The following is a 101584-nucleotide window of genomic DNA, read 5'->3' as shown; positions in this document are numbered from 1 at the left end:
CCAAGCAAACAGACCTATAGATGCTGATAGTTGGGAGTCCTCAGTGAAACAGCCTGGTCCTGGCCAGGGAACCTGCCCGTGGACGAACCCCTCCCGCTCCCACCGAGCCCCGGTCAGCTCGTAGTCTCCTGCCATCCGTGTGGACGGACAGCTCATCCATGATCATTAGCCGTTTGAGGACAGCCTCCGAAACGACAGAGAGCCACACAAGCAAATGGGCGGGGGCGGGGGCGGGGGTGCTAAGGGAACAGAACTAATGCAGGAAGCAGAAAAATAAAGAAAATGTAATTAATATCTCCAGATGAGAAAATATTGTATCACTGAACAGAAGAATGCTATTAAAAGGAATATTTAAAGAATAAGAGAGAGCTTTATGAAATTAAAAATGTAACTGCCTAAACTAATTCAATGATAGAGTTGGGAAAATAGAATTTTAAAAAGACGAAATTGAAAATTGAAGAGATGAGAAAATTTCAGATGAGAAAATTAAAGTTTATGAAAGTCTAATTTACAAGTGCTTTGTGGCAGTTAACCATATCTTATAAATTCACTTCTATTTCAAGGTATTTGATTGCTTAATTATAAATAATTCGAGTGGGAGAAGCAAACCCCCGCAGTGATTTTTTTATATGCAGCAGAGGGCAGTACATTTCTATAAACTTAGACTTGTACTTCATCATTGCATTGTCTTAATACAGTCATGCCAGCTTTTAGTATTGTTCACAAAAAAAGCTTAATTTTTTTTATTTGGACAAAAAATATATTTTTATTTTAAAAAAAAATTTCTGTTTGGATAGAAAAAATGTCAGTATCCCCCTCCCCATTTGGGCAGTCATATCCAAAAAGCTCTGTCCCTTTGCACCGCTTACTCCATCAGCATGGAAGGAAGGACAGCTGGGGCCCTAACCAGTGTTTCTTGCGGCCCATTTCCCAGCCTTGACCAAAAGAATGTCTAGCAGACATCAAGGGAACTGGCTCGTGCTGGAAAAGTCACTAATCGCACCCTGAAGATCACGCCCAAAATTTACCCCGTTTGCAGACCCAAGGTAAGCAAGCTAAGGTTACAGTGAGGATTCGCAGGCCCACTTGGCATTTTAGTAAAGACAGTCAGGTGTTTATATTCAGAAAAGGGAGTTGAAGCTGGGGAAAAGAGGAAAGAGAAAGCCAAGAAACAGTCCCTGGGGCTCAGCACCCCGGGCTGCAGGAAAGGCCGGTGCCGTCAACCCGATGCCGCCGATTCTAAGCGTTCCGTTTCCTCTTGAGAGCTCTAGGCTCTAATCTCGGATTCTAGTTTCAGAGGGGTTTGAATGCAGCAAAATGAATGTTTTTCTTTAAGCATGTCTACATACCTCGAGACAGTTGAAAGAAGTATTTTTCTAATGACACGCTTTCTAGAATTAGTCTGCCTTGTTTGGCCAGATGCTCGTAAGCTTGTGCTGTGGGTGAGGCCCGATCCCGCATCTTCTCCTTTTGAGGTGCTCCTCTCAGCCCTGCAAAGAAGGAAGAGAACGGTAGTGACTCCGACCACTAGAGGGAGGTGACATCCACAGGACTTCCAGCCAGGCAGGCTGCCCGCCGGCAGCCGGGGTCTCCTGGGGCCGGGGAGGCAGGCACACCCGGGGCCGCCCGTGCGCCCTGCAAGAGCGCCAGGACGTGAGAAAGGGTGGAAAGTGGGTCGCTCTCGAGACACAGATTAAAACCGGCTTTGGGGTGAGTGAAGAACAACTCACATTGACTCTGTTTCCCGGAGGTGATCAAAGCCTGAAAATATCCTGATGATTTCTGCAGGGTCACGACGGGTGGGTTTCCCCTCCTCTCCATACTCTCTTCTCTTCCCATCCCCTTTCTTTTTCTAGAAGGTCTCTGGTAAGCCTGAGAGAAGAGGCCCACACGGTTAGCGTGTTAACACTGAAGTTCTGCGGTGTCAGCCGGTATCAACACCGTCAAGGTCTGTCTGTCTCACAGATGACTCACCTGTGAGACCTGAAGTTTTCCTCCCTGGACGCACAGGGCCTGATTTCCCCCTTCCTGGGGCAAAGAAAAGAACTGTGTGTGCCTCCTGACACGGCCAGGATTACTGGATGGCAGGTGCCTGCGCTCTGATAGGGCTCCAAGCTACCCCGGCGGCTGGCTGCACCAGTTGTGTGAGCTCGCCTCTTTCGTCGTGCCCGCCTCACACTTGGCATTGTTGTCCCAGTGGACGGGTGAAAATGGTGGCTGCATTTGCATATGAGTGAGGTTGAACTCTGTCTTCTCATATGTTTATAAACCTTTTGGATTTTTTTTCTTTTCTGAATTGCGTTTGTCATATCCTTTGCCCATTTTTAAAAACGTTGAGCCCTGTTTTTCTTGTTGAATTGTAGGCATTCTTTATTTAATCTGGAATTAAGTCTTTGTTTTTTTTTTTATTTATAGTACCTTTTTGTAAAACTCAAATTTACAATTATTGGTATAATTAAATTTATCAATTTTTCTCCCCCTTCTATGGCCAACATAAAACTTCAAAAGAAATCTCGATTGTGTTTAGGAAAGTAGGGAAGATCCTGGAAAATCTGAGTTCTCAGGAAGAGCCTGTAGAAGGCAGACCAGCCCCACCTCCATCTGGCCCGACGAAAAGTAGAGAACGGAGGGGAGGACCTTGACAGCCAGGTGGGAAGCCGAGAGGCTCTGGAGCGGATGGCTGCTGGGGGAGACAGAGGCAGCTCCGGAACGTGGCGAGACTTCTCAGAGACTGAGGCAGAGGTGAATTTTGAAGGATTTACAAGGCTCTCCTTTGCGATGTTGTAAGGATTAAAAATGCAGAGAGAGTACACGGCCCGTGTGCTTGACTGCCTAAGGGTTTCGTGGCAGACTTTTGGCTTTGCCTTATATAAAAGATCAGAGTCTCATCACGCAGCCGGGAGTCTCCCCTAGCCGGAGACAAGAGCTTACCAGATCTGTCTTTCAAGGCGGTGGAGACGGGGAGCAGCCAAGTCAGTGCGGGCATCTGCGGGCCAACGTCAGGCAGCGCAGGAGGCCGAAGACGCCCCTGCGATTCCCGCTGTTGTCCTAACGGAGGAGGGCGAGCTGGGCCCGCGCTGCAGAGAGTCCCAGAACGCGCTTGGGAGCTCTCTCAGGTCGGGTAACGCTGTGGAGCAACTGAGGCAGAAGTGACCCCGAAGGTGTGGGAAGAGACGCCGGCGCCCGTGGGAAGGGAGTAGCTTTCAGTCCGGGGAGGGCTCCTGGGGGAGACCGCGGAGTCTCCCGGCGGGACCTTTGTTGTTGGCGGACTCTGCCTGCCCACAGGCGCCTTGCGATGGTTCTGGAAAAGGTGCAGAAGTGCTGAGGGGTCGCAGAAAGTGGACTGGTGGTCCCGACTGCGCCAGGCAGATTCCACCGAACGTTCACCTCAAGCTCCCCTGGGCTCCCCGCCCCGCCATGAGGCAACTTCAGGCCTTTTTCTAGCCTGGAGGGGGTAGGGTGGCGAAAAGCTGTGTCACAGGGAGAGCCCTGCTGAGAGGTGGTGGTCCCAAGGAATTATGTTTCGTGAGTCACTCTGTGAGTTAATACTGACAAGGTCTCCATGGCTTGAAAGCAGAGTTTCTTGTACTCGGGATGCCCTGTGATGAGCCTGCTCATTTCCAGAGCCTGTTGTCAGGGTCAGAGAAGCAGCAGACGGGCTGCAGGGTGTGCCAGGTCCCCGGGCTCCCCGCCTCAGGTGAGCTGGCCATGGCCGGCTCGGGAACCCGCTCTTGTTGGCAATGGGCTAAGGAAGGCGTTACACACACGTGCTTACGTTCCTTTGTATAACACAGCCCTCCACATTCCCCAGAACTCCCGGGAGGGCTGCGGTCAGGGTATTAAGTACAGGATAATGCTTTGTGCTCCCCCAGCACCCAACCTAGAAATGAAAAGAAGGTTAATATGGACGCTGAGGGCGAGGAACAGGCATGTTGTCTCTCTCCACCTGGGAACAATGGAGTTACAGGAGCGTAGACATTTAATGAATGTTGGAAAGAGTGTGGTCACAGATCCATGATTTAACGCAGTACCGTCCGATAGAACTTTGTATGCTGATGTAAATGTTCTTTATCTGTGCTGTCCAGTTTGGTGGCCACTGCCACATGTGGCTGTTGAGCCCTTGAAATGTGGCCACTGCAACCGAGGAACGAAATTTTAAATTACATTTAATTTTAATTAATTTAAATTAAAATAGGCATGTTGGCTGCCATATTGGACTGTACAGATTTGAAGGACCATATTAAGGAAGTCCTAATTAATGGCATTATATCTGAATTTCAAAGTTCTTGTGCATTTCCAATAGTCCCCAAGAGATGGAGGCTATATATGAATTGCAGGTCACTGAACAAACGACCTTAGATTGATCAGTTCACTGGGCCCCGAGTTCAGGATGCCCTGGACGGCCCGATGGGAACTAGCATGTTAGCAATAGGTGCTACCCGATGCTCATGGTGGAGAAAAAAGAGAAGACGGCTCCATTTGCCAGGATAGGGGCATCACTGGAGAGCCAGCTGTCTTCCGGCCGCTGAGTGGTTGCCACAGGAGCTAGTTGGAGGTGCTTCTGTAGGTAAAGACTCAGTGATGTTGGAAGAGCTTTGAAAGAGCATGAGAAACAAGTCTCTGAGGTGGTGGCTCTCCTAGGGGAAATAAGGAGGGAAGAAACCTATCACCTGGAAAGTGTCATTTCTGTTGCACGTCAGAGAAGTATGTGGAAAATATTTTTAATAAACATTGAATTCAGAGATTTCTTCCCTGGCCCATCAACCTCTGAACACTAGTGACATGTTTTGAGTTCACCGGGAACTTCGGGGGGTTTGTTGGAGATGGCCTGAAATCATCAGCCTTCACCAGTCAGACTGAAGAGTCACTGGGCAGCGTGGGGACCTCCCCCAGCCTGGGAAGAGGTCAGAGACAAGGAGCAGTCCAAATGCTTCTGGACGCTTCCGCACCCCCAGAGTCTTGCTTGTTACTCACTGTGTTATTCAGGAGGGTTGGAGGAAGAAACCTGTGGTATTTCTGCTGGTTGCTTTTCTGACAGCGAGGCCCGTGTGTCCCCTCTGACGTTTCGATGAAGTGCTCTGGCAGGTGTGTGCCGGCATATGTGCAGGTGCTGTGCTCCCGGCCCAGACGGGCCTGTCTGCCTCTTTCCAGGGAGGCCCCAGGTGCAAGACCCGGCAGGTGGAGGGGAGGAGGAATCGCGGCAGGTTTGTTCTTTATTCGTTAATTGTATTTTCCAGAGGACTATTTTTTCCTAGTCTTTTTTTTCTTTAGAGTTTCTGCCTTTGGTGTCAGTCTTAGAAATGTCTTTCTCTCCACAAGATGACAAAATTTCCGCTCACGTAATCTAGTACTTTTATGATTTTGTTCTTTCCCTTTTTAAAAATTGTGGTTAAATATACGTAACGTAAAGTATACCATTGTAGCCACTTTTAAGTGTCCAGTTCTGTGGCATTAAGTACATCCCATGTTTGTGCAACCATCAGCACCATCACCTCCAGAACTGTCTCGTCCTCCCCCACTGGAACACTATCCCCTCTCCCCCAGCCGCTGGTGACCACATTCTACTCTATCTCTATGAATCTGACTACTCCAGCACCTCATAAGTGGAATCATACAATATTTGTCCTTTTGTGACTGGCTTATGTCACTTAGCATAATGTCTTCAGGGTTCATCCATGTTATAGCATGTGTCAGACTTTCTTTCCTTTTAAAGGCTGAATAATATCCCATTCTATGTAGATACCAAGTTTTTTTATCCATTCATCTGTCAAAGGACATTTGGGTTGTTTGCACCTGTTGGCTACTGTGAATAATGCAATGAACGTGGGTGCACAAATATCTGTTCAAGTCCCTGCTTTCAATTCTTTCTAGGATACCCAGAAGTGGTGTTTTTTCTCTTTAAATGTATAATCCATCTGAATATAAAGGCTTGTATTGTGAAGTAGGATGAGGTGGAAACCCACTTTTTTTTAAATAAACGGCCAACTGACTAGCCTGTTGTCTCAACTGACTTTACTGAGAAATCTTTTACCAGGGTTTTATTTTTTTGGTGAGGAAGATTGGCCCTGAGCTAACATCTGTTGCCAATCCTCTTTTTGCTTGAGGAAGAGTGTCGCTGAGCTAACATCTGTGCCCATCTTCCTCTACTTTGTATGTGGGATGCCACCTTAGCATGGCTGGATGAGCAGTGTGTAGGTCCACACCCAGGATCTAAACCTGTGACCCTTGGGCTCCCGAAGTGGAATGTGCGAATTAAGCACTACATCATTGGGCCAGCCCCCGTTTTACCACTGTTTTGAAATGCTGTGTGCGACGTCCACTCTGCTCAGCCAGCACAGTGGTCTCAGGACACTTGCACTCACAAGACCAATAGGCCACACCTGGCATCAGCTTCACTTAGATCTGCAGAAAGATGCAGGACAGGAATTACAGTATGTCAGCAGAACAGCATCAGCTGTGTCATCACCGAGGGTCCTTACAGAGTTCAGGAGCTTGTCTTGTGGCCCTCAAGTGACAGTGCAGGTAAAAGAGAACAAGGCCGCACAGGAACCGAGACCACCATAGGAGCCAGTATCGCTTGTGAGAGCCCATGAAGCCCCATGAACATGGCTTCCAGGGCGCCGCGAGGGAAGATGCACGAGCTTATGAGAGTTGACTGCAGCCCCAAGGCCCTGCCTCCACCAGCCCTTAGAGTCCATTTATGGTCCTCCCAGTCTAGGTGCAATTTGCTCTTCAGGGGCCATTTTCACGATAAGCAACGTTGCCTGGTAACAGAGCTGACATCCCACCCTCTCAGGTTTCCAGGCAAATGATGCTGGGGAAAGTAAATCCAAGGTCTTTTCCTCATGGAAAAGGAGAAAGGGTTTTGTTAACTCTGCATTCACACGGTCTTTATCACATACCAAATTCTAAAGGTGACTACTTCTGGAGTTTCTATTTTGTTCCATTGAATCTGTTAGTCTATTCTGAGGCAGTACCAAATTATTCCAATGATTGTAACTTTACAACACACTTATTTTCTATTTTCTCTGGTACTCTGTCCTGCAACTCCAGCAGCCTTTGTCTCCCTGGACTCAGCTTTGGCTCCTTAACTCAGGGAACCCACAGGCTCCACCCTGGTTTCCCATCTTGCATTGTAGCCTGAACTCTCTCAAGGCTGTAAGTTTGGGCAATGGTAGGGCTCACCTCACTTGTTCCCTTTCTCTCAGGGATCACTGTTCTTTGATACATAATGTCCAGTCTCTTAAAAACCATTGCTTCGGGGCCACCCCGTGGCTGAGTGGTTAAGTTTGTGCACTCTGCTTCGGTGGCCCAGGGATTCGCTGGTTAGGATCCTGGGTGTAGACATGGCACCACTCCCCAAGTCATGCTGTGGCGGCATCCCACATGTCACAACTAGAAGGACCCACAACTAAAAATACACAACTATGTACCAGGGGACTTTGGGAAGAAAAAGGAAAAATAAAAGTAAAATCTTAACAAAAAAACACACAAAAAAAACCGTTGCTTCAGGGGCTGGCCCTATAGCCGAGTGGTTAAGTTGGCACGCTCTGCTTCGGTGGCCCAGGGTTTCACCGGCTCAGATCCTGGGTACAGACCAAGCACTGCTCATCAAGACATGCCAAGACTGCGTCACACATAGCACAACCAGAAGGACCTACAACTAGAATATACAACTATGCACTGTGGGGCTTTGGGAAGAAGAAGAAGAAAAATGTTTGGCAACAGATGTTAGCTCAGGTGCCAATCTTTTTTAAAAAAACAAATCACTGCTTCATATTTTGTCTGTTTTTTGGTTATTTCAGATAGGAGGGTAATCTGGTCCATATTACTCCATCTTGAACAGAAGCAGAAATCCTGGCTTAAAAATCTTAACCCAGGGGCTGGCCCCGTGGCCAAGTGGTTAAGTTCGCACACTCCGCTGCAGGCAGCCCAGTGTTTCGTTGGTTCGAATCCTGGGCACGGACATGGCACTGCTCATTAGACCACGCTGAGGCAGCGTCCCACATGCCACAACTAGAAGGACCCACAACAAAGAATATACAACTATGTACCAGGGGGCTTTGGGGAGAAAAAGGAAAAAAATAAAATCTTTAAAAAAAAAATCTTAACCCAGCAATTTTAGTAATTCAAGAAGTGTGTGTCTGTGCCTTGAATGGAACTTTTGCACACTCCAAAAGCAAATTCTGACTTAATGTTGTTTGTTGATAGATCTTATATTAAAAACGAAAAGGGACAATATCAGGTTGGTTATATAATGTTGTCAAATGTCTTAAAGAATTTAATTCCTTACCAGAAGCCAAATTGTTCAAATTACTGAACTGTGCCTTCTCGAAGGCATGACAAGTTGCTAAACTAAAAGAATGAATATACACACTAGTAGCTGCAATGCTTTTAGAATAATTCACTTCTTTGAAATGCTATAGAAACACATTTCTTAACCTCGTCAGATACCCTTTGAAAATGAACAAACATGAACTATACTTGATACCTCGACACTATTGATGTCACGAAAGTAGAGGCCCACGCTAGAAGCCAGTATACTACATAACAGACACTATAAAAATACTATGGAAATACTTTTAAAATATCAGAAATACTTTACCAAATCATCACATTAAATAGGCTGTTCTAACTATAAGCTTTACTAGAAATGATCACCAGTCTAACTCTATAATTCACTTCTCTCAAACTAGTGTTTAGTATAGCCAATCTAAAAAATGATAGAAACGTGTGTTATACTAACTTTATCAATAATGATGTCCTTTGAATACAATATATAAGTGAAGAAAAATGTCCTTGTTCTGGACAAGGAGGATATACATATTCTTGGCATGTGACTGTCATGACAAGACTCAGGGACAATATATTTACAACCCGTTAAGGTTGATCATGGGATCTTTCCTCCTGTGCAGAATTCAGGACCAACGATGCCAACCCAGGACCAAGGTTAACTGTTCTGTGGGGCTCTTCATTAGACTGTTTCAAGATTATGACTCCCCAATGCCCTCAGTCGACTATATCTCCTTACCAAGAGTCCAAAGGGGTAAATCCCATAGGAGTTGGACAACTTGAGGAGATCATCAAAAATGGGTTCCCTCACTTTGGCTGATCCAGTAAATAACATAGCCAAAGCCTTGAAGACACAACAAACAAGTTTAAATCCTTTTTTTTAAAGTTGAAATTCTTTAACCAAAGTAATTGTGGGTAATAAAATAGCCATGAATTCTCTTTTTCTAACCAGAGAGGTATCTGCGCCATGCTAGCACTTCATAGTGTACCTAGATTAACAAAATGGTTGGTTGATGTCTATTGTTCAGTATTAAATGCTTCTACAGAGCCACTGTCCTAACATAAGATATAAAGACCAAAAGGGGGCACAAAGAATAACATGTTCCCACCTTCTCAATAGATGGGACGATAGATTGATTGTTCTGAAGCTATGGTAACAAACAGCCATCAGAACTGATTTTAAACTTGTCCGCTGATCAATGACAACTCGCTGTAGCGCACATGCTTTTATCAGCCTGCCAATCAGCGAGTCCATCACTTCTGAAAGTCAGACACACAGGAATGGACACCTTCCAGTACCTTGCCTCTGCATGCCAGTCATCAACAGTCTCACCCGAGTGGTGGGCTCATCAAACTCTGATAGTCTTATATTTGATATTCTCTCCAATTTCAAAATTGCTCACTTGATTTAGGCCCGGATAGTATCATCAGCAACTACCACTATTTGAGCATCAACTAAGCCAGGTATCATGCTAGCTGTTTATATACATGAAGTGTGGATTACCTGATCCAACACTCAATATCTGAAATAAAAAGATGAAGCTGAACTTACGGCTTACTATAGTAAGGGAGAACTACGTTGGTGAAGCGTCGTCTCCCTGAGCAAAGCAGACTGCTGAATTCAATAAACTTCTTTATAAATCTCCAAGGAAGCTGTAAATACAATCTCAGATCTCTTCTGTAAGAATAGAGATATAGTCTTATTAAACACGCGCTCGTAATTGCCCAGCATAGAAGGGTATAAGTTAACAAGACAGTGGAAGGAAGAATTTTTACCACTTTCCAGGTGATTCTATTTCCAGGGACTATCTACTGGATGTTAGACTAGGACATTTCGTTGAAACCAGGTATCATATCATTTAGTAGCCGTAATATCTAGTACCTCACTAAACGATTTTTGATAAAATGTACTTAGAAGAATAGCCAAGTATCATGCAACAGCATTGTCTATCATACAACAAATTAACATACATTTATTGGGTGGAAAATGGGGAAAGGGACAAAAAAGATGGGGTGGTTCTGCATTGTTATTAAAGAGTTCATAAAAGGATAAACTCAGGTCCAAAATCTTCCGCCCACATCAAAGACTGCACGTTCTGATGACTGTAGGAACAGGCCAGCCCTAGTTGCCGGCCTAGGGAATCGTGGTGGTGCGGTACAGAGCAGCAGCTCCTCTCTCAAGGACATCACTTTCTCTCTAGCTCAGAATGACACTTCTTGGGCATCAATCTAAGATTTTGTTTACTCTCCCATCGATGTAGAGCAGACTGGCTGGACATGACATCGTGCCTTTGATCTTGGTCCTGTTGGAAAGAAAACACACAACACTGCAGAGCTGAGGCTCTGTTTTGTCTTTATGAACAGCATTTTTTCATCAAGGTAGGTGGTTCTAATCTAGACAGTTTGGGAGAAAGGGAGCTTTTAAGAAAGAAATCTAGTTCATTGGTTTCGTAGCAGTACTTTAAAGAACTACTGCTTTAAATGGTAAAGATGAGTGGAGAGAGTAGCTGGATGAAGAGAGAACTTCTGTAACGACAAATCTGAGAAGGAACAAATCCAGAATTGCTTAAGACAGCCGTGTCTAAATAGCCTACCTCGTCCCGCCACCTGTCTTCGCGGGGAAGTCTCTGCAGCCGGTTTTTTGTCAGCTCGAGTTGTAGGCCATCGAACCTGCGCTTGAACCAACGGTGAGCTTCTTCCAGGTTAGCTGTTATCTGGACACAGCAATGCCATCATTAAAAGTTACACAAAAAACTTACAACTGTTTCTTTGTTGTGTTCATTGTTATATTAGTTCAAGAGACTTTTTACCTAGATATTAAAAGACCCAGATTCTGACCACAAGCTCCTTGCAATCTATTTGCATAACACATCCTACAGATGAGAGAGTACTTTCTGGATGTAGACTTAAAAAATGCTTTAAGCCTGCTGCTTTTCACGCATTGGTTAATATTTCCTGGATGTGGACTAAGGTAAGAGAGGACCCAGGAGAAAAGTAAGATGAGAATGAAAGCACAAGACGGCACTGAGGGGGCCGGCCCCGTGGCTAAGTGGTTAAGTTCGCGCATTCCGCTTCCGCAGCCCAGGGTTTCGGCGGCCCAGGGTTTCACCAGTTCGGATCCTGGGCGCGGACATGGCACTGCTCATCAGGCCATGCTGAGGCGGTGTCCCACATAACACAACCAGAGGCACTCACAACTAGAATATACAACTATGTACTGGGGGGCTTTGGGGAGAAAAAGAAGCAGAAAAAAAAGATTGGCAATAGTTGTTAGCTCAGGTGCCAATCTTTACAAAAAAAAAAGAAAATCAAGCTCCCTTTGACATTTAACTTGTAGAAAGGTACAAAGCTAAAATATTTTCCAGGTCTGTTTGTGTATCCTGATGACAATGACACTCCCATCCCCAAACCAAACCCCACCTTTCTCCAGCACTCTTTGCCAGAATTGGAGGGAAAGATGCTTGAAATGGCATTGTGCATCATGCTTCCTCTTGCGTGGCAAAGGAGAAGGGAGCTAACATTGACTGGAACTTACTCGGAGCCATCTCTGCGAATAACAGTCCAGTCATGCATCGCTTAACAACAGGAATACGTTCTCAGAAATGCATCGTTAGGCGATTTCATCATTGTGTGAACATCATGGAGTGGACTCACACAAACCTAGACGGCACAGCCTGCTACACAGCTAGGCTCTATGGTACCAATCTTATGGGACCACCGTCATGTACTCAGCATTGACAGAAACGTCATTATGTCATTATGTATTAACTTCCTGACTTCTACGGATGTGGTAACTGATGAGTTAAAAAAAGTAAATGTAACTTCCCTAAGGGCACAGTAAGCATCACAACTGACATTCAAACTCAGGTTTGTCAGAGTCCATATTCTTTCTAATACACCATTCTCACAGTCATATTGTCATGTAATTTAATAGCTATAAAAGGGACAAATCATGACCAACTCATAGCAACACCACTGCCATGTTCACTTCAAGCTTAAGAATCTCTGTTTTCTCGTCTGGACAACGAGGGGTGGGTGTGGCACACTAATGATTTCAAAGATCCTTCCAAGCCCTAAAAATGTCTGATTTTAAATTGTTTCAACAAGGCCAATCTAAAATATTAGAGGAAGCAAGTTAACAAATTAACATGTCCTACTTGACACTTGCAGTTACTGATTGAACAGAGAGCTTCCGCGGGCACTGTTCGCGTCAGACAACGCGTTGAGAGCCACACACGCCGCCTTCCCTTCGTCTATTTAGTGGGAGGGACTCGGGCGTCAGGCTTCATTAATATTTCAGCATTCTGTTCTCTCTCGTCAGGACACAAGATATTAACCTAAAAACTACTCTTTATAGTAGACACTATTCTTGGTAAGTTACTGGTTCTTCTGTGTGGCTCTGACGGCTGTGGCGATGGGACTGACGGGCCTCGTGTGGCGCAGGCGGCTGTCTGAGGAGCGGCCTGCGCCTGGCGCCCACGCTGCTGGTTTACCTGCTCTGACTCCACACTGGCCTCTTTCAGTTTGTGCTCTGTCGCCTCTTTACATTTCTTCAGGTGTCTGATAGTTTCTTCCAATTCCTGAAAACAGGATACGAAGATTTTTACAAAAGACCAAAATACAAGATGAAAACTTATTTGCAGTTTAACCTACAGTATATATATGTGTAAATGCTTACAGATTTTGACTTTAATTTATGGATTCTCCTGAGAAAAAGTGATTAACATCTCTTTCCAGACCTGGAGGGATATTTTCATAGCAGACACTCTGTTGGAAGGCCAGAGCTCACTGACCTCTTCAGGTCCCTTTTCAGTGACAGCATGTTTTGTTTGGATCAGGGTGGGAATAGCGAAAACTCCTGTAACAGCAGCAGATGCACCGGTGCCCAGGGAGGAACCAGCGGCTCTCCAGTCCCTGAAAGACTGAGATTCAGCTCACGAGTCTGCCTTAGTAACCAGTACTTTGCATCTGTGAGCTCCACTTGTTCTTTAAAAATGAAGATTGTTTTTATTAAGTTGAAAATGGAGAACATGTACCATATTCAAAGCTGCAGGCTTCTTTCTAGAAACAGTGATTCTCAATACTTAGCTGAGATGAACAACTTGCAAAGTTCTGTTTTCTTCTACAGAACCTAGAAGGTCTGAGTGCCGCAATGCTGAGCTTGGGCACATGTCACTTGCTGATAGCCTGAGAGGACTCCTAGGCCACCCCTTACCTGGCACCGATACTCCAGTTCCTGCCTTATTTTCCGCTCCGTCTCCAGGCGCAGCTCTTGCTGTTTATTCCGTGCTGAGGTATCATACTGGCTCTTGGCCAACAGCTGCATCTCTTTCTGTAGGTTAGTCATTTCAGATACAAATTGCTGGATACTCAGCGACTGGCAGGGCACAAAGAGGGACACAGTTGGTGAACCTGTCCAAGTTTGGGATTTTATGTGGATGTAAACATAGAGTTTGTGGAAATCATCTACCTGTTCATAGTTTTTTTTCTGATATTGATCCTTAATTAGCTCCATTTGCCTCAATTCTTTTTCTATTTGCTGAAAGTAAATGTGGAAATAACACAGAAAGATGATCAATGGAAAAACTGGCTTGCTCTTTTTGCCTATAGGATGACAGAAAGAATCCCATATGAGACACACAGTTATCAGTTCCTGCTGGGCTCTCCTTCCCGTCCGGCCCACTGACCCCGAAGAACAAAGTCTTATACAATCACTATGGAAGAGACAGATGGGGAGCCAGAACGTGACACTGGCAGCCAGTGAGAAACCAAATATTTACACCATGGTATCTCTGCTGGAAAAAGAGACAGTCCCCCAGCCCTCTGCCCGCTTCCCAGGTGTAGCTGGAGCTCCCAGGGAACACACGGCAGCGTCAGTGCTCTGAACCATCTTCCTGAAACCACCACCTGCCCAGATCCTCGTCAGACACCAAGGAAGTGAGGGGAGCCTTAGGGTTTCTCATACAACCTTCATCCTCTCCATATTCTGAGCATTATTCGCCTTAGCCGAATAGTGGAGCTTAATTTGGGCCTTTTGATTCTTTATTTTCTCCTTGCTGATGTTCAGGATCTTTTCCAGCTCGGTGAGTTTCTGCCTCAGCTCTCGGTTGGTCCGGGACACTTCCACTGATCTGAAGTTGGCTTCATCAAGGGCTTTCTTCAGCTGTGGAACACAAAGGGAAAATTAGAACCTTTTTACCTTTATTCAGTAAGAGAAGCTTATGCTTAGCTTTGTCTCTATATTTTGTTCTCTTTAGACCTTTTTTTTTTTAAAGATTGGCACCTGAGCTAACAACTGTTGCCAATCTTTCTTTCTTTTTCCTGCTTTTTCTCCCCAAATACCCCCAGTACCATAGTTGTATATTTTAGTTGTGGGACCTTCTAGTTGTGGCGTGTGGGACGCCACTTCAGCATGGCCTGACAAGCGGTGCCATGGCTGTGCCCAGTATCCGAACCAGTGAAACCCTGGGCCCCTGAAGCAGAATGCGTGAACTTAACCACTTAGCCACAGGCCGGCCCCTGACCTTTCTTTTAAAAAGGCGGGTAAGTGAGGCAATAGTAACGGTGTCCGATCAAGCAGATTTGTGGAGCAACACTCTAAGTGATTTCCGTAATTTTTAAAAAAATTTTTTATTGTGGTCTAACTAGTTTATAACATTGTGAAATTTCAGTTGTCCATTAATATTTGTCAAACACCATATAAACACGCCCCTGCACCCCTTGTGCCCACCGTTCCCCGCTTCCCCCTGGTAACCACTAAATTGTTCTCTTTGTTAGTAAGTTTGTTTATATTCCACACGAATGAAATCGTATAGTGTTTGTCTTTGTCTGTCTGGCTTATTTCACTTAACATGATGCCCTCAAGGACCATCCATGTAGTTGTGAATGATTTCCATAATTTTTAACACTAAAGAACACAATCTTCTTAGAACAGATAAACAATGTAGATATATATGCATCGTTTGCTTTTTTTTTTTAAGGAAGATTAGCCCTGAACTAACATCCGCCGCCAATCCTCCTCTTTTTGCTGAGGAAGACTGGCCCTGAGCTAACATCTGTGTCCATATTCCTCTCCTTTATATGTGGGACGCCTGCCACAGCATGGCTTCACAAGCACTGCATAGGTCCACACCTGGGATCCAAACCGGCAAACCCTGGGCCACTGAAGCGGAGCATGTGTGTGTGGTCTACAGACCCTTAAATTTTACTGGGTTCCATGGCTGTCACCTTTCCAGTCCCAAACCACAGACTCAATTGGGAATTACCAGGAGGCATTCATAATTCAAAATTAGCTTCCTTTGGTAATCCCTAGTGCCTTGGCTAGGAGTAAGTCCACATGAGACTACAATCAGGAACCTTTCCTTAACTCTTGAAGATACTACAGAATCTGCTGCTAAAGCAACAGCTGCCCAACAAAAGCCCCTTGGACTCTCTGGCCAAAGTTGTTCTTGATAATAGGATAGCCCTTGATTGTCTTTCAGCTGAGCAAGGTAGTGTCTGTGCTGAGATTTGAAGTTAGGTCTCTCTGACTCCAAAGCCATCTCTTAAAAAGCAAATGATGAGGGGCCAGCCCGGTGGTTTTATTCTCCCTGGTACGCTGCATTGTCTCAAAAGCTTTAAGTGCATGTTCACAGCTGCTAACCACCAGGCAAATGGTCTAAGACTAGAACATCAGACAGGGAATGAGAGAGCCAGCCCTGATGGCCTAGTGGTTAAAGTTTGGTGTGCTCCACTTCAGTCATCTGGGTTTGCTTCCCAGTTGCAGAATCATACCACTCATCTGTCGGTAGCCATGCTGTGGCAGCAGCTCACATAGAAAAACCAGAAGAGCTTAACAACTATATACAACTATGTACTGGGGCTTTGACAGGGGAAAGGAAGAAAAAAGGAGGAAGATTGGCAATAGATCTTAGCTTAGGGTGAATCTTCCCCTGCAAAAAAAAAAAAAAGAAAAAAGGAATGAAGAGAATGACTGACTGAAAGAATGTGAACCCAAAATCATGACCTGTGAATGCCACAAAGAGATTCAGCAAAAAGACATCATGAGTAGTGAATATCACACGGAGATTCAGCAAAAAACTACAAAGAACTCCAGAGCAGTAGCTGGGAGTAGTGCTAATGCCTTACATTTTCATTACATCTCTCAGGCTGAGAGTCTGATCAAAAGGGGAAATTGTTAAAAACAGGACAACAACCCAAAATGGAGTCACTTATGCTAAGCCCTAAGTCAAAAAACAAGACTTAATTACAGTTTCAGCTATCCAAGAAATGGGCTCTTAAACTGGTCAATCAGGAATTGCCTGATAAGCATTAGCTGGGCAATATGCCTGGCTAATAAGACCCCTGCCATCCTCTAAAGGAAAGGAGCTTTGCAATAACCGCTTTTTTGCTATAACTTGTTCCCGCTCCCTTCTGCCTATGAAAGCCTTTCATTTTGTGCAGCTCCTCAGAGCTCCTTTCTATCTGCTACATTGGACGCTGCCCAATTCGAATTGATTTTTGTTCAAAGAAACTCTTAATTTTTAATATGCCTCAATTTATCTTTTAACATTAAATAATTTTACAGAGTTCCCCTCTTCCTCACGTGCCCTTACATCAGTGCCATTGATTTTTAGGAAGAAGATGCAGCTGAAAAGGGAGATGGGAAGGTGGTATTCTCTATGGCTGATAGTATTTAACCTGTCAAAGAAAGAAGCCAAAGTTATTTGTACCTCTTCTCTCTATACTAGCTCATTCCTTCAGACCCTAACTGCACGCCACAGTGCTGGTCTTGTATTTCCACCCAACTTACTTCCTGTTAGATATTCTACCATCTCCTCAATCACAGCTTTGTCCAAAACTGGGTGAGCCCTCACGATTATCGCTTACTTGGTACTTAAACGTTGTTCAAGCACTGCGATAATCACTTTACATACATTTTAACCTGGAAGGTAGTTGTGGCGATTTCCATTCTCTGACTGAGGAAACTGAGACTCAGAAGTTAAGTCACTTGCACAGATGGTAAGTTAACGCATTGCTGATACAGGCAGAGCAGGGACTTCTCCTAGGCAGCGAGCCACAGCCCAGCCCTGCGGCTGACTTCTCACTGACATCACACTCCCTGCTCTCTCGGTCTCCTCACAAGTTCACTATCGTCACCGATCCTTGTTAAAAGGATTTGAATTTTATAAGTACTCTGAACAACTATCTCTGATTAAAGGTAACACTAATTTCAGTGTACCTTACTGTTTCCCACAGAGTTTGCTTTTTATATTTTTAATATTTATATAGTACTTTGCAATTTACAAAGCACTATATAAACAGTCGAATCTGATTTTGTAAATGGTCTTTGTAAGTTGCAATTGCTAAATGCACCAGATCTGGCAAAATACAGACCAGCCACCGCAACCAAATCTTGGAATGATTTTAATTCTTCCTTCCCCTTTGCTCATGATATAACATTTAGTGTCTATTTGGTGATTTTTCTGTTAAAATGGCTTTTTGACTTAATTTTTCTCTATTTTCAACAGAATTACTCTGCTTGGCCCTAACCATCTAAAGCCCAGAGTAACTGTTCTGGTTTTCTTGAGTCTCCATGTCTCCAGTTTCTCTTCATTCTTGCCTACTCTCCACTGCTATCAGACTAACCTTCCTCTAATTGTGCTCATATCATACCCCTCTCTTCTCGGAAACCCAGAGTGCCCCACTGTGACCTAAGAGCTCACATCCAACCTCCTGCTAGTCAAGGCTATCCACCCGCCGGTCCCATCTAAGCTAATTGCTCTCTCAGACGTTTCCCAAAGTGTCTGCTCCGATCCAGAGAGGCAAATCCTTCTCATTGGCTCACATGTCCCGTTCATTTGTGTGACTCAGATTGGCTCGTTCTCTTACATAGAGTGTCCCAGCCCTGTCAGCTCTGCCAGTCTCAATCCCGCACTTTCATTAAGCTTCCCTTCTTCTGTCACCCAACCAGCCTGAAACAAACTTTCCTTTACTTTGAATTCCTTCAAAATTGTACACAGCCTCTAGCTATCCGAGAAAGGTCTTCTGATGTCTTCCCTGTTTGTCTTATAAAGAGTGGAGATCACAATTAAACAAGGGTCACTTAGCAGAAACCAGAGCATAGACCATGTCGTCTACTGCTTTTATAGTGCCTCTCAGGAGACAGCAGATATGTGATGGATGCTAGTTAGGTGAATCGAGGAGAGAGGTGGTTTGATATCTGTCTATCTGAATCTGATGGCAGTCTCCTTAACCATCTATCCCACTCAGTCATCACTCCCTGATGGGAAAGCTCTCATCAAGACATTCCTTCAATGGACAGAGAACCGTGTATCAGAAACTGTTTTTTTGTGTGTCGATTTACAAACAGCATAGAGATGGCTCAACTGCATCCATTCTTGGACATCCCATAGCTAGTCCTCCTCTTGGAAGGTATTCACCTAGAGGAAGCTTGTCACTTGACTCATACCTCAGTCATTTCCCGTTGTGCTGCTTTCTTTGCAGTTTCTCTCTCAGTTTGGAATTGCTTTCTTAGAGCTTCTATGCGTTCAGCATGTAATTCTGCTTCCATTTTGGATTCCTCGGTCATCCGTTCTCTGTTTTGAAGAAGACAGATGATAATTCATCTTTAGAAACCATCTTAGGAGGTAAGAGAGATCTGGAGGGGAATGTGTGACTGTCCAAAAGGTGTATGGTTTACGAATGAGAAGCAGATCAGTCACCAGGTGAACCTCAGTGATCTGGAGCTCATTAACAGACTTGAAAAGAAAACATTTACCTGTAGCATTAAAAAACAAAAAGCCATTTAATATAAAGAGATCGAACCAAAAGAGTGAAACACATACTTTTGTTTTAACCAATACTGAATAGTCTCAAGCCAGCAACATTTCACAGAATATAAAATTTGCATGACCTCCCAAATAATAAAAGTCCAGGACCAGATGACTTTCCTGGTGAATTCCACCAAACATTCAAAGAAGACTCAATGGCTATCCTTCTCAAACTCTTCCAAAAAATTGAAGAGGAGGGGAGGCTTCCTAACTCATTCTACAAGGCCAGCATTATCCTGATACCAAAACCAGACAAGGACAACACAAAAAAAGAAAATTACAGGCCAATATCACTGATGAACATTGATGCAAAAATCCTCAACAAAATACTAGCAAATCAAATACAACAATACATTAAACAGATCATACATCATGATCAAGTGGGTTTCATTCCAGGAATGCAGGGATGGTTCAACATCTGCAAATCTATCAATGTGATACACCACATTAACAAAATGAAGAATAAAAATCACATGATCATCTCAATAGAAGCTGAGAAAGTATTTGACAAGATACAGCATCCATTTATGATAAAACCTCTAAATAAAAGGGTATAGAAGGAAAATACCTCAAAATAATAAAGGCCATATATGACAAACCCACAGCAAACATCATTCTCAATGGAGAAAAACTAAAAGCTATCCCTCCAAGAACAAGAACCAGACAAGGATGCCCACTGTCACCACTCTTATTTACCATAGTATTGGAAGTCCTAGCCAAAGCAATCAGGCAAGAAAAAGAAATAAAAGGGATCCATATTGGAAAAGAAGAAGTGAAACTGTCACTCTTTGCAGATGACATGATTTTATGTATAGAAAACCCTAAAGAATCCACTAAAAAACTTTTAGAAACAATAAATGAATACGGTCAAGTCATGGGATATAAAATCAACATACAAAAATTGGTTGTGTTTCTATATACTAACAACGAAGTAGGAGAAAGAGAAATTAAGAATACAATCCCATTTACAATTGCAACAAAAAGAAGGAAATACCTAGGAATAAACTTAACCAAAGAGGTGAAAGATCTGTACACCGAAAACTATAAAACATTGTTGAAAGAAATTGAAGAAGACACAAAGAAATGGAAAGATATTCCATGCTCTTGGATTGGAAGAGTTAATATCATTAAAATGTCCATACTTCCTAAAGCAATCTATAGATTCAACGCAATCCCTATCAAAGTTCCAACAACACTTTTCACAGAAGTAGAACAAAGAATCCTAAAATTTATATGGAACAACAAAAGACCCTGAATAGCCAAAGGATTCCTGAGAAAAAAGAACAAAGATGGAGGTATCACACTCCCTGATTTCAAAATATACTACAAAGCCATAGTAACCAAAACAGCATGGTACTGGCACAAAAACAGACACACAGATCAATGGAACAGAATTGAGAGTCCAGAAATAAACCCACACATTTATGGACAGCTAATATTCGACAAGGGAGCCAAGAGCATACAGTGGAGAAAGGAGAGTCTCCTCAATAAATGCTGTTGGGAAAACTGGACAGCCACATGCAAAAGAATGAAAGTAGACCACTACCTTACACTATGCACAAAAATCAACTCAAAATGGATTAAAGACTTGAATGTAAGACCCCAAACTTCTAGAAGAAAACATAGGCAGTACGCTCTTTGACATCGGTCTTAGCAGCATATTTTCAATTACCATGTCTGACCAGGCAAGGGAAACAAAAGAACAAATGAACAAATGGGACTACATCAAGCTAAAAAGCTTCTGCACAACAAAGGAAACCATCAACAAAACGAAAAGACAACCTAACAATTGGGAGAAGATATTTGCAAACCATATATCAGATAAGGGGTTAATATCCAAAATATACAAAGAACTCATACAGCTCAACAACAACAAAAAAACCCAATTAAAAAATAGGCAAAAGATCTGAACAGAGATTTCTCCAAAGAAGATATACGGATGGTCAACAGGCATATGAAAAGATGCTCAACATCATTAGCTATCAGAGAAATGTAAATCAAACTACAATGAGGTATCACCTCACTCCGGGCAGAATGGCTATAATTAACAAGACAGGAAACAACAAATGTTGGAGAGGATGTGGAGAGAAGGGAACCCTCATACACTGCTGGTGGGAGTACAAACTGGTGCAGCCACTATGGAAAAGCAGTATGGAGTATCCTCAGAAAATTAAGAATAGATCTACCATATGATCCAGCTATTCCACTGCTGGGTATTTATCCAAAGAACTTGAAAACACAAATGCATAAAGATACATGCACCCTTACGTTCATTGCAGCATTACACACAATAGCCAAGTCTTGGAAGCAACCTAGGTGCCCATCAAGGGACGAATGGATAAAGAAGATGTGGTTTATATACACAATGGAATACTACTCAGCCATAAGAAATGATGAAATCCAGCCATTTGTGACAACATAGATGGACCTTGAGGGTATTATGCTGAGTGAAATAAGTCAGAGGGAGAAAGTCAAATACGTATGATCTCACTCATATGTAGAAGGTAAAAACAAGAACAAGCAAACACATAGCAATGGAGATTGGATTGGTGGTTACCATAGTGGAAGGGGGCAGGGAGGGCAAAAGGGGCGATTAGGCTCACATATGAGGGGATGGACTATAATTAGTTTTTGGGTGGTGAACATGATGTAATCTACACAGAATTCAAAATATATTACAATGTACATCTGAAAGCTATATAATATTATAATCCAATGTTACTGCAATTAAAAAAATTAAAAAATTTAAAAAAATTTGCATGGATCACAAATATGAAAAATACCTTCTTTGCTTTAGCTTATACCTGTCTCCTACAGCAATAGTTCACTACCTGAAAGAAATAAAGATCTACATGCACATTGCATTTCCCTTGGGTATAAATGTTCATAGAATGTTATTAATATCTAAGTCATATTTACCTAGGTACAGATTAAGACAAAACTTTAGTGGCTTGACCTGAACTTGAAGGATTTGACCTAACTAATCTCACGCCAAAACTGAAATCAATGAATGGTTTAGCATCTGCTTAGATGGAGCCATCCGAGTCCTGGCTGGGTTCTTCCCATCCAGGCTGCTGTTATTCCTTTTCCAAATCATGCTTTTAAAGGACACATAAGATTTTGATAGAAAAGGCTTCACAGAAACATGCCAGTGTCCATTCTAACCAACAGTCTTTAAATCTTGGTTTAACCATCATGTACAGAAGGAGCGTGATACTAGAAGAGGGGAGAGCTGAAAAGGAGATCCAAATGAGCATTCCCCAGCCAGCTAGGATCTGCTGCTGCTCAGCTATGCCTGGTGCCTTACCATGGCTCTGCTGGGAGTACTAGTTCAAAGTAGGAGAAAAGGGTTTAACTAGTTTATGGAAGGAAAGAACCAAACTTACTCCCCAGAGTCTCTTCTCTAGGTACACTGTGACTGTTCTGCCCTTACCTGAAGGTTTCCAAGTTCTGTCGCTCAAGTTCTTTGTTTTCCAGTTTCTCTTGAACCTGATCAAGCTTTGTTTGCAGATGATTATTTGCCTGGAGAGCTTGCTCCAGGCTCATGGCCAGTTTCCTGTTGTCTTCTCTAGCTACATCCAGGGCTTTTTGTACAGGCTCCATCTGAAAGAGAGAAGAGTGTTTGTAATTCCACTATAACACAAGCAAGTCCATAACGCTGAGTCTTCCCTCCTTGCACTGTATCATCAAGTGCCATTGAAACAATAATTAGTTGGAACTAGGGATGCCAGATGCCTGGAAGATAGATGTGAAAATGTGTTACAGACATTGCTGAGGAGACTCTCAGAGGGCAGTGGGAAGGGTGTGCTCCATTGGTCACCAGGGCGCTTTGGAAAATAGAGCCAACTTAATTTATCCTAACTTTTAAAATTTTAAACTAGTTAAATTCCCCTTCCTAATCCTATGAGCTTCTGGTATCACTGTCTACAGAGATAAGAACTGGAAACTTGCATATCCTTCCAGAAAAAGCTTATTTATATGAGATATCCATGTGTATTTTATATACGTGCATATGTGTAGACACATATTCATGTGCGTACATACACCTGTGAGCACACACATGCGAGTATGTGTCTCTTTATTAATAGTGGGATCAGCTGACTGAGGTTATAAGTGATTCTCTAAACCCTTTAACTTCTGCAGTCATTTATGAATTAATAAATGAAAAGAATGTGGACTATATAAGGCAAAGAGAATTAGGCATAATTGTGGTCCTGGTTTGCCAGTAAATGACTCACTGTTAAGAGCGCAGGCCCATTTGTAAATATTTCACCATCCAAAACTCAGACTTGAATGAAAAGGAAATTTGTCTGATTGTTTTACTCCATTTTTCCAAAACAGCAATATCCCAATAAAACCTAAAATATCAATATTATCATCTATAAAAACCTGGGCTTTACCTCATTGTTGTGCTGGGCATCCACAACAAGCATTCTGGCCTGCCACTGGTCCACTTCTGCTTCCAGCTTCTGCACCCTTTGTTGATTTAGAGCCCTAAAAATGGAAAGCACAGAGAGAGTGACTATAGACAAGAACCATCTTGGAATGATACCACTGGCAGTTACAGGGCACTCTTCTAAGAAGCTCAAATAGCATATGTAGCAGGCTACAGATGCTTAGAATATCTGAGAGTTGGCAGGTGACAATTAGTAGCCTCAGCCTTAGGTCAGGAAACTAAGGCTCCTAGGGATTAAAAACTTGTCCCATCTAGGATTCAATTTGGCTTGATACATTAAACTATCAATACATTTTAATGACTAACTTATGGGCTGGTAATTTTATACTATATATATCACTAGTATAAAAATCTATCGCTTCTACACGGATTGACTTATTGTTGAGGTTCTTGCTTCTAAATACAACAGCTACCTAAAACTTTATTCTGAATGGTAAACAATATTTTTAATACTATCCCCTTGACCTTTAAGTTCAGAGGTAATATACATTCATAATATGTAAAAATTAAAGATAAGCACAATGAAGAATATAAAACTCACTTGTTCTCCCATAACATAGAGGCAATATGCACCACTAATATACAGATTACAATATATTTTAGAGGCCTTATTAAATTCAGATCATTAGTTCATTAACCTAAAAGAGAAACTTTAATGCAATTTTTGAAACATTCAAAGAAGTTTACTTAGAAAACATGGCTAGAAGTAGTTCTCAGAATAATTCATCTAAAATAATTATTAATCTTTAAATAGGATACTAATAAATGAATAATTAATTCAAACTCAAGCAGTCACTTAGCTTCAATTATCTTGACAATTACTATTCTGGAGACCCAAGGGCAGGTTTAAAGGGCATAGAAAACAGTAAGGGTAAAACAAGAATATATCACATGAATTTCTAGAATGCACACTCTTTCACATCATTACAAAAGATCGGAATTTTGAATTTTTGGAAATCATATTTATAATCCCAGATTTTCCCTAATTTGCTAGTTCTTTAAACACCATTTTACTAGTTTTTTGCGACAGAAGCAATATAAAGTGAATTTGTTTCTCGACGGCACGCTTCTCCTTACAACAATGCAGCAGAAAAATATAAGTACAAAGACAGAAAAATAATCTGATACCTTTCTTTCTTGAGGCCTGCAATCTCTGAATCCCTCCGCCCAAGCTCTATTTGTACTTTTTCCAGAGCACCTTGCATCTTACTATGAGAAGCCAGCACATTCTCCAACATAATTGTAACTTTGCAGTTGTCTTCTTTAGCCTCTGCCAGTTGTCGCTGAAAGTTTCCCACCTAACAGAAAAGGAAACAAGACAAAGATATTTGATCCTTTCTGGTTATTCTTCTGCCGCTGAGTCCCATTACTTCTAGGAAAGAGTATGGAAATCAGGCATGGTAGAATGCTGGGAGGAATAATTAAAGTATGTTTTAATTTTATTTCATTTATTAAGTTATTATGACTTTGAGAAAAAGAAAACTAGACCCCAGATCCTATGGAGAATTCTGCAGTGCTTCCCAACTACTGTCAAGTCACAGCACGTCTATTAACTGGAGACACGGGGATCAACAGCTTCTTGGGTCTAGAGGTGGTTCCAGGCTGGCCTGCTCTGGCCCCGCTCAGCCATCTTATGATGGGGGCAGAAGAGGAGAACATCAGAATCACGTGAGGGAAAAAGACCATGAAGAGAAAGCAGAGCTGCTGAAGATGATGGAACTCAGCCCTCTTCAGAGGCAGAGCCAGCACCTGCTGTCAACAAGTTTGGGATGACCTCTGTTCCCACCAAGCACACAGACTGTTCAGGAGAAAGCATTTAGTGATTTAATTTAACACGAACTCATGGCAGTGTTATATCACATTGATGAAACATAAGTAGGCAGGTTATTATTACCAACGTTAGATGTGTTTGAATAGAAAAAATTAGGACTTTTTCTTTTGATTATTTTTAAGACAGCAACTTCAAAAAAAAAAATTGGGAGTTAAAGGGAAATATTTTAAAGCTCTTTCAAAGTTATCTTTTCTTTAGGAAAAACCCCTCCGCTGGTCAGTTCTCATTCTCTTACTAACGGTCACAAGAAATGCAGGAATGCGGCTGAGAAGGAGATCCCAAGCGCCTGCTCTCAGCCAGCGGCTCTCTGCAGGCTGCGCCTTGCCTTCTTGCTCTCTCTGTCCTCCACGGCCTCCAGGTCCCCCTTCAGCTTCTGACTCTCCTTCAGGGCTGCGTCACGGCACTTCACAGCTCGAGAGAGCTCCTCTTCGTTCTTGTCAAGAATGGACTTCACCTTAGCAGAACAAAAGGAACAATAACTTTCCAAAGCACAATAAATCAACAACTAGAATAAGACAGCAGTTTAGAAACCGAACTTAAAATGTTTAAATGTCCTTATCCACTATTATAAGCAAAACCCAGCTTTATTAGCTGTTTTCCCCTTTAAAGAAAACTACAAAGCAAAAAAAAGACTCTACGTGAATAAACATGGGCAAACTTAATACATGCCAATCTCCATGAAATTACAGAATAAGGGATAAAGGAGATAAGACTGCGAAGTAAGATGTAAAATGGGGGGAAGTGATTATCATGGAATTTGAAAATATAACAAATGCACAATATAATAAAAGCCAAGATGAATAATAACTAAATAAAATGTCAAGAAAACAGTGTTACAGAAGAATGAATCCTAATTAGAAATATTCGAATTTTATATCCCTGAAACACTTTTAGTATATCTACACGATCATTTCAAACGATCATCATACTATTTTAAATATTACTGTTTAAAAACGTTTTATTTTGAATTAATTATAGACTGGCAGGATGTTGCAAAAATAATGCGAAGAGTCCCATGTACTCTTCATCCTGCTTCTAATGGTGACATCACATACTGCTGTAGTTCAAAACCAAAACCAGGAAATTGACTTTGGGACATTACTGTTAACTAAATTAACTGGACTACGGAACTCAGTTTTCACCATTTTTTAAACCTACATTCATCTAGCTGTGTGTGTGCACATAGCTCTGTGCAATTTGATCCTATGCACATATGCGTGACCACCACCACAATCAAGATACAGAACTGCTCCATCCCCACAAGGAACTCACTTGTGCTTCGTCTTTGTATTCATATCCTCCCCCAACCCATCCCCTGTCCCCTGGCAACCTCTAATTTGTTCTCCATTCTATAGTTCTGTCATTTCAAGAATGTTATTTTAAATACTTTAATGTAATTAACTTTTGTGTAGGTAATACACCCACAATCTTTAACAGCTTTACTGAGGTACAACTGACATACAACGAGCTGTGTATGTTTGAAGTATACAATTCTGACATATGTATAAACTCTTGAAATCATAATCAATATAATGATCAATATAATCATCCCAAAAGTGCCCTTACGCCTCTTTGTAATTTTCCTCTTCTGTCTCCTACACCTCCTTCTGTTTCTACACCTCCCTGCAAGGCAACCACTCATCTGTTTTTTGTCACAATAAATCAGTTTTTACTTTCTAGAATTCTATATAAATGGAATGATATTGTGTATACTCTCTTTTGAATGGCTTTTTTCAACTCAGCATAATCATTTTGAGATTCATTCAGCCTTTTGCCTATATCAATAGTTCATTCTTTTCTGTTGCTAAATAGTATTCTATTGTATGGACATACCACAATTTACTTATCCCTTCACCTGCTGAACACTTGAGTTGTTTCCAGCTTTGAGCTATTGCAAATAGAGCTGCTATGAACAGTCGTGTACAAGTCTTTGTGTAGACATATGCTTTCATTTATCTTTGGCAGGAATGGGAGTGGGATGGCTGGGTCATATGGTAGTAGCATGTTTTACTTTTAAAGAAACTACCAAACTATTTTCCAAAGTGGCTGTACCATTTTACATTACCTTCAGCAGTGTATGAGAATTCCAGTTGCTCCACATCCTAACACTTGGTGTGAGTTTTTCAAATTTAGATGTGTGGTAATATCTCATTGTGGTTTTTTTTTTTTGAGGAAGATTAGCCCTGAGCTAACATCTGCTGCCAATCCTTCTCTTTTTGCTGAGGAAGACTGGCCTTGAGCTAACATCCGTGTCCACCTTCCTCTACTTTATATGTGGGACGCCTACCACAGCATGGCTTTGCCAATGGTGCCATGTCTGCACCTGGGACCAGAACCAGCGAACCCTGGGCCGCCAAGAAGCAGAACGTGTGAACTTAATCGCTGCACTGCCACTGGGCTGGCCCCTCATTGTGGTTTTAATTTGCATTTCCCTAATGACTGATGTTTAACATCTTTTCAAGTGCTTATTTACCATCCATATATCTTTTTTGGTGAAACATCTGTTCAGATACTTCACCCATTCTTTTTATTTTTATTTTATTGGGTTGTTTTCTCTTAGTGAGTTTTGAGAGTTTTTAATACCTTCTGGAGACAAGCCCTTTATCAGACATGTAATTTGCAAATATTTCTCCCAGTCTATGGCTTATCTCTTGATTCTCTTAACGTCTTTGAAGAGCATAAGCTGTCATTTATCATTTTTTCCTTTACAGAGCATGCTTTTGATGTCAAATCTAAGAAATGTTTGTGTAATCCAAGACCACAAAGATTTCCTCCTATGTTTTCTTTTGGAAGTTTTACAGTTTTAGGTTTTACATTTAAGGCTCTAATCCATTTTGAGTTAATTTTTATATATGGTGTGAAGTATTGATCAAAGGGTTTTTTGTTCCAATTGCTCGAGCATTTTTTGTTCAAAAGATCATCCTTTCTCTACTTTCATTTTTGTTGAAAATGAAATGTTCATAAAATTAATTACTTTAAACAGGTAGCATAGTCACATTATTCCTTCTTTTTTTTTTTGGAAGATTAGCCCTGAGCTAACTACTGCCAATCGTCCTCTTTTTGCTGAGGAAGACTGGCCCTGAGCTAACATTCGTGCCCATCTTACTCTACTTTATATGTGGGACGCCTACCACAGCGTGGCTTTTGCCAAGCGGTGCCATGTCTGCACCTGGGATCCAAACAGGCAAACCCCCGGCCGCCGAGAAGCCGAATGTGTGCACTTAACTGCTGTGCCACTGGCCCAGCCCCATGTCACAATAGTCTTAAGGTACAAAGGGTAAAGTAAAAAATCTCCCAGCCACCCAGTTTTCTTCCTCAAAAATAGTGTTGCCAATTTATTATGATTAATTTTAGAACTATTATATGCATTACAGGTGAATACATACAAATATATTCTTTATTCTCCCACTCTTTTGCATACAAATAGTAAAATACTATGTATACTCTTTTGAACCTTGATACTTCATTTATTTATTTATTTAAAGATTGGCACCTGAGCTAACAACTGTTGCCAATCTTTTTTTTTTCCGCTGCTTTTTCTTCCTAAGTCCCCCCAGTATATAGTTGTATATTTTAGTTGTGGGTCCTTCTAGTTGTGGCATGTGGGACACCGCCTCAGTGTGGCCTAAGGAGAGGTGCCATGTCTGCACCCACGATCTGAACCGGCAAAACCCTGGGCTGCCGAAGCAGAGCATGTGAACTTAACCACTCGGCCACGGGGCCGGCCTCATGAACCTTGATACTTTAAACCTAATATATATCTTCAAGCAGTATTCCAATCCATGGATACACCATGATTTACTGAGCCAGTCTCTTATTGATGGATTTTTAGTTGCTTCCAGGCTTTCACTAATAAACATTACTTCAGTAAGTAACCTTGTAAACATGTCACATGGACAAACTCGTCTATCTGTACGAAAAAGTCCTAGAAGTACAATTGTGGGGCAGAGTGATAAATGTTGCCAAATTGCCCTCCACAGAAAGCTGTAGCATTTTATACTCCTGACAGCAACAAAGAAGAATGTATTTTCCCATCTTCCTCAACATTATTACACTTCCTGAAAACTTTTAACCTGTAACATTTAATACTTTAACTTTTTCTGTAAGGATCCAAGAATAGCATAAAAGATGCCAACTTATAGGTTCTGAAAACCTATTGGATTTTGTTCTAGGAAAGTATACAAGGAAGAAAACAGTTTTTATAATTTTACCAGTGTTTATAAGACATAAACATGAAAAGCAAAAATATTTACAGAAAGGATCTAAATAGTAGTCAACTCTAACAGACAAGCTATAGTACTTTCTATGTTTAAATATCAAGCAAAGATGGATCCTCTCACAAGTCTTCTTGGAAAATATTTTCCAATGTTCAAGTTCTTGGGGCTTCTATTAATGTATTTCTGTTTTAAAATCAGGCTTTATCCAGATATTTTACTGCAAATATGAAGATTAGGTAGACATTTTGAATTTTGAAAAAATAAAAATTAGATTTTAAAAAACCTCAATGGTTAATGTTAAGCCAAATTTGATATTTCTGTGTTAAAAGAAAAATGTAATTATGCGATAGCCAGAATGATGGTTTCCATCTACGTTGTCAATTTTTCCTTTTTGTGAAGAACCTAATTTCCGTGTTGTTACTGATACCTCCAAACACTATCTTTCTGGACTGCGACTAATTTTCTTCATTGCCATATAAATCTGACATTTCCTTATGATTTAATTTGTGGTCTTCACTTACCGAATCCAGTTTAAGAAAATGTGTCGACTCATCATTTATTAATGGTCTTGCGGCCAGAATATCTATTTTACCCTCCAGTCTTCCCTCCATGGTTTTAATAGCATTCAAGAGAGTCTTTAGAGAGATTCTAGCGTCTCCAATCTCCTGAGAAGATCTCACAGAAGTCAGGGAAGGTGCAAAGGTCACACGGCGTGTAGAGTTTGGAATAACACTGGGCAAACCAACTGATGAAGTTCTTTCCTTTACATTGTTTACTTGGGGCCTACAGCTTTCAAGGAATTTTGAAGACACAGGCCTCTCTGGAGATTTCCTTTTTCTTGGAGGCATCACCAATTAAAAACAATAAAAATCAACTAATCCTAGAGTTACTTTTCAAGGAGTGCCCCCTTTACTAAGAGAAACACCGCAATGTTCTAAATGAAGCCAGGATGGAAAATATACTTGAAAATGTATCCTTTGCTTTCAGAATGAAGAAATCACACTGTAAAGTATGTCCTAGTACAGAAACAGACCTTGAATCAAATTCCCAGCAGGAGAGCGGATCTACTGGGGACACTCTACCAGTCCAGTCAGATGGTCAGAACCCTGACAGTGTTCCATTTGAAGACACATTCTAGTTCCTTGGTTGCCAGGGGTATATATACATACACAAATGTTATAGATATAGAAGTTACACAGTTTATCCTGACTGTTCAAGATGAAAAAAAAATTACATACATGGTAAATTTGTAAATCATTGAAATGAATCACTTTCTTTTGGTAACAGATTCCTGGATTATTTTCTTCATTAAATGTTTTATATATCTTGTTTGTCTAACCTTTTCTATTTATTTGTTAACATTAACATGTTTGTGACCGACAAAAGGTTTTCAGCCTCAGCAGCCACCATGCAGACAAGTAAGCACCTTCACTACTACTATCTCCTTCGAGTGAGCTGTCTGTTGCAGGTGTATCTTTTGGGGACTGAGTTCTGAGTTTGCCTATAATTTACAAACCAAAGATATTGATTCCTCACGACTGCCAAAAGTTTTAAGGCTCAGATTAAAAACCTACTTCCTCTATGAAAGCATTTCTCAATGCTTCCCTCATAATGATGCCCCCTATGAATGCTCATAATACAATCTGTTTTGTTTCTGAAAGGCCTAACTTTCTATCATAAAGTTTATTGAGTACATTCCTAAGCCTCTAATTACAGCATAAACAATCTGAATGTCCCAATCCTGCCTCAGGCATCTTTATGAATTCCTCCATGGCTTAGCAGAAGCTTGTACATGGTGAGTATTTAAAAAATGTTTGTTAATTGAGTCAAGTGAGCAGATATCCATCTTTCTGGGATTATATGGTAAGGTGGGGAGAAAGGCATCAATTTCTTAAAAACTAATTAAAACAATATAACAGCAATCTTCTTGTAGCTATTAATCACACCTGAGCATATTTGCCCTCTAGAGCCTTGTTCAACTTGCGCAGATGGTCATTCTGTGAACTGGTTTCAGTAAAAGAACGTAGTTGTTCTTCTAGCTGTTTAACTTTTATCTAGGGGAAAAACAGAAGAATAATAAAACAAGCCTCATTAATGAGAGATATACTCCAAAAGGGGAAAAAAAGGTGTCATGAATTTTGCAAAAAATGACAGAAAATCATTAAAACTTGTAAAAAGCAATCCTAAGTTTTTCTAATCATGCAAAGAATGAATGCTATTTCAACTAAACAGCTATTGCAACAGCTCAAGGTGGGCTATAGCCATTTACATGTACTGAGATAACTCATTTGGTTTCTATTGCTTATGGAAACTCCAAATTAACACGACTCATGAATATAAGAGTGAGACTTTGTGGGTAATATATTTCATTTTTAAAGGAATTGTGGTATCTAGCATTCAAAATCTTTTTGAATAGGGATGATTAAAATTGTCAATGTGCAAGAAAGGGATATAGTCTTGGGTTTTACTGGCAGAATTACAAAAATTGAATAAATGGAATTCTTATAAAGAAGAGCACTCACATCTTTCTCATTAAAGAAAATGATCATTTAGAGGGATAAAATCATTAATATTTACTCACAAATCTCCAAAGTGTATTTGTCCACATTTTCTTCCTCTTATTCCCAACCATCTCATACAAATCAACAATTAACATTACTGAGCATATCCTTGAATCAGGAAAAATTTCATTCAAAGTTTTTTATTTAAGTCAACTTTTCCTTTCTTGATATCTTTTCTTGTTTCCTACCTGTGAAGGGCTAACGCTTCTTGGCTGTAGCTACTGGACATTTTCAGGAACTGTTAAAATTTGAGTGCTAATAGTCAGGTTTTTTTGAAAGGATACATGAAAACATATTTTGTTTCAGGAAATATCTCTTGTTCCATCAGTAGGATCCTTCTTTCTCTCAGCTTTGTCGGTTTCTGTTGCTCTTCTCCACAGTGTACAGTATAAAATGTGTTCTGTGGCTCCCTAAAGCCATCACTAAAAATTAATCACGGTTTTCATTTAAGGTGCAGAATTAAAATGGCTGCCTCTTGATTGAGGATTGAAAATTAATGCAACGATTGTTTTCACTTTAAACTAAGCAAACTGCTATTAACTTACAGAATCCAATGGAAAATGGACTAACTCTAAAGACTTTCAGCTTTGCCTCTCTTCAAGCAAAACACAGATTATTCATATTTCTCAGGTAATTGACCCCAGCTTAGCCTCCAGGTGCTCAGTAAGATGCCCTGAAACTTGTGTGATGGCATGTTCTCATCTAGAAAGCACTCTAATTTTTGTATTGAGTTTCTTATTTGGCAGGATTACTAATTCAGGACATTCAAGCGGGAAAGAACAAAGAAGCAAATAAATGCTGCTGCCCTCCGAGATCTGGTGTTTCTGTGTCATTAAAATCCGAGCAGCTCCCATAGCTAGCTTCTCAGGTCTCAGGAACAGCAGTAATTTAGGTCACGGTCATATCCTCATATTGTTTCAAATGATCTAAATATGAAGATATAGAGATATACACACATATATAGAAACTATGAGACAACCAAGAAATGGACGGAAAGGAATCCTTATTTTAATCTGTTTGTAATGCAGATATTCTAAAGTAATGCAGTTAACTTCCCAGGTTTTTTAAAATTCAATACATATGATAAATTTGAAGTAAAGGAGGACATGCCCACAATGTGAGCTCCCTCTTTTTTTTTGAGGAAGATTAGCCCTGAGCTAACATCTACCACACAATCCTCCTCTTTTTTTTGCTGAGGAAGACTGGCCCTGAGCTAACATCCATGCCCATCTTCCTCTACTTTATATGTGGGAGGCCTACCACAGCATGGCTTGATGAGCAGTGCCATGTCCGCACCCGGGATCCAAACTGGCAAATCCCAGGCTGCCGAAGCAGAATGTGTGAACTTAACCGGTGCACCACCAGGTGCACTGTGAGCCCCTTTATAGTCTGAAATGAGCTTCAGAGTTAAAACAACCTGAACTGCCAAAGCTATGTATTTTGACTAAAAGTATGAAAATACATTGAGGAAACTGATAATTTCAGTGCAGCAAAGATTTTTTTTTCTTTTAAAATCCTTAACTAATATTCATATAATAGAATATCATGCAGCAATCCAAACCAAAGAACTACAACAACAAACAACGTGGATGAATCTCTCAATCATGATATTAAGTGAAAGAAACAAGAAAACATATCTAGTGTATTATTATATAAAGTTCAAATACAGGTAGAACTGATCTGAATGTTAGAAGTCAGGATGGTAATTACCCTCATGGGGAACAGTGACTGGAAAAGGCTATGAAACGGGTTCTGGGTGCTGGTAATGTCCTGTTTCTCGTTCTGAGTGCTGATCACATGGGTACCTTTACTCTGTGAAAATTCATTAGGCTGCACACTGTGTACTTTTCTGTATGTATGTTATAGTTGAATAAAAAATTTATTTACACAAAACAAACAAAGCCCTTAGCTAATCTCTAAATTAAGGTCACAAATGCAGCTACTTATAGGGGCTAGGCAGCTAATATAATATTGGAATCCAGTGGTGGAAGTGATGGGGTCAATAATAGATTAGAGTGAGCCTAACACACTCAAACTGACATGTTTAAAAACAATGAAAGTGCTGGAAATCTTTCAGACATACACAGGAATATCCCATCTACCTGTCACTCAACTTAAAAAAGACAACATTACCAAGTACAGTTGAAACCCTGTGTGTAGCCTACACGCCACCCAAATCTCCCTCCATCCTAGAGTTAACCACTGTGCTGAATTTGCTGTTTGTCATTCCTATTTAACAATTTTACTATAAAATGTATCCCTAAAGAGTACATAGTATTATTTTATGAGATTCATCTATGTTAACACATCTAACTCTATACCCTCTTATATAGACTGCTTTCTAAATTGGTATAACTACTTTTAGGAAAAATCTGACAAACCCTAGTAAAATTCAAGATATGTATATCCTATAACTCAGTAATTCTCCTAAGAATTATACCTAGCCTAAAGAATCTTTTGCATATGAGTACAAGGAGACATGTACAAGAATTCATCATATAAGCATTGTTTGTAAGCAATTGGAAACTGCCTAAATAGTCATCAGCAGAAGAAAGGATAAACACATTTTGGCATATTTATTTAACAGAATAGTATACAGCACTGAAAAGGAAATCCAAACCAGGTTTGAATGCTGGGCAGCAGTTTCTGACACAGTCTACATTAATACCTACAACCCAGTACAGTATTTATATCAATCATTAAGTCAATTCTGAAAATACAATCGTTTATCTAATATGATTCATGTGATATTTTTAATTGATTATAACCCAATTGAGAGAGAACACACAGTAGACTATTATTTTGATTATGTTTAGTATGTAGCTTTTCCTTTATTTTTTATTTTTTTGAGGAAGATTAGCCCTGAGCTAACTACTGCCAAGCCTCCTCTTTTTGCTGAGGAAGACTGACCTTGAGCTAACAGCCACGCCCACCTTCCTCTACTTTATACGTGGGATGCCTACCACAGCATGGCTTTTGCCAAGCGGTACCATGTCTGCACCCAGGATCCGAACCAGCAAACCCCAGGCTGATGAGAAGCGGAACGTGCGAACTTAACCGCTGCACCACCTTGCTGGCCCCCAGCTTTTCCTTTAAATTATCTGGCAAGAGTACTGTGCTGTAAGAGCACCTTCCCTGGTGCTCTGCTGACAAGACCAGTGCCTTTGGAATGTGCCAACTCAAGCTTGACATAAAGACACCCGGGAATTAAGTTTCAAAAGTGTTTCAGCTTTCAGAGACTATCAGAAATCTTAAGCCCTCATTATAGGAACATGGGCAGAAAAAAAGGCATGTATTTTCCTTAAGATCATGAAGATAACCTCTAATATTATATAATCATGGTCTAAAAGGATAGATAGATAACATCAGACTCATTAATAAGTTTTAAAATGTATTCCACTCCCAGCCAAAATCCGGCTTTAAGTTGGCTATGAGCACTTGGGATTTTTCTTGTTTACTTAAAAATATATTTCGTATCTCTTGGGAAAGCTAAAAGAAGGTCAAAATCATGGGTCATAGCTTCTACGGGATTATTAGTTTCACAAAAGACAAAGTTCTTCTGTGCCTGTAATAATCTATACACTCAGCCTGTAATGTTGACCTTCTTTCCCAGTGAGGTGTGCTTTCCCTCTCATTTACAGGTGAATAAGATGAAACTCAAGAAAATTAAGATTTGTCCAAGGTTACACAAGTGTAGATGATCATAAATGCACCACTGCCTCTGAAATATGTTCACTAAAAGCATACGAGTAGTGGCCAAATAGCTTTATCTTTCAAGTGGACAACATACTGTTTCACATCCATGGTTTGTCGACTGCCCTTCAGATAGCCTGCCGGGTCCGGGCCTGATCTTGTCTGCTAGCCCTATGGGGTAAACCCCTGGAGCAGATGACATGAGGTTAACGCTGACATGTCTGGCAAGCCTCTACTGAGATTACTTATCAGATTGGCTCTAGAGTTGCCCAGCCGGACTGGACTTCACTTCATACCATTTACTCCAGTGGTCCTCAACTATGGTTGCACACTGGAATCACTGGGGAGCTTCAGAAAGTGTTGAAGCCTAGGACCTACTTCCTGAGATTCTGATTTAATTGCTCTGAGGTGCAAGTCTTGTCATGGAGATTTTTCCCCTTATATTTTATTGTGAAACATTTTAAATATACAGAAAAATTGAAAGAATTTTACTGTGAATGTGCACACACATGCCATCCAAATTCTACCATTAACTTTTTTATACTTGCTTATCACATATCTATCCATCTATCATTTCCTCTATCCACGCATCAAAAATTTTTTTTCCTTTTTTTTTAATGATTCATCTCAAAGTAAATTGCAGACATAATACACTTCCCAGCATGAGGAGTTTTAAAAATTTCCCAGGTGATTCCACTGTGTAGCTAAGGCTGAGAACCACTGCTTTAGACTTCAGTGTTTCCACTGGACTTCGTTTAAAGCAGGCCTAGACGGATCAGTGGCAAGCTTTCTGCCCTGTGGGTTCTACAGGGACAAAACCCACAGGCAGTCAAAGAAGAGCATCATCCCATTCACTCAAGTCTATTCTATTGCTTTGAGTCCCAATTCCCAGGGTAATTTCTTTTTAGGAATGTCATAAAAATTCAGCAAAAAAAGAGAGCATAGGATCTCTACATTATCAGCAAATGACCATGCATAAAGTAATTATAATAAAGCTTCATATAGTCACAGAATGGGCTTTGGCTTCACAATGTCAGGTTTCACCATTATATTATATTATAGGTATATGAATAGAAGTCACCTAGATTTTAATGAGGCAACAAACTTAGGGAGGTTCAAAGATTTGTCCAAAGATACAGAATTAGTAAATGACGGAATTAGGTCCTCTCAAAATCCAGCAACATTTAGCTTGATAATTGGCATTAAAAAATTAGACAATAAAAATCAGAAAATGAAATCTCATACCTGGAGTTTTCCCTTTTCATAGGCCAGTTTATTTTTACTTTCAGTAATTTTCCCCAAGACCTTTTCCAACTGCTGTTGGGCAAGCTGACAGAGCAAACACAGGTATCAGTACCTCCACGCATAGAACGGAATAAGCATTTCCCTTTTTAAACAAGTATTTATACCCTTTCCATTTCTACAATAGCGAAACCAGGATCCATCTTTATTTGCTCCTGCTCCTCTTAGATAGCTGATCACAGCGCCAACACACGCCTGCAGGGAGACCGCTAATGGAGGCATCAGCGCCTCACGAGTCCTGCAGCCTGCTGTTCTCTGCTTATTAATTCTGTTTTTGGTGTATCGATTATTCCTTTGTAGTTGCAATCCAAGCCAGAGGTGGGGTGGTGGTATCAGTGGTTGCAGATATGCAGTTTGAGGATTATATAGTTCTTTAAGAACATTGGGGCTGCAAATGATCACAACTACTGAGACGGTAGGAGACATTTCAGTTACCGTAATAAAAGTCAGTAAAAAAAAATAATAAATCTCTGAAAAAACAAAAGAAACCTTTGTTGGAAAGTCCAACATTGTTTGATCAAGTACTCAACACAGCGTTATCTGGGACAAATGTTACTGAAGGCTCTATATTTCATGAAATTACATGTTTTATAATTCCGACAGCCTTACATAATGACAGCTATTTTTTTCATATGTCATTTTCCTCAGACTTTGTCAGATAAAGCAGTTTTCTTTTGATTAAGTTTGGGCCTTAGTGGTACTTCAGGAAGACTACTGGTGATTGAATATGGAAATTTTCACCTTCCATAATCAATTTCAGTGCTATGTCTTAACAGGAAATATTGGTATTTGCCATATGTTAAAATCATTTTTCACAAATCAATTGTGGGAATAATACACACACAAGCAGATGTGACTGAGAACACAACTTCTTAATCTCACAGGCCAACTAGCTGCACTGTGGATCATCTGCAGTAAATCTTGAGTTCAAAGTCTTACTAATGCTGGTAAATTTCCTATATTGACATAACCACTATTTCTGGTTTACATTTGCTTAATCTCTGAATAATAGGACAGGGAAACTTTTAAGCACTTAAAGCCAAAGAATTTAGACTTTTCTTTTATGTTCAACTTTAGGCAAGTTCATACAGTTGAAACCACACATGTAGGGATATTAATTTACCCAAGAGATACTCCTCACTACCTCCGACATAGCTACAACTATTCTTTAGCCATCATTTGTAGTGCACTTTAAGTATTGTGGATGTTTTCCCAAAAAAAGCAAAAACACATGCCAAACTAAATTATTATATAATAACATGGAACTCATTTTTTCCTCTGTTCAAAATATTTTTGTGATAGAATATGTTCTATAAGAGGGCGCATAGTCTGGAGCATTGTTTACTCCTTGGTAACTGCCTTGACTAGAAGAATTCGGCCATTTTAGACATTCTAGTTTTGATATAGGAAACCTATGGAAAAGCCATAAAAGTGATCAGTCTACAGAAACAGGTCAATTTCTAATCAACATAGTAATTATTTTGATATAAGTATGCATGGTGTGCTGTGGGAACCCAACCGTTAAGGGAGATCCCCTTGGCACTGAAGGCCATAGAGGTTAAGAACCTGCCCAGGTCTCACAGTAAATAAATGGAACCAAGGGTTGAAACCAGGTCTGAGTTCACATCTGTGGTGTGGCATACACAACACACACTATGTACATCTCTAAAAATCAATAAGAAGTTACACTAGAAGGTAGCTCTTACTGAGAATTTCAAGTGTTAACTCCCAAAGAACAAAAATACACTGCCAGCATTGAATGGCAATAGATTTAATGATACTGCTAAGACAAAAAAAAATCCTGAAATCTCGACTTCATTCGTCAAGACTCATACAACCAACTGAAACACTTCTAGGCAGCCTTGGTCAGAGAGCTTCTACCTCGAGACACAGAACTGCAAGCTGGAAGCGAGGTATGGGTGATCACTGGGAGAGCTTCATCAAGAGGTGTGGTGAGCAGGCAAGCATCAACACTGACCAAATCACTGGAGAGATCTGTCAGAGTCACTAACAGGGCTGCTCGCTGGCAGTGGGGGCATGAAAGAATCAGGCAGACTTAAATGTGGTCTTCCACAAGTGCCAAAACCAGGTGGGTGGGGAAGCCCAGCTGAGGCCTGGCCAACCAGCAAAGGACATGGATGAATCATTACTCTTGGGGGAGCAGGGCTGGTCTGAGAGTACCAGGAATTAATGTCAATGCACCTTGCTGCTCCAATAGAAACTTAAAGGCTTTTTTTCTGGGACAGTTCAGATACTAAGAATTCAATAAATGTTAGCTGTCTGCTACACGCTTTATGTGTATTAACTTAATCCCCAAACAACCTCCTAATAATAGTAGTATTATCCCCATTTTGGCAGATTAGGAAACTGAGGCTCAGAGAGGTTAAGGATCAAACCCAAAGTCACAGCCAAAATTGAAATCTAGGCAGTGTGGATCTAAAGCCATGAAAAGGTAAGAGGATTTAGATTTACTCTGTAGTTTTTCATAGTTGAAGTAATGAGCAGCTTATGACAGAGTTTGAAAGAATTTAGCTCAGATTTAGATAGACTCATATCAGGGCCTTCTTCGCAATTTTCAAAGATGATTTGCATGGTATAGAAGGAATAACTAATTCTTTTTCAAGTACTCAAAAGCACACAGGAAACTTATTAGCTGCTTAACACAAAGGTCATTTCTTTAAATCCTCTTCACTTAGAGAAGACGTGTTAAGAACTCTACCATTCATTTGTAACGCATTGACCTTGTCAAATAGGTTTTAGAAACTGAACTTATTACGGATTGCCTAATGGGGGGAACTGTCAGAAAGGGGGAAAAATACAAGTTTCTTCCTCACAATTTATGGAAGAGGCAATATTCTAAAACATTAGAAATCTTTGTGCTTTTCAGCATTATAGATCATCTGTGTAGGCAGATGTTTAATAGCTGCCTTAAATACTTGTTTTCTTAAATCCTCTATTGTTTGAATACTGTATGGCTCTCTGCCATATTTAGCTTGAGTTATTTAAGACTTATAATAATTATTAAAACACAAACAAATGAAAAAAAACCATGTCCTGACTTCCCTTTTTTTTTTTTAACTCATTAATCATTAATTTCTACTTTAGACTGACCTTTTTATACCCACCCCATGGTAATCAGAAGAGACTTGAAGTTCAAGGGAAGCCATTTGATCTGCCAGGTGCTTATTCTTTTGCTCCAGAGTTTGCAGGTTGTGAGTTAATGCATTTATGTGTACCTTTGAAAAACAAAAGGAGAACAGAAATTTATTTATGCCAGATCCAAAAATATTATCTTAATTTAAAAATGACATTTGTAACTGTAAAATAGAAGGTATCATATGAACATCTTCCCCTGCCTCTATTTGTGGGGATACAGTCTGATAGCTCTAGTATTTCAAAGACTTTTTTTCCTTTTCTTTTACATTTTTTCAGCTTTTCTCATTGTCTTCAGCAGGAGAGTTATTACAAATTAATAGTTCACATTTACTAGAAATGGAAGGCCTTCTGGTACTTGGTATTTATTTAAATATTAATTTAAGCTTATGAATACAGAAGCAAAAACCCTCCACAAAATATTAGCAAAATGAATACAGAAATATATAAAAAGGATAACAAATCAGGACTAAGTGAAGTTTATCCCATTAATACATAACTTGTTCAACATTCAAAATCAATTAATATAATTCACCACATCAAGAGACTACAGAAGAAAACCTATATGACCTTTTCAACAGATGAAGAAAAAGCATTTCACAAACTTCAACATGAATTCGTGATAAAAATTCAGCAATCTAGAAATGAAGAGGAACCATCGCTAACTGATGAAATATATCTATAAAAAAACCTACAACTAATAAAGACTGCATGTTTCCCCCTAAGACTGAGAAAAAGGCAAGGATATCTACTTTCACCATTCCTATTCAACATCATACAAGAGGCCATAGCTAGTGCAATAAGGCAAGAAAAAGTAATAAAAGGCATAGAGATTGGAAAGGGAGAAATAAAACTGTCTCTACTTATAACAGACATTATTGTCTACTTAGGAAATCCCAAAGAATCTACAAAAAAGATACTAGAATAAGTGAGTTTAGTAAGTTTGAAGGATACAAGGCCAATTGTATTTCTACATACTAGCAACAAACAATTGGAAATTGATATTTCTTAAAAGTGTCATTTATAACACTACCAAAAATCCATAAAATTCTCAGATACAAATCTAAAAAAATATGTCCAATATCTGATATGCAGAAAACTACAAAATACTGACAAGATGAATCAAAAACCTAAACAAAATGAAGAGATATATCATGTTTTTTTTTTAGAAGATTCAATATTGCTAAGATGTGAATTGTCTCTAATCCCAATCAAAATTACGTGGAGTAATTTACCAAGGTTCACCCTTTGGTGGGGTCTGAACTGTGGGGATAGAAATTATGTCCTATAAGAAATACTACAGGGAGTTCTTCAGGCTTAAATAAAATGGCATTAGATAATACCTGGAAGCCACATAAAGAAATATAGGGTACTGGTAAAGCTAGCAGCATAGGTACATATAAAAGATATATAAATATATATTTTTTATTGTAACTCTCTGTTACCTATAAATCAAAAATAGATAGTAAAAGAAATAACAAGAGAATTAAACACACCAGAAATATCTACTTAACACAAAAGAAGGCAGTAATGGAGAAACAGTGGAACAAAAAGCATATAAGACATACAAAAAAACAGATAATAAAGTGATAGATGTAAATCTTACCTTATCAGTAATTGTGTTAAATATAAATGGATCAAACACTCTGGCTAAAAAGCAGAGATAGAACGAACTTTTAAAAAAATCCCACTGTATGCTGTTTATAAGAAACACACTTTAGGTCCAAAGACACAAAAGGGTTGAAAGTAAAAGAATGAAAAAAAGATATACCATGTGAACAGTAATCTGAAAAGAGCTAAAGTGGCTACACTAACATTAGACAAAACAGACATTAAGACAAAAATCTGTGAGATAAAGAAGGACATTATATATTGAAAAAAGGGTCAACTCATCAAGAAGATATAACATTTATAAATATATATGCATCTAACAACAGAGAACAAATGAAGTAAAAACAATGAAGCAAAAACTCACATAACTGAAAGGAGAAATAAACGATTCAACAACAATAGTTGGAGAATTCAATATCCCACTTTCAATAATGGACAGAACAGCAGACAGATCAGTGAGGAAACAGATGACTTCAACAACACCATAAAGTAACTGGAACAAACAGACATCTATAGAACACTCCTCCCAAGAACAGCAGAATACATATTTTCTCATGCGCACAGAAAGCATTCTCATTCTCCAGGATATACCATATATTGAGCCATAAAACAACTCTCAATAAATTTGAAAGGACTGAGATTATACAAAGTATGTTCTCCAACCACAATGGAATAAAATTAGAAATCAATAAAACAAGGAACTTTGAGAAATTCACATATATGGGGAAATTAAACAACACACTTCTAAATAACCAATAGGTCAAAGAGGAAATTACAAGGGAAATTAAAGAATACTTTGAGATGAACGAATATGAAAACATGACAAAATGCATGGTATACAGCTAAAGCAGTACTTAGAGGGAAATTTATAGCTGTAGACACATATTAAAAAAGAAGAAATCTCTCAAATCAATAATCTACGCTTCCATCCTAAAAAACTAAGAAAAGAAGAGAAAATTAAGCCCAAGGCAAGCAAAGGAAAAAAACTAATAAGGATTAGAGCAGAAATAAAATAGAGAATAGAAAAGAGAAAATCAGTAAAACCAAAAGTTGGTTCTTTGAAAAGATCAACAAAATTGACAAGCCATTAGCCATATTAACCAAGAAAAAAGAAAATTACTAAAATTAGAAATGAAAGAAGGGACATTATACTGAACTTGAATGGGGCTACTATGAACAATTATATGCCAATAAATTAGATAGCCTAGATGAAATGAAAAAATTCCTAGAAAGACCCAAACTACTGACACTGACTCAAAAAAAGTAGAAAATCTGAATGGAAGTGGAGCAAGTAGAAGACTGAATCAATAGTTATAATAATTAAACGTGAACAGAATAAAAAACTCCCCACACAAAAGAAACCTAGAACCAGATGGCTTCACTGGTGAATTCTACAAAATATTTCTTTTTTTTTAATTTAATTTTTTTTTTTTGAGGAAGATTAGCCCTGAGCTAACTGCTGCCAATCCTCCTCTTTCTGCTGAGGAAGACTGGCCCTGAGCTAACATCCATGCCCATCTTCCTCTACTTTATATGTGGGATGCCTACCACAGCATGGCATGCCAAGCGGTGCCACGTCTGCACCCAGGATCTGAACCAGTGAAGCCCGGGCCACCGAAGCGGAACATGCACACTTAACTGCTGTGACACCAGGCTGGCCCCCTGCAAAATATTTCAAGAAGAATCAGCACCAATCTCTCACAGATCTTCCCAAAAATAGAAGAGGGGAGAACACTTACCAAATCATTTTAAGAGGCCAATATTACCTTGATACCAAAACCAGACAAAGACATCACAAGAAAACTACAGGATATCCCTTATTAACATAGATTCAAAATTCCTCAACAAAATACTAGCAAGCCAAATTAAACAACATATAAAAAAAACACACCATGACTCAAGTGAAATTTATCCTAAAAATGAAAGCTTGGTTCAACATTTGAAATCAATCAATGTAATACACCATATTAACAGAATAAAGGACAAATCCACAAGATTATCTCAATAGACACAGAAAAAGCAGTAGACAAAATTCAACACACTTTCATGATAAAAATTCTCAACAATGGGGACCAGCCCAGTGGCACAGTGGTTAAGTTCACACACTCCGCTTCAGTAGCCTGGGGTTCGCTAGTTCAGATCCTGGGCATGCACCTACACACCACTCAACAAGCCATGCTGTGGCAGCATCCCACATACAAAACAGAGGGAGACTGGCACAAATGTTAGCTCAGTGACAATCTTCCTCAAGCAAAAAGAGGAAGATTGGCAACAAGTGTTAGCTCAGGGCCAACTTTCCTCACCAAAAAAAAAAATCTCAACAAAGTACGAATAGAAGGGAATTTCCTCATCCTGATAAAGGGCATTTATAAAAAGCCCACCGCTAACATCATACTCAATGGGGACAAACTGAAAGCTTTCCCTTTAAGATCAGGAACAAGACAAGGATGTCTGCTCTCACTGCTTCTATTCAACATTGCACTGGCGGTTCTAGACAAAGCAATTACACAAGAAAAAGGAAGAAAAAGGCAGCAAAATTGGAAAGGAAGAAATAAAACTATTTGAAGATGATACAATCTTCATATATATATATATATATGAGATATATATAGAGAGAGATAATATATAAGATGTCGCATTGTTAAGATTTCAATACTTCCCAAATTGATCTACAAATTCAATACAAACTCTATCAAAATTCCAGCTGCTCTTTCCTACAGAAAAAAAGGAAAAGCTGATCCTAAAATTCATATAGAAATATGAGGATGCAGAATAGCCAGAACAATCTTGAAAAGAAGACAAAGTTGTAGGATTCACACATCTCGATTTCAAAACTTACTACAAAGCTACAGTAGTCAAGACTGTGTGGTACTGGCATAAGGACAGTCACAGAGATCAATGCAACAGAATTCAGAGTCCAGAAATAAACCCATACATCTATGGTTAACTGGGTCTTGACAAAGGAGACAAGACTACTCAGTGGAAAGAACAGTCTTTCAACAAATGGTGTTGGGATAATAACGAAGGCAAAACAATGAAGTTGAATCTCTACTTCATACCATATATAAAATTAACTCAAAATGGATCAAATACCTAAATATAACATGTAAAACTATAAAATTATTAGAATAAAAAATAGCTATAAATCTTTGTGACCTTGGATTGGGCAATGGTTTCTCAGATGTGACACTGAAAGCATGGGTGACCAAAGAAAAAATAAACTGGATTTATTAAAAACTAAAAATTTAAGGCCAGCCAGTGGTGTAATAGTTAACTTCATGCTCTCTGCTTCGGCAACCTGGGGTTCAGGTGTTCAGAGCCCAGGCATGGAGCTACACACTGCTCATCAAATGATGCTGTGGCAGGGGCCAGCCCCGTGGCCGAGTGGTTGAGTTTGGTGCTCTGCTTCGGCGGCCCAGGGTTTCACTGGTTTGGATCCTGGGTGCGGACCTAGCACTGCTCATCAGGCCATGCTGAGGCGGCATCCCACGTGCCACAACTAGAAGGACCCACAACTAAAATACACAACTACGTACTGGGGGGGCTTTAGGGAGAAGGAGGAAAAATTAAAAATTAAAAAAAAGAATCATGCTGTGGCAGTGTCCCATATACAAAATAGAGGAAGACTGGCACAGGTGTTAGCTCAGGGGCAATCTTCCTCAAGCAAAAAGAGGAAGATTGGCAACAGATGTTAGTTCAGGGACAATCTTCCTCACCAATAAATAAACAAATAAATAAACAAACATTTAAAACAGAGAACCCACGGAATGGGAGAAAAATACCTGCAAGTCACATATCTGATAAGGATCTACTATCCAGAATATATAAAGCTCTCTTACAACTCAACAATTAAAAGACAAATAACCCAGTTTAAAAATGAGTAAAGGATCTGAATAGACATTTCTCCAAAGAAGACATACAAATGGCCAACAAGCACATGCAAAAATGCTCAGCATCATTAGTTATTTGGGAAATTGAAATCAAAACCACAATGAGGTACTACTTTCACACCTACTAACGTAGCTATTATCAAAAAATGAAAAATAACGTGTTGGTGAAGATGTGGAGAAGCTGGAACCCTTGTAAATTGTCGGTGGGAATGGAAAGGGGTTCAGCACTGTGGAAAAGTCTGGTGGTTCCTCAGAAAGCTAAACATAAAATTACCATATGACCCAGCAATTCCACTCCTAGGTATATGTCCCAAAGAACTGAAAACAGGTACTTACAAATACACATACACACATGTTTATAGCAGCACTAACCACAGCGGCCAAAAGAAGGAAACAGTGCAAATGTGCATCAGTAGATGAACAGATAAATTGTGGTATATACATCTACCTATGCATTTATTTACATATATCTCTATACACACAGGCACGCACAATGAATATACTCAGCCAAAAAAAGGAAGGAAGTACTGATGCATACCACATGGATGAACCTCACAAATGTTATGCTATGTGAGAGAAGCCAGACACAAAAGATCACATACTGGATGACTATATTTATATGAAATATCTAGAATAGGTAAATCCACAGAGATAGAATGCAGCTTGGTGGTTGTCAGGGGCTGGGGGAAGGAGGGAACGGGGAGTGACTGCTTAATGGGTATGGGGTTTCCTTTTGGGGTGATGGAAACTAGACAGAAGTAGTGGCTGCACAGCATTGTGAATGTACCAAATTCCACTGAATTGTTCACTTTAAAATGGTTGATTTTATATTATGTGAATTTTACCTCGATTAAAAAAAAACACAGTGAGATACTTCATACCCACTATGATGGGTATGATAACTATTTTTTAAAAGCAGACAATAACAAGAGTAGGTGAGGACATTGAGATATTGGAATCCTCATATAGTGCTGGTGGGATTGAACATCGGTGCAGCCATTTTGTCAAACAGTTCAGCAGTTTTTCAAAATGATAAACAGTTATCACACGACCCAGTAGTTTTACTCTTAGAGAACTGAAAACAAATGCTCACAAAACAATTGTACACAAATGTTCACAGCATTATTCTTAATAGCCAAAAAGTAGAAACAACCTGAATGTCTATCAACTGATGAATGGATGAATGAAGTGTGGTATATTCATACAACATAATATTATTCAGCCACAAAAAGGAATGAAGTACCAACATATACTACAATATGGATAAACCTTGAAAACATTACGCTAAGAAGCCAGACCCAAAAGGCCACATACTGTTTGATTCTATTTATATGAAATGTCCAGAATAGACAAATCCATTGAGACAGAAAGTAGAATAGTGGTTGCCAGGGGCTGGGGGCAGGGGTGAATGGGGAGTGACTGCTAACGGGTACTGGGTTTCTTTTTGGGGTGATTAAAAGGTTCTAGAATTAGATAGTGGTGATGTTTGCACAAACTTGTGAATATACTAAGAAACTCCTGAATTGTATATTTTAAGGAGGTAAATCTACAGTATATTAATTATTTCTCAATAATAAAAGGTAGTAGCACAATCAGACAATCCACCTAAAAATAAAATGAACCTTGAACTGTATCTGGTTTGATATCCAAAAATTAACTTGAAAAGGATCATAGAACTAATGTAAAACCTAAAACTAAAACTTCTAGAGGAGAACAAAGGAGCAAATCTTAGCGAACTTAGATTAGGCGAAAATTCCTTAGACATGATGCCAAAAGTATGATCCACAAAATTTTAAAAATCGACAAATTAGACTTCATTAAAATATAAAACTTCTGCTCTTGAAAGAGCATGAAAAGACAAGGCATAAAACAGAAGAAAGTATATGTAAAGCACATATAAGATTTATGTATATACAGATAGTAAGAATTTTTTTATATAAGAATTAATGTGAGACTTTTAAAATCTCTGAAAAAATCAATAATAAGAAAACAAACAGGGGCCAGCCCGGTGGCACAGTGGTTAAGTTCACATGTTCCTCTTCGGCAGCCCAGGGTTCACCGGTTCAGATCCTGGATGTGGACATGGCACCACTTGGCACACCATGCTGTGGCAGGCATCCCACATATAAAGTAGAGGAAGATGGGCATGAATGTTAGCTCAGGGCCAGTCTTCCTCAGCAAAAAAGAGGAGGATTGGCAGCAGATGTTAGCTCAGGGCTAATCTTCCTCAAAAAAAAGTAAAAAGAAAACAAACAACTGAATTAATAATGGTTAAATAATGGTTAAAATATTTGAAGAGACATTTCAAGACATGGATGGCAAATAAATAAATGAAAAGATGCTTGATATTATTAGTCATTGGAGAAATGCAAATTACAGCCACAATGATATACCACTACACACCAGTTAGAATGGCTGAAACTAAAGGAACCAACAATACCAAGTGCTGGTGAGAATGTAAAGAAACTGGAACTCTTATATATATATTACTGGTGGGAACACAAGATGCTTTGGAGAATCTTTCGGAAAACAGATCCCTTGGAAAATAGTTGAACAGTTTGTTACTATGTCAGAAATCCAACTCCTGATATTTACACCAGAGAAATAAAAAATATATATTCATATGTGAATATTTATACAGGCTTCATTCATAATTGCCCAAATCTGGAAACAACCCAAATGTCCTTCAATTGGCAAATGGGTAGAGAAACTGTGATACTGAAAAAACAAACAAAACAAAACAGAAACACGTTCACAAATAGAGGAAACAAACTCGTGGTTCCCAGAGGTAGGGAGGTAAAATGGGTGCAGGGGATTAAGAGATACAAGTTCCCAGTTATAAAATAAATAAATCAAGGGATGTAATGTAGAACATAGAGAATATTGTCAATAATATTATAATAACTTTGTATGCCGACAGGTGTTAACTACTTATCGTGGTAATCATTTCACAATGTATATAAATATTGTATCACTATGATGCACACCTGAAACTAATAGGATATTGTATGTCAATGATATTAAAAAAAGGGAACTGTGATATATCTATATAATTGAACACAAACTCCTGATACATACAACAACATGGATGAATCTCAAATGGCTTATGCTAAATAAAAGAAGCCAGACTTAAAATGCTACATATTGTGTGATTCCATTTACATGATATGCTGGAAAAGATATAACTACAGGGGCAGAAAAACAGATCAGTGGTTGCCAGGGGATGGGGGTAGAGGAAGAGGTTGATTACTAAGGAGCACAAGGGAACTAACTTTCCAGGGTGATAGAAATCTTCTATATTTCAATTGTGGTGGTGGTTACCTGATTGTATGTGTTTGTCAAAACTCACAGAAGTGCACACTAAAAAAAGGGCAAATTTCAGTACGTAAATTACAATCCAATAAAACTGACTTTAAAACAAACATAGCTTTACAATGAATACACATTTAAAAAATATCAAGTTAGACCAAAAAATGGGACCCTGTATAAGCATTATCATTTGGCCAACCAGAACCTCTCTACAGAGCAAGTATATGTCAGCCCCCTGAACATACACTCAGCCTACATTAACTCAAATGAAATCAGACAAGCAAAATAATAACTCTATGTTTTAATCACAGACACATATCATTTGCCTTAGCCATGTAACATTCACTAACATTTTTAAACAAAAAGCATTAATGAATTTAATGGTATCCACCAGTTTTCCAAATTTTAAAAAGCATATTTGAGGTCAAATTGACACCAGCAAAGTCCTTGCCACAGGAAATCAGCTTTATTTAAAGACGTTTAGGGTGGACTATTTTCAAATCTCTAGATGTGAATGACCAAACCACAGAAGGCACCTGCCAGCTCGGTGACCTGTATTTGAGCCCAGGCTGAGAAGTGAGCTCTTCTTCTCTCTCAGATCCTTACATTGACAGTTCACATGTATATGGTAATACGAATGCTATTTAGTTGAGCCAGAAGCCAAGGAACAGTCGCGGCTCGAAGACTCTGATACCTGTTGCTGGATTTGTTGTCTGGGACAGGCTAACACTCCCTGATGCTTGAGATATATTCTCTAGATGACAGTGGTACAGACTCTCTACTCTCTTCAAATTTTGAAATACAAACAGCAATGTTTTAAAGATTGTTCTTTGTTTTATTTTAATAAGGGTTGCTAGAGAAACACGTGGCCATTCTACCTTTTTAGAACCCAGAAAAGGTACCTGGCAAGTAAAGTGGCAGGTGCTAATAGGTACATAGGAACCCTAACTTAGCTTTGTTTTAAAAAAAACTGCATCAGCAGTCAGCAATCATCCCTCTGCCTCCCACAGGCGCATTAGCTCACTCTCACGGGACTTCCTGGCTGAACTGCAGTGGCGCCTAGGGCCAGGGGCAGTAGTGCCTCACTGGCCAACACCAGACGTTCAGACAAGCGAACGCTCCCCAGAAGCAGCCTACGCTGCAGTGACTTGAGCGCTCTGAACCGCACCCAGCTTCTCGGCTTCTCTATTCTCCCACATCCAGGTATTCAAGAAAAGGAGCTGTCTCCTCACTAAGATAAGCTGACACAGGAGGTAGTGACACAGAAGGAAATGAAATGTAGCGAAATAACAACAAATAAAATGTGGAATACCTTGTTTTGGGCTAATTCCTTTTCCAAACTGCATTTTTCTTGTGCTGTTTCTTTGTCTGTTTTATGAATCTGCCCAAGGAGGGGAAAAGAAGAAACGGGTCAATTTGAAAGCAGCTGACAGGCTCTATTATAGCAGACACACCCTGCACGTCAGTTAATACCTACACTGCAGAGACAGCACATCCTCTCAGAAAAGGGGCCACTCAGGGAGTCTCTGAGGCAGAGCAAACTTCACAAACAGCCCTGAAATTAGAAAGACACGTCTGCATGTCAGACTCTGCTGGTTCCCTCCTAACTGAGAAGACAGGGCTGTTCCCCCTTAACCTACACTGTTCCACTCCTTCAGGGAAATCACTTTTTAAAATCTGACTCCTTACCTAACATGAGGATGTGTGAACTATTAGTTAACACTCACTAGTGCTGTATAAGGGTACACCATTTGGCACAGACTACTTCACATGCTCAAAGACATAGATTCGCCACCTAAAGATTTCTTTAATGGGCAACTCAGACAAACTGCATCTGGGTTGTATTTCTTTCCTTGTCTTTCGCATTTAAAACACAATTTTAAAACAAGATCACCACCCCAACCAGGAGGTAACATAAATCTTCCTCTATCTACCTCTCTCTGAAGTCTTTCTTTCTCCTCTAGCAGAGACGACTTCTCTTGCACGGATGCTTCCAATTCTCCTCGCAATCTTGCAATAGTTGATTCTAGCAGCTCTTTTTGCGTAGCTGTCCTCTTCTCAGCATCCTGTGCTTTCTGGATACATTGGTTGTGTTCAAGGATTAAATGGTCCCTGCAGGAAGAGAACAAGGAGGGAGGAAAGCTAAATGCGAGTTGTTCTTCAACAGAAGGACGAAATGTTCTTATAGAACCTATCTCCTGCCTGAGAGCAGTTAACCAAAACGTTCTAACAAAACTAGTTCCTTGAGGGCAGTCTTTATTTTTGTGGCTGACCCAGCAAATGCAGAACTAAACATTTTCATTAAAGATAAGAAATACACGTGCAAGAACAAAAGCTGCATGAGAAGTTGCATGCCATCTACTTACAGATGTGCTTGGAGCTGGGTTTTCTCATTCTGAACAGTCTGAAGCTCACTTGTGATACTGGCATGGGCTGCATCCAGCAGTAAGTTTTGTTCTTGAAACGTCTGTGTCATCATTTTCTGCTCTACCTGAGTATTATAAGTAATATTAAAAGATAAGATGCCAGAAAGTCATTTGACAGACTATCACTCAAAATAACTGATGAAAGATACTGAATTAGCTTACAAAAGACAAATTTTATTTATATAAATAGAACCTCTTTTTAACAGAATTTAACGCCCAGCTTTCTTTTTGTCCCCACCCTGACTTGACCACCATTCTATCATTTTATAGCTCTACTGGTCACCAATCAAGATGCACAACAATTAGTTACTCAGATTGCTACAAAATTTACAGAACTCCTAACACGAACATATTTTTAGGTATAAAATTATATGAAGAATATTTTTGGTACTTTAAAATTTCACTATGAGACATACTTTATTTTAAAAAGTAAAACAATATCAATGCACAAAGTTAAAAGATCCCTCCACCTCTATCTCCCCTCACCTCTTCCAGACAAGCCCACCCGCCAGGATGATGATGTTTAAGAATCTGCGAGCACTCTTTTGAGAATATCTGAAATTGCACTCAGATACTGTTACAGCACAAGTACTACAACTGTTTTGCACAATTTATTTTCTCTGGCTCACCATTTTGGAATTATCAAAACATCACATTTTTTTATACACACTCCCTCTATCTTCCATTTATAAAGCTTTTGCAAATACAGTACATATTAATTACTTTTGTAAACATATTTTAAAACACTTTTAACCATATTTGATTGCAAGGCAAACATACACACCTTCATACTTGGTAAAATGGGATCTCACTTGTGTAACAGTCTGAAGTTTTAAAATGTTGTGACACTGTTACATATATAAGTCATATTATTCACTCTACTAAACTAAGTCCCATGAAAGTAAGAATTTTGTCTCGTTCACTTATTTAATCCTATCTAGATCTAGCATCATACCTGAATGGGGCAAACACTAAATGTTTGTTGAGTTAATGAAAGATAGTTATTGAGTACCTATTATGTGCAAAACATACTTAGTACTATGGGTAATAACAAAGATATACAAGGCACTGTCCTTGCTTCTAGGAAGTTCACAGTGTAACAAAGGAAGGAGCCATGCACATAATTACTACTATAGAATGCAGAACAGAGAGGCAACATAGCATAATGATTAAAAACACTGAGTCTGTGGGGCCCCCCAGTGGCGCAGCAGTTAAGTTCACAGGTTCTGCTTCTCGGCGGCCTGGGTTTCGCCGGTTTGGATCCCGGGTGTGGACATGGCACCGCTTGGCAGAAGCCATGCTGTGGTAGGCGTCCCACGTATAAAGCAGAGGAAGATGGACGCGGATGTTAGCTCAGGGCCAGTCTTCCTCAGAAAAAAGAGGAGGATTGGCAGTAGTTAGCTCAGGGCTAATCTTCCTCAAAAAAAAAAACACTGAGTCTGGAGTCAGACTTAGGTTTAAATCCGGCTCTACCACTTACTAGCTAAGCGATTTCAGGCAAGTTGGTTGATTTTGCTAAACCTCATTTTTGTTATCTATAAAATGAGGATAATAAATATCCCTTTACATAATGGCTGCTAGTATTAAAGGAGGTAACATATGTAAAATCCTTAGCATGCTTGGCATATAGTAAGTATGCTCAAAAAAAAGAGAGAGAGAGAGCTATTAATATTACAATCTGTTTAGTGTCCGAGGAGTAGAAGTTGAGAAAACTGATCCTTTCTGGTTGGAGTGATCAAGCTTCTTGACGAAAGTGAGAGTTAAAGAATGAGTAGAATTTCAAATAGTTGAAGTAAAGACTGTTCTCAGCAGAGGGAACAGCATAAGCAAAATGGGAAAGCACAAGTGTTTGAGGAAGAGGTCAGTACTTCAGGGTCAGTCATAAGTGTTCTCCATGATTCTACAAATAATGGCACAAGTAATTACTTTTCCTAAGTAATGATATTTGAGAAGAAACCATTAAGAAAGTAAAGCCATGGGCCGGCCCCGTGGCCGAGTGGTTGGGTTCGCACACTCCGCTTTGGTGGCCTGGAGTTTCGCTGGTTCGGATCCTGGGTGCAGACATGGCACTGCTCATCAAGCCACGTTAAGGCGGCGTCCCACGTGCCACAATGAGAAGGACCCACAACTAAAATTATACAACCATATACCAGGGTGCTTTGGGGAGAAAAAGGAAAAATAAAATCTTCTTTTTTTTTTTTTTTTTAAAGATTGGCACCTGAGCTAACAACCGTTGCCAATCTTTTTTTTTTTTTCCTGCTTTATCTCCCCAAACCTCCCTGTACATAGTTGTATATCTTAGTTGCAGGTCCTTCTAGTTGTGGGATGTGGGACGCCACCTCAACGTGGCCTGACGAGCGGTGCCATGTCCATGACCAGGATCCAAACCCTGGGCCGCCGCAGCGGAGTGCATGAACTTAACCACTCAGCCACGGAGCCAGCCCCGGAAAAATAAAATCTTTAAAAACAAAAAAAGTAAAGCCAAATGACCCCTCTGATGAAAACTGAAAACCACTAATCAAAAAATAAAATAATTCAGTAAAATTTCTTGGAATTAATTGTTAAAATATTTTATTTATCCAGTTGGCCATTTACATTTCCTGATCTCTTAGACAAGGAGGCTTCCTACTGATTCTATCAGAAATTGACGAGTGTTAACAATGACTACCTGCAGAAGGGCTTGATGGTCAGCAATGATTCTGGCATTTTCCGTACTAGCAGTCTGCAGCATGCTGTTCAGCTCTGAACACTTTCTAGTCAGTTGGTCATTCAAAACCTAAGACAACATATGTAGTAAGTCATAAACCTCTCCAATAAATAATTATTTTTACTTATGGATCATTCTTTCTAACGATTACAGAGTATTTCACTATATATGAGAACCTAATGTATTTAACCTAATTGTTATTTCACTAATTTATAAAATACTTTCAAATATTTGGAGACAACACTCTGAATAATTTTATATTAAAAGGGGGAAATTTGTTGATTTGGTGGAGCAACTGCAGCACTTGGCAGTTTACTGACCCATTCTTCACAATTTTGAACACTGATCAATTAGAGCAAGACAGAACGGAATTTACAATCTAGATGCCCGGCCAATATTATAGAAATCCATTCCCTAAATTGGATAATGAGTATTCAGAATTGTTTAGCTGATAACAGAAAATATCTAAGCTCCTCCATCACCAATTACTGTATTTACAAAAGCAAAATATAGATTATTGTGCCATTTTACAAGATTAATCTTCCAAAATAAAACAAAATCTTTTCTGCAAACAGATCTATCATACTTGTAGTTAGTTTATAATTCTCTTGTCCTTTTGATATTTTGAAATTTGTATTCCTGTGGAAAATATTTATCTTAATTACCAGTTATTTTTGCCAAGTATATTTGGCAAGGATCTTACGTTTTAATGAACAAATTCTTCAAAGATGGGGCCAAATAACTCTGAAGGATCAATAGAAAACACACTCAAAAAAACAGTAAAAAGAAATGAAACATAAATGATAGATTATCTGGAAACTATCATAAGTGGTGTGTATAGTACAGTAGATAGGAACACATTCAGAGGCATCTTAAAGTTATAATTAGATTATAAACTATTCATCAAGGAATACCTGGGGGTGAGACAGAGGAGAACTCTTGCTCCTTGAAAAGAAATAGTTAATTTTCTTTGGAGCCAGATTGCCTGAGCTCAAATTCCAACTCTGTCACTTATTAGCTATGTTATTAAACCTCTCTGTATATCACTTTCTTATCTTTAAACTGGGAATAATAATAGTTTCTATAGTAGTATTAATTGCAAGGATTACAATTTGTTAATAACACCAGGTGCTTAGCATTGTACCTAGAAAGCAGAACGGGTTCAGTAAATGTTAACTACTATGAGTATAGTAAGGGTAGTAACAGTTATTGTTATTATTATTTTACAGAAGAACACATTTATTTTGTATTTTCTTTATCATAAACAGAGTACAGCTACTATGATCCTAACCTTGAAGTAATCAAATTGTACTAACAAAAAGTTCATTTAAGTGATCAATACTGTTTCATTGGGCCCTATGAGAAATAACTTGTTTGCCTGCATAGTTGATGGCTCTTCTTTATATACATGCATATTTATATAAAACATCAGCTAAATTTGAAAACTGCCATCCCACAGAAAATTACGCATAATCTAGCAAGGATTTATTAGATTCCTACTGTGCTATTTGCTATAGAAGATGCAAAGAAATATGAGACATACCCCTTGGCATTGAACTGCTTAGAAGTTCATGGGGGAAACAAAAGGTGTATATTTAATGAATAAATGAGAAAGTAAACAAAGGCAAAGTGTAAACTAGAGCATGATTTAGCAGCACATCTCGTATGCTTATGTGTCACAGGAATTTGGAGAGCAAAATGAGAAATGCAGTTAATTTTATAATGTTTCACAGAAGAAGTAAATCATATGGAAACAAAAAATAGGGATGATGGTGATGGTATGAATTTATATAATCAAGATTAATCCTGGTTCTTGGTTCTTTAATTGAACAAAATTAAACATCTAAAAACTAGAGAAATGGGAAGATTTACCTGTGCTTTTTCTGATGCTTCACGAAGGGATACTATTTCAGACCTCAAATATGCATTTTCTTCGTGTTCCTTATTGAAAGACATCCTCACATTCTATAGGAGAAAAAAAGAACTTCTCTAAGAGCTATAACATGTATCTCTATCAAAATACTTGCTCTGTATTTTGGACAGTACAAATTCAAGTTCTAATGATATACATAGATAAGTGTCTTATAAAGAATTTTTTATAATTTTGATATCTTCAACTTTCAAACTTCTTATTTATAAATTATTTATAAAAACTGTTTTTAAATATTTCTCATATTGGAATTCCAACTAGAAATAATTTGCCTAAAATCATAACCTATTTATCTAGTATCCTTATGTCAAGAAAGTTCTACTCTCCAAGATGAAATATTTGTTGGTTCATACTACATACACAGTTTTTCCTATTAACAGTAAGATCTTGTGATTTCAAAGAAACACATTCAAGGATCTTTTAAAGTTATAAGTAGGTGAAGATCTTTTCATCAAGGAGTGCCTGGGGGTGCAGCAGAAGAAAGTGCCTTTGCTCTGTGAAAAAAATAGCTAGTTCTCTTTGAGATGAGAAAAAGGTGATAGGGATGTGAGTTGTGGGCTGGGCTTTCCCTAACAGGTACTCAGTCAAATGGGGAAGGACCAAGTGTAAGTCCTCTCCACACAGAGAGAGAACCACTCTTCTCTTTTCCCAAGAGAAGCATCTCAAGAATGGTAAATCACATAACACAGGATGAGCGAGAATCCAGAAAACTTACCCTAAACAGAAGCTACACATTGAGATTGATTTAGACATGTATTAAGATATAAAGTAGCAATATTTCTTTATTTTTTATTATAGTAAAATATACATAACATAAAATTTACCATTCTTACAATTTTTAAGTATACAGTACACAAAAGTTTTCAGTGTTAAGTGCAGTGGCATTAAGTACATTCACATTGTTGTACAACCATCACCACCAAAAAGTAGTTAATATTTCTTACATTTCATAAAAAAGCTTCTTTATAACAATTAGTTTGCAATAGGCATAAAATGCAAATGTCTCATTATTTTTGCCAATTCACCCTTTTCAAACTATAACAACCTGCATGAAATGATTTATTTCCTAACATCCAGTTAACAACAGTTCTGAATATATAACTCATTTACACTGAAAATTTTTTGAAATAAAGATTTTAGGAGAATCAGAAGGCCAGTAAACCACCGTGAGTGAGGAAGCATTACTTAGTGAAGAGAGGAAAGAACACGGCTGTACTCCACAACCTCAAAACTTACCTTATTTTCTTCAACCAACTTGGAAATGAGGTCATCTCTAGAAACTAAAAACAAAAAGTCCACATAAGTATAATAACAACTTACTACAATTACACTGAAATCACATGGTATGTTTTTCCCTGAGAAGCTTTGATTTTTTTTTTTTTCAGTCTGTATTTTGCAGAAATAAGGAGAATGCATTTCTATCATATTTTCATAGACTGGAAACTAAGTCATGGAATTACCAAGAACTAGTCCCTAGTCATGTGCGATGGTAGATGAGGTCACATGTTACTCCACGCACAGATGATGATGAGCCTCTGAGGGATTTTAAGCCGAGCGGCACACAATCCAAAGCGTTTCCTTGGAGAGCTCACTCTAACAGGCTCGGCACAGACAGGGCGATCAGTTTAGCAGCTGCTGCAGTTACCCAAGTGAAAAACGACGAGAGTGGGCTCTAAGGTAAAGACAGTGGGGATGCAGAGGAAAAGCAGACTGGGGGAATAACGAACAGGGAGAACTGTCAGGACTTGGTGGCTGACTGACCGGTGGGGTAAAGGCCGTAAATGAGTCAAGGAAAATATCTAGTGTTCAGACAGGCAGTGGCGTGCACAGTGGACTCTTCAACTAAATAGGGAATACAGGGCAAGGAGCAGGTTTGGGGGAGAGAATGAGTAAGAACGATGGCAATACTTAAGTTTTCATCATGTGTTTTGAGGTATCTGCAAGGCATCCAAATATAGATGTTTAGTAGGCAGTAAGACACCATCTGGAGCTCAGGAGGATGATTTTGTGTAGAAAAAAAAGATCTGAAACAACTCAGAGGGTATATACAGTGAAAATAAAACCAAAGACAGAAATAGGGGAACAGTTTGGCATTGTATACAAGTAGCCAAAAGATGTAAACTTTTCTGAGAATAATGTTTTGGCTTCATAGAAAATTCATAAAGACTTTTTAGTTTTCTTTCACTTAAATGTTCTAAAGCCAGAAAAATCACAAAACAAATAAAAACTCACATTTTATATAGGATATACTCAGAAAAACTATACTTTTTGAACATTTATGAGTCCAAGATTCATTCCATTAGAGTAAATTCTAATTTAAAATATGTGAAGGATCGAAAAGATCAACTATATGATCTATTTTGGAAATTCCACCAATCAAAGTAAGAATGAAAGGGGAGGGGCTGGCCCTGTGGCCGAGTGGTTAAGTTCGCGCACTCCGCTGAGGGCGGCCCAGTGTTTCGTTGGTTTGAATGCTGGGCACAGACATGGCACTGCTCATCAAACCACGCTGAGGCAGCGTCCCACATGCCACAACTAGAAGGACCCCCAACGAAGAATATACAACTATGTACCGGGGGGCTTTGGGGAGGAGAAAAAAAAAAAGTAAGGGGAGTGTTTGTCTTACTTGGGAGAACAAGTTAATCCCCTTAATTAGTATATATGTGTGTGTGCACATATATATATAAATATGTTTATTGTTAATAAACACAATAAACAATTGTTAATAAACAATTTCATTTTTAAATTCATTGAAGCAAATATCTAAAGGCATTCCTTTTAGTAATCTAGTTAGCATAACTATTTGTACCTTAAAGTAATAAAATTGCATGCATGTAAAGAGTCTATTATTCAATATGAAGCATATAGTTGGTATTCAGACAGGCTTCCTTTTCCTCATGTTAGTTTGAATTACTGTTCCTTTAATCTTCATTTTTTTTAAATGGTCTTCCATATAGTCTTTACAAAATTCAAAAATAAAGCATTAATCCATTGAGAAAGTAACATTTTTAAAAATCACTTAATCAGAAGGACAATTATTATAATAAAAAGATCAGTGGTTTAGCCCCAGCTATCCTACTTGCTGTGGGTCCTTGGATACACATCTTTTTAATCTTCTGTAGAATAGGGTATATTTTCTTATCTTTCTCACAAGGTTGTTGTAAGGCTCAAACGAGATAATGTGGCAACCCCATAACAGGTAGCATGTATTTTTGTAGCCATGCAATTACAGGGAGACAGAAAATTATCTTGGGGCATCATCAGTGAGAATCTCACAGAGTAATTCACTACTCAACAACCAGCCAGAAAAAGAGTACTTTCTGCTAAAAGCAGTAAGTCAAAACATTGAATCGATTTCTCTTTGCTCCATGTTTTTTATAGTTTTCATTTCCCTTTTGGTATTCCCTGCCCTCACCACAGCCAGACAGCAGAGAAGGCACACTGGCAAGAACACTGGGCTTGGAGTTGGAAGATCCAGGTTCAGGCCCCTCTTCACCACGTATTCATTTTGTCACTTTGGGCAGTACAGATAGTTGGGTGTGTTACACGAGATCATTTATGTGAAAGCTCTATGTAAACTATGAAGTGTTATTCATGTGTGAGGCACTGCGCTGTAATTCTTTGTGATCTCCATATTGGGACTATCCGAAAACCGCTTTACAATTACACATTAACAAGAGTAATATGATAAGGGCTGATGGGCTGCAGAAAGCATGACTCTGAGAAACTTAGAATCAAGTCTAGACTCTTCCATTTCCTAGCTCTGTCACCTCTAAGGACTCTACTCATCTGTAAAATGAGATTAATCTAAGCTCTAAGGTACCTTACAACCATCCATTTCTACAAATACAGGTTAAGCAAAATAGATTGGTACCCTGGAGAATGAAGAGTCTGACACAATCTAACAGTTAGGATCGGTAGGTTAGAAAGGATTAACAGCCTTATTTCCTTATTAACATTCTATTATCCAATAATCAATCTAGAGTCCTAGAAATCAAATGTTCTCAAGTCCACAAACACTTAAATAAACCTGGAAAAAAACCTAAATAAAGAACAGTTTACAATTAAGAGGGTCAAATTCTATTTTATTACCAACATTCTCTTTTTTTCCCTCAATGTCACATATGAAAAGGAAATCAGCAATTTTCTGCATTCAGGTCTGCAGAAAATACCAGTAACACTTCAAGAATTTGAGATCTTAAGAGTTTTTGCATGAAATCTCGAAAAACTAACAAAAGTGTATTTGTAGCATCTATTTTCATACTTAGATCAGACTTGAGCTGCGAGGTAGCAGTCTCCAGCTCTCCTTTTCTTCGTTGCTCCTGTGCCAGCAGTTCTTGGGTAGTCTGTATAGAATTGCGTAGGCCAATACAGTTTTGCTGCAAAATTTGAACCTGAAAAGAAAAACTCCTTTTCTGTAAGGTAGATTTCTAAAAAACTACCTTATAGCACCACATGCAAGGCAGGTTTTCCAATCTTAAGATCACTGGCGGAGAAGGGGAGTTTATGTCTGTTACAGTCTCAACAGGGTGCAGTGTCTGAGAGCAAAGCTGTCCACAGAGCTTCCTGTGTGCTCTCCAACACAGCAACAGAGCCATCACCAGTCACAGTGACTGCTGAGCACTTGAAATGTGGCCTGAGAGAGTGGGAAACTGAATCTTTAATTTTATTTAATTTTAACTAATTTAAATTTAAATAGCCATATGTGGCTAGTGGCTACAATACTAGCAGTGCAGGTTAGAGCAATAAAGGATTGTTTACCAACTCCTTACATAGAATCCTTTTTATGATTCTAAAGTGACCGATAGTCATTGGTTAAAATAATAAAGATTATGTAATCTAATTACAGATATTAGGATTTGGAACTAATTGCCTTGGGTAGTTAGAATTTAAAATATTCTAAATTACATGTATGTACGTCAAATAACTATGATGAAGGCAAAAATATTATGCTGAAATAATAATGAGAATTGAAAAGAGCCACGTAAAAAACATTCCTGGTTATTTTACTTATTGGCATTCTTTGCTTCAAGTGTTAGCTCAGTTTAATCTTTATTTTCTAGCAACATCACATACATACAACACGAAACCAGGGCAATGCCTTCCAAAATCAGTTCCTGTCACAGAGATTATATGGTGCAGGGGGAAGGATACTGTCCCAGGAGCTAAGCGGTCACTCACCTCGATAAAGCCTGAGGCAAATTAACCCCTCTGGTCCTGAGCTCCCTCACTCATAAATTAAGAGTACTGGACTGAATGACATCAGAGTCCTAAACTGTAGTAAGAATGTTAGCAGAAGATTACTAAAGAAAAGTAAATAATTTAATAAATCTAGAGGAAATTTGCAAAACAATAGGCTCATAGGTAAAATAGCAGCTTTTCTCTTTAGGTTTCACTTTTCCATCACAAACAAGGAGGGAAAAATCTCTCTACCTGTTTCCGTTCCACCTCCACTGTTGATCCCATTTCCTGTATTTTGAGTAGCATGGCTGATCCAGATTTCTCAAGACATTCCCTTAGGTGCTTCTCCTGAGACAGCTGTCTCCTTAGCTACAGAGCAACAGTGCAGTTAGGCAAGACTAAGAGAACATCACAGCAGTTTAACAAAGATCAAAGCCACCATGGAAAGTTTACCAGACCTGCCCTCTCACCCCCACACATTCTGCATTCGTTTATGACTGCTCAGAAACATGCTCTTGTTTCTCCCTAACGGATAACCTTCTAAGAAATGTAGAGTCAGATTTGTTGCCCTGGTCTTCCTATTTTCTAAGTCTGTTTTCCAAATTGCAGATCAAGATCCATTAGTAAGTTGCAAGCCGCACTTCAAAAAGGAAAAAAAGAATACAAAGAAAATATCAGCGCATATAGCAAGTAATAAGGAAGGGTAAGTAATGCTTTGTGATATGTTTGTGTACGTGCATATAGTGTTGCAATAAAAACTATATGTGATATATTGGATTGGTGTCAAAAAGAAGTTTGAAAAACACTAATATTGTATCTCTGTGTATTTACTCTCTGTATTTCTGTATGTTCTGGTTTTACTTTTTAACTCCTATTTTCCTATATTTTGATTTGTCTATATATTTTTTTATCTCATAGTATTATAAACATACCCCTGAAGGTTGTTTCAATTCTGTCTTGGAATTTAAAGGTCTAAACAAATAATGAAGTAACTAAACAGCAGACAAAACCGACAGTCCAGAATTGGGGTACACTGACCTCACTTCTCTCAATAAATAACTATAAAGTGAGTCAGATAAAGATATAAAAAAGAAAGAGTCTTTTTATCATGAGGTAAAGAGACCCTTGCTAACTTAAAGGGGAATTGCAGAATGCTATTCCTTTTATTAAGTGATGTTAAATTGAAAGAAATTCTGTTTTTAAGCCCTGATGAAGATGACATGAGTACTCTTTATAACTCTTCTCTAAATTGTACATATATATTTTATATGTTTTCTCTACGGATGATACATTTTATAATGTTTAAAAAGTTGAAAGACGAAAAACGTGTGACATAAAACTGTTATAAGATAGCCCATTTTGGAAATGTTCTATGAGGTTCTTAATCACACCCCCAGGATTGAACACTTAGGTTCTTCCAGTTTTTCACTATTCTAAATACAGTCCTGTTGAACATGCTGGTGAATAAATCTTTCACTGCATTTATGGTTATTTCCTTAGGATAAATTTCTATAAGAGGAATCACTAGGCTAAAAATCACTTTTTAGACTTTTGATTCTTATTGTAATTTTCCTTCCAATTTTAGCCTCCTATCAGTAGTATTTGAATAAATCTCATCTGCACTATGTATTATTTTCTTAAATCTTTGCTAATCTAATACATGAAAAATAACATCTTAATAGTTTTTCATTTCTTTGGTTACTAGTGAGATTAAACATTTTCTAATGTGGTTATTAGTTCTTTATATCATTTTTCTGAACTATGAGTTCTTATTCTTTGCCCATTGGTTTTTTGGTTGTTTTTTTTTAGTCAATTTTAAGTTCTTTAAAATAGATTATTAACTCTTTGTTTAGTCTTGTTATGTTTTATTAGTTTAGCTTTTTTTTTTTACATGTACAAATTTTTCTTTTTTTTTAGGAAGATTAGTCCTAAGATAACATCCACTGCCAGTCCTCTTTTTGCTGAGGAAGTCTGGCCCTGAGCTCACATCCATACCCATCTTCCTCCACTTTATATGTGGGACGCATACCACAGCATGGCTTGATAAGTGGTGTGTACGTCTTTGTCTGGGATGCAAACCGGCAAACTCTAGGCCACTGAAGTAGAGTGCACAAACTTAACCGCTACGCCACCCAGCCGGTCCCCAAATTTTTAATTCTTATTTGGCCAAATCTCTATTGAGCTTCTTATAATTCTGTTCCTTCTTTTCGAGTTTAGAAATTCCTTCCTCATCCAGTGATCAGTTAAATAGTCAATCTTATTTAAGAATGAGCCATAGTTTTTGGTTTGGGCTATATTTTATAATAATCTGATACTACAACTATCAGATTATAATTTTTTTTTAATATAGAGTAGCTTAATATATTTTTCTAAGCTCTGCATCAAATTATGTAGTATAATTTGCTTAAGATATAATTTGAGTGGTTTATAAAGGGAATCTATTTGATAATTATACTACTGAGGTACAAATTTCTGAAGCATTATTAAAGGCAATTGGTTAATCCATTTTATGTTCATCAGAACTAGATTTTATATATATGCATATTTCTTATCTCTTAGGAAGATACAGACTAAATTTATTCTGTCTTTGTATAGCCCTCTGTAAGAGGCGGCACTGTATTCCTCCCAAATTATTATCTTGAGGCCCTAACCCCCAGTATCTCAAAATGTGACTGTATTTGGAGACAGGTCTGTTAATAAGGTGATTAAGTTATAGTGAGGCTGTTAGGGTGGGCCCTAATCCAACCTGACTGTGCTTATAAGAGGAGGAAATTGGGACACACAAGGAGACCCCAGAGATGTGCACACAAAGAAAAGACCATGTGAGGACACAGTGAGAAGACAGCCATCTGCAAGCCAAGGAGAGAGGCCCCAGGAGAAATCAAACCCGCCAACACCTTGATCTTTGACTTCCATCTCCAGAAATATGAAATAAATTTCTGTCATTTAAGCCACCTAGTCTGTGGTACTTTGTTATGGCAGCCCTAGCAAAGTGCTCCACTGCCCTCAGGATGCCTTTTGACTAAGACAGCCCTTCTGTGGGTCCTTGATAGAGCTCAATGAAAATCCAAGATTTTATCATAGCACTCAGAATTAAGACTTTGCCAGTAAAAAATAGTGATAAATGGCAATCAATGATAGTCTTTTAAACAAGTGCTGCTGGAACAAGTAAACATATACACACACACAAAGAATCTAGATACAGACTTCATATCTTTCACAAAAATTAATTCAAAATGTATCATAGACCTAAATATAAAATGCAAAACTATAAAACTTCTAAAAGACAACATGGCAGAAAAATCTTGCTGACAACTTTTCAGATATAACACCAAAAGTATAATCCCTGAAAGAAAAAATTGATAAATTGGACTTCATTAAAATTAAAAGCTTCTGCTCTGCAAAAGACATTGTTAAAAGAATGAAAGGATAAGCTATAGACTGGGAAAAAATATTTGTAAAACAGATATTTGATAAAGGACTGGTATCCAAAATATACAAAGAACTCTGAAAACTCAACATAAGAAAACAAACAACCCAGTTACAAAATGAGCAAAGGATCTAACAGACACCTTACCAAATAAGATATACAGATGGCAAATGCACATATAAAAAGACGTTCAGTATCATATTGCACTAGGGAATTAAAAATTAAAACAAGATACCACTACACATCTACTAGAATGGCAAAAATTCAAAACACTGACGACACCAAACGCTGGTGAGGATGTGGAGCAACAGGAACTCTCATTCATTGCTGATGCGAATGCAAAATGGTGCAGCCATTTTATAAGGCAGGTTGGCAGTTTCTTACAAAGCTAAACATAAGCCTACCATATGATCCAGTAATCGTGCTCCTATGTATTTATCCAAATAAGATGAAAACATGTCCACTCCAAAACCTGTATATGAATGTTTACAGTAGCTTTCTTCATAACTGCCAAAGCTGAGAAGCAACCAAGATGTCCTTCAATAGGTGAACGGATAGACAAACTGCGGCACATCCAGACAATGGAATGCTATTAGCAATAAAATGAATTACCAAACTATGAGAAGACACGGAAGAACTTAAATGCACATGCAAAGTGAAAGAAGCCAGTCCAAAAAGTCTACACACCATATGACTCCAAATATAACAAAACTATAGCGACAGTGAAAAGATCAGCGGGTGCCAGGGGCTGGGGTGCGTAGGGATGAGTACACGGAGCACAGAGCACTTTCAGAGCAGTGCAACTGTCCTGTATGTTACTGCAATGAACAAAGAGCGAATCTTAAGATAAACTGTGGGCTTCAGTTAATTATGATGTATCAATACTGGCTCATCAGATGTAACAAATGTACCAGACTAATGCAAGATGTTAATAATAGGGGAAACTGGGGGGTGGGGAGAGCGGGTTTACAGAAACTGTCTTCTGTGCAACTTTTCTATAAACTTAAAGCTTCTCTAAAAAAAGTCTATTAAAATGTCTAAAAAATAAAAACTGTGCTAAACTTAACACATTCTAACTGTGAACAATCATCCTTCTATCAGTAATTACTGGCAAATAAAGTACATAAGAGAATTTTCCAGATAGCTACACTTACCACCTTAAGCACTGAAGTTCATAATTTAAAAAATAATTTTGCATGAGAATTTTCCTAAAAAGTACATGTACCTGTTTCATATAACAGAGTATTTTAAACATAACTTGACCCTTTTGATTGGGACTGACATCAGTTCGTACTCCGTCAGGGGAGAGTGAGCTTTCAGGCTGCTGTCAGGGTCTATCAAGTTAGTAAGTCTTCTCTTTCACTGTTTTCACTTGCAAATTTTTAGTCCAACAGCTTTTAGCAGCCACCTACGTCACAATTCTCAATCTGTTACCTCCTAAAACTTAGGCTGAAATGAAGGTTTCAAGGTAAAATTAGATGAGCAGGCTTATTAAAATCTTTTTATTTTTAACACAACTTTAGTTTAAAAGGCCTTTGTATGAAGGTGCTCACTTAACTCTAGTGTCCGGGCAACCGCATGCATTTTATGGTAACTGTCTCCCTCCTGGCTCAGAGAGCAGTGATGTTTTTTATCTCTGGTTTTATGGCCGTATTGAGGCAAAAGAAGGCTTAATGTCAAATAAAGGCAGGCACTTTCACTTGAATTTCATGTGGCATATTTTTTAAACCTTCCTAGTATATAGTCACATATTTCCTTCTTCAAAGGTTTCTTTTCATTCTATTTACTTTCTTGACTTCCCTTCTGCAATTCCAACACCGCGCCACCCTCCAGCATCTTTTTATCTTACCTCCTGAATTCTAAGGTTCATTTTACGTTTTGTGGTCTTCAGTTCCTCTTCAATGATGGCTGCAGTCTTCTAAAAGTAGAAGGAGAAAAGGTTCTAAATAACCTGGAATGATAGGAACAAACTATCTATATCGTTCAAATCTAGACCTTTTTGTGGCAAGCTATAAATGCTTTCTGAATATGGTTATAAATACTTCCTATCTTGAGTCTGAAGTAATTATTACTATGAGATATTTAAAAAGAAAGTTATCTGATTACTTTGATTCATGACTTCTACCATCTTCCCTTTCAGATCCTAAAAAATGATTAGTCACATTAATTTCCTATATAAAATTCAATCATCAGAGGAGAACTTGATAATTGACAGAAATTTTTCTTACGGTGTATACTCCTGTTTTTTTAAGTACTTTTTCTAGCCTCAAATATTATCCATGCTTAGGAATTGAGGATGAAAAACATAGCTTTCACTATTTATTCTTTTTTATATTATTATTTATCACACTGCAATCCAAGACGTGAAGCCTCAGTCATCTTTGTCTCTTTCTGACCTCCGGCCCTTATCCAGTACCATATTCTAGCATGTCTTTCTTTACAGAACATCCCTCTTTCTTTCAAAATGCCACAACTCTAGGTCAGACCTAGCAAGGCTCATGCCCCAAATAATGCAATGGATTCCTAATTGGTTTCCCTGCCTCCAATCTCTTCTCCTCTTCTCACTGCTGCCAGATTCGTTTTCCTGTTTTCATCATGTCACTGCCTTATCAAAAATCGTAATCACTCCCCATAAGATCAAGCCCAACTACTGACTATTCTTGATTTTGAGATCCTCTATAATGCGATCCCTAGCTAATTTCCAGCTTATTTCCCACAAACAAATACTCACTCCTGTCAGGCTAGTTTATGCATTTCCCCCTAACAGCACCCAGTGGAAAGATCTAGGTTCACACGTGGGTTACAGAAGAAGACAGGAAGTGTGATCTTGGAGAAGTGACTTCTCTCTAGGCTTCAGTACTCATCATTAAGATGGGGACAATAACACCCTACGTCATGAAGTTTTGCAAAGATTAAACAAAATAACATGTTGAACATCTATTATATTGCCTGGCCCGTGGCAGGAAACAAAACGGTTAGTTTATTTTCCTAGTCTTTATTCTTTGCTGCCAGTGTGTGTGCTCCTTGAAATGTCCTCACTTTTCTACTTTGCCTTCTAAAGGTTCGGCTCAAGTCCTCTCTTTCTTGAGGCCTACCCTAATCTATTCTAGACAGGGCATTCACACCCTCTCAACCCACCTGACTACAAAACACTTACCCTTCAATATTCACTTACTGTCCTCTACTGTCCTTTGACATTTCCTATGTCTTATTTTTTCTCTATTCAATTTCTCATGCTACCCCTTGTTCTCCCAGCTAGCCTATAAGCTCTTGAAGAGCACAGATGCTACCTTGTATCCCTGGACCCCCAAGGTCATGTGTACAGGCTGAGGGCTCTATAAATACTCAATTACTGATAGCACACAATGGTTTAGGTTATCAATGTAGATAAATTTCAAATGCAAAGAATCCTCACATCAACATCACCTATTTTTAAAGTTGAGTTTTATGGGTCTGTTGCCTCCTCTAGCTAACACACAGTGAATGTGCGTTTCAGAGCTCTGGACTCAAACCTTTGTCTCTGAGGCAATCTCCAGCGTGGCAGTCAACCTCTGCACTTCGTCTTGTGCCTTGTCTTCTTCCTCTTTTACGTCTCTTAGCTGCTGGCGCAAATTCATCACTTCGAGATGCAACAGCTTCAGGTCCTTGGAATGCTCCTCCTGTATTGTATTTAATCGATCCTTCAGAAAAGCTACCAGACAGCGCAGGAGGGGCATCGAGCAGTTGAAAGAAGGCCAGGAAAGGAAAAGAATCATAAACTTATCAAGCACCCATGCAGGACCAAATTCTCATGATTCTCTTCTCTCCATACCTGTTTTCTGTGGATTCAAATCCTTTTCAGTTTGCAGACGAAAGATGTTCATCTTCAAGGACTGGATGAGGCTTTCCAGATGGCACATTCGACTTACCAGAAACTCACAGTTCTTCCATAAAATATCTGTCCTTCCTGAACAAAGTACTTCATTCTGGATAGGACTAACGATGTTCTGATTCACAGATGCTTCTAAACACTCTGGAGTTTCAAGTTGGCCTCTGGACAAAGATCCCAATATAACAATATTATGCAATCCTAACCACTGAGTCAATGTAACATTTCTACTAAGAATAAAAATTAGATTCCTTAGTCAACAAGCATGTGTTAGCCCCTCCAACGTAACTATAGAGAGCACTATTAGGTTAAGAGGGTGAGACCAGTGTGGGATGGGTAAAGATTACTGACATTTCAATGATTGTTTATTTTCATTTATTTATTTATTTATTTGTCTTTAAAGCTTCACTACACGGTTGTGTATCCTAGTTGTTAGTTTTGTAGTTCCCTATGTGAGCTGCCGCCACTGTATGACAACTGACAGACAGGTGGTGTGGTTCCACGATCTGGAAACGAACCTGGGCCTCGGCGGTGAGAGCACCGAATCTTAACTACCAGTCCACCAAGGCAGGCTCAACAGTTGATTACTTTAATCTGAACTTTTTTTGTATATAAAAACAAGTGATACATAAAACACGTTAAATGCTAACTCTATCATGGTAAACTAAGATTAAAGTTAGCATGGAGGCCATATATCCACATATTTTTAGAAAATTTTTAAACAAGGTCGTAATAAATGTTCCTATTTTGTTCCAATATACTCAATATTTGTACATATTTAATCTTTAACTGCTAAAGTGTTATTTATTCCATGGGTGCTAAGATACCACCTATAGTAATTTTAGGTCTTCACGAGAGACAAACGTACATACAGTTATAAAGAAAATCACAGCAGTGAATTTGATATTGGCTGCTTAAGCACCCAGAGTCCTCAGGCTATTGATAATCCAACTTTTAATGGCAATAACTTCTTTAGCACCACAAAGCATAAAAAGTTCTTTTTCGAGTACCTCATTCTAAATTATAAAATATTTTTTAAGACTTAAAACTTCTTTTAATTTACAACAAATCTGGGAAAAGAAAATGAAGACCATGTTAATGGCATGAATCAAGTTTCGATGTTCACCTTAACTAACCTTAACTAATATCAAAGTCTATTTTTGATTTAAAAAATAACCAACATTTTTTCTAATTACACAAAAAATTACGTTTGTTTTTAATGAAGTGTTGAAGGTGAACAGGCCATGAAAGTTTGTGCACTTAATTAATATGCTGTAAAATCTGTCTAGAGGAATAGCGGTACTGGCTCTATTACAGGATGACAACTCTTTATCTTGCAAATATTTTCTAATTAATGTTCACATAGAAACTGTTATTTCTCAATTCTTTTGTAAATACCTATTTTCCTGCCAAACCATCCACACTGTGACTCTTTATTAATAACCAATGAAGCAAAATTCTTCAACCTATAGAGATCTAATTCATTTTTCATGTCACCTTTTTTCACCAAAGTCCAACATTACTAGGTCATCCCTCAGAGAACTGGTCTGTTCCTCAACTATTCTCATCCTTTGCTGAAGTACCGTGAATGTTTCAGAAGCTGTAGCATTGATGTGGGTTGGAGAGAGGACCCGTCTGGACATTGTAGTTTCCATATGCACCTGAGATTAAAGGCAGAATATTAGTGTAGTAGGTCCTATTATTGTTCAAAATAATCACTGCCCCAAGCCCAGTGGCGTGGCAGTTAAGTTTGCACATTCCGCTTGGGCGGCCTGGGGTTCGCCAGTTTGGATCCCAGGCATGGACCCAGGCACTGCTTGGCAAGCCATGCTGTGGCAGGTGTCCCACATATAAAGTAGAGGAAGATGGGCACATATGTTAGCTCAGGGCTAGTCTTCCTCAGCAAAAAGAGGAGGGTTGGCGACAGATGTTAGCTCAGGGCTAATCTTCCTCAAATAAATAAATAAATAAGAAAAATTAAAAATTAAAAAAAATCACTGCCCCTTCCTGTGGGAGGATTATCATCCCTGTCATGTTGAGCTCTGGAATGGCCATGTATCCTGCTTTGGGCAGTTAAATGTAGGTGGAAGCTTTAAGAGCCAATTTGTCGTTCACCGTCTCTTTCTTTCTCCCCATCTCCTCCCATGAGATGAGCAAGATCCCAGACAGGGTTTGCTCCAAGTGCGAAGATCCCAGAGTGAAGATGACATGACCCGTCCGTCATATCCGGTGTGAGTGAGCAATAAACTTATGTTGCTATTAGCTACTGAGATTGTTGAGTAGTTTGTTACTGCATCGTAATCTAGTCTATCCTATCTGCTACTATTAGACACACACTAGGACCTATGACTTGGTTAAGGGAGTTATTACCTCTTTTATTACCAGCCATTTTCATTTTAACATATTTCCATCTAAGCTTTCCGAAAAAAATTCTATACTTGGACCTCTGAGCAGGTGTCATAAAATAAATTTACCAACTACACTGAAGCTGTGATCTTTAAAAATAATATGCAAACTTAACTACATAGCAAAGACTCTTCTACAGCTATTGACATCAAATTTCCAGACTCCTCCCACAAAATCACATGAGAGTAAATGGGAGTAGCGAGACTACTCTTTCAGGTGTTAGTGACAGAAGCAGAATTAGCTTATAAGCAGTGCCAACATTTAAATGAGTTATGTGCCCAAAGTTCAATGACAAGCTTGCTGGTGGAAACTTTCAGGACATTTTCCTGCAACTCCATCCCGTACAGACATTTCTACACTAATCAGACTGTAAACCTTAATCATCACTAGCAGTAGTGTTCCTATGGGAATGTGCTCACCAAGGTCCCACTGGGATATGAGGAACACATCTTTCTCCCCCACTTGCTGTGTAATCAGGTGTCTCCCTTCCCTTCACTTCCCAGGCCGTGGAAGTGGGGACTGCTTCAGGTCCAAGTCACTAAAGGTGGGCCCCAAGACAGGAATTAAAGAAGTGGGAAAATGGGTGGCAGGATTTAAGGGGGCAAGAAGTGCGGCAGGAGGCTGTGGAAAGGCTGAGCTTCTTGCCAATATAACACTACTACAAGTATCCAGGACCTTCCTTCATCCTGAAATAGCACTCCATCACCTTCCATATTCCCTCTACAGGTCCCAGAGAATGGCCTTCCTCATTCTCTTTTCACTCTTTTTTTAAACTTTATTGAGGAATATTTGATAAATATAATTATATATATTTAAGATGTACATCATGATGATTTGATATCTATATACATCGTAGAATGGTCATCAAGACCAAGATAATTAACACATCCATCACCTCACACAGTTAACAGAGTTAACCCCTCTTGTTTTCCTTTGTAGTAACAATTGTTAAGATGTACTCTTGCAACTTTCAGGTATACTATACCATATTATTAACTATAGTTACCATGCTGTATGTTAGAGCCTCAGAACTTCTGCTTTTTATTTCAAAAGGTAACCTACAGGGGCTGGCCCCGTGGCCGAGTGGTTAAGTTCGCACGCTCTGCTGCAGGCGGCCCAGGGTTTCGTAGGTTCGAATCCTGGGCGCGGACATGGCACTGCTCATCAAGCCATGCTGAGGCAGCATCCCACATGCCACAACCAGAACGACCCACAACAAACAATATACAACTATGTACTGGGGGGCTTTGAGGGGGAAAAAAACTAAAATCTTTAAAAAAAAAAAAAAGGTAACCTACAGAATGGGAGACAGTATTCACAAACCATAATATCCAAAATATATAAAGAACTCATACAACTCAAAAGCAAAAAAGCAAATAATCCAACTTAAAAATAGGAAGAGGATCTGAACAGACATTTTCCCAAAGACATACAAATGGCCAATAGGTAAATGAAAAGGCCCTCAATATCACTAATCATCAGGGAAATGCAAATCAAAACCACAATGAGATATCACCCTCACACCTATTAGGACAGCTATTATCAAAAAGGGAGATAATAAGTATTGGCAAAGATGTGGAGAAAAGGGAACCCTTAAATACTGTTGGTAGGAATGTAAATTGATGCAGCCATTATGGAAAACAATATGGAGTTTCCTCAAAAAATTAAAAATTGAACTACCATATGATCCAGTAATCCTCCTCCTGGGTATATACCAGAAGGAACCGAAATCAGTATCTCAAAGAGATATCTGCACACCCATGTTCAGTGCAGCATTATTCACAATAGCCAAGATAAAGAAACAACCTAAATGTCCTTCAATGCATAAATGGATAAAGAAGATGTATATATATAACACGCACACCCCCAATGGAATATTATTCAGCCACAAAAAGGAAGGAAATTCTACCATTTGCAATAACATGGATGAATCTGGGGGGCATGATGCTAAGTGAAATAAGCCAGAGAAAGAAAAATACTGTATAGTATTACTTATATTTGGAACCAAAAAAAAAAGCTGATTTCATAGAAACAGAGAATAGAATGGTGGTTGCCAGGGGCTGGTGGGGGAGGGGACATGATCTAGGTCAAAGGGTACAAATTTTCTTTTTTGCTCTTATTTTTTTGCTTCTGACCAGGATTTCTTTCTTTTATGCTCCTCTATGAAACAGAATGCATTTCTGACACATATAATCTGTTTGAATTTGCTAACAGGTTTTCTGTTAACCATCAGTTTAAGGACATGAGGGTAAAGAAGCTCTCTATTATTTATTCCCTTTCATGTTTCAATTAGATCTTGACGGGAAAGACAAAGGCACATGTGAATATTAATGGAGTCTTTGGATATACAAAGATGTGAAGTGAGGTTCACCTACATTTCTGAAAAAAGCCAGATTTGGAGACTCCTGCTCATGTTACCACATGGGCCAGGATAGCATTCCTCAGGTAACAGAAGCAAGAGCCCGAAGAAGATTCTAGGGCTGTTCTGCTGTCATGAAACCAGGGCGAGGGTTGGGGGAGTCACCAATACTGTGGGGTGGGGAGAAAATGAAGGGGTAACAATGGAGAAACACTGCCCAGGTTCACCCTCCATTCCATTTTCTTCACCTGCCGCCTGGCTACTGCCAACCTGGAAATAAACCAGGCCTGCGGCGAGGAGAAAAAGCAAGGAAAGAGTATTGAATGGGGCTTCTGGAAGACAGAGTTGGCTCCTTTGTCCTCTCTCCAAAAGAAGCTGAAAAGTTCACATCCCCAGCCTCCCTTACAAGTGGCACACCCATGTGACACATTCTGGCCAATGTGACCTTACACAGAAGTTTGCAAGGAGCTTCTGGGCAGATTTTCATTTTTCTGATAAAAAGGCAGAAATGGGGCACCTGTCCTTTCTTCAGCCCCCCATGATGCTCAGAGCTCTGCAAGCTCTCTTTCATGCAGTGCCTCACTCTTAAATATCAACATAGAGCCAGGGATCACCACTGCCTGAGAAACACAAGGAAAAGGCTAGAGCAGCTCAGATTAACCTCATTTTTTTTTTCCCAAAACTAACAACCTCCAAACTTGGCTTATTTGAAAAAAATACACTTTTATTGTTTTTTGTTTTAGTCAGTGTTTTTTGTTGCTTGAAACAAAACACTCCTGACACACGGTAGTTGGTGGGGAAACAAGTAAAAGGAGGAGGTTAAGGAAATGACAAGCAGTACCAGAGGTGGGAGGGGAGGACAATTCCCATGGCAGCTTATTAGGCCCAAGTAGCCAGTTATAGTATAAAGGACTGTCTCTATTAATTATTAATAATAATAATATAATTAATACTAATAGAAATATAGTAAAAGTCCATTTTTGGGAAAAAATACAAGACATAGAATACAAGTTTTCCACAAATTTTGAATGGGATGCAGATTCCCACCTAAAATTTTTTCATGTTTGTTGAAACGTCATAGTTTTGCTGATATTTCCCTAAAGTACCCATGAAACATATAAAATTTATTTTATAGCATGTGCATTTATTCCCTTTCATGTTTCAATTAGATCTTGACGGGAAAGACAAAGGCACATGTGAATATTAATGGAGTCTTTGGATATACAAAGATGTGAAGACATATGGCCACAAAAACAAAATGGAAGACAACTCTAATTAAATTGCTTCATCTGCTCAAAAAAGAGAAAGTCTATACATGTTTGGATAAGAATCTGATTTGCATCATCACTCACGCCCACCTGAACCTGATCTACACTGCAGCGTCTCAGGCTTCTGGAGAGAAAAGATACTCTCAAAAAGGAGAAACCACCTTGGCCCCAGCCTCTGAGGAGGAGGAGGTTTACAGAAAATTCACCCGAAGGAAGGGGAGCTGGAGGTGATTGGGAGACACTGGGGGTGGGCAGGGGATAAAGCTTTTGAAAGAAATCCATGGTGTTGTTCTTGACATATCCTCTTGGTCGATCACCTAGGAATGTGTTCAGATCATCAAAGAAGTTGACTCGAAAACTAAACAAGCCAATCTACCCTTCGGGGATTTAATAAAAAAACAGGGTTAGCTGAAAACACTCCGTGCCCAACCCCATCCATGGGGAAAAAAAATGTCACGGTAAGGAGAGCCCTCAGAAGCAGAGAAGGAAGCAATGGCGGCTGAGCAGCAAGAGCAGGACAGCCTCAACATCCACCAGGGAGAGTCCCTGAGTGCCTGTTAAAGGAAGACGGAGGTACGGACTTGGGACCCAGTGACTCTGATGAGTTGCGGTTTAGACTCAGGAGAGACTCTCATTTCACTGCAGTTACTCATCCTTGCCTGCCCTTCCTCATCAGGCAGGCCAACGCAGGGTAAGAGAAATGCCACCCCCACACACAATCCACTGCCCACTTGGTAAATCCTGAGACGCCATAACTCCATAGCTCATAGTCTAAGAAGCACAGTCTTAGAAGAAAAAAACCAGGGTGGCCTGGTGGCACAGCGGTGAAGTTCGCACGTTCCGCTTCTCAGCGGCCTGGATTTCGCTGGTTCGGATCCCGGGTGTGGACATGGCACTTCTTGGCAAGCTATGCTGTGGTAGGCATCCCACATATAAAGGAGAGGAAGATGGGCACAGATGTTAGCTCAGGGCCAGGCTTCCTCAGCAAAAAGAGGACTAGAAGTAGCTAGCTGAGGGCTAATCTTCCTCAAAAACAAAAACAAAAACAAAAACACTCTGGGGCTGGCCCCGTGGCCGACTGGTTAAGTTCTCGCGCTCCGCTGCAGGCGGCCCAGCGTTTCGTTGGTTCGAATCCTGGGCGCGGACATGGCACTGCTCATCAAACCACGCTGAGGCAGCGTCCCACATGCCACAACTAGAAGGATCCACAATGAAGAATATACAACTATGTGCTGGGGGGCTTTGGGGAGAAAAAGGAAAAAATAAAATCTTTAAAAAAAACACAAAAAAACCTAGCTCTAATGGCTAATATTCCAGCAAAGAGGCTACAGCTTGAACATAACTGTGCTTTGCTGTTTTTGAAAAGGTGTAAATATCACTGAGTGCAGTCTTGAACCTAAGTCCTGATCCTTGATAGTAATAATAAAAATACTAAGATACAAACTTTTATTTTTTAAAAAGTTCACTCACAGCTACTTTTATAAATATATCATTAACAAATTAATACAATTCTGTCTCTATGTTTAGGGAAAGTATTTCCAAGGAGCTCCTAAGTAGGTTACCTCACTGAAAGCATGGGATGAATAAGACCGAGGTCAGAAGTAATATACTAGTAAAAGCCAGGTGACTTTGAAAAGGAGCTACTTGCTTCCGTGGACACAGGCTCCATTCCTATACCTGGCAATAGGCACAACTATATGCTGTTGCTTCCAAAATAACAGGCCAGGGACTCGATGTTGATTATCATAACCACTGGAAAATAATTTGGTCAGTAACATTGTCTTCATTCATTCATACATCCAACAAACATTTCCTGAATGCCAACCATGTGCCAGACACTGTTATAGGCACCAGGGAACACAGCAGTGGACAAAGCAGACAAAACTCCTTGCCCTCATGGAACTTCCATTCCATTTGAGGAATACAGACCTTAAGTAAAACACATAGTTTGTTCACTGGTGGTAAGTGCAACGGAGAAAAACAAAGCAAGGAAGAGGACGGGACGGAGACTGTGGCGCGGGCCTCTAATTTAGACAGAGTTGTCAACGAAAGCCTCACTGAGACAATATTTGAGCAAAGAACTGTGAAGGAGAGAGCCATGTGGATATCTGGGGGACAGACAGGTCCAGAAAGAGTAAAAAGCAAGTGCAAAGACCCTTGGTCAGAATGCCTTGGTCCACAAACAGTAAGGAGGTCAGAGGCTGGTAACAGGACCAGGTCACATAGGGCCATAAGGGCTATTGTAAAGGCTTGCCTTTAACTCACAGAGTCTCAGAGCCACCGGAGGGTTCAGGGCTGAGTGCTGTGCTCTAACTTATCTCTTAACTGGGTAACTGGCTACCCCCCAAGACGGGAGAAGGACAACGGCAGAAGCAGGAAGACCAGTTGGGAAGCTGCTACTTTAATCCAGGCAGGAGATGCTGCTGACTAGGACCAGGGTGAGAGCAAGGGAATAGTAAGAAGTGGTCAGAGTCCGGACATATTTTAAAGACAAGTTTTCCTGATGGATTAGATGTGAAAGAAAGAAAGCAATTGGAAGGAGGGTGTTGCCAGTAATTGAGACAATGGAAGCCTGTTAGGAAGAACTAGTTTTAGGGGGAAGGTCAAGAGTTGTTTTGCAAATACTAAAGTAAACCAGGAAAGATGCCCAGTACATTACTGAAGTTGCAGATCTGGAGTTCAAGGGAGAAGTGTGGACTGGAAACAAAAATGAATTGTCAATATACACATGGCTTGTAAAGCCTTGAGACTGGATAGTGGAGAACAGAAAGGATTCAAGGACCTAGTCCTAGTCCTGGACACTCCAAGATTAACAATCAGGGACGTGAGGAGTGTGTGGGTGTTAAGGGCAAGCTAATGCGAGCATCCCAAAGCAGGGTCAGATTCTTAACCCTTTTCTATCTTGAGAGCCTAGCGCATGGGACATTGTGGATGGCAAACAAACGGAGGGATAATTCAACAAAAATTTAAGGAACATCTATTCTGTTGTAGCACAAGTGCCAGGAACAGGGGAAACAGCAATGAACCAAAGTAAATTCCCGACACTTGCACTCTAACAAGCAGACCAGGGAGGATAACAGGTGGCAAAAATCAAAAATCCTTAACGTCGAAATGGCTTTCCCAGGAACCTGTAACCTCCAACCTAACATATAAAGAAAGAAAAGGTGGCTTTGGGGCTTATGTGGAGGCTCTCCCTGGTGGCTATCCTGCCTCCCTCAGCTGGAGCCAGGCCAACGCAAACTTCCTCCTAAATGGTTTCCATACGCATCCAGTGCAGAAGATCCGTAAATTAAGTCCTCGGATCCAGAGGACGAGACTACACTCCGCCGGGGAGGGGAGGGGACGGCGGGGAGGGGTGATGGTGACCTTATCTGAGCCGCCGACTGTCCCCCGCGGGCCTCGAGCCTCCGTTCCCAGCTCACCCGCCCTGGGCCCGGCAGCCTCACCCCACAGTCCATCTGTCCGCCTGTGGCTCTGTCCGGCAGCAAGAGGGCCGGTTTCCATGGAACTAAGACAGCGCTTTAAACCAACGCGCTCCCCGGCACGGTCGTTCCCGTACGCAGGCGCATCCGTGACAGAGCATGCCGGGAATTGCAGTTTTCCCGGCCCAGGAGGGCCCTCCTCCCGGGGCGGACCCAGGCCGGAATCCGGCGGCGCGCACGGAATACGCAGCCCCGTGACCCGGATGACGACAGGGCTCCATTGTGCTCGCGAGCGGGGCACGCCGGGATATGTAGTTTCCTCCCACTCACCTCCTGGAGGTCCAGTTCTCTCCGCTTGGAGTTACTAGTCTCACTCCAGTGAACGTGTGGCGTTTGGGTAACCTGGCGAACACATACCCAGCAGCAGGCGAGAGGCCAAGATTAGAAAATGTTTTTAGTTTCAGGAGGACTGAAGTATCAAGTAACTTCGGAATGACAGGAAAGTAACCGATTTTGTTAATGAGCGTAAAAAATGGTAAAAATACAGAGCTCAAACAGTTTTCTCGTTAAAGGAAAAACCGAACCCCTCTTCATCCTCGTCCATGATGGCCAGACGGAGAGTAAAACACTTGGAATCTGCTCTCTTGTCTTTTGTCTTTTCTCCCTAATTTATTTCTCCCCTTGTCGACAGGTAAGTGAATACGTATTTCTAAATCTAACTGTAAGTAGCTAAGAAACGAGAAAGAACATTGAAAATAAAACTGCATCCATTTCTGAGTTGTTTTGCTGCAAGAGTGGGGATGCACACTTAGTGAGAAGGCTTCTACAGTGAAAAGACAGCACGGCTTTGCGTTTAGGTAGCTGGGGAGAACACCTGTTACCACCACCGGGCAATTAACGCATTCCTCTCGTCTCCTTGGGGCGCAGCTGAGAATAACTTCAGCCCTCAGATGAGTGCAGTCAGATGCGAGATGAGTCCTCATTTGCTTAGCAAGTGGTTGGACTGAATTGGTCTGGCTGTTTCTTCTGATAGCCGAGCCTCAACGTGAGATGGAGAGAATGTCCATCAAACCAGAGCTGTAAGACATTCATCAACCAGTGAGCCCAACCGGTGAAAGAGAAATGAGCACAGCATACATTATTCAGGTGAAGGAACCAAATAAAGCTTTTAATATGAAAAGTGGGAGGGTATTTTAGAGCGTCAATGCAAAGACCCAATTATTCTCTCGGTATGTACATTTTCTCTTGCAATGACCTCTGATTTATCTGTGGAGATGAGGAATATGTATGACTCCACAGATAATCCACCTGTATCAGTGTAGTGCGAGTTTTCACCTTCTCCTTGAATCTCCATATTAAGCAGCAGTTAGGAAACTAAATTGATTAAATTTAGTGTTTTTCATTTCTTTTCCTCTATCCACCATCTGGCAAAACCATATAAGAACTTAAGCAATTACAAAGTCAGAGAAAAGAATCTGAAGTCTTCAATAAACTAATTCATCTGCTGGAAAACCACTCTCTGGCTACCTGAGAATTTATTATGTTAAAATTCTGTTTTTATTCTTTCAAGTGCCTGAACATATTGATTTTCTTTCTGATTTCCCTCTTGATTTTCAATTGATAAATGGTTTTCCTACTTATTGACCCCATTCATAAAACAAGGTCTTTTCAGTCATGGAATTCCAGAGATTCCATGAGGACCACACACTGTCTCACTACAATACTATAATAGCCTTCTAACTGGTTTTCCATCACCCTTCCCAATGCATCTTTCATCAGCTACTAATGTTTTTAAAAAGTAACTGTTTATCTCGGTCCCTTGCTGAAAAACATTTAATAATTCTCCCTTTGAACTAGTAGTTTTTCCATTCAACAGGAGGAGGCCCAAACTGCTAATGGCTTCAGCCTAATCTGCCAGCCTCACGTGCACCTGATCCCCCAAGGGAACCTTGAATTCCAGCCCCCTGGCGTGTCTTTGTGCTTGCAGGCTCTGCACCCTCTGCCAGGCATGCCTTTCCTCTTGTCAGTTTGGCAAACCCAACGGAAATTTAACCTCTTCTGTGAAGCCGTTCTGTCCCCTCCCAAAGTACTTACTGCGCTGCATTGTAATCGTCAGTGTGTCTCATCTCCCCTTAATTAGACTGTAAACTACTTGAGGACAGGAGTTTTGTTGTTTTGATTTTGGTTTTTTATTTTCAACGCCAAGCTCAGTGCCTGGTACACAGTAGAGGCTTGCTGAGTCCTTGTTAATTGAGTGAGTTAAGGAATATGTTTTGAATGCTTCTCCTGGCAGAGGCTATGTCTCATTCTCTTGACTATATATTCTATTTGTAGACCAGGAAAAGGCATCTGCTTTCTTCCAGAGCTGGCAATGATTTGACATTGCAATTACACAAATGACAGCAAAGTTACCTGCAACCACTTCCTCTTGGAGTTGAAAATGTATCCTGTGGATAAAGAAATGCAAACACGAAAAATCAAAGTTTTCATATCTCGTTGATACAATGGAGGAAAGTGAATGGCAGATTCACTAAGCAGTTCCTCTCCTTGCGTGGGCAGTCCAGACCTCTTGGTAAAGTGTTGACTCTGGGTATAGAGATTAGAATTTAGAGGAGCCTCTGACTTTTTAATGAACTGAGGAATCAGCCCAGGACTGCGAAGATAAATCTGTTAGTTGAATCGGTCTAGGGTAACAACACTTCTTATAAGGTCTCTCTCACTTAGCTTCACCAACTGAATTTTGTGGTCAAGTGGATTTTCACATTGTTCTATTGACCAAACTTAAAAATAAGGTCAAGGTTATGAGCATGTTGCTGTAGCTCTGTTTTACATTTCTTAAGATTAGAGTACTCTTTTGGTCTTAATAGGATGACAAAAGGAAAAGGAAGAAATATGAGTGTTCTTTAAATTGGCTCACATAGATCAGCTGCGTGCTATTTCTGAAATGTTCTGATTAAAAACAATAACAGTGTGTATCACCTAGTGAATCTGTTACCTATGGGTGTTTTGCATATATTGTCTCACATGGTTCTGGCTGTAACTTTAAGATGTAGTAATTATATTCTCATTTTACTGAGACAACTGAGATTTGGGGAAGCTAAGTAACTTGTCTAGGGCCATACAGCCAGGAAGAGCCAGAATGGTTGTTGGGACTTGGGTCTGTCTGGCTTCAAAGCCCCTGCTTTTCAGTCTGATTCCATCTCCTACCCGTTCTCCACTCTATTCTGACAACAGTGGGTCAAGACAGAAGTATCAGTCTCTAACTATGAGATGAGAAATACGTGCCTTAACTCCACACAATGGAAAAACACACATTTATAAAAGAAAATAAGGAAATATAGGTGGCATAAGGGTATTTATGCCATTCTTGCTAATTTTCTGTATGTCTTAAAATTTTTTCATAATAAAAAATTGGAAAAGAAAAGGAAGGAAATCTCTATGTACTTTTATGGAAAGTTTCCAGGATATATTTTAAGTGAAAAAAGCAAGGTGTTGTGTGAAAACGGGGGTAAGAATTTTGTATTTGTCTAAATAAGCACTAGGAGGATCTCTGTAGGTAGGGTGACCATATAATTTCCATCTTAACCAAGATAATTCTTCACAAGCTTTGTATTATGACATAATTTTAGATTTACAAACCTGTTGCAAAAACAGCAAAGAGTTCCTGTATACCCTTCACTCAGCTTCCACTAACGTTAACATCTTATGTAATCATGGTACGATGATCAAAACTAAGAAGTTAATACTTGTACAATACAATCAACTGAACCACAGACTTCATTTGGATTTCACCAGATTGCTCACTAACGTTCTTTTTCTGTTCCAGGATGTAATCCAGGGTCTTACATTGCATTTACTTGTCCTGTCTCCTTCCTCAGGCTTTGTCTTTTCATGACCTGGGGATTTTTGAAGACTACTGGTCAGTTATTTTGTAAAATGTCCCTCCATTGGGTTTGTCATGATTTCTCAAGATTAGATCAAGGTTATGCATTTTGGGAACAATACCACAAAAGTGATGTTGTGCACTTCCTGGTGCATCGTATCTGGGGGTACGTGATGTATGGGTCTTATTACTGTTTGTTACTATTCATCAGTTGCTTATGGTGACGTCTACTAGATTTCTCCACTATGATCTTACAATGTTGCTCTCTGTAACTGATAAATATTTGGAGAGAGATATTTGTGTCTGTTTCTCCTTAAACGTTCACTCACTAATTTTAGCTGGTATATCTCGCTAGCAGCAGTTATTATGCTATTCTGATAGTGACTGTATAGTTTCCTCATTTATTAATTGGAATTCTTTTGTGGAGAGGAGTTGTATGTTTTCTCCTGTTTATTTATTTGGTTATTTATTTATATCAGTATGGGCTTATAGATAATTATTCTTTGGGTTATAATTCAAAACTCTCATTGCTTTATTGTTCAAATTGTTCCAGGTTTGGCCATTTGGAGACCACTGAGGAGCTGCTGTGTCCCATCTTATCTTTCTTTTTTTAAGCACTTCCTTATTTTCTGTCACTGCAAGATTTCCAGGCTCAGCTTATATTTTCCCTGCCCAGCCTTAGATTCAACCACTTCTCCAAGGAGACCTATTCCTTTGTATTACAGTATTTAAAATTTGAGTGCTAGGGTGTCACTGCTGCTAGTTCCTCTCAGAAGGTGGAGATAGGAAATATATGTATAAATACCAACCCATGCATGTACTTACATATCTATATTTCTGTCTCTGTCTGTATATATATATTTTTACATATATGTAAATGTGTATATATATAAATAAAACAGGAGTTCATACTGGTACTCCCACTCAAATCCAGCACCTCAACTTATTCTAACCTTTGCCCTTTCTTTACCTTCAACTCCTTTCTATGGCTGTAGGAAACCTGACTCTCATTATCTACAACATGTCTATTTGTTCAACCCTAGTCCACACATATAGTAGTTTTAAAAATTGCTAACCCAGGGGCCAGCCCCGTGGCTGAGTGGTTAAGCTTGTGTACTCCGCTTTGGTGGCCCAGGTTTTTGCCAGTTCGGATCTTGGGCAAGGACATGGCACCGCTCATCAAGCCATGCTGAGGCGGTATCCCACATGCCACAACTAGAAGGACCCACAACTAAAAAAAATATACAACTATGTTCTGGGGGGCTTTGGGGCTAGGAAGGAAAAATAAAAATTTTTTTAAAAAATTGCTAACCCATACCCAATGAGAAACAAATTGAAAACTAGAGCATATTGCTTGGGTGTACGTCTTTTTGTCGTTGGCCTGCACTACCCAGTCAAAGCACTGTTTTCCAAAGTTTCTTAGGTCAGCTCCCTTCTCCTCTACCTGCTTCAGTGTGGCTGTTTGATTTGTTTGTAATACAGTTTGATTTGGGGCTCACAGTCTACATTCCATTTTGTGTTCTGCCCACATCCTGCTTGGTTTTATTTTATTTGCATACAGTAAAATTCACTTTTTTGTGTACACAAAAGTGGGTTTTGACAAGTTATTTGAGTCTTAGTTCTCCCACAATTGTATGCAAAATAGTTTCCTCACCCTCAAAATTCCGTCATGCTTCCCCATTTGAGCCAACCTCTTCCCCTACCTCCCAGTTGCTGGCAACCAGTGATGTGCTTTCCATACCTATAATTTTGCTTTTCAAAATGTCACATTGATGGAGTCATACCCTTTTGGGTCTAACTTCTTTCGTTTAGCAGATGTATTTAAGATTCATCCATTTGTTGGGTGAATCAGTAATTCATTTTTGTAGCTGACTAGCATTCCACTGTATGGATATATCACACTTTGCTTATTCGTTTACTGGTTGAAGGACTTCTGTGTGGTTTCCAGTTTTGGGTGATGATTAATAAGGCTGCTGTAAACATTTGCATAGAGGTTTTGTGTGAAAATCAATTTTTCATTTCTTTTGGATAAATGCCTAGGAGTTGGATTGCTGGATTATATAGAAGGTAAATGTTTAAGTTTGTAAGAAACTGCCAAACTTCTTTCCAAAGTGGCTCTACCATTTTGCGTGGAATGTATGACATTCCTAGTTGCTCTTTGTCCTTGTCACCACTTGATATTGTCAGTATTTTTTCTAGCCATTCTAGTAAATGTGTAGTGGTATCTTGTTATGGTTTAATTTACATCTCCTCATTGAGTAATGATGTTGAACATATTTTCATATGCACATATCTTTTTTTAGTAAAGTGTCTATTCATACATTTTGCCGATTTTTTTAATTGAGTGGTTTTCTTCTTGATGAATTTTTTGAGATACAACTCATTTATCAAAACGTGATTTGACAATATTTTCATTTTCAAGTCTATGGCTCATCTTTTCATTCTCTGAACAGTGTCTTCTGCAGAGTAAAAGCTTTTAGTTTTGATAGAGTCCAATTTACCAGTTTTTTCTTTTATGGATTGTGCTTTTGGGGTCGTATCTAAAAACTCTTTGCCTAACCATAGGTCATGCAGATTTTTTCTTATGCTTTCTTCTAGACGTTGTATTGTGCTTTACCTCTAGGGCTGTGATCCACTTAGAATTAATTTTGTAAGATAAGATATGAGGTATAGATTGTGGGTTTTTTGTGTTTTATTTTTGGCTTATGGACATCCAATTATTCCAACACTATTGTTGGAAAGATTATCCATCCTTTCTCCATTGAATTGCCTTTGCACCATTGTCAAAAATCAGTTGAACATATTTATGTGAGCCTCTTTCTAGGCTCTCCATTCTGGTCCATTGGCCTATGTATCTTTGTTGCCATCAGTGCCACAGTGTCTCTGATTACTCCAGTCTGTAGTAATACTTGAAATAAAAAATTGTAGTCCTCCAACTTTGTTCTTTTTCAAATTTATTTTGGCTGTACTAGTTCCTTTGACTTTTCCTAGAAATTTAAAAATCAACTTGATTCCTACAAAAAGTTCTGCTAGGATTTTGATTGGGAATATGCTGAATCTATATATCAAATTGGAGAGAATTAATATTAATATTATTGAGTCTATCCTTGAACATGATATATCTTTCCACTTCTTTACATCTTCTTTGGTTTCTTTAATCAGTGTATTGTAGTTGTCAGCATATAGATCCTATACATATTTTGTTAGATTTATATCTAGCTTTTTTTTTTTTTTTGGTGCTATTGTAGATAGTATAGCTTTTGTATTTTGATCTCTTATCCTGTGACCTTGCTAAACTATCACTTATTCGTTTTAGGGATTTTTTTTGTATATTTTTTGGGATTTTCTACATAAACAGTCCTGTCATGTATAAATAGAGTATTTTTGCCCCTTAAAATCTGAATGACTTTATTTTTCTCACCTTGTTGCACTGGCTAGGACTTTCACAGTGATGTTGAATAGGAATAGTGAAAGCGTATCCTTGCCTGATTCCCATTAAGTTTGATGTTAGTTGTAGGTTTTTTATAGTTGTCCTTTATCAGGTTAAGGAAGTCTCCTTCCATTCCTAGTGTGCTGAGAGTTTTTGTTATGAAGAGATGTCGAATTTTGTGAAATGCTATTGAGATGATTGTACAGATTTTTTTTTTTAGTCTGGTATTCTGGTGAATTACATTGACTTTTCAAAGGCTTAACCAACCTTGCATTCCTAGGATAAACCCCACTAGGTTATTCGGTATTACCCTTTTTATATATTCCTATATTTGATTTGATTTGTTGAGGACTTTTGTGTCTGTTTGTGGGAGATGTTGGTCTTTATTTTTCTTTTGTAGTAATGTGTTTGGTTGTGACATTACGATAATGCCAGCCACATAAAATGCATTGGGAAGTGTTTCCTCTTCTTATTTTTTTCTGAAATAGATTGTATAGAATTGGTATTATTTCTTCCTTAAAATGTTTTCTAGAATTTTCAAGTGAAACATCTGGGTATAGAGTTTTCTTTGTTGAAAGGTTTTTAACTACAAATTCAATTTATTTAATAATTATTGGGCTATTGTTTTGGGGCTTTTTCTCTGAGTAAATTTAGTTTGTGTCTCTTAAGGATTTGTCCCTTTAAGTTCTTGAATTTATGAGCATAGAGTTGTTTGCAGCCTTCCCTTATTATTATTTTAATCTCTGTGAGGATGTCATGATAGTCCCTCTTTATTTCCTAATATTGGTAATTTTTGTCTTCTCTCTTTTTTTTCTTGGTCAGTCTGGCTAGAGGTTTTACCAATCTTATTGATTTTTTTTAAAGACCTGGCTTTTGGTTTCAATGATTTTTCTCTATTGTTTTCCTGTTTATTGATTTTTTTCTCTGTTTATTATTTAAACCAGAATACTTTTGAGAGTAAAAGGGCTTACTATTAATAATTAAACCAAGACAAAAGGCATAAACTGGAAATGTTCCAGGAAAACTAGGATGTATGGTCACCCTGCCTCTATAGGATATGTAGGAATGGGGGAATAGGTAGATGGAAACTTCTGTGAAGATAAAACTTTACAGTGTATGCCTTTTAGTATTATTTTTATTTTAAATCATTTGAATGCATAACCTATTCAAAAATAAAATAAATGTACTTCTTCAAATATCTGGCATAATTCCTGGCATAGAGTAAGATCTCAGTGTATGCTGTTGAATGAATGAATGAATGATCCAGTTAGCATTGGTGATTACCTGAGTTTCATTGGAGAAAATGGGATAATCATTATACATCCAACTCTGAAATCTACAGCATGTGTATCACAATTGAATGATTGTTTTGCTCTGTATTCCTAACCTGCAGGTTTGATAACATACATATTATCATCACAGATTTAGTTATTTTGTTTTCATTATTTATATCTTTCCAGTTCATTCGAGGCATCTTACCTGTGAAGAAAGAGTAAACTGCAGCTTACTGTAGAAACTCAGGAGGAAGGAAAAGGATATCGCTGAGGGTCTCCCCTGCTCTCTTCCTTTTCCTCAAAACCTGTGCTCCACCTACATGGTTGTTGTAGGGATTTCCATTCTGTACACGGTTCTGTATGCCCCATGCACAACCAAAGTCTCTTCCACATGATTTTTGGCCAAGAGAACCTCCACAATAGTAGGAAAATTTATGAGAAGTAAGATTTATAACGTGATTGTTTAGGATTCAGTGTCTGGATGAAATGTTATCAAAGCTGCAGTCAGGACCTTTTCAGTTGTGTCTGAGACTCAGCTGCTTTATTGGATGTGTAGCATATCCTTGAATTCCATGAGTCAATAAATCAGATGACTTGAATACAATTTTTATTTGTGGAATGAAAAAGGATTATAGCATCGTTTCTTGTTCTGTGGATTTGGGAAAAATCATCTCTCTCTCTTAAAAATCATATCTTTTATACATATCTTTTTTTTTTTTTAAAGATTGGCACCTGAGCTAACAACTGTTGCCTATCTTTTTTTTTCCTGCTTTTTCTCCCCAAATCCCCCCAGTACGTAGTTGTATATTTCAGTTGTGGGTCCTTCTGGTTGTGCTATGTGGGACATTGCCTCAGCACGGCTCCATGAGTGGTGCCATGTCCGCACCCAGGATCTGAACCAGTGAAACCCTGGGCTGCCGACGCGGAGCACACAAACTCAACTACTCCGCCAGGGGGCTGGCCCCTATATATACGTATGTTAAAAAACTGATTTGATAAGTTAAATGTAAGTAATACATTTTTAAAAATACATTCAAAAGATAACTATTTCTGGAAATAATAAGAATGCTCCTAGTTATAGTAAGCAAAGATTAACCCAGCCCTTCAAAACACAAGGCTCTGAGATAAGCTACAGATCAATATTACAAAAGGAATGTGTCTCATCCAAAACGTACAAAATTTCAAGTGCGTGAAAAGTGGAAATTAAAATAACATTTCACGTAGACATTGAACTCTAAACAACCAGTTTGTGAATCTTATTTTTCAGGATTTAATCCTTTATTGCGAAGGTTCTGTGATTCCTTTGTAAATCTTTATTAATTATACTTGGACACGGATGGTGCTTTGTTACAATAATGGTAACCCCCTACAGCATATAAATATATATATTCTACTAAAAACATTCAAATTGAGATCACGGTATCACTTAGATATCTTGGTGAAACAATTATCATATGGTAAAAGGCTAAATCTTCATAAAACGTTATTTAGTAAGTTTGCATTGCAGTGTAGAATTGTTTCTCTTCTGGCCCTCAACAAAGAGAAAAATCTATATTCACATTTCTGTTTTTGTTGTTTCTCCATAACAGTCATTACAGAAGACCCACCAAGATAGTAAGTTTAATCAAACATATGACAATAAAATCAAGTTTCTACATTAGCTCTGAAGTGCATATTGTCCCTTGAAACCTTTGACAGCTTGGCTGCTTTCATTTTCTACCCCCGTACACTCTCTTCCTGAAAAGCATTCTGGCTTCTTAAAATAGCTGTTCATGGAAAACATTCTCTCTAGCTACAGTGCTACTAAGATACAATTTCTTTTCTTATGTAAACTGAACAGCTTACTAAAGTCAAAGGACTACTGTTTTATATGACAATGAAAAAACTGGGTTCATGTATTCCTTATTCTACAATTGCAGTTTTAAAGATTTTTCTTAAACAGAAATCTTTGTCCTAGAAATATTAGCCAATATGCCTGACACTGCTGTTCTTTAGCTGTATGATCTTGGGAAAGTTACTAAACTCTGTGCTTAGTTTCATATTTGTAAAGGAGAGAGGATTAAGTAAGTTAGTAATACTGCTAAGAGACAATTAATTGTCCATAGGTCTCTCACATTTCTCTATGACTTGGGAGGAAAGGCACTGACTGCCCTTTATTCTGGACTGTCTTGTCAAGAATATTTGTACTGGGAACAGCCTTGGAAAATAGAGACCGTGTCTGCCTCTGGAGCAAAGGGCAGGCTTGCTTACCATCCATTATAAAAGATTTGGATTCCCTAAACTCAGGAATCTCCTCCTATAACACAATCCATCACATGTGCAATTATCCATCTGGGCCAATCTGTGAGGCTCCTCTGGTACTTGGGGGTAAGGGGAACTAAGGCAAACATGCTGATAATTATGCTGCTTGCAGTGTTATGAGTAACAAAGTCCTTTGTCTCTGACCCAGGAGTCTCATGTCTCTGTCAGCATCCATGAAACTGGCAGGATAACTTGCTAGCTCACAAGAAGGGTAGAATCTCAGACCCCTTTACAGTCCTTGACACAGATGAAAGGCTTAGGGTCTGGAATATAGAAAATGCTCAACACATGTTAATGTTTATCACCATCAACATTATCTATCTGGCTTCAAAAATACTAAGATTTGACCTAGCAATTATGCTTCTAGGAATTTATTTGGCTAAAAGTTGTGAGATATGTGTAAGGGGATGATTTTAATTATAAAATTTTTTATAATAAAAAAATTGGAGTAAACCTAAATGACCATTCTATAAGTCTGCTATCACCAACAGTAATAACCACCTAACAAAACCACTCTAAAATTCAGTGCCGTTAAAGTAAGCATTTGTTCTCACACTCATGGATGTCTACAAGTTGGCCAGAAAAGCTCTGCTCTATGTGTTCCCTTCTGGGGCCCAGGCAAAAGGGAGCAGCAACTACCTGGGGCATGCTCTTCTTGGGAATGATAGAAGAACAAGAGGGCAAGCCCAACTGTGGAAACACATTTCAAGCCTCTGCTTGTGTCACATCTAATAACGTCCCAATGGCCAAAGCAAGTAATATGGCAAAGCCCAAAGTCAAGACACAGGAAATTACACCAAGACCACCATGAATCCATGGCAAGAGTGTTGGGTGGACTATAGGAGAGTGAGGAATTGGAATCCACAATTTAATCTACCACAATCTTCAATAGAAAAGAGGTTAAGTAAGTATAGTATGTTCAAACTAAGCAGCCATCAAAAAGAATGAGTATACTTGAATATTCTAAAATGGAAAATGTGCACAATATAACAATGAATGAAAAGAACAGATTGTAAGATATGTATATGATCCTGTTTTTATTTAAAAGAAAAACCTTTAAATACATGTATTTATTTTATATGTGTCGTAAAGCGCTTGGACGGATACACAAACTTTTAACAGTATTTATCTTCAGGATTGGAGTTGGGAGATGAGGCAAAACTTACTTCCACTTTATACTTTATGTACATTTGTATTGGAAAAACGTTTTTATAGATATGTATTACTTTTATAATGAAACCTGATAAAGATAAAACAAAAAAATACTGAAAGAAAATGACGAACAAAGATGTTTTTATCTTTCAGGTATTTTCTAGTTAATGACTCATTTCCCATTCCCTTTTCCCAGTACACATAAGAATAAAATAAATCTAATATATAGAAGTTTTAGGTCTTAGATCCTGCCCCCACAAAACATCATTCTGCTTCATAAATGGTCTGTTTCATTCCATATAATCGCCCTTAGAATTATTGGGTATCTTTATGGAGCAGAGCATTCCTAAGAGTATTTGAGGATTTTCTGAGTTTCTTGACATTTATTTCAGATATGATATTTTTATGTTTTAAAATTCCCATTTGGTTCCTTTTATTTAAATTATGATTTCTATTTCTCCGTTGAGAACTTCCATTTTCCCATTCATTTCAAGAGTGTTTACTTGTACCTCGTGGAATATTGTTATAAAGGCTACTTTAGAATCTATGTCTGATATTTCCAGCATCTGTGTCAGGAGTCAGCAAGCTAAAGCCTGTGAGCCAAATCCAGCCTGTTTTTTGTCTGGCTCACCAGCAAAGAATTGTTTTGACACTAAGGTTTTAATTAAAACTAAAGTTTTAAATGGTTGGGAAAGAAATCGAAGGCTAATATTTTGTGAGGTGAAAATTATATGAAATAAAAATTTCAGTTTCCATAAATACAAGTTCATTGGAACACGGCCCTGCTTATTCATCTACATATTGTCTGTAACTGGTTTTGTACTACAATGACAGAGTTGAGTCATTGTGACAGAGACCACATGGCCCACATAACCTAAAATATTCTTTCCATATGGCTGTTTACAGGAAAAGTTTGCTCCTGATCTGAGTTATTTTAGGCTTTGCATCTGCTGATTGTCTTTTCCCTTAAAAATTGGTCATATTTTCCTGTTTCTCAGTAGGTTGAGTAATTCTGGATTGTATCCTAGATATTTGGAATATTACATGGTGAGACTCTGGGACCTTTTAAAGTCCTCTGGAGAATGTTGATTACTTTTTGTTTTAACAGAAATCAACCCAGTTAGGTTCCGATTTTAAGCTCTATCTCAACTTCTGTGGGAAGTGGTTTCAATGTCATTTCAATTTCTGAAGCCTTTGCTATACTGCTTCATGTCTGTTCCATATGTGCACAGCTTGGGAGTGAGCCTGCAACTTATGTTGGTTCATACACAGAATCAGAGGGTCTCCTCCACCTCTCTCCTCTCTGATATCTCCTTGATTCTCTTCAACTTTTTTTTTTTTTTTTGAGGAAGATTAGCCCCGAGCTAACTGCTGCCAATCCTCCTCTTTTTGCTGAGGAAGAGCGGCCCTGAGCATACATCCATGCCCATCTTCCTCCACTTTACATGTGGGACGCCTGCCTCAGTATGGTTTGATGAGCGGGGCCATGTCCGCACCTGGGATCTGAACTGGCGAACCCCGGGCCACCGAAGTGAATGTGTGCACTTAACCACTGTGCGACCAGCCTGGCCCCTCTGTTCAACTTTTGAGGGCCCCTTTTCCCAGTCTTCTGGGTAGAAAAATGGGATTTCTCAGAGAGTTGTTGTCCATGCTGCTGCACAATTACACACAACTGGAGTTTCCTTAGAGTAACAGCAGCAATAAAAGAGAGACAGAGAACAGAAGTTTACACCTGTACAGGCCATTTTTCAAGTTTTGAGTCCTCTCTACAATCCACTTGTTATTTTTTTTCCCCAGAGTCCTCAGGTAGTTGCTTTTCATTTATTGTCCACAGTTTTTATTCATATAAGGTTTTAGCTCCTGCATACAATTAAGGGGCTGAGATTTCCAGAGCATTAAACACTGTTTTAATAATCACTATACCACTATTTGGTAATAATTTTGCTCTAAAAGCTTGGAATTATTGGGATTAAGAATATGCAAAAGGCACTATCATGTTTGATTTACCTAAGACCATCAATCCTCATGAATCCTTAGAACCTTTACTAGAATAGAGTACGTGAATGAATTCTCATGATGAAGACACATTGACCTGAGTGAAGAGGTTTACAGACCATGACAAATCTAAGTGGACTCAAAGTGTTTATTCTGTTAGATCTAATATGAGAAGCTGCATGGGTCAGTCAATGAGGCCAGGACTCTTATTTACAGGTGACAAGAGGAAGAGAAGAAGAAAATAATTTTTTGCAAGTCCAGGGGTGGAGTTAGCATGGTAGAAAAACTAATGGCCCCACAAAGATGTCTATATCCTAATTCCTAGAACCTGTGGGTGTGTTACCTTACATGGCAAAAGGGGCTTTGCAGATGAAGAGAGAGATCTTATCGTGGAGAGATTCTCTGGGTTATCTGGGTCCAAAGCAATCACAAGGGGCTTTATAAGGGGAAAGAGGGATGCAGGAATGTCAGAGTCATAGAAGAAGATGAGATAATAGAAACATATGATAATGGAAGCAGAGGTCAGAGAGAGAGAGTAACATAGACAGAGAAAGAGATCTGAAGATGCTGTGCTGCTGGCTTTGAAGATGGAGGAAGGGGCCATGAGCCAAAGAATGCAGGTAGCCTCTAGAATCTGGAAAAAGCAAGGAACAAGATTCTCCTCTACAGTCTCCAGAAGGAGCAAGCCCTGCCAATACCTTGACTTTAGCCCATTGAGACTGATTTTGGATTTCTGACCTCCAGAACTGTAAAGTAATAATTAGGGCCCAATCTCTCTCTGTCTCTGTCTCTCTCTGTCTCTGTCTCTCTCTCTCCCTCTCTCCCTCTCTCTCCCTCTCTCCCTCCCTCTCTCTTTCTCTCTCTCTCCCCCTTCCCCCCTCCCCCTCTCCCCCTCTCTCTCTCTCACTGTTTCTCTCTCTCTCTCTCTCTCTCCAGCCTTCCACACAACTCACTCTTGCTTCTACTTATCTCTACTTGACTTCATTTCTATTGCAGATGTAGGCTTTTCTCACATGATGAGAAACATGGCTGCAAGCAGCAGCAGTTTCACCTCTTTCCAGCCCTGTGTCTGCAGAGTCAAATAGGATTTTACCTTCTAGAGCCATTTAGAAGTATCTCAGAGGAGCACTTTGATTGGCTTGGCTTGGGTCAAGTCCCCACCCATTGAACCAAATTATCCCAATAAATGGAAGAGGACATAACAATAAGCCAGAGATGCCTCAGTCACTTGCAGACCCCCTGAAAGGGGGAAGGGAGGAGGAGGTTAATGTAATGGCGGTTGCACTAGAAGCACATGGAAAAATTAGCAAATTTTCCAAAGGATAAAGGGTTACTGATCAAAGAGAACAAATGTCCACCACAGTTGCTTATTTTACTAGCTAGACCCAGCAAGGCCACAGCAAAGATAATGTCAGTACATAACCCTGGATTTCCGTTGAGATTAACAACTAAGACCACAATCCACCTCCTATTCCATTAACGGGTCTGCATTTACTTGCCCACTTTACCAGCTGCATCAGTTAATATTAGATTTTGCTTTGAATGACAGTAAATTCAAAATAATGATGACTTAAATAGGATGGGGGGTTGCTTCTCTCTCACGTAGATGAAATCTGGAGGTAGACAGTTCAGGGCTGGCAGATGCTCCTCGGTGTTAGGGCCATAGACATTTTCTCTCTTGCTGTCTACCATCCTTAGCAAGTGACTTCCACCTTATGGTTCAAGATGGCTCCTCATGCTCTAACCATTGTGTCTGTATTCTAGAAGGCAGAAAAGAAGGAATGAAAAGAGCACATCTCCTTCCTAAAGATATTTCCTGGAAGTTGAACACATCCTGTTGATCAGAATATTGCCACATAGCCTGATTCTCAAGCCACCAGCTTATTTCCTGAAAACTAGTGGGAAAAATAATTGAACTTGAGGGGGAAAAGTGCAGCTCTGTCACTTTCTAGTTTGGTGACTTTGGGAAGTCATAATACAAGACAGTTTGTTTATCTGCAATTTGAGGGTGTGACCGTTAAAATAATTTTTAACTTAAAAAAGCTATTATTTCTTTTAGTTTGTAACAGAAAGAATGTTCTAAACTGATTGCTTACATGTCTTATATCTATGTATTTTTAGGCATTGTGATTGGTCGATTAGCTTCAATACTTTCCTATAATGGCCTCTGGAATGGCACTGTTGACCTCCATCCTGCAGAGTCCCAGTGGCTTTTTTTGCCTCCATCCTTCCTGACCTCTCTGTAGCATATGACACCATTGCTTATCCTTATCCTCCTGGGCACCTCTCTTCACTTGTGTTGTAGAACAGAACACTCCAAATCAAGCACAGACAGACTCAAATCCTCAAACTGAGCTGAAGCTAGGCTCTACACTGTAACAAAACTGGACTGAAGTCTCAGAGGAGACAGAAGGGAAGCACAATACAGGCTACTGGCTATTGAGTTTGGCTGCCTTTGTAACTGCCTTTGTAACATCCATGCTGCTGCTCTTCTGCTTAGAGACCATGTGGCCTCCGTGGTTGAGGCCAGTTTCCTTCACCTCTTATGAGGAGCTTCAGGTACATTCTTGGAAGCCAGGCCTAGAGGGAAAAAATTCCCTTCTCACCCTATTTAGGGTCCTTTTCTTCCCAAGCTGATTGACAGTGAAAATAACCATGTCCATCCTAATAGCTCACATACGTGCTTTAACATGACACCTCCGTGCACAGAATCCAATATGAATTCAGGAGATGCACTCCCAACAGCAGCAGGATCACAGCTCTAAATGCCGCACTTCCAAATAGCAGAGAGACAATTTTTTTTAACGTCTCGAACCTGTATCGTTATATTTTGAATAATACCACTTGCTGGACAGCAGCAATTCAGTTCAAGATGAGCTTTGTCAAACCCAGTCTGGTTCCTCTTATGATCTCTTCTCCAGTGTGAGATGAAAGTGTCTACATGTGCTTCCCACGCTTCTTGGGATTACAGAGTCTGATCTGTGATAACTGCTCAAATGAGAACAGAAGCGTCTCAGCAAATGTGGTAACGTTCTGCCGGCAGAGGGCTATTTGAACCTACTCACAGTAAACATTTCTCCAAAGAGGACTTAAGCTGCAGAGATTCTGCTCTGGTTATAACCAAGAGACAAATTCGTGATTACAAATGCAGTTTAGCTTCCTGGAACCCATAGCAGGCATGTGGGTGCCCCATGCTATACCCGTTAGCCTGGGTGATTCCAGGCCACCTGTGGTGGACAGCTCCAACACAGTGCCAGGGTCCAGTCTCAAATGTGGGCAGTGGTGTCCCTTCGCCTTTCTTGCTCAGGGCTTTCTCTGAAGGCACAGAAGGCTGCTTAGCCCATGCAGGCTCAGCTGGAAATTTGGAGGAAGTGGTGGTAACACTCCTGGAGGCAACTCTCAACCAGTGGTGAAGGGAGATCGGAGAATAACGAGCCTGCCTCCAGTTCTTTAGTGAGATGATTCTGGGGCACATTCTCCGTGGTTCTTCAGAGAATTCCCAGGGGAACCAAACCCCAGTTGCCTAGTTAAATGAGGCATCCTTTGTTCGTCCTTCTCCCTTCTCTGTTTCCCACTCTCTCTACTCTTTTATTTCAGCTTCTTACTTTAGATCACATCCTAAATAAACATCCCACACCCAAGTCCTTGCTTCAGATTCAGGTACTGGGAAAATCTGAACTGAGAATCACAGAACTCTAATATCTGCATTGTTTTATGTGGGCTTCAGTTTTCTTTTGTATTTTTAAATGTTCTATTTGAGTGATTTTTTTCAAATTAAGGAAATAACATATCAAAGCTGCATTCAATTCTGAGTGTCTCACAATACTCGAAGACTGATTGCAGTTCTGAGATGACGTTTTGCCCTGCCCCCAACTTTCCCCTATTTCCATCAATGCTTCAGAGATCTTACAAGTGTGTTGAGCCAAGACTCAAGCTCAAAGAACCATATTCAATCCCCCATAAGCTCTTTCTGCAAAGAGGAAGTGTCTCTGAAGCATATGCCTTAGAAACAGGAGCTCAGCCCTGAACTGAGGGCAGAGGAAAGGCTGCCTTCCTCTTTCACATCTCCCTCTAAGAGTCAATACCTTCTTGCTGTGCAGTTGATAACTGCATTCTCTGTGAACTTACATATATCTTAGAAGCATAAATTATTTAATTCATTAACCAAATAGCCATTTATTGCTTGCATCAGACACTATGCTAATTACAGGGGCAACCACAATTAATAAGACAAGATTCCAGAAGACAAGGGATTCATTGTCTTATTAGAGAGACTGAAACAAACAAATTGCCCTCCTGCTGTCATCAAGGAAAGCCCAGGAGACTCAGCACATAGAAAGGGCATCTGATGAGGACAGGGGTCCAGGTAGTGAGGTCTGAGAAATCTTTCTGGAGGAAATGTTGCCAGAGTTAAGTAGAAAGAGATGAATAGAAGATGTGCAGTTGACTAAGGACAGAAAGGGAGCCCCAGGTAGGAGGAAGAGTCTGTGCAAGTGTGGCTGGTGGTGAGAAAGCAAGATGCGTGTGGGGAGCAGCAAGTGCAGTGTGAGTAGAGCAGAAATGGTGAGAAATGAAACTAGATAAGTAGGAGTAGTTGGATCAAAGTTGTGCTAAGGGCTCTGAATTATGTCTTGAAGCTGCCTCAATTTTGTCAGTCTCTGAAACCGTTTACTTAGTGAAATGACTAGATTTATGCTTTAGAAAGATCAATTTGGTAGTCCTTTGTAAGTGGCTTAGAAACAGTAAAGGATAGAGGCAGAGAGGCTAATTAAAAGACTGCAGCAGGGGCTGGCCCCATGGCTGAGTGGTTGTTTGTGCACTCTGCTGCAGGCGGCCCAGTGTTTCGTTGGTTCGAATCCTGGGCGCGGACATGGCACTGCTCATCAGACCACGCTGAGGCAGCGTCCCACATGCCACAACTAGAAGGACCCACAACGAAGAATATACAACTATGTACTGGGGGGCTTTGGGGAGAAAAAGGAAAAAAATAAAATCTTAAAAAAAAAAAAAAAAAGACTGCAGCAATATCCAGGCAAATGAGCCTAAAGATCTGAATTTGTATATGGCATACTTAATTGACCACTGCACAATTTTTGTGTGTGCAACACCTACTTACTGTGTGAGGAGTACAGTTTTGAGGTTGCTGACTTAGGAAGCTATTCAGGAGGCAGCAATGGTGGCCCACAGAGACTGGTTGAATGTGGGAGTGAAGAAGAGGGAAGAATTCAGGATGGCTTTGTCAATTGGGTAGAACATACAGCCATTTAAGAAGACAGAGAGAGGAGGAAGATGAGGTTTTGTGGTATATTCGTTATCTCTTCCTGCATAACAAATTTCCACAATTAACCTGCTTAAAATAACACATTTATTGTTTCACAGTTGCTGTGGATTAGGAAACTGGATATGACTTAGTTGAATCCTCTGCTTAAGGTCTCATGAGGCTGCATCTGGAGGCTCCACTGAGGAAGAATCGGCTTCTAAACTTACTCAGGTTGTGGCCAAATTCATGTCCTGTTGTTGTCAGACTAAGGGCCCCAACTTATTGATGATGAGCTGCTGAAAGCTGCCTTCAGCCCCTTGAGGCGACTTGCAGTGTCTAGAGGCCACCCACAGATCCTTGCCACATGGACTCTCCCAGCATGACTACTAACTTTGCTGAGCCAGCAAGGAGAGTCTCTGGAGCGAGTCTGCTGGCAAAACAGAATCTTATATAACATAACACGGAGGTGTGCCATCCCGTCAGCTTTGCCATATTCTACTGTTAGAAGCAAATCAGAAATTCCACGCACGCTCGAGGGGAAGGAATTTCACAAAGACGTGAACACTATGAGGCAGGAATTAAGGGCCACCTTAGAGTCTGTCTGCCACATTGGGGAAAATGAGTTCCGTTTGGACATGTTGAGTTTCACGTAACATCCAAGTAAAGATGTCCAGTGGGATATGTGAGTCTGGAACCAAAACAGAGTTTTAGGGCTGGAGCTGTAAATCCAGAATCTACAGATGGAATATAAATGGTAGCTGAAATGGTGGAAGGAAGAATGCATATTTAGGCATCTGAGAAGATGGAGATGAATTAATATTCTCTCTTCAAACTTGAGGACAGCCAAGTTGTTCCCCAGCCTTCTTTTCAGAGTGAAACAATGTCAACACCCACTTCTATTTTCTCCTTACTACTCCCTTTTATAATCCTTTGTTTGTTCCCCTTCGGACGTCCACTTGTTTCTGTGCATTGCACTGAAATGAAAGAATTCAAATTAGAGGCTGTACGTTATTAAAGGTTCTGGTTAATCCTTAATAAAGCAAAACTATCTCCAGGGTATTTAATGATCTCTTTTGTTTGTCCTTGTTAATGTGATTTTAAACTTTTAAACAATGTATTGTATCCTAAATCATATTTCACTCACCCAAGACAATATTGAAGGAAGCCAAAAATAATTGAAATCTCCCCAAACTAATTAAAAACCTCAGAGCACATCTAATAATAATTTTAAAAAATAAGAAGGGAATATGTAATTATTGACATGTTTTACAAAGTAATTTGGGCATCTGTGTTGAAGAGTAATAACAAGGGAAGAATGTTAACCATGTTACCAATACATTCAATAGGTTACCATAATATATCGGGTTTAGCTGTTTAGATTTTGGAGTCAGAATTTAGAAGAAAATTATAAATTATGTAAGTTAGGGAATTACATAAACTAGTTCTTGCAGTGTCATAGAAAATGACCAGAAGAGTTGAAAAGGAAAAGGTATTGGGATAACGGCTAAGGGGTGTGGAATTTCTTACTGGGAAAATGAAAATGTTCTAAAATTGGTTGTGGTATGGATGCACAACTCTGTGAATATACTAAGAACAATTGAATTGCACACTGTTAATCTCAAGAAGGCTGTTTTTTGAAAAAGGTGGGCAATAGTGTTTATTTGCTGACAGTGTTTGTTTCAGCTGCCATATCTCTGTTCTCCACCAGGGCAAGGTGAAGGCTGGAGCACCTAGCGATTTGAAGGTGCTCAGCTGACAGGAAGCCAGAAATTTCTGTGCTCTTGCTGCTTCTCTAAGCCGTCGCAGAGGAAAAATCCATGTACCCTTTCTTCAAGGAACTCTGGAATCAGTCTCTCTCTCTCTCTCTCTCTCCCCTACTTCTGTCTCTTTCTTTTTCTTTCTCTCTTTCTTTTTTTTTTTTGCTGCCAAATGTGTATTGGTAAACAACTGTAGTGTTCAGAGATAAAAATTCTAGTTTAGTAACTTGAATTTTTAATTTATGGTTTTATGGAAGGAAGCAGTTTATACATCATTTTAAAATTAACTTTATGTACCTTATGGTAATATTTATTTTATTTTTTTAAAATACAAAACAATCATGTTATTATCTGTGTACCTTTCCAGATCCATTTTCTGCTCTCCTCTTTCCTGTTCTGTGCTACAGGAGACCAGCCTTTATGGAGACCATTGGACAGACTCTCCTGCCTTCCAGTTGCTTGTGGCCGGTGGAAGGCACAGGCAGAAGGTCAGAGCAGAGAGGAAAGAGTGCCTGCTGTTGATTTTCCTTTGTAGGCTTTGGTTTAGGCAGCAACTGAAACCCTCTGATTCCTCTCCTGAAAGTCAAATCTCCTGTCAGACCGCTATCCCACACTGCAGCTCACACCAGGTTATGGAAACATTACTCCCTCCCCTTACCCTTTCAAGTTCGGAGGTGGTGAGGGCTGCCCACTGTTACTACTCCCTGGATGTTTTTCCCTGTCTTCTTGTTCCTTAAAACGGCCCATACCTCTGTAAACAGTCCCTTCTGTACCCCTCTCATTACCTTCTCTCTAATTACCCCTTCGCATGTGTCATCAGCTTCTTGCTGGGATCCTAACCATATTAGGATTGAACCATAGGATATCTTGTGTCTGGATCTATACAAATGGAGAAAAATGTTACCAAACCCCCCAAAACAAAAAAGGATGGGAATAATATACATCAACTTCAGGATAGTGATTATTTCTAAGGAAGAGAAGGAAGGAGGAAAGTGGGAATTGTGGTTTTTTTTTTTTTTTAGCTATATCTAAACTTAGTTCTGAAAATAGTATTTAACAAAAATCTAAAATAAATATGGCAAATAGTTAATTCTTGTTTAATCTCAGTTGTGGATACATGGATGTCTCTTTTCTGTATTTTGGAAAAATTAAGAAATGAAATAAATTTACCTTATTTTAGATTGAACCTGTTTGTAAAAGAACCCACTCTGGAGGATAGGTTGGGTGCACCTATGGGGGGGATTTGGTGTATGTGGACTAAGGAAAGGGAAGACAAAGCCTGAGCGTTTAAGGTGCTACGCTGGTTGAATTGCACACAAAAAATTAGCTGAATCTATACCCATAACAACACAGATAAGTTCCTATTGTTCCCGGGGGATGATATAATGACATTACTCATCTTACTTAGAATCCTGGAAACAGTGTCTCAGGGCCATGTAATCTCGTGCAAAATGTATATGCAAATAAACTTGGAGTAGTTTTAACCGTGAGGCTTCCACAAAGAGAACTCTCTACCAGCCCTGGCTGCTCTGATTTGGGGAGAAGAGTCCAGGAACAACAGTGTAAACAAAATGGAAGACCGTGAAGATGGCCATGGACTAGAATGAAAGATGTTTTCTTTAAATCCTCACTTTCTGAGCTGGAAACATTTTTGCTAATTATTCTATGGCTCAAATTCTCTTTCCAGGTTCCTGGAGAAGTCTCTTATGAAAGTGGTGAGCTGACACACTAATTTTCTAGACCTCCTCTGAATTCTCATTGTCTCTATAACATACTTGGCACTTAACTACATCCTTCCTGGTTTTCAGCCATGATGTTTGTGTGGGACGGTCCCCATTGCCCTCTGTAGGGGCAGATCCTGGATGGGGTAGGCACAAACCAAACAAATCAATCCATCCCATCCCCCAGCCCCCATCGTGATTGGCTTAGAAATATGCACTAATCTAATCAGATTCAAGGAGACCTAAGGAGACTTTGCGGGGGCTTCAGGAAAAGAGAGGCTTCTGTTCTTTCCCTGGGCTTAGGGAAATAAGGATATGAGGAAGATGGGATTGCTGCAGCCATCTTGCTACCATGAGAGGAATCGGCCTGATGATGAAGTCCCAAGGAGGCAAAGTCAACCTGGGCCCTGGTGTTTTAGTTTGGCCTAAAGTCAGGCTGTGCCCAGTACCAGCCCTAACTGAAGGTTTCAGTTATGGGAGCTGACACATTCTCCCTCCCTCCCTCCCTTTCTTTGAAAACCCAACTAATACAGAAGCACGTAGTGTAGTGTGACTCTCAACAAATCCTCTGATCAGCTGACAAGGTAGATTTGCTGAATTAGACAGGTTGTCAACATCAGTTAGGCAAGATTTGTGTTTGAATGATAGTAACATAGACACAAACAGTGACTTATGTACCCAAGGGTTT

At 39.4% G+C, this 101584-nt stretch overlaps 1 protein-coding gene across 18 annotated transcripts; it reads right to left on the bottom strand.

Moving 5' to 3' along the window:
- Positions 1 to 10235: 10235 nt before the first annotated feature.
- Positions 10236 to 78386, bottom strand: CCDC150 (coiled-coil domain containing 150). 18 transcript variants are annotated; one of them, XR_011528860.1, is made up of 27 exons: positions 78148 to 78379; positions 70166 to 70329; positions 68612 to 68832; positions 68313 to 68491; positions 66650 to 66718; positions 61623 to 61739; positions 60454 to 60583; positions 57426 to 57469; positions 56132 to 56224; positions 54221 to 54328; positions 51493 to 51617; positions 51061 to 51238; positions 50439 to 50507; positions 40289 to 40399; positions 37107 to 37190; positions 31554 to 31661; positions 25716 to 25844; positions 24688 to 24857; positions 23504 to 23597; positions 22537 to 22706; positions 18743 to 18869; positions 14261 to 14455; positions 13763 to 13896; positions 13508 to 13669; positions 12786 to 12872; positions 10887 to 11006; positions 10236 to 10595 (listed from the first exon to the last, which is right to left on the bottom strand). XR_011528860.1 is itself a non-coding variant. In XM_070581726.1 (27 exons), the coding sequence occupies exons 1-27, from the start codon at positions 78203 to 78205 to the stop codon at positions 10479 to 10481; spliced, it is 3378 nt and encodes a 1125-aa protein (XP_070437827.1). In that variant the 5' UTR covers positions 78206 to 78386; the 3' UTR covers positions 10236 to 10478. The 18 variants fall into 18 exon arrangements, 14 of the variants coding, with proteins under 14 accessions (XP_070437827.1, XP_070437825.1, XP_070437828.1 ...); XR_011528857.1 differs by having other exon boundaries at positions 78068 to 78356; XR_011528859.1 differs by having other exon boundaries at positions 78124 to 78350.
- Positions 78387 to 101584: the final 23198 nt, after the last annotated feature.

Source organism: Equus przewalskii, chromosome 17, assembly GCF_037783145.1.
Source record: "Equus przewalskii isolate Varuska chromosome 17, EquPr2, whole genome shotgun sequence".
Lineage (NCBI taxonomy): Eukaryota > Metazoa > Chordata > Mammalia > Perissodactyla > Equidae > Equus > Equus przewalskii.
This window is presented reverse-complemented; position numbering and strand designations above follow the sequence as displayed.

What these genes read in the sequence shown, in the direction of transcription:
- CCDC150 (XM_070581726.1), bottom strand. Translation starts at nt 78,205, where the DNA reads ATGGAAACCGGCCCTCTTGCTGCCGGACAGAGCCACAGGCGGACAGAT. An exon ending in ACCCAGCTCCAAGCACATCT is followed by an intron (nt 51,239 to 51,492) that starts GTAAGTAGATGG and finishes CTCTTCCTGCAG; the next exon opens with GGACCATTTAATCCTTGAAC. An exon ending in TCTCTTCTGATTACCATGGG is followed by an intron (nt 37,191 to 40,288) that starts GTGGGTATAAAA and finishes TTGCTCTGTCAG; the next exon opens with CTTGCCCAACAGCAGTTGGA.